Genomic DNA, 144,179 nt, shown 5'->3' with positions numbered 1-144,179 from the left:
GGTTGAAGTCGAAGTTAATGTGAGGCTCCAGAATCATCTGTTGACTTCCCAGGTTCATGATCTGCCCTCTCCCTTATGTACCATGGGAACTTCCTCATATCCTTCAAGAACATTTTTGCCTTTATATTTCAAAGAACAGTCTTGTTCATTCAAACCTTGTGAGAAAAACAAAATGTTGGGTTTGCAGAAGGGGCTGGGGTCTGAAGTGCAGAGAGAGGCATTAGAGAAAGAGGGCAAATCAAGAATTGCAGATCAGTGAGAGTGTAGGTGAAAATACCACCTTGCCTTTGCTTCAACAGTTGTTATTGTGGCTTATAAATTAACAAGCTGTCACCCATATGTCTCCTTCACTGTTGATACCACTTTTGTTGGTTAAATGCAGCTTTTATGATGTGGGTTCGACGAGGGGTTTAACCTCACAAGGGCTGGGTCCTCAGGGTAAAGGCTCCTAATTGAAATAAATGTTCTCCAGTGGCTCGCCTAGATGTCTCCGTCCGTGGTTGGCTTTGAAGTGTGCATGCTTTTTCAAGCACATCAGCAGGACCCTGGTGTATTTTATGAGACTGACCTTTTTCTTTGTGGTCTGTGGCTTAGCAGCTGCTCTTGTTCTATAGGTAATGAAGAATGAGGACAGGCAAGCACTCTTGTCGTGGTTGCTTGTCTCAAAATGTGTTCTAGGGCAGCTGAAAACACTTGTGTTGACACAACAGGCTGCCGGGCCTAAGGGCCAAACAGCCCTTAAATGGCATCATTTGCCGCTAATCAGGGTATGCTTTATCCTTGGGGAATGTGTGGTCTAGAAAACTGGTATGGGTAAACTGACTTTCTCCACTGCTTACATCCAAATATTCCAGTTGACTAGGATGTGAAAACAGTTTTCACTTGGTGAGCTAATCAATCAACAACTACTTGGACTGACTGTTGAGAAGGATACAGGGACCTCAAACAGGTTGAGTGAAAAAGAATGCTGCTGTTGATTAGTTATGTCTGCCTAGACATTGGTATGGGGAATGCGGTATATGTGCTAACCCATACAGCACCCTTATATAGCTCTAATTATGTTCTAAGTGCTTTACGTATATTAACTAATCTGATCCTCTCAACGACCATATGTAATATTATATAGATAGGGAAACGAAGGCATAGAGAGATCAAGTAGCTTGACCAAGGTCATATAGCTAGTAAACTGCCAAAGCAGGATTTGAATCCAGGGAGTCTAGCTTCAGAGTTTAGGTTCTGAACCACTGTGTCAAACTGCCTCAATTGTCCTATTATAATCAAGTCAGACTACCTGGGTTAGCCTCATCCAGTAAAAGCTTCACATTTTTTCTTGGCATCACATACAAGAAGGGGTCTTCTCCACCATGATACTTACTTACTGGACTTTGTGGGTCTCTATTGCCCTTCCTTCCTCCCAGGCTGACCAGGACTTAGATATCTGACCTTGCAAAACAAGATGGCTTTTTTAAACAGACAGTGAAGGCGGAAGTCCCCAGGTGTACACAGCATGTGTGGGTGATAACCACAGGTCCAGGTTAACCCAGGTCTCTGAAATGAATAATGTCTAAAGGTGACAGGAAAAGTTGAAGATAATTGTACCATGGAAGGTATTCCAAGCCCGTCACTTGCCCTACCCATGCCTCTATTTACCACTCAGGTGAGCCTTTTTCCTTTCACATAACCATTTATTAAGCACTAAGCACTTAACTTGCATTATTTCATCTTATCCTCACAACAGCCCTAGGAGGTAGGACTTCATTTGCATTACACAAGTGAGGAAACTGTAAGACTCAGGGAGTGTAAGCAAATTTTGTTTGACTCCAAAGTCCTTCTCAATGGAATCAGAAATTTACAATTTCTTTTGCTGGGGTTGCTGCTGAATCCCCAGTTAAATGGAAATCCCAGTAAGCAAAACATTCAGTGGCAATGGGGTCCCAGAGGCCCACCTGGCAGGCTCTTATCCTCCCTTTCCCACAGCAACCCCCCAGACTCTCTAGTCCATCACAGACCACATTTGGGAAACCCCTGAAAGTTCCCTGCAGTTTAGCAGATTAAAAATCCCATCCCAACTCTGTGTGGTTGACTGGCCGATGATGTCTCCTCTTGCTGGAAGATTTCCTGTCCAAAGGCACTTGGGGAGCATTTCCCAGCCATTAAACAGAGACTCCTCTTTTGACTCAACAGAAAGATACTGGAGGAAGTACACCTTCCTTGTCTGCAAGTTTTCCAGTCTTCTGCAGCACAAAGGCTGTTGTTTTCAAATTAACTGTTACTCTCTCTTAGGTAATCAATGTTAACTTTGATATGGTTCCTTCATAACTTTCTATTTCATACAAATATATCTCTACCTCTATCATCTATCTGTCTATCATCTCCCTCTCTCTCTGTATATATATTTCTTGTTCTTTAAAGGAATGGGATTATTATATATTCTGCAACTTACATTTTTAATTTCTACTGTATCATGATTATCACTCCAGATCACTACATGTAAATGAAACTTATAATTTCGCATTGCATGGACATACCAAAAGCCTGGCATTTTCAGGTAAGAAATATCACATTAGCTACTGGAAGTTTAAGACCTTATATTTGGGGCCCACTTCTAACAAATGAGAGGTTGGAATGCATTTGTTTGTTTGCGTTAAAAGCAGAGTCAGGAGGAAGTATGTGATAATAGATTTTAGTCAGTTTATTAGATAAAGATGATCCACATGTGAAAGCCTAGAGCAGTGCCAGGTAAGGTGCATGTGCTCATTAAAGGTTAATTAAATCTGAAAGTATAATATCCTTTAGTAAGTCAAAAAGGGCTGAGAAAGTAGAAGGTATATTAGTGTGCCTGGATTGATTTTTATTCAGTGAATTTTAAAAGGAAGATTATTAGCTTTTCTCAGATGTCTAAAGGAAATTGGAAGAGAAGGAGTTATTTTCCAATCACACATATGCATCTACAGTTCATTTGCCTATGATTAAAATAAAGCCAGACCACACCAGGGTTACATTAGATATTCACTGCTCAGACAACAATGGGCTATCACTTTCTCTTTGAACTGTTCTCCAATGATTGCAAGTCCCCTACCCCCAAGAATGTCAATCCTTACCCCTGTTTGGGCTGATTAGTAAAGCTTTAGCCCCCTCTTAACCGACGATGAAAACAACTGCATGCCAGGTACTTTCAGGCCATATAACCTCCAACTCCCTGACATTCTGAATCCATCAAAATCCTAGTTGATGGAAACAATGCTTATGCACAATTGTCTAAAGAGTAATCAGTTCATCTCTCCTCCCCTATGAAATGCAAGTTCCATCCATGAACATAAAAATGTTATGTGCACGGACGAGACTATTTTGTACCGTTGCTGAATTATACTTTGGGATATTCCATCAGCTTCCACCTTAGATTAAGGAAATTGTAAAAAGAACATTATTGTGATTAATGTTTGGTGTTTGGAGTTGAGAAGACCTCAATGTTAATCCCAGCTCTGCCGTTTATTAGCTTTAAGACTTCAGGTGAGTCATGTAATTTCTCTGAGCCTCGGTTGCCTCATTTATTAAATAGAAATAAGAACAGCTCCTAGCTCACTGGCTGTCTGTAGAATTAAATGAGATAATCCAGGTTAAGTGCTGGCAGGACAGTACTCAATTCATGGTCTTCCTGGAGCAGCCTTGGCTGAGGGTCTAGACACCTGGAGGGCCTGGCTTTCCATTTCCTCCACCCTGTGGGTCTCAGACAGTCTCCCCACATATGTCCCCAGCCTCCCTGGCAGGTCCCCGCTTGCCTCTTCACCCTTTCAGGGAAAACCTAGCATAATGCCTTCTATGAACCTAGGCTTTAAAAATTGAAGGCTCCAAAAGGGAGGGGATGTTTTCTTCCAGCAGCTTCTGCCTGTCACACAAATTAACCTTTTAACAAATTATACTGCCACATCTGAAAAAGTGTTTTTTGATCTGTCAAGTGTTTTGCAAGTTCACAGAATATAACTCAGGGCTTCACTATTTGTCTAACCCGTCTGTCGGCTGGTCCCAACAAGCAGCAGCACATCAGCTGTGGACTCTAGAGAATGCCCTGCAAACCACATGCTCGACAGTACAGGGCACCGTCCCCATCATTGTTTTTAGTGGACTTGCATTGATTACAAAAGAAGCAGAAGGACATAATGGAGGAAACTTCTTCAGATCTGTCGAATCCCAATTCCACCAAAGGCTGCTTGGCGCCCAGGTGCCTTCTGCTGGGTCGTTTAAACTCTGTGTGTGTGTGTGTGGCGGGGGGTGGGGGTGGGGGGTGTGGACTCACCATCTTTGAAATGAGATGGTCACAATGTATCAGCGATTTCCAAAATACTCAGTAAATAGGAGGATGGGAGTGGGTGGGACTTTGAGTTCCCACCCTTGGTTTAACCAGAACTACCTGACGTTTATCTGGTCCGTATATCTGGTTAGAAGAAAGACATCTGCTACCCAAAGCAAGAAAAAGGTTGTAAAAACCACTGGCTTGGTTGATCTCTGGGGTCTGTGATTCTGTGAATGCAGCAGAATCTGCTAAGAACGGGCGATGACCTTTCTCTTGTGCGTTGTCCCACCCAGGCCCTCTCTTAGACGTGAGCAAATAACAGGTGCAGCCCCAGCCATGGCTTCAGAACCCAGACACACAATGTCAGGACTGAACCCTCTGGGATGTGCACGGCTTCCTGGGAAACATAAGTTTTGGCAAAGTGCCTCCTAGCCTGGCTTTGGCGAACCGATCGCTCTCTCTTGCTTACCTCACCTTCATCCCCAGTCTTGCCCTGGGCTGCGCAGGTTTGAAGTAGATGAATCCGGACTCAGACAGGCAACTGTCCGCTTTCTCTCTTGGCTGCCTTAGCTGCTGCTTTGGCGTTTCCCTGCTAGCCAAGTGAAGCCGATTCTAGAACCGGAGGCACTAGCTTCAAAGTCACAGCAGGTGATATTAATTAATCAATCGTTGAATCCCAATTATCCAACAAACATTTTCCGAGGACTTCCCCCGTAGGAGGCTCAGGCATGGGTGCCAGGCATACGGGGATAAACAAAGCGTGGATGGTGCCTTCAAGAAACGTCTGGGCTCCTGGAGGAGATGGATCACACATGTACAACCCATTACCAGGGGATCAGGGTACACACAGTGCCTTGGGAGCACAGAGAAGGGCTCAGTTAGCTTTGCCTGGGGAATTGGAAGGGGAATTATGGTGCGTGGAATATAGTATCTCCTCAGTAAATATGTACTGAATGAGGGGGTGTTTGAGAAGGCAGACTCGGGGCTACACTGCTTAGAATTGAATCCCAGCTCCTTCAGTTCCTCAGACATGAGATTTTTGGCAAGTTACGTAACCCCTCTGTGTCTCAGTTTTCTCACCTGAAAAAAATGGGGCTGATAGTACTGACTTCACCTCACAGAGTTGCTATGAGGATTAGATGTCGACACAGGTGAGGTCCTCAAATCAATGTCTGGCACGCAATCCGTGGGTCAGTGCTGAGGACCGTGGGTATTGAACAGGAGTTGGTAGGATAGAGAAAGGAGGGGAAGATGGGATCCAGATTAAAAACACAGGAGGTCCTTTCAGTAACTCCCAGAGGGAACTTGCTCTTATCAGCATTCAAAAACAAACAAACAAAAAACACAAAAATACCTGGCCCGGGGTCCACAGTTCCCTGAATTTGCCTTCCCTTCCCCAGCCTCATGCTCTTCCCCATCCCTCCCTTTCCTTTTCTTTCCTCCTTCACCTCCCTTCCTTCTCTTTTTCCCTTGCTCCATCCTCTTTTCTTTCCCTCTGTCTTATTTTTCTCTCTGCTCTGTCCTCTCCTTCCCTTCACCTCCCTTCAGCCCTCTGATATCTGCTCTTTTCATCCTCCCTTTCTCCCCACCGCCCCTCTCCCTGTATTCCTGGTCTTCCTGCCCCTACCCAGCCCAGGCCAGCTGGCCCTATAAACAATCTCCGAAGCATGGAAAACCAGACCTTCCTCTGCTCTTCATCCATCCCTCTTCCTCTAGCAAGCGGCATCAGAATAGAATGAAGACAGACCAGAGCAAAGAAATAAATCTTTTTTGTTGTTGTTATTGTTGCTTCTCAGGGAAGAGTACCCCTGGGTGCCCTTTCTTGCCAACACAGCCAGGGCTCTCTTGATGACATTTGTAGCTTGGGGTGATCACGGCTTTTGGCCTGCTAACTTTTTACTGTCAAACACTCTAGCAGTTTTCAGGGTTTAAATGGCAGCAATCAACATGGACAGAACCACCCCTGCTGACACCCTGAGGGGGACAAAGCCTGGATCCACAGAAAGACAAAATTCACGAGTTTACTGCACTCAGAAATTAATGCTCAAGCATGAAGAGTGATCCCTTCCCTCCCAGAAGTCTGGCCTGGGCATCTCCCTTGAGGGGCCTCCCTTTTCTCTATTCTGCAAACGATTCCTGCACGTTGATCATGTGTCTAACACCTTTCGAGGCTTTAAGGAGGCGACACTGACAGGACAGAAGGGAGAAGGGGTCCCTGCTCTGCTGGGATCAATTCGAACGGGTGAGACAGACCATGAACAAGCAAGAGCATCACTAATAAACTTGTAGGTAGTTACAAGTGCAATATAGAAAATAAAATAGAGTAATTAGTAAACGCATCTTGGTGGGGAAGTGTTCGCTTTAAATCGTACAGTCAGGAAAGTTCTCCCTGAAAGGGATCCATTGAGCTGAATCTTTAATAACACGAAGGAGCCTCCATGTACACCTGGGGAAAGGCAAGCACCAAAGACTCAAGGTGGGAAGAGTTTGGAGAAAAAGACCCAGAGGGATGGCACGTAGGGACTTAGTGGAGAGGTGATATGTGATGAAACTGGATAAGCAGGAAACGACCGGGTTTTATCAGACACATTTACAAGTCCCTTTGTAAGTAACAGTAAGTAACAGAGACAGATTGGACGATTTTATCAGAAAAGGCATTTATTGAAAGGAACTTAGGTAGCCCACAGGATTATCAAGGACATATGTGGAAAAGTGACAAGTGCAAGGGACAGCAGCTGCACACGACATTGCTAGTGCTTGTGCTACCATCACTGTCACTGGACACTTCCACTGGACACCAGCCAATGCCACTTTGGCTGCCTTCCAGATAGAGTCCCTGCAGTCACCGAAGCTTGATTCAAACGGTGGGTATGTGGGTATGTTAGGGTTCTCCAGAGAAACAGAACCAATAGGATGTAGGATGTCTATCTATTCTATTCTATTCTATTCTAGAATTGAGTCACATGATTATGGAGGCTGAGAAGTGCCAAGATCTACACTTGGCAGGCTGGAGAACCAAGAGGGCCTATGGCATAAGTTTCAGTCCAAGTCTGAAGGCAGGAAAAGACTAGTCTTCTCCAAGACATTGTCCCAGAGCACGGCATGGAAGAGATGCCTATCGTCATGCAAATGACAATATAAAGTAGACATTACAGGTATGATTATATTACAGGTATGATTCAGGAGAGTAGGCAAGGTTGGAGATAGCAATTGGCAGGATGGGCTTGGGAGCCAGAGAGCTTTGCTTGGACTTTTGTTTCTGCTAATTACTAGTTGTATGATCCTGAGCAACTTGCATAAGATCTTTGAGCTCCAGTGTCCTCAATCATAAAGCAGGGTTGTGTTCGTTTCCTAGGGCTGCATTAGCAAAGTATCACCAAACGGGTGGCTTAAAATAACAGAAATTGTTCTCTCACAGTTCTAGAGGTTTGAAGTTAAAAATTAAGGTGTAGGCAAGGCCAGGCTCCCTCTGAAGGCTCTAAGGAAGAATTCTCCCTTGTCTCTTCCCAGCTTCTAGTGGTTGCCAGCAAGCCTTGACATTCTTTGGCCTGCAGCTGCGTCACTCTGATTTCTGCCTCTGATATCAAATGGCATTCTCTTCTCCCCTTTCTGTATGCCTCTGTGTCTCTGTGTTCAATCTCCCTCTCCTTTCTCCTATAAAAACACCAGTCACACAGACCTACTAGAGAATGGACTTGAGGATACGGGGAGGGGGAAGGGTAAGCTGGGACAACGTGAGAGAGTGGCATGGACATATACACACTACCAAACGTAAAATAGATAGCTAGTGGGAAGCAGCCGCATAGCACAGGGAGATCAGCTCGGTGCTTTGTGATCACGTAGAGGGGTGGGATAGGGAGGGTGGGAGGGGAGGAGACGCAAGAGGGAAGAAATATGGGGACATATGTATCTGTATAACTGATTCACTTTGTTATAAAGCAGAAATGAGCACACCATTGTAAAGCAATTATACTCCAATAAAGATGTTTAGTAAAAAAAAATAATAATAAAATAGAAAAAAATTTTAAATAAACAAACAAACAAACAAACAAATAAATAAATAAATAAATTGAACTACCATATGACCCAGCAATTCCACTCCTGGGTATAGATCCAGGAAAGAAAAAAAAAAAAAAACAGCAGTCACTGGGTTGGGGCCATCCTAATCCAGTATGACTTTACCTTAGCTTGATTATGTTTGCAAAGATCCTAATTTCCAAATAAAATCACATTCACAGTTCAGGGGTTAGTAATTCAACATATCTTTTGGTGGGAACACAGTTTATCTCACAACACGGGATACTGTTTTAACTACCTGGTACATAATAGTTGCTCAATAAATGATTGCTCCTCTTCTTTCTGTTCTCTTTGGTATGGACTCCATGGGAAGCTATGGTGATGGGGTAGTTCTGAACATACTGGTGGAAAGCAACAATGACAACACACATGCTTCCTTAGCACGGTAATTCTGGATCCGTAAGTTAGGGAAACAAAACTTTTAGAACGCTACTGTCTTTGTATTTAATTGTCATTTGGAACCTTTTGCATTGTGCTGGAATTCAGTCGATAAGCATTTGTAGATTAAATACTGGTTGCATTTTATTGTTCTTATATTGTTACCTTCTTAGGTTCCCTTTTGGACTTCAGGTAGCATATATTCTCTCTACTTTTCAGCACTACCCTTGGTGCTTAAAACTGGGCTTGTCACATACATAGCAGCTGCTCAATAATTGAATTGATAAATGGTGTGTAAAGCTACTCAAGTGTCCCAGACATTACATTTTCTCAGACTTACGGGGTATTAAAAATGACTCGCGAATCATTGCTAATTCTCCTGGCAGGAGTCTGACAGGGTTACTGGGGACAATTTTTTCATTAACTTTAGCTGTATGGCTGGGATTGGCGTACTTCTCAGTAACATAGAATGGAATAGAATGGGCTGTGCAGGATGTTCCGTCGTTGATTTATTCATAATACTTGTAAACTCAGAAACCATGTCAACTAGCATCAGTGCAGTGAAGTTGTCCAATAAGCCAATGTATTTTGAAAACTTTTTATTTGGAAACGACTTTGAATTTGGAGAAAATATGCAAGAATAAGAATAGCATATAGGGAATTCCCTGGCAGTCCAGTGGCTGGGACTCGGCACTTCCACTGTAGGGGTCATGGTTTTGATCCCTGGTCGGGGAACTAAGATCCCTCAGGCCACGTGGTGCAGCCAAAAAAAAAAGAGAATAATATATAGTAGAAAAGAATGGTATATAAAACACAATTAATATCCTTGACCTGGATTTACCTGTTGTTAATACTTGCCCCATTTGCCATCTATTGGCTCTTCTCTCTCTCTCCATCCCTCCCTCCCTCCCTTTCTCTCTCTCTCTCAGTTGACCTCATACCTTTCATAATTGTACTCCTTTTGTGTAGGGTCAGGGATTGCATTTAGCCATTGTGTCTCCTTGGTCTCCTTTGATCTGGAACATTTCCACAGCCTTCTTTGTCTTGCATGACACTGATATTTTTGAATAATATGATCCTTCCTCCCCCTTTTTAGTAGATTGTTCCTCATTTGGGGTCTGAGTGACATTTCCCCAAGGTTAGATTCATGGTCGCATTCCAGGCTGGATTGCTACTGAGTGATGTCATGCTTGTCTCAAGATGCACATCTGAAGGCAGAGGAGAGCCATCTGTCCCATGTTGGCAAAGCAACTTTTTAAGCAACATTTTTGTTGAAGCATAATATACATACACAAAAGTGCACAAATAATTGATGGACTGCTTAGCTGGAGATCACAAAGTGATTGCACCCATATAGTCACCACCTAGATCATAGTAGAACATTAGCAGCATCCTAAACCCCATCCTGGGTCTCCTTTCAGTCACTCCTTCCTCTCTCCCCCTTCCCAAAAGGTAATTGCTAACCTGACTTCACATATCATAGATTAGTTTTGCCTATTTTCGTATGTTTACAAAGGGAGTCATATATATGTTTTGACCCATTTGTCTTCTTTGGCTCAACATTATGTTTGTAAGATTCATCCACATTATTGATATAGTTGTAGTTCATTCATTTTCACTGCTGTATAATATTCCATTTTACTTTTTGTTTAATTTTTATTGGAGTAGAATTGATTTACGATGTTGTGTTAGTTTCTCCTGTACAGCAAAGTGAGTCAGTTATACATATACATATATCCACTCTTTTAGATTCTTTTCCCATATAGGACATTACAGAGGAGAGTTCCCTGTGCTATACAGTAGGCCCTTATTAGTTATCTATTTTATATATAGTAGTATATATTGACATATACAATCCCAATCTCCCAATTTATCCCTCTTCCCTCCCTTTCCCCCTGGTAACCATAAATTTGTTTTCTACATGTATGACTCTATTTCTGCTTTGTAAATAAGTTCATTTGTACCATTATTTTAGACTCCACATATAAAGAATATCATATGATATTTGTCTTTCTCTGTCAAACTTACTTCACTTAGTATGATATTCTCTAAGTCCATCCATGTTGTTGTATAATATTCCATTTTAAAGTACAACACAGTACATCCATTTTACAATTGATTGACAAATTGAGTTGGTAGTTTGGGGCTATTAAGAATAGTACTGCCATGAACGGGTTTGAACATATAGTTTGTTGAACCTAAGCATGTACCTCTGTTGGGCACATTCCTAGGAGTGCAATTTCTGCATCATAGTCTCTTTTTTTTTTTTTTAATTTATTTATTTATGGCTGTGTTGGGTCTTTGTTTCTGTGCGAGGGTTTTCTCTAGTTGTGGCAAGTGGGGGCCACTCTTCATCGCGGTGCGCGGGCCTCTCATTATTGAGGCCTCTCTTGTTGCGGAGCACAGGCTCCAGACGCTCAGGCTCAGTAGTTGTGGCTCACGGGCCTAGTTGCTCCGGGGCATGTGGGATCTCCCCAGACCAGGGCTCGAACCCGTGTCCCCTGCATTGGCAGGCAGATTCTCAACCACTGCACCACCAGGGAAGCCCTGCATCATAGTCTTTGAATACATTCAGCTTTAGTAGATATTGCCAAACATTTTTGCAAGGGGATTATATTAATTTTCACTCACACTAGCAGTGTGTGAGAGTTCCCATTGCTCCACATCTCACCTAACACTTTGAATTTACTGACTATAGTTTAAAGACTTGGCCAATCTGGTGCATTAATAACACAATCTCGGTGTGGATTCAATATGCATCTTCCCTATTGAGGACCTTTCCTTAGGCCTGTTGGCCATTTGGTCATCGACTTTTGTAAGGTTCCTGTTTAAGTCTTTTGTGTATTGTTCTACTGTTTTTTCTGAGATTTTCTTATTGATTGGTAGGAGGTCTATGCATAGTCTGGACTAAGTCATTTGTTGGTTTTCTGTATTGCAAATTTCTTTTATTCGGTGGCTGGCCTCTTCACTCACTCCCTTAATGGTATCTTTTGATGAATCAGAGATTCAATGTAGTCTAATATAGTAATTTTTTCCTTTATAGTTATTACTCTTGGTGTTCCGTTTAAGAAATAGTTTCTTCTTTCAAGACCATGACAATATTTTCATATTTTATCTTCTAGAAGCTTTACCTTTTACATTAAAACCAGAATCCACCTGGAATTGATTTTTGTATGTGGTGTAAGAGTCAAGCAGGATTTTCTTCTGTATGGATATTTCATTGACTTGTCTCCTTTTACTGAAAAGAGAATGCCTTCCCCTCTGCTCTACTTTGCCACTTTTATTGTCAATAAATTATCCATATATGTATAGATCTACTTCTGTGCTCTCAATTATGTTCCTTCAGTTTATTTGTATATCCTTGTGCAAGCATTACATAGTCTTTATTACCAGAGCTTATAGTAAGCCTGGATGTCTGATAATCTAAGTTTTCTAAATTTGATCTTCTTCCCAATTTTTCAAGGGGCTATCCTTGACCTTTTGTATTTTCATATAAAATTTAGAATTGGCTTATCAATTTTTAAGGAAATGACCTATGGGAATTTAGATTGGCATTGCATTAAATTTGTAGATCAGTTTGAGGACATTTACATCTTTATAAAATTGATCTTCTGGTTCATGAAAATTGGCATATGCTTCAATTTATTTAGGATTTCTTAAATTTCTCTCAGGAGCATTTTATAATTTTCAGAATGTAGATCTTGAACAGATTTTATTATATTTAATCCTAGGTATTTGATTGTTTTGATGCTTTTGTAAATGATATTTGAAAAAAATTTTATTTGCTAACTATGACTGGTATATAAAAATATAAATAATTATATTTAGCAATCTTACTAAACTAACTTATTTATAATTTATATGAAGATTTCTTGGGTATGGATACAAATCACATCATCTGTAAATACTGACAGTTTTATTTCTTGTCTTTCAATTCTTTTACCTTTTATTCCTTTTTATTACATTATTGCATTTATTATATGATATTGGCTAGGACCTTCAATATAATGTTGAATTGAAGTAATAAAGCGGGCATTCTTATCTTGCTCTTGATTTCAAGGTACAGTTTCTGTAGGATTTTTGTAGCTACCCTTCACCGAATTAAGGAAGTGTACTTCTATTTGTAGTTTGCAAGAGTTTTTCATTTTGCATGAGTGTTCAATTTTGTGAAATGCTTTTTCTGCTTCTATTCAGATAATTTATATTGTTTCTTCCTTTGTTCTATTAATGTAATAAATTGCATCTATTGCTTTTCAAATATTAAATCAACTTTACATTCTTGGAATGAACCCAGCTTGGTCCTGATGTATTTTCTTTCTTATATTCAACTTGCTAATAATAGTCTTGGGATTTTGTATCTAGGTTTATGAAACACTCTGACCTGAATTGCAATGTGCTTATTAGGATTTACTATCAAGGTTTTGTTGGTCTAATAAAACAAGTTGGGAAATGCTCCCTTTTTTTCTATTCTCAGGAAGAGTTTGTATAAGATTGATGTTGTTTCTTCCTTAAATATCTTAAATATTTGGAAGCATTCACTGGTGAAGCCATCTGGAAGGTTTTTACTACAGAGTCAATGACTTTAACAGATACAGGACTGTTTGGATTTTTCTATTTATTCCAGAATCAGTTTGGGTAGGTTTTGTTTTTCTAGTTATTTGTCATTTATCTAAATTTTTAAATTTATTGGCAAAAAATTGATCATAATATCCTTTTATTATATTTTCAGTGTCTGTAAGATGTAAGTGACAATCACTTTTTCATTCTTGATATTGGTTGTTTGAGCATTATCTCTTGTTTTCTTAATCAGTTATCAAGAAGTTTATAAAGTTTTTAGTCTTTTCAAAGATTCAACTTTTAATCTTTTGTATTATATATTGTTTTTCTTTCATTAATTTCTGCTCTTGTCTTTATTATTACCTTTCTTCTACTTTCTTGAGTTTTAATTTGCTCTTCTTTTTCTAATCAAGTCACTTAATTTCCAAACATTTGGGGATATTTTTGTTATTGATCTCTAGCTTAATTCTTCAGTGGTCAGAGAGCATACTCTATATGATTTCAATCCTTTGAAATTTTTGAACTTTGCTTTGTCACTCAGTATTTGGATACATTAGATAAATATTCCATGTGCATTTTAAAAATACATGTATTCTACGATTGGGTATAGTGTACATATATGTATGCTTATATGAGTATGTATATATATACAAATGGTCAACTTAGATCCATTATCCACTTATATATTTATATCTGTTATATTTATAAATTAGGTCAATTTTATTATTGTTCAAATCTTTTATATCTGTATTAATATTTCTGTCTGCTTATTTTGTCAATAACTAGGAAGATGTGTTAAAGTCTCCCACTGTCTTTGTGAATCTTTCCGTTTCCTCTTTTAGTTGTGTCAGATTTTGCTTTATAAATTTTGAAGGTTTGTTTTTGCTCCTGCAGGCAGTTAGATTAGGGTTGGATCACCTTAATCCAATGAGCTGATTTGAAGCTGGGTCTTTGTGAGCGTTAATCTAGCCCCATTTATCCTTCGCAGTTAATATTGTGTAATATTTTTGAATAATTCATATACTCATCAATTTGATAAATATCTCTTGCATGTCTACTATGTGTTAGGCACTACAATAGGTGCTGAATCTTCTGTATTCTTTTAGAGTTATAAACAGACTGCAACTGTTTTTGAGAAGGAATCTCCAGCACCAAGGTGGTTATTTCTTATTTGGTCTCCTCATTTCTCAGGATTTTCCAACCTACATTCCACTGCCAGAGGAATTGCTATGAAGCATCTCTTTCTTCTCATCATTTACACACTCAAAAACCTGCCTTTGTTTCCCAGTGCTTGAAGAATAGAAGTCCCTTTTTCCCCAGCTGGGAGGATCTATGAGGGACTACCTTATATCTTCCTCAGAGTCTTAACAAAAAAGTCTTACCCCGCATTTGATCTGAGGCAGTGCCTTGGATTTGATCTTTCCTTGAGAACATTTCTTAATTTCTCAGAACCTTTTTCAGATTGGAAAAACTATTTTGGGATCTCTGTATTTCCTCTAAATTCTGCTTGAAAACTGCACAGTTCCTTCTTTAAACCCTCTCTTCTTATGTTACCATTGGCAGCTTGATTAAACAAGTTGACACTTTTTTAACATTCTGCCTGGAAATTTCCTTGACCAACTACTAATTACATACCCTTTCTGTGTTCCCTGTGACAGGGGGTGAGAGTTTTGCCAAACTTTCTGCAACTGCTTAACACAGGTCACCTTTTCTCTAGGCTCCAGTAAAAATTGTTCTTAGTGTCCATCCAGCCTGTTCTAAAAGTATTCTCAAGGCTCTTCTGGTACCTACCTGCCATTTGGTTTCAAAGCCACATATTTTAGGCTTTTGTTATGAAGCATCCCATTGCCGGTAGCAATTTCTATTTCTATTTATTGATGCTTAACAAATCACTACACAAATTGGAGGGTAAAAGCAACAATAATTTTTAATTTCTCATGATTCTGGGGGCTGACTTGGCAGTCTTTCTGCTTCACATATAGTGTCAGTTGTGCCTGCAGCCCTGGGGTGTTGATGACTGAAATCTCCAGACTTTGTTCTCTCACATTTCTGGTAACTTGGTAGGCACGGCAGGAAGATTGGGTTCTGATGAAACGCTGGGATGGCTGGGCCGTTCTCTCAGTCTCCACGTAGTCTCAGGACCTCTCCCGCTGCACATGGTCTTTCCAGCAGGGTAGCTGGACTGGTTCCAACTGGCTCTTTATTTCTATCCATTTCATTTATTAAATAAATGGCACTTTATTTCTCATGGCCCACAGATGCCCTATGAAAACTTTATTGGGTCCCAGGTCATTTGGACATCAATGAAAAAAGTAACAGGAGAGAAAAATGCAGTCAGCTTTTCTAACCTCTGGCTGGAGGTTAATTCTGCAGTTATTAGAGGATTACTTGGGACGTTCCTGGCTGCTCTTAGTTGGTACATTTTCTAAAAGTATTTCTCCTTCCTAAAAGTGAATGAACAAAGGAGTAGAGGCAAGGGAAATGGGAATCTGTTGAAATGGATTTGTTTGCAACTCTAAGAAAAGGTTTGGTAAAGTAGAGTGGCTATTAAGTAATGGATGTCTTGGTATTTCCTCTCGATTTAAAAATACCCTGTATTTATATAGCTCTTATTTTTAAACTAGCAAAGCACTTTATCTTTAGCCTTTTAATATCCCCAAAAGGTTAAAGAAGATGTTTTCATCTTAATTTTTTTTTTACCATGTTGTTCTAGTTTCAGGTGTACAGCAAAGCGATTCAGTTATATATATATATATATATATATGTATATACATATATATATGTATATGTATATATATATATATATTCTTTTTCAGATTCTTTTCCATTATAGGTTATTACCAGATATTGAGTATAGTTCCCTGTGCTATACAGTAGCTCTTTGTCGTTTTTCATTTTAATTTTATACATCTGGTAGAAGATGAAGATTAGCTAAATAACTCCCCCAACATTATCCAGATAATAAAATCATCCATCTGTCTAGTCATCAATTAATTTTTTAAATTATTCATTCTTTCACACATATTTATTGATTACCATTATTTATCAATGATCAATTTCAACTTATATTTCTTGATTACCCAGGTTTCTGGGTATACATACAGTAGTAAGAGACCATTCATGAAGCCTGTACTGTAGTACATGAGCAGAAATTAACCAAATAATTATACATATTCAAATTTGATTATGACATGTAACACATAAAAGGAACCATGCATGTATGTTTTAGGAATACATGATCTATCTCAGGGGGTCAGAAAAAGCTTTCCTGAGAAGTGACATCGTGGTAGATGTAGATGGAAAACTAGAGGAGTATCCAGGCAGAAGATAGATTGTGTATAAGGCAGGAAAGAGCTGTATACCTCTGAGAAATGGAGTGAAAGTCCGTGTGGCCAGAGGTTTGACAGCAAAGGCCAGGGAGTCATGGATGTGGCTGATGGGGCAGGAGGAGACCCCATTCTGGGGGCCTTTACGGGTTACACTTAAGAGCCACATGGCCTTAGGTAAATCCCTTAACCTTCCTAAGTCTCAGTTTTCTTAAAATGGGGATAATTTTCAATATGCTAAAGCTCCAGCCTTGACCCCTCGTCTGGGCTCTAAGTCCTTTAGTGCAACATGCCATGTTCATTTAGAAGTCCAACCGGCACTACAACGCATTTCCAAAGCAGAACTGTTGATTCCTGAAGCTGCATCCCCGAAACTTCCTCCTCCTCTATCTTCCCCTATTTCAGTGACTCCCTCCGTCACCCACCCAACTGCTCACATCAAAATCTCAGGAGTTAGCCTCCATTTGTCAGCTTCCTCATTTTCCATATAAAATAAGTCTTGTTGGCTCTGGTGCCAAAATAAATTCCAAATCCAGCCACTTCTCACCATCTCCCCTGTTCTCACTGTAATCTAAGCCTATGCTTTTTTTCTTATCTGGATGATTGCAATCGTCTCTTAGCCATCTCCCTGTCTACTCTTGCTCTCCTAGAATCCATTATCCACTCAGCAGCCAGAATGTTCTTTTTTTAAAAAAATATTTTATTTATTTATTTATTTATGGCTGTGTTGGGTCTTCGTTTCTGTGTGAGGGCTTTCTCCAGTTGCGGCAAGTGGGGGCCACTCTTCATCGCGGTGCGCGGGCCTCTCACTATCGCGGCCTCTCTTGTTCCGGAGCATAGGCTCCAGACGCGCAGGCTCAGTAGTTGTGGCTCACGGGACCAGTCGCTCTGCGGCATGTGGGATCTTCCCAGACCAGGGCTCGAACCCCTGTCCCCTGCATTGGCAGGCAGATTCTCAACCACTGCACCACCAGGGAAGCCCCAGAATGTTCTTTTTAAATGTATATTTTCGTGTCATCCCTTTACTTGAACACTCCTACAGTTTCCCACTGCACTAAAAACGAAATACAAACTCCCTACCATGACAAGTCCCCAGATGAGCTAGTCCCTGCTGCCCCTCCACTACTGTCTGGTACTGCTTTCCTCACTATGCTCCAGCCACAGTGGCCTCTGTCTCTCGCACATGGCAAGCTCGCAGCTGATCTTTCTGTTACTGGATCCTTCTCATCACTTAGTCTTCAGCTAAAAAAATCACATTCTCAAAGAGGCCTTCTGTTCCATCTAAATTAGGCCCTCTCCAGCCTCCTACTGGGTAGTTGCTGTCCCATCACCTTTTTAGTTTCTTAATAGCCACCACCATTCTCTGAAATTATCTTACCCATTTACTTATTTCTTTCTGACTTCCAAATATAAGCTCCATGGGAGCAGGACCTCGTCCATCTAATCCTCCTCGCCTAGTGTAGGGGCTGGCATGGGGTGGGACCACAATACGCAATACAGTGGGAGCAGTTTGTTGGCCCAATGAATGAAGATGTGAATGAAAGCACCTCACAGGGGTATTACTCAGCCCAAGAGCCAGGATCATTTTGCCTGGACTACATGCTCTGGCTTCATGGCTGGGACACACTGAAAGCGGCTAGTTCTTGGATTACGACCAGCATTTTATAGGTGCAGACTCAATTTCAACTTTCAAGGCCCCAAATCCGTTGCTTTTGGTATGATTCAGGGACTGTTCTCAACGTCATAATCTATTTCAATAAACTCATCAGGGCTCAGATATTCCATCGTGATGTGTGAGTTCCATAAAAATGGGTAACTTATACCCATGATCAATTTTTATGTATTTTTCAGTTTAAAAACAAATATAAAAGTCCTCAGGAAAACCCTCTCCCACGGAAGGGCATAACTTTCAAACAATGGCTTAAAATGTCTATTGATTGCCCAATGGATGATTTGTAATCACAGATTACACATTTGGGTAATAGGTCTCTGTGGGCCCTCTGAAATTTGTTTTATTGGGTTAACAGATAATTAGGGTCTTTCACACAGACACACCATAACCGCTCCTTTGGAGCAATTAAAGTTTGCAGAATGGATGCCTGTCTCTGCTGCTTCACTGGTGCATCCCTCCAGATCTTATTACAGCCAGGGTAGCAGGGAAAGGCCCAGCCTGGTATTTAAGGAAGGAGCTGTTTTGAACTAAGGTAGATCCTAGCAGCAGCAGCCTGGGTAAAGGGAGGGAGGGAGGGAGGGAGGGAGAGAGAGAGTTGGTCTTGCATTCCTGGAGGCCGCCCCAGCCCCGCACAGCTGGCCTTGGGCCCAGTGTAAACTGCAGACTGCTTGCCCAGCAGGTGTGCACGACCCACCTGAGCTGGATCAGCCTCAGCACATTCTTCTCTAGGCAGGACACACCGTTTTGCAGATTTCAGTTCCAAGTATTTGTTCCCAAGCTGGTGCCGTGTCAACACCACCTTTTCTTTTTTCTTCATGACTCCTAGTTTGAGAAATACTTTCAAATACTCATCCCAAAGTTCTACTCATTGTTCAGGCTCACGAGAAACATCCTGGATGAGAGCCTGGACTCTGGAGTCTGACGATCCCAGGTTTTTACCCTGGCTCCGGTGTTTACTAGCTGTGTGACCTTGGGAAATTACTTAAACTCTCTGGAAACCAAGAAGAAGAATATTAGTAGTAGCCAACCTTTAATGGACCCCTGCTTAGTGCCAGGCACCATGCTATTTACATGTATTCTTCTCTCTTAATACACACAAGCAACACTGATTTATTTTAAAATGATCATCTTCATCTTAAAGACGATGGAATGCTTCGGGCATTAAATAACTCGCCAAAGGCCGTAAACCTGATACGTGAAAGAGACCGTTTGAACCAAGGTCTGGCTCATGTGCTTAAACATTTATGCTCCCCTGCCTCCTAATAGCGCCCTTCTCATTGGATTGTTTTACAAATTTGATAATGTTCCTAAAGCACTTAGCACAGAGCTAAAGAAATGTTCAATAAATGCATGTTATTATGATTTGTATTCTTCTTCTTATAGTTTCCTTGTGAAGTTTTCCTTGACTTTTCCTTGACCACCTCAGTGGCCCCTTCCTCTGGGTTCCTGTCATTTTGTACCTATTTCCCTCTATCACATTTGAACTATTCTTTGTTTACCCACCTGTCTGCCCTGCTGGCCTGCAGTCTCCTCAAGGCAGGAATTTTGCCTTATTCATTAGCAAGCACAGTGTTAGGCTCAGCGTAGGGGCTCAGGGAAAACATATGGAATAAACAGCAGTGAGAAGATGGACTTTATAATTCATGGACGGTAGCATCTGTGAAGCCCCAGACTCTTGAAAGAGAGCCCGGCCAGTTTTGGACCTGCAGGCAGGGAATCATGGCTGGGAATAGAGGCAGGCAGAGGTGGGGGGTGATTAGAGGGAAGAATTAACAAGAGATAATGCTGGCGAGGTAGCCAGGCCTCTTAGGCCATGTGATGGCGTGGATTTTATCTCAAGAGCAATGGGGAACAGTAGAGGTGCTTGAAGCAGGAGAGCCGCGTGATTGGGTAAGTTTCAGAAAGGTTGCTCTGTGTGAAGTGTGGAGAATGGATGGGGGTGGCGTGGAGCAGAGGCCAAACCAGAGGCAGGGAGCCCACTTAGGAGTCCGTTGCAGTGGCCCAGGCAAGAGATGATGGGGACCTGGGTCAGGAGCGGTCCTGGAATGAGGTTTCAAGGTGGTAGAAAAGAAAGGGTGGATTCCCAGTGCCCAGCAGACCCTGGGGCTCTTCACAAGCTTTCCCCCCTTCAATACCAGAAAAGAACCCCAAATAACTATTTGGAATACCACTTGTACTGTGGATTATTTTCTCACCTGTTTCAGAAGCCAAACCATGGGGAATGGAGAACTCTGGATCTAGCCTGTTCTGAGGCACTCTGTTCGTCTCAAAATACTGGAAGGTATTAGAGAACTTCTCGAAGGTTCCAAGGATGCTGATGCCCAGGTCACCAGTCTGCTCACTGCTGAGAAGAAGGAAGTCAAAGGAAAACATATATCCTATACCTTGGTCTCCACAGGTGACTTCTACCTACTCTGATCCTTCCCACAGAAGATGACCTCTAGCCATTCTGACCTTTTCCCTAACATAGTTACAAATACTACTGCTTTTTCAAATCTAGATCAACAAAAAGGAAGAAGACTTTCATCAAAACCCCTGAGAAAAGTTTTAGGTTACATTGGACACAGCCCTTCCTTCGCTAAGCATCTAAGAGAGCGATGTCTACCTTAAGGGCAGATGAGAACCATATGTGTCATGGACCTGCAGAACTTTTCCATTTTTTTGCCCCTTAAAGTAATCACCAGCCACTCTGATCCTCCAAGGGCATTTGCTCTGTCGATACACATGCCCCTGTGGGTTTCCCTTTGGCTTTGTGCTTTGGAGGAGAAGTCAGTTAGGAAAGAGAACAAAAGGTCAGACAGGAGGTGGTTGAGTTTATGAAGCCTGAGTCAGCAACATGTGTCTGAAGGCTCAGTCAAGGGACCAGTTTATTCCTTGGGGCATGAGCCGGGTCAATTTCTCTCCTTACTGAACCTCTGAGTGCCCTGGAGCCCAGTTACAAGTCTTGTAAAAATTGCCCACGTATTGTCCACATTTGCTTCTTCTGCAAGTTTAGTTTGGTAGACTGGAGGGAATGCCCTTTGCTTCAAAGAGATGATGCTGGATCTAATGTCTGAAATTTTATAATACGGTTTAATGATCTATGAAGCATTTTGTATACATTATCATATATCTTCTCCCTACAGATCCTGTAACATGGTTATTATGAAGTCCATTCACAGATGAAAAGATTGAGACTTAGAGAAGAGGTTGAATATATTTCCAAAGGTCACATAACAATTAGGTGGTTGAGAAGGAATCAGGCTTAAGAGTCACTCAACTAATCAAATATTTCATCGGTACCTAACATGTTCAGACAAGGTCTCAGGCACTGAGAATACTATGGTGATCAAAGACATAAGGAATTTTCCCTCATGGAGATTACAGTCCAGTTGGGGAGACGCTCATTAGACAAAGAAGTACTCAGAAAAATAGAAAAAGATCAATATGAATAAGAGGTCTGAAGGGAAAACACAGGGTATTAGGAGAAAGTGTAGCAAGGATGTAATTTAGATGTGGTGTGTGTCTGTGTGTATGATGGTGGGGAGAGATGTGTGTATCACTGAAGACCAACTATAACATTTGAGACCTGAGAAACAGGGGGAAGGAATTGGAAGAAGAGGAGGGGTAAGGGATTTCAGCAGGAGGTGGCAGCATGTGTAAAGACCCTTAGGCAGGACAAACTTGGTGTGTTTGCAGATCTGAAAAAGGCTGAGTGAGTCGGCTTGGAATGGAGTGAGCCAGGAAGAGAGGGATGTTAAGATGAGACCAGATTATTGGTAGGTTTTGCTGGATCACAGAGAGCATTTAACCATGGGTTTTATTCTAAATGTGAAGAGAAAGCATTGGGGGATTTGAAGCAGGGAAGTTGACTTGGTTTTGCACATTAAGGTGATCATTCTAAATGCTCAATCAAAATTAGATTGTAGAGGACAAGTGTAGAAGCAGGGAGACCAATTGGGGGAGGACTTTACAACAATCCAGGGGAAAGTTGATGGCCCTATATCCTTAAATCCTGGAATTTTTGGCTATGGTGTGTGCTATTATTGTAATTCTAGAGACCTGGCTGACAGTTGAGAAGGGGTGTCATTTGCTACATTTTTAAAATCACCCTTGAGTTTTCTCTACTTAATAGGTGTCGAGGGACAACGAAACCACTGACACATTCAAGGATCAGCAAAGATTGCAACCACACTGTTCCAGGATTAAGAAAACCATCTCTTCATGATCATAAAATGCCATGCAAATGACATTTGGAAAGGAAACTGACCACCAGAACTTTTACTAACTGATCCTCACTCAATAAAGGACACTATCATTTTTACTAGCTTTATGACAATGAACAAGTTACTTAACCTCTCTGAACCTAACTTACACGATCTGTGAAAGAAGGATAAAAGTAGTACTTTTCTCAAAGAATCATATTAGAATGACATTAGATTAAGAATTAGATCCATATGAAGATTAAATGAGATACTACATGTAAAACAACACAATGCCTAACTGAATAAGCATTCTGCTTGCAATAAATAATAGCTATCATAATTAATAATAATGATGCTTTTAAAGTGTAAATGGAATAAAATTAGGTACCAACATTACTTCCATGGAATAATTAATTTCTGTCCCCAGGCAAAGTATTGACATATGTAGCTTAATTTATGAAGCATTACATTTCCCATCACCCCAAACTATTTTAAAATGCTTTGAAATTCTTGGATGAAAGACATTATAAAAACATAAAATATTATTATTCCAAAGAGAAAGTTTATCCTACAGAGCGAGACTTTCCCTAATGACTATAAGCCATCTTTAGAGTAGCCCATTTTATTATCAAACTGAACAGCTGACAATATTGAACACAATTACAGATTCTGCTTTAAAAACCAAACATTAATTGGATTTCTGAATGCCATTTGAACTACAGAGAGAGACAATTCTTCTAACTCTAAAACCTACTTCCTTTCAGCATAGAACAGGAGTTTTACATCTTTGAGAATCTCCTGATGGCTTCAGGTAAGTCTGGAACTAAAGCATTAGATTCTCAGTGGAGGAAGAATGTATCAAATATCAAATACATGGGGCTGCCATTTATCTCTTTCCAATTCTGCTGAAATGACTGCCCTTTGAAAAATCTGTCTGATGAGATAGTACTGTAGGGGAAATTCCTGCAAATATCATTGTTTCTAAACTTCAGTGCTCTGACCTTAATCCAAAGACAACTCAGAAGTCCCTATACTTGCCTGAACTTCTGTGTGTAACCTGTATGCCTCCTTGACCCACGTGGCTCAGTTTATAGAGAGACTTTTATTCAAGGATTTATGGATCAAACAGCCAAAAGTAATCAAGAAGGAAACCAGGCTCTAAATTGCATCTCTTTAAAAAGAGGTTATGAGGATCCAACTTATAACTGAGCGACACTACTCATCTCCCATTTTTTCTCCCCTGGGTCTCTTGCATCACATATTACTTTGCATTCCCAGTCACTAACAGCCCCTCTTCCCACAAAACGCTTCTCCATCTCATTTAGCTTTTCGTCTCTCCCTCAGTATTTAGATTAACTTGGTTTCTTTCTCTGCCTTCTTTCCCATAACCTCCAACTTGTGATCTTCTTTTTTTCTTTGCCCATTATCTAGTTCTGTATTACGGATGTCAAGGGATTCAATTGACAGAGGCTAATTCTCCACAGGGAGCCACAATCTTCCATCCTAATAAGGGCTTGATCTTTGGTCCTGTGATCTGCTGAATATTGTACTGGAATATAGTGCACTGTGGGCATGGGGCTTGGATCATTAGGTTCCTTGTGGATTATATTCAGTCCCAGTTTGGACACAGTCCCCTTGTCCTCCATGGGAAGGAATTGAAATGGGACAAGGAAGAAAGGGTGGAGGGCAGTGTGAGTGAAGCTGGCTATGGAATCCCAGTGGAAACTTAGAAATATGGAAAATATTCCAGTGGAATATTATGGAAATCTATGGAAAATAGATCTATGGAAAATAGTATCTGCCATCAGAGGTGCTGAGGAAGGAAAAAAATGGAGCAGAGAGAAAGGAGTAGGGGAGAAAAAGGATGATAAAGATTGTAAAGGGTCCCAGGGGCTGGGGCAAGAAGGGGAGAAGAGAAGAAGTCAGGTGCAGAGAGAGATGAGGGACCCTTACAGAAAATCTACAATCAGCAACTTGACTGCTTCCGACAGCAGTCACTTGATTCATGATCCAGGGAATTGAAAGGATTACAGCACCTTAGGTGATATGTCAGGAGCAGGTTTCTGATGGAAGACTTGAGACTGTGATCAAAAATGTTTCTTGGCTGTTGAATAGTTGAATTAGCCTCCTAGGAATATGGCCCCAAATAATGAGCAGGGATGACACACTCCTCTGTTATCCACACCCAATTTGATTATGCTTCAGAAATATGCCAAAATCTCTTCCCCAGCTCCTGAGACATCCAAGCCCAGAATACCTGTTTCTGTGGCTGAGTTACAAAGATTAGGCTGAAGTTTACTTAGACATTGCCTCTCATTCCAAAGGAGGTCACGACTCCATGACTGACATTTTTTAATGGACTGCTGGCATCTTTTTTTTTTAAGGTTGGAAGAAACCTTGGCGATCTTACTAAAAACTTTCTTCCCGGGCTTCCCTGGTGGCGCAGTGGTTGAGAATCTGCCTGCCAATGCAGGGGACACGGGTTCGAGCCCTGGTCTGGGAAGATCCCACATGCCGCGGAGCAACTAGGCCCGTGAGCCACAATTACTGAGCCTGCGCATCTGGAGCCTGTGCTCCACAACAAGAGAGGCCGCGATAGTGAGAGGCCCACGCACCGCGATGAAGAGTGGCCCCCACTTGCCGCAACTAGAGAAAGCCCTCGCACAGAAACGAAGACCCAACACAGCCATGAATGAATAAATAAATAAATAATAAAACTTTCTTCCTTTTATAATACAAATGAAAAATGAGGGGCAGAGTGACAACTTAAAAAAAAATCGACTTCTGAGCTTGCATCCATAGTTCTGCATCTCTGGAAGAGGTAGAATGAACTCTGTGTTGCCTCAAGCTTGATTAACAGGACAGGACTAACGATGAATAACAGAGGGCAGAGCTCTTCCATTTCTACCCCCAAAACAATGCAGTGACAAGGACAAGTGGGGCAGACCCACTTCACAGATGAGGAAACTGAGTTCAGATGGTTGAAAATGCACAGATAATAGGGAGAGAGACCTCCTGCTTCAGACAGTCCAGATGAAATGTGGATGCCACCCTAACAGGCTGCTTCCTTCTTACTTGTGTGAACGGTTTTCTTTACCCGAGTTCCAATCTCTGCAGTGCTGCTGAAATTGAACAGTTCCAAAGTGGAGCCATTTTGACTCATCAATGCTTAGTTTTAATATTGACCACACAGAGGCCTTCATAGTGTCCGCCAGTTGAGAGAATCACTCAAAGGCAAATTGCACAGTAGAGAGACAATTCAAGAGTCAGGGAGGCGGTGACTGAGAAGGAAAAGAATCTTTCTTCCCGCTGGCTCTTCCTTCCTGCTTCATACCTTTGGTTGCTTCTTCCCCCAGGGTGGTCCTTTGATGCCCACTTTAGTGAGGGCATCAGGAGGGAGATGATACAGTGTGGTGGTACCACACATTGCCATGCTGCTGGCTGATGGGTAGCCAAATAGGACAAGGCAAATAGCATCCTTCTCCTACTAAAGACCTCTCTTTAATTCATACTGCCTAAATACCCCAAACGCTATGTATGAGCTCCAGGAAACCTCAAGAGGGGTCTTGTCTGTATCTCCTCTGATAACATTTTCTGCACATGTGATAGGGTAAAAGTCTTAATAACATATAAATATTCCCAGTATGTTTCTTAGCTCATCCTCCACCAATGAAGAGGACACTGTCTTTGGCGGCTCAGTTTTCTCCCTCTCCCGTTACCCACTCAGGGGACCAGCCCTTACTTTACCATAGATTGTTCCAAAGCTCCCCAGACTACCCAATGTGGCATTTAAATATTTTCCTTTCCTGACTCTCCAATTGGTCTGCTTCTCCCAAACTCCTTACTTTCTGCTTCAAGTTATCCTTTTTTCCTTTTTTAAATCATCAGGTCAAAATTCACTTTCTTTACTGGACACGCACAAATGAGGAAACCTTGGCGACTTTTTCTTCTGTCCCCAGCCAAGCATAGTTTCATGACAGCTCAGTGCAGGTAGTGGGAAGAGCCTCAGAGAAGGATCCTCATCCAATAAACCTGGGCTATTGTTGTTGGATCACAGGCTGTGAATTGATTTATTGTTTGAAGTGATGAAAAAGGGTGTTTGGAGACTCGGAGGAGAGTTTCGCTCTGCAGTCAGGAAACAGTTTTCTGAGCAATTCGGAGCTAGGAAATGTGGGGTTATTTTGGTAGCTGTCAGCAGGAATTGGCTAGAATCTGTATGTTAAATGGATACAAACTGCCTATTTAATTATTTAACAACTAGAACAAACATCCCACTGTTGGCAAGTGAAAAACAGCCAACACTCAAACTCTGTAAAATCCCATCTCATTAGTTCCCATGATGTGATGTGACCCTGCTCATACCCACAGGCCTGCCTTCAACCCTCCAGGGCATCTTATCTCGATTTTATTGGAGTTTGCTGGAATTGGAGTACAAGTGTCCTTAAGCAAGGAAATGCTGGGGAAATAAGAGCAAGTTAACCTCTAAATGGGTTCCAAGGCAACCACTGTGTTGAAACTTCACTTGGGTTCCACTGGCTGTTTTGTTTGGTTTGTTTCCTTCTGCCTCTGCCAAATTTTTGGCATCCTTGTCTTCTGGAAACTGCTGAATTTGAGCAACCAGGGGCAGGAAGTCTCTCCTTAATTGAGGAACGACTACAACGAGAATTCAAACTTGTTATTTTTGAGAAAATAGCTGTGATAGTATGTTGATTTTACTATTTGCTTAAAAAGACCCTCAAGGTTAATTAGATAGCCATCTAGAAACAGGCTGAGCTAACTAGAATTTGTGTGGCCTGAAGCGTTGAACACTAAGAAACTATTGGATTCTAGCCTCTACCTAGGCAACCCTTTTAATTTACTGTGTGTGTGTGTGTGTGTGCATGTGTAAATATAAATAAAACTTGCTTTTGTGATAAAATAAAAATTTTGCCATGTTGTATACACATTTTAAAATTTTGGAACCTAGAAATGCCTGATAAGCATTTAATATGAAAAAATGGCTATTTATAGTCAAGATGAATAGACTAGCTGACATGAATCTATCAAAGTGAACAAGGAGGTAGAGGGAAGAGGAGACAAGTAGAGAAACGAAGGGAAGGAGAGAAGAGAGAACAGGCCACATCAAAACTAGGAGAGCTCTGGGCGCCAGAACTAAGCGTTGTGCTTCTTGTTTGTATCTTTTTGCAACTTTTAAGGGCAGCAAACAAGTTGGAGGCCTCGTCTGCAGGCAGATTTCCATTTTTATAGTACGTCCCATTCTTAGTGTTTAGTAAATTGATTGCGCTTTAACCCCGTTTTCCATGAAGCCCTACCTTTTGATCTGGGCTAAGAATTATGATTTTGCTTTGTGAAACTGGAACTTTGCAGAGAATCTCCTGCCTCATCCATGGTGAAACCCTAGAGTCGGTGGTTTTTATTTCCACATCCTCAGCAGACACAGCGTAGAGACTGTAGTTAACAGTTTGTATATGATACAAAACACTGTAGATGCCGTATGTAGATGTAGATGCCGTATGCTCATCCTGACATCTCAGCTCAAAGTCCCCTCCCTCAAGCGGGGCCAGACCCCTCTTCTTATACTGATACATTCTCAGGACCTCTGTGCTTTTCACTTGGAGCATTTACTCCAGACTCTAATTATATATTTAGGTTACGATTATTTATGTAATGGTTTCTTCCCGATTAGATCGCAAGTTCCCTGAGAGCTGCGGCCATACCTGTATCCCTTACCCTTGTTGAGACAGCAGCTACACAGGTCTTAGGACCTAGTAATTGTTCGATAAATATTTGTTGAATGAATGCTATACTACTATATATAAGAATGTATGCACATAGTCCTGTACTGTAGGAGGCATAAATAGAGGTGACCCTTGAACAATGTAGAGGTTATGGGCACCAACCCCCCCAAGCAGCTGAAAAGTCTGTGTATAGCTCTTGACTCCCCTCAAACTTAACTACTAATAGCCTTCAGGTGACAGGAAGCCTTACCCAAAAACATAGACAGTCGATTAACATATATTTTGTATGTTATACGTATTGTATACCCTATTCTTAAAGTAAGCTAGAGAAAGCAAAACATTATAAAGAGAATCATAAGGAAGAGAAAATACATTTTCAGTGCTGTACTGTCTTTTTGATACCGTTTACAAGATGAATCGTCTGACTGTCAGTACCTACATCAATATTGTCCTATATGATACAAAACACTGTAGATGCCGTATGTATTATTAACACTACTTATCAAAATGAAAAGATAATATGAAAAAGAAATTCATATATATTTACATAACGTTCATGCACTGATAACGAAGAAGCAGCGATGTGATTGCTTTATGGTAGCCTAATCTATATACTAATGAATGAATCACTATAAAATTTTTATGGCATACAGCATCACAGTCATATTCATAATATAGTATTGAAAATATTGTTACATTTTTTTAAAAAAAACTACTTACCTGTGATGATAGGCTGATATGCAATTTCTTAAGTTACTAGAGAGAGAGGCATATGTAGGATAATGTAATTCTTTGAAAGCAAAGTTATAAAACAGTAGGGAAACTAAAATGTCATTCATTTTATATTAAATATCACTCACCTTATGCCTACATAAGGATAGATTAATATCTACATATATTTTATGCATTCATGACATAATTTTTTCTTAAAGTTTTTTGATACTTCTGGGCTATGCATTTCATCTGTGAGTTTGTTCTAATTCTCACACATCTCCAAAAATATTTCCAATATATTTATTGAAAGAAAACACATACAAGCGGACTTGTATAGTTCAAACCTGTTGTTCAAAGGTCAACTGTGTGTATAATACAGTGTGTATATTCATGGGGTGAACATATAACAGTGCGCATACCACCCCCCACAACACAACATCCAGTATTTACTTAATCTCCCTGAGCCTCATTTCCTCATTTGTGAAATGAAAGTTAATGTGAGGCTCTTTGCAAACCCCAAGTGCTGGACCAATAGAAGGGCTCAGAATCACCTTTCACTTCAGACCCTGGGATAGAGACCCCCATAAATGCCTTACATGCTTCGGGAATGCATTTAAGCATCTCTCGGTCAAGCTCTCTCTCCACTCAAGCCAGTCCATCATTCAAATTACTCTAAATTTAGGGTCATTTCCAAATATAGTACATTTCCTGGGCAGTTCCTTCCCTGAAAGACAGCCATGTCCAACCCAAAGTGAGGGCTAATGCTTCTCATCAGCCTAGTTGCATTTCTGTCTCCCTCTTGGCTGCAGTGTATAAGCTGATTGGGGGCCCATGTGGCCATGTTCATGTCCAAGCTCAGTAGAATGAATTTTTCAAGCATGATTTGCGAGTCACGCTATCACATGTATCCCGAGTCCAGCTGTGTTGCAGCTGCCGCCTCCCCTGTATCCGTTCATCTTGCACTTGGATCAAAAGCATGAGCACATTTGCCTGAACTGATTTGGTCTCAGCCCAGCTGTTTGTTCCCCATTGTCATCAGGATGTTTACAGACCTGCTGTTCTGGCCATTCTTGTTTCATTATCACACTTGGGTCTGAAGAGCATTTTCCCACATGGCCCTAGCCAAAGAGGCAATTTGGCTAGGTCATCTCTGTTACTGAAACTTCTCTGGGGCATTTATTTCAAACCTTATGATCTAAGTATACAACTGCGTATTTCTACAGTGAAAACAAGAAGAGGGGCTAGGGCTATAGATTTTGTTTGAGACAGGCCATGAGTGTCATTTTTGGCCCACTAATCTTATGACGTGATTTGTTTATTACTGTTTGACAAGAGAGCAATTTCAACCGGAGACAAAGCCAGATTAGAGGAAGAAATTCATTCTTCCTCCTCTTATTCGGGTTAATTGGGCAAACATATTTTACCTTCCCAGAAAGTTATTTTGACTGTTCTGAAAACCACTGATGCCTGTCACACGCCAGCAGGTATTTTGTTGGCAGGATCTGTGCTGGCAGAAGAGTGGGCGGGGTGTGGGTGGGCTGGTGGCGTGGAAAGGAGCCTGGTGGTTTGGATTGAGGTTCAAGGGCTGGCTGACCCTCGACTGTGAGAATACGTGTGAGTCACTCACTCTCTCTGGGACTCTATTTCCTCCTATTAATAACAGGCACCATGTATTATCGTGTTAAAATCTGTAGTTAAAAATCTGCTTTAGAAGTACAGACTTCCAGACTCCCCCCAAAGATCCTGTTTCAGTGTCTGAAGTGGGACCTGAGTCTATATATCTTGCAGTATCACAGCCCATGGCCAGTGTTTCCTGGGGTCTCCCCTACAACCACTGTGAGCTTTCTGATCCAGGATATTTTATACTGTTCATGAAGTGCTCTTTCCTCATTAAGAGCATGGTTCTGATTTCCCAGTAGCTCAGAACATTAAAAGGTGCAGCCCACATACCCACGATGGGCTGAGACTAAGAGCCGCACTCAGGCCAGTATCACGTGCAGTGGTGAGGACTGGACACGTGGCTGGTTGGAACTGGGATGTGCTGTAGGTATAAGATATGCATCAGATTTCAAAGATTTAGTATGAAAAAAAGGGACGTGAAATATCCACTTAATCATTGCATCGACTACATGTTGAAATGATAGTATTTTGGTTATGACGGGTTAAAGAAAATACATTATTCAAGTTAATTTCACCTGTTTGTTTTTTTTAATGTGGCTACTAGAAAAATGAAAAGTCCACCAGTGGCTTGCATGTTTCTATTGGACAGCATTGCTATCGAGCACAAGACAATTTTTTGAGAACAGCGTACCCATGAGGATAGACCATTAACATGGACTGTGTCATAGTAGCCTTATAAAGCGATCCAGGGTAATTCTGCTGGTCCTGCCCGAACCTCAGCTCCCAGTTTCCATTCTGACTGGTGGAATTTACAATGAAGGCTTGAGAAGGGATTGAACAGGCAGGCGATGGGGATACACTGTTTCCTAAGTGAGTAGATGTTCTCCTTAAGGCACATCTCCTGCCTGGATCCAGCTCTTTTTAAAAATAGAGAAGTTTTACCCATTCCCATTATAGACTCAGATTTTTCCCACTCTCTCAACCCATTCTTCTCATTCTCCACTTCACCCCTCGGTAACCTAACATCAGGCTGTCCCCTTGATGGTATGACAAACATTAAATTAGAATAAAAAATTTCCCAACCATATCCATTATAGGAAAAGGTGTAGTGAAACTGGGACACTTCTATGTTGTTGGCAGTAGCAAAAATTATAACCCCTTTGGAAACCAACGTGACATCATATTTCAAGAGCTGTATAAATGCTCTTAATCTTTGATTCGGTAAAGCCACTCCTAGGAATGTGTCTTAAGGAAACATTCAACAGAAGCAAGATAAATGTATAAAGATATTCAAAGCAGCGTTATCTATACTACAAAATTAGAAACCATTTAAACACCTAATCATTGAGGAACAGTTAAGAAAAGTATGCTGCACAATTCAATATAATATTATGCATTCATTCAAATTTATAATTATGAAGACTATATAGGAACACAGAAAATTGTTTACAAGATAATGTTAGATTTTATAAAGTGGAACACATAAATTGTATGTAGATTATGATTGCATGCTAACAATTATGCATGCCTATGGAAGAAGACTTAGAAGAAATGTGCAAAAATGAAATCTCTGTTAGAGTTATTAAAAAATAAATCAGAGCATTTTAAACAGGGGACTATACTTCTTATGGGATCCAGAGATGGGCTTCCACAGTGTCCATAAATCAAGTGAAAATATGTAATATTTTGTGTGGCTCTGCATAAAATGTATTTTTTGAGAAGTGGAAGCATAACTTTCATTAGATTCTCAGAGGAGTTGAATGATCACGTCCCTCTCAAATTAAGAACCAATGCTTAATGATTGCGCTGTTATTTTATTGTTTTAATAATTAAAAGAAAGCGAGGCATCTCCTCTCCAGGGACTACCCCAAGGTGAATTCATAAGCGGGCTTGAGGAAGAATAAGAGCCCTTAGGTGAGAACAGGTCTAACCCTGGTAGAACTTGTGGGGAGAAATAGGAAACCTTCAGGAACGCCACATATTCCCATTTATAACTGATCTCACCCCCTTCCTGTCCCTCCCATCTCAAGGGCCCAATGCTTCTCCCTGTAAGGACCCTTCTCCTACCCCTCCTTTCTCCCTACTCCTCACTAATGTTCCAATCAGGTCAGCTCACCCAGCTTCAGGCCTTTGTAGCCCTCTGATCTCAGAAACAGTTGCCTGCTAAATGCCCTGCAGGGCTAATGGCTTAGCCTCCTGGGGAGTCGTTGCCTTTCAACAGGCGCTTTGAAGGAACAACACTTCACCCCAAAGGAGGGTTAGCACAAGAAGGTATCAGACACTAGGGCAGGGCCAGAGACAGATCCATGTGCGGTACTGACTGCTCTCTATCCCTCAGACCACATCGGGGCCGCCTACTTCACCCCACACACGCGGCCGTTTGAAGGACGCCTGGCATGTGAGGGACATCGTTCCATGAGTCCTAGCGTTGTTTTCTCTCCTCCGAGCCAATGAAAGAATAAGCTAGTCAGGGCCTTTTTAAAGAACCCCTTAGAGAAAACAAATACCATATGATATCACTTGTATGTGGAATCTAAAATACAACGCAAATGAATGTATCTACGAAACAGAAGCGGACTCAACAAACATAGAGAACAGACTTGTGGTTGCCAAGGGGAACGGGGGATGGGGCAGGGAAGGATTGGGAGTTTGGGATTAGCAGACGCAGACTATTATATGTAGAATGGATAAACAACAAGGTCCTACTGTATAGCACAGGGAACTGTATTCAATACCCTGTGATAAAACCATAATGGAAAAGGATATGAAAGGAATACATATATGTGTAACTTTGCCGTACAGCAGAAATTAACACAACATTGTAAATCAACTATACCTCAATAAAATAAAATAAAATAAACCTTAAAACAAAAGTCCAACAAAGGTCTTAGCTTTCCGGCAAGATTCTGGTTGTTCTTTCTTGTGCATCTACCTTGACAGTGTCTGGATTCAGTCATCTTCCACCCCACCCATCCTCCCCTAGTCCGATGCATCATTGTTGGTTTTTTGGCCTCATTGATGGCTTTGGAGTTGGCAAGATTTTCTTTTTCTGAGACTCTCACTCCCAACGCCCCATAGAGTCTCCTGGGCTGCCTGGAGCTGCAGTCTTGGCCTAATTCATCAGAGTGAGATTTCTTTCATGTTTTCCAGTTAGTCTATTTGCCTGTAAGAGAGTAGATGTTCTGTAATGGACACCTATAAATGAACTGAAGAAAAAGCAAAAGAAATGAGCACTTCAAGAAAAGTAGCCCAGGAGCTCTCCCCTTGAAGAACTGTCGCCAGCTTTACCCCGCGCTCATTTGTTAATGGCCTCACTTCCCAGCATTTCTTTTTCCCCTGACATTTTGGTGAAAGCTTTTTTTTTCCTATTCCAATTTAACATTTACCCCTTCAGCTTTTCTGTCAGACTTACTTTTCCCTGGAAACCTTTAAGCTAACCAGATCCAGCAATCATTATTTTTTTTTCTTCATGTATATATGCCCCTTTCTTTCTAATCACAGATTCACTAGCAGTCTAACTTTCAGGGGAGAGGGCCCCCCAGATCCCGGGCAGTTTTCTCTTGCCCATCTCTGAGCATCTCTCAGGAAGGGCAAGATGACGTTAGACTTTTCTTCAAGACCCATTTCCACGCATCGTTGTGGTAAGACATAGAAAGTTATTCTTCACGTCTGAGAAGTGATGGCCGTCTAACTTGATAATCTCCCATCTGATGGCAGTGGGGCTTTGGGAGCTTGTTGTCAACGCCTTGAGGACCTTGATTGTGTGAGAAGCAGTCGCTCTTACTTGTTAAGAGGACAGATTGTAGCAGAAAAATACTGGGGATCAGATCAAACCCTGGCCACTTCCTAGCTGTTATGGCCCTTGAAAAAGAAACCAAGCCTCAGTTTCCTCATCCGAAAAAGGTAACATAATAATGGTGGCTGTTTCATAAGTACACACACATTCCACTGTGACAGAGATCAATTGTTGTTACTGAATATCTCTTCTCCTTTTTATCCTCCATAATAGAATCTTGGATTTTCAGCTGGCTTCTTGGCTGTCTGGAATGAATAAAGATTATATTTCCCAGTCTCCATGGCAGCTAAGTGTGGCCATGGGACTAAGTCCTGGCCAAAGAAATGCAAGTGGAAGAGGTGTGGGTAATTTCCTTGAAGTGTCTTTAAGTTGAGGGTTTGCACTTCTTTCTTTCTTTTTAAATTTATTTATTTATTTATTTTTGGCTGTGTTGGGTCTTTGTTGCTGCGCGTGGGATTTCTCTAGTTTTGGCAAGCAGGGGCTACTCTTCATTGCGGTGTGTGGGCTTCTCACTGCGGTGGCTTCTTTTGTTGCAGAGCACGGGTTCTGGCGCATGGGCTTCAGTAGTTGTGGCACGCAGGCTCAGTAGTTGTGGCGCACAGGCTTATTTGCTCTGCGGCACATGGGATCTTCCCGGACCAGGGCTCAAACCCATGTCCCCTGCATTGGCAGGTGGAATCTTAACCACTGTGCCACCAGGGAAGTCCCTGGTTTGCACTTTATCCTTTCATCCTTCGTCTTGTATAAAATTGGGATGCAATGGTGAGAGCTCCTTCAGCCATCTTAAACAATGAGGAGACTTAGTGAATGAAATCCACACATGACAATTAAACAAAATAGAAAGAGCTCAAGTCCCTAACATAATAGAGCACCGCAACTGCCTTGGATTTTTTGCCTCCAGAAGTTGGCAGGGAAGAGAGAAATACATTTCATCTAAGTATTGTATTATTTTTCTGTTGCTTGCAGTCAAATTTCATCCTAAACAAGACCCTAAACATAATAACCACTTAGTACATGATAGGTGTCACTTAAGTCATCACCTATGCATTTTGGAGAACCTCTCCCCATCCCATCCAACCCCCACAATATAACAGAACTTGCAGATGGACCTTCTGTGACGCTAACGTTTATTGAGTGTTAACGATGTCCCTGGCAAGATAACAAGTGCCTTACTTGGAATATCTCATTTAAACTTCACAACAAACCCACAAGTTTGGTACTATTTTAAACTTTCATTTTCTAGACAAGTATATTGATTTCCTAGGACTGCCATGACAAAACAACACAGACTGGGTACCTTAGACAACGGAAATGAATTTTCTCACAATTCTGGAGGCTGGAAGTCCAAGATCAAGGTGCTGACAGGGTTGGTTTCCTCCTAGGCCTCTCTGTCTGGCTTACAGGTGGCTGCCCACATGGCCTTCCCGCTGCGCTTGCACATCCCTGGCGTCTGTGACTTAATCTCCTGATGTTATAAGGGCACCAGTCAGATTGGATGAGGGCTTATTCTAATGGCTTCATTTTAATTGAATCATCTATGTAAAGGCCCTATCTCCAAATATAGTCATATTCGGAGGTACTATGGTTAGAGCTTCAACATATGAATTTTGGGGAACACAATTCAGCCCATAACAATGAGGAAACTGAGTCAGAAGAGAAGTAATTTTCCCCAAAACTACACAGTGAGGAAGTAGCAGAAGTCTGGTTCCTGAGTCCAGGCAATGAAACATGGCACATTCCGTGTTTCCATTCCACGTTATCATCTCTAATAAATTTAGCTTGACAATAAGCCCCCAGTTCCCAGAACTCCACACATTTAATGGTCTAAGTTGCAGTAAATCTATAAACACAGATTTGAGCTTTGCAGGGGTAGCTTTAGGTAATCATCCTTCTCCTTTGTCTTAACCCTAGTTGTCACCTGCTAATTGTCCTGGGGGTCTTTAACCCGGGTCACCACCAAGCGCCCCAGTGGCTTCATTCCTCCAGCTCCTGGGGAAATGCACCCCCTGGAGCCCCCTCCCTTCCCCACTAGCCAGTAACCTGAACACAATGCTTTAGGAAGAGACCTAAACACTTCTACAGACATCAAGGAGGAGCTACAAGCTTCTTCCACTCTGCCTAACTACGTCTCCATGTGGGTGACCCTAGAAACCTGCCATATTCCCAAACCCCAAGTCTCAAATCCTGAGTCATCAGCGGGAGGCAGAGAGTGACCCCAGCCCACGGGTCCCAGATGCTGCCCTATACCATTGCTTCCTCCCCACTCTTGTGGTACTTCTGCAGGCACTTGGCTTCTATCCCACTGCCTGTGCCCATCACAGATCATTGCCCTGGCACCTCCTTGAGCACAAGCCTCCCTGGAATCTGTCACTTTCATTGCCCCAGTTTTCTCCTCTGCCATGTCCTGGTGATCCTAAAAATGGAGAACATAGCTGTTGATTTGGGTGATTAAAAGCCAAAGAGAGCTCTATTTCCAGCTCAATCACAAATATAAGGTTAAATAAAAATAGCTGCTACTAAGTACTTTATACGTATTAACTCAATGACTCTTCACAACAACCCTAAGTTATTTCTCCCCTTCTACAGATAAGGAAACTGTAGCACAGAGAGGTTAGGGAAATTGCCCAAGGCCACACAGCAGGTACAAGGCAGAACAAGGAGTTAAACCAATGTAATCTGTCTACAGAACTCATGCTCTTAACCATTTCTCCAAGTATCACAATTTAATCTTTTTTTCTCCCAAACAGCATGCAGATGTGGACACACACACATACATTCCGAAGACTGGCCTTGGATGAGTCCAACAGGAACCCATGAACCTAATTTGTCAAAAAGTTTGACAAATACAAGGTTGCATTGTCCATGTACCAGTACTTTCTATCCCATAACTGGCAAAGTAAGGGGTGCCCCCAAGGTCTCAGACCATTCCAGCCATTTTCACATGTATCATCTCATTTATCCTTGCAATATTATTTTGAAGTAGGCACTATTATCTCCACTTTACTGTTAAGAAAACTGAGGCTCGGAGAGGCTGAGCAACTTGCCTTGGGTCACACAGCTACTAAAGGGTGGAGCCAAGATTTGGACACAACACTTCAACACTTTTGATATAATGAGGTGTGCCCAGGTGACAGGCTATGTGACCCCAGCACTCATCTCACTACATCACCACGCTGCCTTCCCACCCTGAATGCCGCTGGAATTCTGAACAGGGCTGTCGAGGAGGAATGCCAGGAAGGGTACAGAGTCAGCTTAAAGAAAATATGACACTTATATTAGATCTAAAGTCCACATTATTGTATTTATACAAGCGTTCAAAAAAATTCTGAATTCTAAAATAAAACAGAGCTAATCTCTTGAGTCCCAGCTACCACTGCACTTCTCACTTGCCAAAACCCATCCAGTGAAGAAACGTAATCTGAAACATCTCTAAAGTATTTGTGCTTGAAGTCAAATCCATAAAACCTGCATTTACTAAAACCTTTTCTCTGAAAATTTATTAATAATGTACGGCCAGAACTTGCAGACGATGTGATCGTTGTTCTAGGGATTTGAAACCAAAATATTCCATTTTGTGGAGGTTTGATTTTTGCCCAGTGATGACATTTTTGATACAATTTTTAAGGAAGGCACATGTTCGTCCATTTGCTGATTCCCCCTGGCTCACAAAGCCAACAATGACTTAAACCCAAATTGCTTTCGATCTTCCCAAGTACGTCATTTTTATCGTAAAGGGACCTGCTACACAAACGATCTATCATTCAAGTAGGAATACTCATATGTTAGACGTAGTCGGTATAGTTCATGGTGCTAACCCCCTGCTAGCAGTTAAAGGAGCTGAGCTGTGGAGATGGACAGATGCAGTGAGGTGGGGAATTCTGGAGGATTCCTTAATTTCTTTAAGAAAGCCCAAATACAAGAATTCTAACCAACAAAGCAAGTAAATTAGGAGTGATTTCCTGCTGTGTTCCAGTGGTGCTGTGGGAGATACAGAGAACTTACATGTAGGAGTTATGGATTCGAAGCCAGATCCAGCTACTTATCAGCTATGAGACCTGGGACAAGTTACTTAACCACTCTGAACCTCGGTCTCATCTTCTGGGCATATTCAGTACTTATGTCTTAGGCTGCTATGAGGTAACAGATTTCAAAATACCTACTATATACCCAGCACAAAATGGATATTGAAAATCTTTTTCAATCTTTTAATCTGAAAGATTAAAATTTTCAGCATTAATTCTGAATTTGAATTTTAAATAATTTTCCACCTAAAAGGGCAAAATCTTAATTTATATGTATTTCTCTAGGAACGTATCAATTAAGCAAAATACAAAGGGAAATCCTGAAAGTTTATAACAGATAGCAAGAATATCTGAAATCTTATTCTCACTTTCCCCTGCCACTGGGACAACTTGGAGTCAGCTACTTCCTGACAAAGACTTTTGGGCTGCGGCGTTTGTTCACTACGAAGTAAGAAGACCACCTGTTCCACTCCCTCACTGCGTATTGCCAAGAAGAGAATGTGTGTTGCCCATGGCCATTGTTTAGTTCTGTTCCATTCAGTTCAATGATTATGGACAAGGCAATGCCCAAGCCACTGAAGATACAAACATGAAGGAGACATGATCCCTGCCCTTGAGGGGCTCATAGCCTGGTGGGGAGACAGATGGATAAACAGATAATTTTGTGTGAGCTAGTCAACTCTGTGACTGGTGTGTGAACATGGAGAATTATGGGCCTGGGGGAATTAGGAACAACTTTCTGGAGGAGGTGATGCCTGAGCTAAATCTGGAAGAACACATGCATCTATCTACCCACCCACCCTTCCACCCACCCACCCATCCATCCACCCATCCATCTATCCACCCATCCATCCACCCACCCACCCATCCACCCACCCACCCATCCATCCATCCACACATCCACCCATCCATCTATCCATCCTTCCACACAGCCATCCCTTTATTCAGCAAATATCTGTTAAGTATTTACTCTGTGCCTGACATTGCTCTAAGCCTTGGGGTTAGCGTGGTGAACAAGCAGATGAAGTCTCTGCTCTTATGGAAATTACATTCTGTTGAAGGGAGACAGAAAATAAATGAGTGAATAATAAATATATAAATATAAATAGCTTCAGGTAGCAAGACAAATGCTAAGAAGAAAATGGGGAGTGATGCTTCTGACCAGGACACGGAGCTGGAAGAGACTCTTGTAGATAATTTCCCCAGAGGAGGAAAAACTGAGTCAAGACCAGAACAACAGGATAGAAGACAAACCATGCAAAAATCCAGAGTTTAGAGCACTGGGCAGAGGAAATGAGTAAAGGTTCTAAGGGAAGAACTAGCTTGGTCTAATCATAAACAAAACAAAGTTGAAAAAAACCACCCCAAAGCCAGTGTGGGGAGGGAGGGGATAGTCTGAGATAAGGTCAGATCGGAAGGTCTCCTTGCCTATGGCAAACAGTATCCTCAGTGCAGTGGGAGGGTTCAGACCAGGAGACGAGTGTGATCTGATTTCAGGCTTTTATGATTGCCCGGGGGTCAGCCAGAGGAAGTCCAGAAGCAGGCAGCTCCAGCCAGAGGAGCGGTATGCCCCCGTCCACGTGCGCACATTCTCTGGTCAGTGTGGCCCTCCTTCTGCCTCTTCCTCCCCCCCTTCCCATCACAACAGTGCTGTTGAGATGGTCATGAGGTCAGGGTCAGGGTACACAATCAGGGGCCTAACAGATGTCACTCCTGGGCGGCACTCTACGGATAATCCCTCCTACTTCTAGAAATGCTGGCTCCACTGCTAGACTGCTCATGTAGCGGCAGTGAGACCTCATATGTGTATGGTACTCTGACATTTTTGCAGGGTGTTCACCATCATTATTTGATTTTACCCAGGGAGGTAAAAACATCAGGCATTTTTTTTTCACGCTCACGCGATAGATGAAACTGACGCACAGTGAGGTGAATCAGTGCACACAAGGTCATATACCTAGTTTGGTGGCAGAGGCAGGATTAGAATCTGAGTCCCTGATTCACATTCTGTATTGCATCCACAGTGGTTCTCAATGGGGTGCCACTGATGTTCAGTGGGAGGTGGGAGTGGAGGTGAGCAGCTCTTTATTATGCTAGACTGTCCCAGATATTACAGGACATTTTGAATCCCTGGCCCGGGCCAGTAGTATTCATGTGTAAAATCTGGTGACAACCAAAATGCCCCCCACATATTTCCATACACCCCCTGGGGAGGATTAGTAGTGCCCCTGGTGGGGAACAGTGAAGTTTAATCCTCTCCTGTATAGATGCGAAAACGAAGACACCAGAAGGAGAAGGCACTTAGCCGCTGCTCACACATTTGCTGCATATTATTTAAACAGCTGTCGTTAATACTCTCCTCCAGTCTTATCTGGTAAGCGCAAGGATTCTGACCCATGCACACCATTTATTTATTTAGTCATTTGACAGACAGTTCCTAATTACCTTGTAAGGAAGTGCTCTGTGCTCTAAGCTAAGGATGCAGTGTTGCAGAGGGACATGGTGCTGTCTTCTCATCACGGGGGAAGCAGGGGTGGAACCCCAGAAGCTAATGAACAGTTACAAGACAAAGAGGTAAATGTCAGGATGCAGTGACTGAGGTGATAGAAGAAATCTAGACAAGGGCACCCAGATTTGGAGGCACAGGAAAGGAGAGATTTTCCAACACCACAGCTGTCCAGAACCAGAGCGTTTTGGAATATAATAAGCTTGCCACTAATGAAGATGTTTAAAGAGAGACAGGATCAACAGATGGTTGAGAAAATGAAAAAGGTTTCAGCAGCCTATGTGAGGTCAATGTCCTTTCCAGTCCTGCAGCCTGGGATGTCCGACATGTCCACAGAAGACCATAAACAGAACGTAATCACATCTGATTTCTGTAATGATAAGTGGCAATGAGGTAATCCCGTGTTAGACTAGGTTATAAAAAGAAAATAATGCTGGAAATAATCTGGTTTTCCCCCCAAAGCTCTTTCTACAAATTACCAACTTAAAAAAAGTACCATTTCCATCTGTCCATTCACGTGGGGAGTGTTCAGGACAGGATTGAACATCGAGAGGGAGTTGGTAAACTCCAGCACTGACCAAAAGGGTGGGCTGACCGAAAGGGTGGGCTTCTAGGAGGGCAGGGCAAGAGAAAGGTCCTCTGTGGAGGGATCTTTAACTGGGCACCGGGCACGTTTTTTCTCTCAGGTAGCTAGGAGAGCCAAGGAAAGCTCCTTAGTGCCAATTTACTCTGGTCTGTGCTGATCTGGAAAGGTTAGCAGCCCAAACATCAGCAGAGGACAGTTCCTGACAACTCTGTGACAAGGTAGAGAGTCTCGAGGGACCAGGGTGCCCAAGGACCACAAACGTTGTTCTACCTTCCGGGAGGTGAAGTGTCAGCTTTCAGCAAATGTTCCCTCTGTGCAAGGACAGAAAATGGCATCTAGAGAGCTGCTCTAACTGGGTTAAAAGTCATGTTTGTGCCACTCATGTCTAAAGGAGAAGGCTTAGAAAAAGGAATCAGCCATTGGTCAGGACAATGATTGTGGCTTGCTGATGGCTCAGATTTAAACTTCAAAGGATAAAGCTGTCAGCGTTCGCTTTTCTTGTTGCTTCTGTATTTTCGATTGGAAAATTTTTACTTAAAGCAGACATATGCCAGATACCTATGGGATAATTAAAGAGTAAAATAATGGCCATCAGACTACAAAAAAAAAAATCTCTCTTCCCTGCCCATCATCCATCTTCTATTTACCCCCTGTACGCCTCTCCTCACTTCAACTATTCTCTCCAGTTTGGCTTTAACAAATTCTTTCACCAGTGCAGAACTTTATTTATCATCAGCTTGCTTTTGATTGAGGGACACATTGAGATGAATGGGCTAGTCTCTTTGAGGATTTAGATTAATTCATTTTCCGTGTTAGGTGTTCAACTTAGGATTCCAAACATATCTTGTGGTTGTCAAACTATCCACTGACCTCTGGTTCAAAAACCATCACATTTAGGAGGAATTTTTGTTCTTGAGAGACCCCTTATTTTCAAGAGTTGGTCTTTGAAACTCTGACTTCCTGCTTTCACATCCACCCTCACCTCCTGTTCTGGACTGCTAGGGTCTTCTGTTATCACATCCTTTCTTAAGTGTTCTCCCTCTGTCTTTTTTTATTTCCTTCTTTGTTTTCCCCAACTTCACCTGAACTCTACCTGATTTGGCTCAAAAATTTCTTTCTAGCAGGGCCTCTCCTTAGAACATATTAGATTCTGGGGTTCCCTGCACTTTCATGTCAAATATTTCCTGGATTTTTTTCTAAGTCATATTATGTACTTAGTTAACTTTTGCTTAGAAATACATGGTCCCTATAAAAAAAAAAGTAACATTCAGTAAAACATCCCTATAGAAAATGTAACATACAAATAAAAAGGTAAAAATTACCTATAATTTAAAAATCTTTTTCTATTATATAAGTTTCAGGTGTACAGCATTGTAGTTCTACTACCCCAGCATTATAATCTTGCTACCCCGAAATGAAAATTCTTAACATTTTGGTGTATTTTCTTCCAAATACATAGGTGTATATGTAATCTATGCAAAAAATATTTATTTCCCTTAACTTAAAAAAATTAGAAAAGAAAGAACACTCCAAGTTCACCGAAATCTAGAAGTTTTGTGGGTGCCTCCAAAGAGAACAGGGCAGGGTCTTCAACCAACGGAGCGTGTGATGGCTCTTCAGCACTTGTGGAGAGTTTAGCTCGGTTCTCTCATCCTGACTGTGCGTCAGAATCACCTGGGATGAGCGGAAAAAATACAGATACCCGGGGCCCACCTGCAGAAGTTTTATTTCAATAAGTCGGGAGTGGAGGCTTAACATCTTAGTTTTTCTTCTGAGATCCTTGTATGATTCTAATGTTAAGCCAGAGTTAAAGACAACTGGTAGCAAAGGATGACTGTAGGTTCTTACATCAGGATTAATGATCCCTGAAGACACCGTATCAACTGGAGGCTGTGGGAGCTGACAGGTCACCTCTCTGGTTGATGTGGGAACGTGTGGTGGGGATGAGAGGGCACCAGTACTCAGCCTTCTAGGGGCTAATTGGCTGGAAGACGCTGGCTTATCTTATGTTGTCACTTCACTTCCTCTTCATCCTCTTTTTGTATTCCAACACTTGCCAAATACACAAGCTGCGCCCACTTGAGGGCCTTACCTGCCTTCTCTTTACCAGCTGCTGCTTCTTCCTCTACTCTGTTGACCCTCACTCCCACGGCGATGACCAGTGATTTTCTGGATTGCTGGCTAATGCCTGTGGCCTCTTTTGTCATCTTCCTGAAAGATCACTGGCTCTGTCCTATGGACCACTTTGTGCACTGACTCGATACAACAATAGAGAAATATCAATATATAAATAAGAGGATAGAAGGAGCAAAACCTTGATCAATCAGATTCTTCCATTTCCAGAACACTCTGGGCTCTATTAAAATTGTAGGAGAGAAAGATAATCATAGGAAAATAATCTGATATCAGGAAACCAAGCAGTCAACCAGTTGCTAGGGTTTCTTAACCTGGAATCCACAGCTAGACATTAGAGGATCTATAAACCACTTGAAATTGAAGGTAAAATGGTGCATGTGTGTGTGTTTTTCTGTGGAGAGGGTCGGGATGTTTTCCAAATGGGTCCTAATTCAAGAGATCCTGAGAATCACTGTTCCAGGGTGTGTGTCTTGCTGTGTGGTTCCTGTATTCCAGCATCATTTCTTGTTTCTCTTTTTCCCTGCCCCTCACATCAATCTGGTTTATGTCTTGTCTCCATCTATTCTCCATACTCACTTCCCTAGGCCAGGCCCTCTTCACCTTTCACCTGGAAATTGTGAAGTTTCCTGTCTAGGCCCCTCCTTTTCTCCCTCCTTCCCACCCTCTTTTCTTGGGTCTTTCCTGTACCAAACATCTCTCCCTCATCCAATACATTCTCGTCACAGCCTAAAGATCCTCTTATAAACTCCAAATCTGTTCACAGTCACTCTCCAGCTTAAACTGGGGAGGGGGGGGGGTGTTCTCAAAGTACCTACAGAAAAAAAATCATGCATTCTGTTATGGTATTTAACATCTCTCATACCCTTCATTAGGAGGTCCCAACTAGCTTCCTAATGTTTTCCTCTATGATTCCACATCATGACCCAAGCTTCTCCACCTCTGTGCCTCTGTATCTTCTACTCCCTCCACTTGGAATGACCTTTCCTTTACTTCATGTATCCATACTCTATCCAAACATAAAATGGCATCCCTGCCATGATGCTTTCCATAATCCCACTTGTTCTCACTCAGAACTCCAATTGAATTTTCCCTGTACTGGTCTTTCCACTTGTATCATCATGATTTATGTACATGCTTTAATTTCCATTGAGGATAGGGCACATATATGATTTATCTCTGTATCCTCCATAGGCTCTAGTGTAATACTTTTGGACTTAATTGGTACTTAATTGGTGTAAATGCTTATTTAATATTACTCTGCTTTAGCCAGCTTGGCTTGCCACAGTGAAATACCACAGACTGGGTGGCTTCAACAACAGAAATCTGTGTTCTCACATTTCTGGGGACTAGAAAACTGAGATCAAGGTATCAGAAAATTGAGTTTCTGGTGAGGCCTCTCTTCCTGGCTTGTAGACAGCCACTTTCTTGCTGTGTTCTCTTCTCTGTGCTCAGGGAGAGAGAGCGCTGAGGTCTCTTCCTCTCCTTAAATGGGTACCAGCCCTATCGGATTAGGGCCCCACCCTTATGACCTCATTTAACCTTAATTATGTCCCTAATAGCCCTGTCTCCAAATACAGTCACATGGGGTTGGGGGGAGATTAGGGCTTCGACATATAAATTTTGGAGGGACACAATTCAGCCCATAACATCCTCTTTGGCCTCCACTTGTATCTCTCTAAAGTATAGGAAGACAATCTCCAGGGTGCACGATAAGGATCCTGAGTCATGGCTGGTTTCTCAATCAACAAATGAGTCAGTGGTGTTTAACGTACGCTCTTTACTAAAACAGGAAAAGAAAAAAACACCTGAAATTTTAGTGTATTGTTTTTCAGACTCTAGTCATTTGCATATCACTGTCATAGTTTTTGTCATAGTTTTAGAGCAAATGTACAATTGTTTACTTAAAAGCACCTTTAAATTTATTCATGCTTTCACTTAAATATTTTTTAAAAATATCTATGAAATCATAGATCTAATTATGTTTTTATGACATATATATTACGATTAAAATTATTTGTTCAAAATGTTCAGTACTGCACCCTCCAGAGCCCGACTCTGCTGGGAAAGATTCTATGTATTTCCAGCCCTATTGAGGTCAGCCTTAGCCATGTGACTGGCTTTGCCTAGTGATATATGGTGCTCCCGAGCAGACAATTTATGAGGCATTTTCTGGACTTGCATGATTCTTTCTTCCTGCCTCAACACTCAGGATCTGTGCTTTAACCCGGTCCTGAAATAAAGAAAACATGAGGCAGATCTGAAACCAGCTGGCAACTTACATGTATGTGAGTGAGAAATAAATGTTTATTATTCTAAGCCACTGAGATTTTTCTTACAGGTCATTGGTTACCGCATCCAAATTTCACCTAAGCTGACTAATCAAATGTCCATTCGTATGTTACCTAGAGTCATTTTACATAATAAGATTTTGGGAACCCAGGACTTCCCTGGTGGCACAATGGTTAAGAATCCGCCTGCCAATGCAGGGGACACGGGTTTGAGCCCTGGTCCGGGAAGATCCCACATGCCACGGAGCAACTAAACCCGCGAGCCACAACTACTGAGCCCACGCGCCTAGAGCCCGTGCTCCAAAACAAGAGAAGCCACCGCAATGAGAAGCCCGTGCACCGCAACAAAGAGTAGCCCCTGCTCGCCGCAACTAGAGAAAGCCCATGCGCCGCAACTAGAGAAAGCCCATGCGCAGCAACGAAGACCCAATGCAGCCAAAAATAAATAAATAAAAAATAAATTAATAAAAAAAAGATTTTGGGAATCTTACACCTTTTGAGAAACATTTCTGGGTTTCTGAAAGCTTGAATGAGGGGGCAACTGTAAGTTATCTCTGTGTTTTTCCAATGACTCAGTGATTTCATCTTATGGGGAAATTATTTGAAAGGAATTTTTACAATCTGTGAATAACCCACATCCTGACAAATCATGGACTACAGCTTTCCTGCCACCCTGGCCCTTGTCCTTGTAGCATCAATAGCTCAGGATGGTGCTTTGTCCGTCACACTTTAAAAATAGTCTTTAGTCTCAAGAAGTAGTGATGGAGACTTGGCACTCAGATGACCTAAAGGCATTTTTTTGTCTCAAATACTCCAGTTTCTCCCACTGACACTTCAAAGACTTCAAAGGCAACTGGACTTTGGGGAGTGCTAGGCCTTTGAAGTGGGCATGGAGTGTGTGAGAATGCTTTTCAGGGCTGGGACAGGTGGATGGTTTTTAACAGAAGCGAACTATGGATAAAATAAAAACACAAAGTGTAAAAGTATTTCTTATCTGTCTGTCCCATTACCTAATCTATGCAATCTTATTAAATACAAGTTTTCTGCTATGATAGGGGAATGGCAGTGAAGTAATTAATTAATATTCAGTTTTATAAAAAGTTGCTGCTATGTAAGAACAACAAAATTTTAAAGATTCTCAGTGTCACAAAATAATATATAATTAGGGGATATAGTGAAACCATGGGTCATTCAAATGTACTTCTGAAGGCCCCTCTGGGCCACTGCTGAGAACAACAACTATCTTTTGGCTTCTGTTCCCCTCCATTCCTCTCCATGCTGTGGCCTCCAGATAATCATTATCTCCTTTTGCCAAATCAGGTGTCTTCCTTAGCTCTCTTCCTCTTTAACTCCTCGGCTGCCTGTGGCAGTTAACCACCACCCCCAAACTCCCTCTAACCCAGTCTTCTGTGAGAATCCGCTTTCCTGATTCTCCTGTGAACTCCTAGCAAAGTTTTTTGTTCATTTTACCAGCTCACTTCCTTCTCCTTATCTAAGTGGGAATGTTCCTCAAGGTCCTCGGACCCGGTTTTGCTTCAGTTCCGCTCTCTGCTTTGAGAAACTCATCCATCCCTACAATATCGTTTTGAGGCTGATGCCTCCAGCCCTGACTAACCCTTTGCCCTCAGGTGATTGGCACCAACTCAGAGGGCATATCTACTGGGATGTCCTACCATCACTTCAAACTCAATAGATGCAAAACCTCACCTGTCATCAGTCCAGTGTAACCTGCTTTTTCACTATACATTACACTCCCATTTTCCTTGGAATCATCTTTCATTCATCCTTCTTTTTCAGGACCTCTACCCAATCTATTTCCAAGTGAGTTATTTTTTCTTTAAATGTTTCTTGGATCTTTTTAGTTTCTTCTAATTCAGACTTCCAAAATCCTAGTTCAGACTCTAGCAACCTCACATCCTGCCATCACATATGTAAGATGTCCAACGTGGCAGACGCTGGTGGTTGCCTATTAAGTATCTCTTCTCCCCTCTTCCCTTATTAAAAGAGCTCCAGTTATCTGGGGTGTTGCAATATGCCCAGGTAAGTTATCTCCCCTGTTATCCATGCATCTAGTTCTGCTGATGAGCACTTCTACCAGGTGAGATTTCTGGCAGAGCTATTGTTTTCCTGATAAAAGGTAATACCCAGATGGCACGTGTCTTTTCCCCACACTTCCTACCTTCCTTTTTTCCTGGATGGAATGTAGAAGCAATGGCTGTGGTTAAGATACCATATTTTAAGTCAGCTAGGTCAGTTTCAAACCCCATCTCAGTTACTTTCTTGTGTTGGGACCTTGGGAAACTTACCTAACCTCTTTAAGCCTCAATTTCATATCTGTAAAATGGGTACAACAATACTACTAGGTTGTGACGATTAAAAGTACTAATATGTTTATAAAGCATTGAATATAGTACATGCAGAGGACCTTGTTACTCTCAGTGAGTGGTGGATAGTATTCCAGCTGTTTCCATTTTCTAAACTCCTATTATACTTAGAGTAATTATGGTACATATTTGCATTGTCTTATTTTGTCTCCTGGATTACCTGTCTCCTTGGAGACAAGGAGACTGTGATCAACTTGGGGCCATTGACCATTTTTTCTGCTTGTTTCATCGCCTTTCAATTGCCTTGTTCAGTTCTGGGTGTGGAGTAGGCTCTTAAAGACACTTAGGAATTTAATGACAGAGTATACGATAAAGGTGCTGGAAATCAAATCTGAGGACAAACTAAGTATCTGCTGAGGTTAGGAAGACAAGAGAGGCTATAAAGATGGTCATTTCACATTGAAAACCATCTTCAAGGGGAAACCTGGATATAAACAGAGGATGCTGCAATGGAAGGCTTCTATTCTTCACTGGGTCCAGATTCAAGCTCTCTTCCCAGCCCCCGCCCCAAATGCTATTTCAACTCTAAAGCACTGCAGAGTGATGCAGATTTTCCGGGAGAAAAACTCCCTAGTCATCCCCTTGAACATCTCAGACTTTCTCCACCTGTCTCCACCTGTTTCTGGCTTTCTGCTTCTTCTCACATTTCTCCCCCCAGAAGACTCTGAAAAATCCCCATATAAAGACTGTCGTCTGCCATCATTTGGAGCACTAGGTCCGCTCCCTGAGCTTGTACACTGCCCTCAGCAAACCAGAGTCCTGCTGGGAGCCGTCCCTGGAGCTAGCATGCTTGCAAGGGTTATTTACAGTCTTATTTCTGCCTTACGTGGCCTCTTTCCTAGGAACCAGGGCAAAGCCCACTTCCTTTACACCACTTCCACCTACCCTACTCCCACTCCATTTTCTACCTTTCTCACCTCCACTCTGCTCTTTTACATCCTTCTGCTTTTGTCTTCTCCCTTTGCCCTAATCACCAGTCTCCATTCTTTTTATTTCTCAAAGGCCTGGGAGAAGGTACTGAGACAGAGTACACCTGCCTTCAGCCAGGAACAGTGCAGAAGAAAAGGAGCTCCTTGACTCAGTTTGAGTTTCTAATGCCTCTCTCCTCATCAAGGAGGTGGCAGGAAACCGTTCCCTGTACAGGGCTGCCTTTTTGGCCTTGCCTTGGTCTTGGGAAGTCTTTATTTGGAGAGGGCTGGAGCTCTATAAATAAGAACACCCAGTTTTGAGTGGAGAGAAAGTTTAACCCAGGATATTCTAACACCTTCATTACCCAAGGTAGGTTGGGACCACAAACATGGAGATGAATGCATCCAACATGTCGTTAAGGCTCCCTTAGGATACAGGATCTTATGGCTTGGCCTTATTTTCTTTTAATCAAAATGTATATACACAGAAGACATTTATTCTGCCACGTGAACCCCCTGGATTTGAAAATGGAAAACAATAAAGGCAAGGCGATGGTGAGAGAAATTGGTGTGGTCATTTTCTCTGTCATTATATCTGATTTTGAAAAAGCCCTGAGTAGATGTCAGGCTCCTCCATTGCTCCGTCAGGGAGACCCGGGCTGCAGGTATTTCCCAGGTGAGGATGAGGAAAGGTGGGAGGGCAGGAACCGAGGACCACTCTCATCCTATGACTGAGACACAAGTCTGCAAGGAAATAAACATTCTAATGTAGTGTTTCTAGTACTCATTCCAACTTTTTCATGAAAAGAAAACCATCACAGACAACTTATAGATCATTTGGCTTCTTAGTCTGATGTGTTCCGATGGCCCCTTTTCCTCCGCTAACTCACATCTGCCACCACCAGCTATCGTCCCAGAGGCGGTGGTTGTCAGATCGTGTATGCGCGCGCCTGCGCACATCTATGCATATATGTAATCCTGAAGGTGTACGTTAAGCTCTTGTGATTCTCTGAGCTCCTTTCAGTGATGGAGACTTCCTGCCACCTCGTCCCCCTCCCCTCTTCTCATCCTCCTGCCAAACTGCTATTTTGTGCCTCTGTTGCAACTGGGTCATGTTTTTGACTTTACCAAGAGGAAGCAAGAGGCCTTCGGTGGGAGAGCAAGAGGTTTCCAGTGCTCCCCAAATACAGATGCTCAGGAAATGGGGTACTCGTGTGGCTTGTGTATAGGGAACTTCTCAGCTACAATACCGTGTCCTGTGTGGGAGGCCCAGCTCACTCCTCACTGTCTCCCAGCCGGCTTGACTCCAAACGTCCCCAGGAATAATTCAACTTCTTATCTAAGGTACGGGCCAGCTTCCTTGAACCACCAACTGCTTGATTGCACAACAAATCGGTTATATAAGAGGATCTTAAGAAAGAATAAAATCATGAGCCCCCCATAACTGTCTCTCTCCAGGCATCAGCCCCAGACTCAAGGAAGGGGGCCAGCTGGGGCAGTTGGTCCATTTGTAAACAGAAGCTGCAGAGCAGACCATTGGTTTCTCTGAGTGGAGTTCAGGGGCTACACATCGTCCTCGTGTTTCCTCGACTCCCCCGCCCCTCCTCCACCTCCGTCACCCCAAACGCAGGTCCTCATTATCCTGGATGAAAATAGAAGGCTCCTCATCATTTATTTATTTTTAGCACTTGCTCAAACTAATTGGTAGCCCTGCAACCCATACATAATACAGTGATCTGGAAGAAACTGACAGCTATTTAATGACGGATTACATCGCCGAGGACAGAGAACATGAGGCTTACTCTGCAGTGGCTCTTGTTTGACTCTCTGCTCTCGTCTGAGGGTTCATGTTTTCTGATACATTTAGTCTTCAAGGGTTATTAACTGAAAATTACACAGCCAGAGCTCAGCAAGGCCAGCAGAGCCCTCTTCCGGCTTCTTCGCTGGCCTTCGGTGGTGGGTTCGCCGGTTCTGAGCCTTTGAGAGAAGGAGGCCCAGCGTTGAGAGGAGGAAGGCTGTGTCTTTGACTCCTTTACCTGCCTTGACCCTGTGATGGGAAAGGTAGTAGTGAGCAGTTTGGGAAGAGCAGGAGTTCTGGAGTCAGACAAGGCTGTAAAGTCTCAGCTTGAACATTTAACATTTATGGGATTTTGGATCAGTGGCTTAAACTTCCAGGATCTCAGTTTTCTCATCTCTCAAAATGGGGAGAGTAAGACCTACCCACCAATGCGTTTGGAGGATTGATGTGGAAACACCAGTTATACTGCCTCATACAAGCTTAGATATTCAAAAACAGCTTCTTTCCTTCTTTGAATTTACAGTATCTGCAAGATTCCTTAGGGAGCTATGAATAATACATGCCAAGCTTTACACTTCCATTTTGTTTTTTATTAGTGGGTCCATAATATAACATAGACAAGATATCAAGGTAACATACAGGACACCACTGAGAAGACTCTGGAATGCTATTACTGATTATACCCAAAAATGTGCTCAGAAGCTATGCAATCAAGAAGGCCTTCTTTAGGACCCCTCCTACTGTGGGTGGAAGTGAAAATTGGTACAGCCACTGTGGAAAAGGGTATGAGGTTTCCTTAAAAAACTGAAAATAGAGCTACCATACGATCCAGCAATCCCACTCCTGGGCATATATCCAGAAAAGATGAAAACTCTAATTTGAAAAGATACATGCACCCTAAAGTTCATAGCAGCACTGTTTACAATAGACAAGAATGGAAGCAACCTAAGTGTCCATGAACAGATTGATGAATGGATAAAGAAGATGTGGTATTTATACACAATGGAATATTACTCAGCAATAAAAAAATAATGAAATTATGCCATTTGCAGCAACATGGATGGACTTAGAGAATATCATACTAAGTGAGGTAAGTCAGGCAGAGAAAGACAAATATTATATGATATCACTTATATGTGGAATCTAAAATATGACACAAATGAACTTATCTATGAAACAAAAACAGACTCACAGACATAGAAAACAACCTTATGGTTACCAAAGGGGAAAGGGAGGAGAGAGAGGAATAAATTAGGAGTATGAGAGTAACAGATACAAACTACTATACATAAAATAGATAAGCAACAAGGATTTACTGCATAACACAGGGAACTATATTCAATATCTTGTAATAACCTATAATGGAAAATAATCTGAATATATATATATAACTGAATCACTTTGCTGTATACCTGAAACTAACACAATATTATAAATCAACTATACTTAAATAAAAAAAAAAAAAGAGGGCCTCCTTTTGGATCCTAGGTTAAGTGTGTAACCTTGGATAAATTATTTAATCTCTCAAAGCCTTAATCTCATTGGGATTCATGAGTAATAAATATAATAACAAATATAAAGCTACTAATTAAGTGCTGAAATAGAGTAGGTGCCCCCAAATGTTACTTTCTTCTCTTCATTAAGTATTAATCTTCTAGTTTTGAACTGGAATTAGATATTCATTTATGTAAAAAATGTTTACATGGCAGACATGGTCCTAGTTGCTGGGCATCCTATATCCTAGCTTGGGAGAAAGAAGATAAATTGGCAGATGAAAGTTTATATAATTTTGTTTAAAAAATACAGGATTCCATTAGGCTCATGCTACAGAGCTACTTTTTTCATTCAACTATATTTCATTTCATGGAAAATTGTCTATGTCCGTATATAAAGAGATTTTCACCCTTTTATATAGCTGCATGTTATTCCAAAGTGTGTGTGTGTATACACATATACACCCCCATTATTTAGCCATTACCTTATTGGTGGCCATTTGTGTTTTCTACCTTTTTTGGGGGGGAGGGAATTGGAAAAATGATATCCTCATTCTTATATTATTATGTTCATGATAATTTTTATAGATTACATTCTTTTTTATATTCTTAATCTTTAAATTAAATATCATGGACCCAAAATATTATCAGATTTCATGATTTTAATAGGTAATTTGTCTTTTTCAATTGCATTAATTTTTCTTGACTGATATTTGCCAACAGGTCTCAATTATGTCAGTTTTCAGGAAACATTTTGACAAGGTTTTGTCAAGTGAACTTTTCCCACTTTCCCATGTATTTCCTCTGGGTGGGAGGAGAGTACCGAGGTGAGTGCAGGTTGCAGAGGGAAGCAGATGGGGCTTTGAATTTCTGGGCTGCTTCTTGCTTGGTATGATCATGGACATGGGTTTCTTTTGTTTTTTGTGAGGTTTTTTTTGCCTCTTCAGGTCTTACTTCTTTGAGGATAAAAATTCCTACCTACTTCTATTCTATTCGCTACTATGTGTCATTCATTTGGTGACTCATCGGATGTACGAACTTCAAATCCCTGAAAGTACCCAGAAGTGCTTTCAGAATCTGCTCAGAAGTTTCTCTCTCCCAGTCTCCTCCATTGTAACCTGTGTTCCCTCATGCAGCAGCCTTCCTGGAAGATTTATTCTCTTAATTAAAAAAAAACAACTTCATTTTCAGTTTTAGGTCCACAAAAAAAATTGAGCAAAAAGTACAGAGGGTTCCCATACACATCCTGACCCACATGTGCATGGCACCCCGACCCCTACCATTATCGACATCCCCACCATAGTGGTACCTTTGTCACAATTGATGAGCCTACATGGACACATCACTGTCACCTTAAACCATAGTTTAAATTAGGGTTCACTCGAGTGGTGGTGAACATTCTATGGGTTTGGACAAACATATAAATGACATATATACATCATTACAGCATCATACAAAATAGTTTCACTGCCCTAAAAATCCTCTGGGTTCTGCCTATTCATCCCTCTCTTCCCCCAACCCCTGCCAACAGTTGCTCTTTTTACTGTTTCCCTAGTTTTACCTTTTCCAGAATGTCACATAGTTGGAATTATACGGTACGTAGCCTTTTCCAACTGGCTTCTTTCACTTATTAGTATGCATTGATTCCTCCATGTCTTTTCTTGGCTTGGTAGCTCATTTCTTTTTAGTGCAAATAATATGCCATTGTCTGTGTGTATCATAGTTTATTTATCCATTCACCTGCCTAAACACATCTTGGTTGCTTCCAAATACTGGCAAATATGAATTAAGACGCAAAAAACATCTGTATGCAGGTTTTTGTGTGGACATAAGTTTTCAACTCATTTGGGTAAATACCAAGAAGCACAATTGCTGTACCATATGGTAAATTTTGTAAGAAACTGCTAAACTGTCTTCCAAAGTGGCTGTACTACTTTGCACCTCCACCAGCAACAAATGAAAGTTCCTATTGTTCCACATCCTCGCCAGCATTTGGCTTTGCCAGTGATTTGGATGTTGACCATTCTGATAGGTATGTATTAATACTAGTATCTCATTGTTGTCTTAATTTGCATTTCCCTCATGAGGTATAATGTTGAACTCTACTCTTTTAATTTTCTTATTCCATTTTATTGGTTTTTAGTTTGGTTTAGTTACTGCATTGACATTCCACTGCAAAATAATACTACTTGCCTCACAGGGTCATTGTGAGGAAGCAAGGAAAGAATCTGATAATTTCAAAGTCTCAGTTTACAGTCTTCATTTCTGTATCTTGCTCAAGTTTGATAAAGCCAGAGCTAGAAGTCACATCAGTGGAAAGTCAGTGACTATGAATGAGGCTGCAGTTTCAGAGGATAATCGATCTCATATAGATAATTCCTTATGAGCACAGAGAAGGAAACAATTAGCTTTGCTTGGGGAGTTGGACAAGACTTTATGGTGCCTGGAATATAGTATCCCCTCAATAACTATTTACTGAATGAGAGGATGTTTGAGAAGGTGGATTCTGGTGCCAGACTGCTTAGAATTGAATCCCAGCTCCATCACTTTATCAGATGTGTGACTTTTGACCAGTTACTTAACCTCTCTGTTTCCCCGTCTGAAAAATGGGGCTAATAGCAGCTGAAAGCTGGAAACAACCCAAATGCCCTCAATGGATGAATGGATAAACAAAAGTGGTATAGCTACACAGTGGAACATTACTCAGCCATGAAAAGGAATGAAGTACTGATACATGTCATAACATGCATGAACCTTGAAAACATTATGCTAAGTGAAAGAAGCATGACACAATAGGTCACATATTATATGATTCTGTTTATATGGAATGCCTAGGATAGGTAAATCCATAGACAGAAAGCAGATTGGTGGTTCCCAGGGGCTAAGAGGAGGGAGTCATGGGGAGTGACTACTTGATGGGTACAGGGTTTTCTTTTGGGTTGATGAAAATGTTTTGATGAAACAAGATAGAACTGGTGGATGTACAACATTGTGTCTGTACTAAAAGCCAATGAATTTTACACTTTGCAGTGGTTAATTGTAACTTAATTGAACTTTACCTCAATAAAAATATTCACTGGATGTGTTAAATAGGAGATTTGGTGCAGCTGAGTAGTAAGTTACTGAGATGGAAAATAGATTTCATTAAATTACCCAGGATGTCACAGAGAGTCGAGATAGGCAAGACAGGTTAAAATACACAGAGACAGAGTGAGGTGGTCCAGAGTTCCAGAAAGAGATAAAAGACAAAATGGGAAGAGGCATATCTGAAGGGAAAAAACCAGAATTTTCCAGAAATGTTTGTTGAAAGAGTCCAAACCTCAGATCCAGGAAGCCCAAAAAGTCCCAAGAAGAATAAATAAAAGGAAATTCACACCTAGGCATATTCTAGTAAAACAGTAGAATGTCTAAAGCCAAAAGAAGATCTTAAAGGCAGCCAGAAAATAAAAATCACTTCCAAAGCGATGACAATTAGACAGCTGGCTAACTTCTCAACAGTAGTAATAAAAGACAAAAGACAGGAATAAATTATGCAATGTGCTGAAAGAAAAAGTGCTATTAGTGTAGACTTTCAAAGAAAGCAAAAATATCTTTCAATAATGAAGGCAATGTACTTTTTTTAGACAAACAAAAATTGAGAGTTTTACCACCAACAGATCTTTGACAAAGAAAATTCTAAAAGATTCACTTCAAGGAAAAAATGTCAGATATTAGTAAATATTGGGTAAATCTAAATATGATTTGATTGAATAAATCACTAAATCAATGTGTACATTATGTGATTAAATAAAACATATAACTAAAATACTTAATATGGTAGCTTTTAAATTGTGGAGAAAGTGATAAGGGTTACAGTGTTCTGAGGTCTCGTATTGACTGGGAGGAAGGTAAAGATATTGATTAAATATGTTAAAATATCTAGAGTAGCCACTAAAAGAAGACTGCCAGCTGTGTCTTATATCCCTTGTCCCTTTCTTATGTAATAATGAAACTTTAATTTTTATCCGACCACATGACCACTTTTCAGCCTTTGAGGCTGCAGTGATTGAGGTACAGTGGATTGCGTTTTTATTCCTAAATATAGGGTGCCCCCCCTCGGGGGAGGATTAGATTTCCCCACCCTCCTGACATCAGGTTTGTTCTCCTTTGGGAGGATTCTATTTCCACACTCTGGTGATATCAGTCTTGGCCAGGTGATTTGTTTAGCCAATAAACTGTCAGTGGAAGTAAAATATGTCACTTTCTGAGCAGAAGTTTTCAAAACCATCCTGAAGTCCCACCATCTCTCTTTTCTTTGTGCTACACCCTTAGCAATGCTCCAGAAAGGGACTGCTCCTTCAGCCTGGCCCAAGAACAAGGAGCCAAAGCTGAAATGGACAGGTAATATGGATGAGAAATAAACTCACTTAGATTTTGCAGTTGTTACTGTAGTGTAACTTAGCCTAAGGTGAATGATTCAGAAGTTAATGCCTAGAAATAAAGTGCTACTATCACAACAACAACAAATAAACAAACAAAACAACCTCAGATTTACAGTACATGGTATTGGCTTTCAGAATGTGAAGTGCATACCTAGGAAATGTTAGTGGAAACTAGAAAGATGATAATCCACATTATGTAGTGGCCAATCATTGACCAAAACTTGCCTATGCTAACCTGAAATGCAAATTAGGTACCCAATGAACTTATAAGATGAAGAATGTGGGAAAACAGAATGGTATTCTAAAGTTGAATATTACCATAATGTAACTCAGCTTAAGATGACTAAAAGGGTGACCCAGGTGACCAAATATATCAGTGTCACAACAAAGTAAGGAGACTCAACCCTACATTGAAAAGACACAGATCTTCAGATTAGAGGTTTTTAAAACTCCATCTATATGCTACCAGAGACATATCTAAAACATAAAGACACTGGAGAGACTGAAAATATAAGGGAAGAAAAAGATAGAGCAGGCCCACAAGAGCAAAGGAAAGCTGATATAAATGTCCAATTCCACATTCAATGACTGCATAGACGCAGCTAGAGCATTCTGAAACTAAGTCAAAATTCACTTAAAAACAAAATAGTGTAATTCCAATTCAAAAATAGCCTCAGAGGCCTTTATGATGGGTTGAATTGTGCCTCTTCAAAATTTTTGTTTAAGTCTAATCCCCAATACTTTAAGATGAGACTGTATTTGGAGAAAGGCTCTTTCAAGAGACAATTAAGTTAAAATGAGGTCATTAGGGTGGGACTTAATCCAAAATGACTGGTGTCCTTATAAGAAGCGGAAACTTGGACACAAAAAAAGACACCAGGGATGTGTGGACATGGAGGAAAGATCATACAAGGACACAGGGAGAAATAGTTATCTCTAAACCAAGGAGAGAGGTCTCAAAAGCAACTGACGCTGCTGACACCTTGATCTTGAACTTCTAGCATCCAGAACTTGGAGAAAATAACTTTCTGTTATTTGAGCCACCTTGTCTGTGACTTTGTTTGCGGTACCCAGTTTGTGGTTCTTTGTTATAGCATCCCTAGCAAACTAATAAAGCCTAAAATAATAGTAATTAATAGTAGTCGTTGCGATCATGTCATACCCTGGATCTTTCCAGGCCAATTTTTTTGGAGAACTCCAAACATCAAAAAAGCAGCCACGTGCAATGGGAAAGTGTCTTCTGGCAACTCCCTCCTCACAAAGAGGCTTTTAATAATGGGCCTTGGCACAGAGGTAATCAGCATCGTGCCCTGGGGCGGGCCTCACCATTGTCCTCCTCTGTGGGCAGTCAAAGAGAGCCAAAGATGCAACGCTGTCCAAGGGAGTGCCATCTGGGAGGACATTTCTAAAGAAAACAGGGGGCTCTGCCGCCTGGATTTGCCATTCTGATCCAGTTTAATCTCTAACAGTTATAAGAAAAGAAAATCCTCCTTCTTTCACATCACATTGGGCTGGAGCCAAATGGGATTCTACATGCTGATGGTGTGGGGTAATAGCAACATCATAATCATCATTTTAGAGAACATTTCTCTCCTACCAGCTCTTGGTGAACATATTTAGATTCCCGAGATAGCATTAGGGGGTGAGAACATTTTTCCTTTAAAAAGACTTCAATTCCAGGGCTTGAACTGCTCACTGGCTTTGTCATTTGTTATTCATATGCATTCATCAAATTGTTCAAATGTTTTTATTTCCTCCTATAAATGGATTCATTTAGAAAACACTTCGTATCATCTCCAAGCTAATTATTTAATAAAAAAGTTTCTTTCATTTTTCATTTTCTCGTCTCTCTTCTTTCAACATTGAGGTCATGTTTCCTATCTGAAACTTCAATGTGTGTTAATTTTACATTTTTATAATTCCATACATTGAGGGCATTTTGTTTTGGTCCAGTGTTTTCCCCCCCCAGGAAGGGAAAGTTATATTTATAGGCGCCTATAAATGCAAGGCTTTGTTCTGTCTATCTTTTCTTTCTTCTCACCCCCTCGGGGTGGTGGTTAGAAATCTGAGCAATCCTTGTTAAAAAAAAAAAAAAAGAAAGAAAGAAAGAATGAAAGACAATATGATACAGTTGGTCTCTGTTGATTACATACGGAGTCTGGTGACTGTGAAAGTGCTGATCAAAGGCACTGGACAATGAAATCCAAGCTTGAGGAGGGAGAGGCTGGAGGGCAGCAGGATTTAGGAAAGAGCAACAGAGCTTCGCTAGCCTAATCTAATAACTTCTTATACCTTCTTCCTTCCCTTATTTCCTTCCTTCCTCTCCGCTCTTTGGTCTTTCTACTGCTCTCTGTTTTTCTACACTTTGTTTTCTCCTTCCTTCCTTCTTTCCTTCCTTCCTTTTTTTCTTTCCTGCAAAGAAGGAAACTATAAGATTGAACCATAGGGTCGGAAATGGTCAAATATCAGCAATTTCACACCCTCAACCTATTACAACAAACAAAATTCAAGATTTAAAACTTTTACATACCAAGAAAAGAGAATAACAGCATAATATTATTTTAAGAAAATAGAGGTTTTTCCTTATTTGAGAAGGCAACCTGGTTAGGACTGGCTATGGCTTTAACCAGGCCTGAATAGAATCCTAGCTGCACAACCTGCTCTTTGTAAGACTTTGATCAAGTGACTTTGCCTTTCTGAGTCCGTTTCCTTATCTGTAAAATGGGAATCCTAGTACCTATCTTACAGGATTTTTCTGAAAATTGTAAGCATAAAAGTCATGCCACCTCACAGAGTGAGTGGTCTGACTCACATATGTGTCTAACTTTTATAGCGTGTTTAGATGCTTTGGTGATGAGAAAATGCAAATTAATTCAAAAGCATTACTGAACGCTTGAAGCTTTGGGTCAGTATCTACAGGCTTATTCAGAAAGAATTGAGCACGTTGGAATCACTAATTATTAGAGAAATGCAAATCAAAACTACAATGAGGTATCACCTCACACCAGTCAGAATGGCCATCATCAAAAAATCTAGAAACAATAAATGCTGGAGTGGGTGTGGTGAAAAGGGAACCCTCCTGCACTGTTGGTGGGAATGTAGATTGATACAGCCACTATGGAGAACAGTATGGAGGTTCCTTAAAAAACTAAAAATAGAACTACCATATGACCCAGCAATCCCACTACTGGGCATATGCCCTGAGAAAACCATAATTCAAAAGGAGTCATGTACCACAATGTTCATTGCAGCTCTATTTACAATAGCCAGGACATGGAAGCAACCTAAGTGTCCATAAACAGATGAATGGATAAAGAAGATGTGGCACATATATACAATGGAATATTACTCAGCCATAAAAAGAAACGAAATCGAGTTATTTGTAGTGAGGTGGATGGACCTAGAGTCTGTCATACAGAGTGAAGTAAGTCAGAAAGAGAAAAACAAATACCATATGCTAACGCATATATATGGAATCTAAAGAAAAAGCCATGGTATTGATGAACCTAGTAGCAGGGCAGGAATAAAGACGTAGACATAGAGAATGGGCTTGAGGACATGGCAGGGGAGGGGGAAGCTGGGGCGAAGTGAGAGTAGCAGTGACATATATACACTGCCAAATGTAATGTAGTTAGCTAGTGGGAAGCAGCAGCAAAGCACAGGGAGATCAGCTCGGTGCTTTGCGACAACCTAGAGGGGCGGGATAGGGAGGGTGGGAGGGAGACGCAAGAGGGAGGGGATATGGGGATATATGTATGCATATGGCTGATTCATTTTGTTGTACAACAGAAACTAACACAGTATTGTGAAGCAATTATACTCCAATAAAGATCTATTAAAAAAAAAAGGATTAAGCACGTTGGAAATGAAATGTATTACTCGATGACTAGCAAATATAGAGCTGGCAACAAATTTGTGCTCTTACACTTCACGTGTCTTGAGAAAACCATGAATCATTTTTGTGTCACATTCAGCACAGCCCCAAGAAATCAACAAAGAGGGCCGACTGAGAGCACGTGTTCCCCAGACCATGATCCAGCATCTTCTCTATAAATGATGGAAGAGGAAACCTTCTTACACCTTCTGCAGGCCCTGATGGAGGCAGGCAAGGTGAACTGACAAAACTTCAGCTGCTGTTTTCAGACTCACATGGAAGATGAAGTTGACTTGGCAGGTTGTCTCAAATTCAGTGATAAGGCCACACTCATTTAAACAAAACAGTTCATCTCCAAGCATGCAGTTGAACATGTAAGGGATTCCCCAATAGTTAATGTCCTTGGTGATAGATCACATGCATGGGGCTGTGGGTCATTGTGTGAAGTGTGCGTGTGTGTGTGTGTGTGTGTGTGTGTGTGTGCGTGTGAAGAACATAGTGTCAGGAGTCAAAAGTCAGGATATACTGAAAGGATTTTCCCACAGCTTCAGGAAGTCCTTGGAAACCTCATTTTCCAACAGGATGAAGCTCCCCCTCACTTCCATTGTGCAGTCCAGAAGCTCTTTTGGGAATATATTCCAGGGCACTGGGTAGTGCTTTCTGTTTAAATATTGACTTAACTCTGGGATAGTGGCCACCAGGTCCTCAGATCACCACACTGTTGACATCCTGTGGGGCTATAGCAAGAATCTTGCAGTCCTGAAGGAATGAAGGAAAGCCTCGTGGCTGCCATTTCACACACCCAACGAGTCTGGGATGAATGGCCATGAGGGTTGTATATAGAGTATCTGTCTGATTGTGGAGATTATTATAGTTCCTTTACAACTTTGGTTTCAATCACATGCTACTATATAGCTTGCTTTCAAGTAATATGCCTTTAAACGTGTTGAATAATTGTTGACTCACCCTTCATTTTCTCAATCAGTAGGTACTCGCACTCTCTTGTAGGTGTCCGAAGGATTTTGGGATTTGAAAAGGCAAATCATATACTTAGGGAAGTTGGGATCCCCTGCCCTAGGCTGGTTGACTGAACTGTCCCAGGATCTCTCTCACCCTGTGTCTGAAGTGACCTGCCACTCAGGCCAGTTTGCCCCAGGGGCACTTTATGAAATATATTCCACCCTTGCTGGACCATAGTTCTCTAGAGCAGTGGGTGATGAGCCCCCGACCTCCTTCCGCTTCTCATCAGAGATCACCCTCTACAGGACTCACTACCAGCCTCATGGCACCATTTCCCCTGCTTTGATATGGGGACCTGTTTTTTAAGAAACGAAAATCATCAGCTTTTGAAATCATGACCCTATCAGAAAAGAAAACAATGTCACATTCCAGCCCACAACCAGTAAGAACTGAGGAGGAAAAACGACGAAGCCTGGGTTCTCCAGCCCCCTTCTCCAATGGGCGGCCCAGTCCAGCCCCGAGAAAACTCTGGATAACGCAGCATGTTTCACCGGCTTCCCCAAGAGCCTCAGATACCTTCCAGCAGACGCTCCCTGACGTGTCACTGCCTTTGCCCTGCCACAGACCCTGCTCTTGGGGCTCCCGGCTGCCACCATTCTGGAGATGGCTCTACTCAGCTCCAGCTGGAGGGAGGGCGGAAACACACGTGGCCTCCCACAGCCCCCGCCAGGATGGAGAAATGTTCTGGCCACTAGTCCTCTCTTATTTGTGGTTATTTCTGGCCTCTCATTTTGCAGCCCACACCAAACCCTCCTCCAAGGGGATACTGCCTCGCAAGCTGACAGCTCTCAGAGAGTGGGGAGAATGTCTAAACTCAGCAGACGGCCTGTGCTCATTCCTAGACGCAATCCAGGTTGTCTAATGAAAAGGTGCACCGAAGCTGGGTTTCTCGGAGCAAACCCTGTGACACAACAGAAAAGCTGGTCAGCCTGCCCCACCACCTCGTTGGCTGCATCTCCGGGGCCCTCCCTAGCTTTCTTCCTCTTTTCTCTCTGCCTAAGTGCTTCTTTGCTCTGTTCCTGGTGCCGCTGCCACGGTGACCGTCCTTTTGTTGTGGGAGCCCATTGGGTGGCCTGAGTTTTGCCCAGGGGAGGGCCTCAGGTTGGCTCTGGTGGGTTCAAAGGGCTGAGGCTGCTGAAGGAAGATTGTCTGACCACAATCCACCTGGCATCCATCAAAGACAAATAAACAAGCTGTGCTTATCACCGAGCTGCCTGGTGTAGCCAAACTGTAAACTAGACCCATAACGGCCTCTTCAGCGCATCACGTGGCCCAGGCAAGGCCCCTGGTAGTCTCGGTCTTAACTGCAGATACATGCAGTTGAGTGTCACCCACCGTAGCTTTAGCTTGGGTGTGAACTTGATTTCCAAATGTCCTTTTTAAAGTTGGAATGTATGCATACACACACACACACACACACACACACACACAACTGATAGCAAACAGGCCAAGACATAAACAGTGGTTGCCTTTGCCTGGTGACTATGGATCTATGGACACTTTTTTTCTTCGTCTGGTTTTATATTTTCCAAAGTTTCTATAATGAGGACTTAATCACTTCTATGATTTTAAAAACATGAACAGATACTTCTATTTTAAAATCTTTGAACATCAAAAATGCTAACTTAGCTGTGGATGAGGAGGTGGAAAACAAGGGGAGCTTAGTTTAAAGAGTGGGAAAATTCTGACACAGACTCACAGATATTTAGAACGCACTTGTGGTTATCAAAGCGGGGAGGGGGAAAATAGGGGTATGGGGTTAACAGATACCAACTACTATATATAAAATAGATAAGCAACAAGGATATACTGTATAGCACAGGCAACTATGCCCATTATCTTGTAATAACCTATAATGGAATATCATCTGCAAAAATACTGAATCACTATGCTGCATACCTGAAACTAATATAATAGTGTAAATCAACTATACTTCAATTAAAAAAAAAAAGAGTAGGCAAATTCTGATTATATCAGAGCAGAGTAGCCGGGTGAGTCAGAACGCAGTTGCAGCTCGGGCAAACCATCCCCCCAGCAGTCGTCTTTGCACCTCAGCTCCGTGTCCTGTCACAGCGGACACACTCAGGCTTCCTGCAGAGACAGTGCTGATCTTCCTGCAGGATTTCAAACCAGAAGTGATGTTAAGGAAGTGCTTTCTCCCACTCGACCTTACCTCACCTCTGCCAACTTTGCCTGAGGGCACGACAATTCTGGAACCCCTGCAGTGAAGGCTGAGGGGATTGTCAGTTATTTTTGGATACACCCTTTGGCTCTTCCTACTTTTCCCCAGCGGTCTCACAGGCGAGTGAGCTGGAGGTAAGGGGGTTTATCACCTCGTACAGTGCCTCACTCAAGTTTGTGCAACAGAGGACAGATCTCTGTTAACACCTGTGTCCATTTGAACAAAACAACCAGATCACTCCCAAGAGTCTTTTTTTTGGGGGGGGAGCTTAAGTTTTATTTATCATTTAAAAAAATCCAATTTCTCTCTTTTGTTTTCTACTATCACCATATCTCCACGTTGCTACTGGAGTTGTATACTATTTTATTATTTGTTTTTCTTTGTTTTACTTTTCTCCTCAAAAAACTAATGAAAGTTAATGCACCTGTATCATATTGCAGTTCTTCATAATGAATATGAGACTAGCAAATGTTCACTACATTGAATCTATTATTTTTTTAGGAGTCTTGTCTACACAGTGCCTGACACAGTTGACTGAAAAGCCTGGTTGTTTTGGCAATTGGGTAGGCACTGTTCTTGCCAGAACATTGTTCACTCCTGGCGAGATAAAGCAGCCATACTGATTGTGTATTGCAGGTATGTCTGTGATAATAATATTTGAATCATTCACTGTTAATCTGATTGACTTGGCACTTGACTTGAGACTGGGGATGGCAAAGCTCTCCCAGGATGCCCTGATCCCTTAATGTAAGCAAAGATACACGGGAGTACCATTCAAAACACATTTTCAGTCGAAAGGTTAATTTTTTTTTTCATTTTAAGAGTTATTTCAGAGAATTTACTCTATCGAATTTGAGGAAGTTAATTTTGAGCTCTGAGAAAGCAGATCCTGTTTTCTTGTCTGCTGGCTTCTAAAATGGTTCTGCCAAAATTTTGCATGCAGATACACTGCAGAGAGATAATAGCGATAGAAGTCTTGAAGCCAAGGACCACTGGGGGAAATGCAAATCCGCAGGCTTTCCAGTTCTGAGGCAGCATTCTCAAATGCTGAAGTCATCTCCTATTCACCCGAGGCCCTCACATCTGCACATCAATATATGAAATTGGAGGCTAATACGCAGGTATTGATTTCTCTAAGGGTGAGTGTCAATATTGACAATCCCAAGAGGTGGCAACTGATTGAGGCAAAACCAAAGTGGAGCTGGCGACTGCCAAGGTCATGGCTGAGCAATAGCCCAGCTCTTCACAATGCAGGTCAAAGCCCCTGCCTCCAAGTGGTGCCCCATTATTTAGATGAAAAGCAAAAACTACATTTGGTCCTCTAAACCAGAGGTCCCCAACATTTTTGGCACCAGGGACTGGTTTCGTGCAAGACAATTCTTCCACAGGACGGGGGGGTAGAGGGATGGGGGGGAATGGTTCAGGCGGTAATGGGAGCGATGGGGAGCGATGGGAAGCGATGGGGAGCGATGGGGAGCGGTTCATCTCACCTCCAGCAGTGCGGCCCGGTTCCTAACAGGGGGTTAGGGACCCCTGCTCTAGACACTACCAATCTCTATCACCTAATAGCCAGGTAATGTGAAACTCTAGATAACTTACTAGATGTCTTCCACCACATAAGCTCAGTCAAATTAAAATCAGCTCTGGAGGCAGGGGCTTTTTCAAGCTAATTGCTCAAATCACCTATCTTCCTTCAAGCCACAGATTGTTCCCTCCTCTCCTTGTATATGAAACTGTCTCTGACTAGGTCCCAACTCTTAAATCAGATTTCTGTTTTTCCCCTCTCTCCACACCTCCAGCAAACTACTCATTACACCAGGGCAATCAAAAGTTTACAAGTCTGTTTCCCCTGGTCGACGTGGGCTGGCTGAGGTAAAGGGCCATGCATTACTCCCCTGGGCATTTAAGGCATGACTGCTCTGTTGGTAGTGCAAATCACCATAGCTACTCTAGTAATATCTGTTGCAAAGACAGACAAAATTGGAAGTTCATTTTGGGGTTCAGGGCCTTTCAGAAATCAAGCAAGACCTGGATCATTTTTATATTTGGGGGCAATTAGAGTATTTTAAAAATGAAAAAAAAAATCCCAAATTCTTAGTCTGAGTCTCCCTGTGCACACAAGACCTGGGCCAAATGTCCCCCGGCCCTCCTCCCGATGATGTCCTCTTTGGGTTCAGCTGGGATAACGCAGATCATTTCAGCCCTGAGTACCCCACGTGCCTCAGTGACAGAGAATGTAACTCTGTCCCCTGACAGGAAAGAATGGCAGATCTGATGCCAACCAGAAGATGAATGAATGTCAAGAGAGACAATGGTAAAATTGTGAGGTAGACTGTTTATATTGGGGGGGAGGTCCTTCCTCTCTCCTGTTTGAAGTTTTCCCCCCATTCTTGGCCATTCTCCCACTTCACATTCTCCGTTCTTTTCATTCATTGTGTAACTAATTATTGAGTGCAAACATTTTACATCATGATTTAGCATCAACACAAGATTGTGTATACAGAGATGAAACAGATCAGCAGATCAAAACCGTGTCAGCGTCCAAACGTACAGGATGCTTGTCTGTGGCTTGAAGAACATCCTGGAGACAATTGTGGAGCCTTCTTTTAAGAAATGCTGCATCATCAACCCTTTTGATGGCATAGAAGATAATTTTGTGTGGAAAATCATAGACTTTCTTGACCCTGAGTAGAAATTATTTTGGAAAAGTCATACTCTGTACGTGAAGAATGTTTAGGAATACCTTACCTCGTGTAGTTCACTTATGATTTCTGTTTTATGTATGGACAAGAATTGTATTTGATGAAAGTTTGTGTCTAAATGAGGATTCTTTTAATATGCTTAAAATAAAAATTCAAAGCCTTGGTCATAATTTAATTTGCTATTTTCTTAGCGGTATGTAAAATCATGGTGCTTGTATTAGTTTGCTAGGTCTGCCATAGCAAAGTACCACAAATGGAGCCACTTAAACAACAGAAATTTGTTTTCTCATAGTTCTGGAGGCTGTCAAAGATCAAGGTGTTGGCAGGGTTGATTTCTTCGGAGGCCTCTCTCCTTGGCTTATAGATGGCCATCTTCTCCCTATGCTATGGTCTTCTCTCTGTACCTGTCTGTGTCCAAATCCCCTCTTCTTATAAGGACACTAGTCAGATTGGATTAGGGTCCATGCTAATGACCTCTTTTTAATTACCTCTTTAAAGACCTTAAATCCAAATACAGTTTATTTTGAGATACTGGAGGTTAAGACTTCAATAATGAATTTGGGGAAGAACACAATTCAGCCCATAACACTGCTTTACCATTGATAGCTTCTTGGTTCAATGAATATTAGAGTATAAACCTCAGAGGATTGTAAGGATATTAAATGAGTCTCTGGAGCATAAGAAGCACTATGTGAGCCTTAACTGTTTATTAGTACCTACTTCCCAGGGTGTCTGAGAAAGCTAAACAAGACAGCACTTGCAAAGCGCTTAGCACAGATCCTAGTGTATAGGGAGCACTCCATCAATGTTGACTGCTATCTCACGATTAATTTGGAAATATTTTCATACCAGTAAAGAAAAGTTATTGAGAAAAAAATTCACCATAGGCTTTAAAAATAGGAAATCTGTTTTTTTTTTTCTTCTTAAATCTTGGAACTTAAGGATGACATTGAAAACCTTAGTGCACAATTAAGAAAGCAAGAGTGGGTAGCCATGACTTCAGGCATAATGCTTACAAGATTACTGTAATGTGCAAAAGTATTTTGTAATTACCTAATTGTCTGGCACCAACTCAAGTCCTATTTTTTAACCCCTTCATGTCAAGCCAAAGACATCTCCAGCAGGTGTGACGCACTGATGCAAAATGCATTAAGCTTGTATGGCAGAGCTTTGAGACCATCAATAGCGTCAAGAGATTAATAATTGGAGTAAGAAAGATAAATGTCTTTTATGAATAATTCAGTCTCTCATTAGAAATTAGAAACGTGATAGCCCCGATACTTGGGATAGTAAACAGAAATCTACCTTTAATGGGCTACAATTTTAAATACGAGGAGGATGTTGCCAGTTGGCACTTAGATAAGCTTAAAACATACTTCTCAATGAAAAGGAACTCCCTCAAAAGGAGATCAACCAATTGAGTCAGGTTTGAGATAAATAAAGAGATGAATACATTTCTGATCTGGTTTAACAAGTGATTCTCTTTTTCATCCTGAACAAGATAATTAACTTCTTTATAGATAAATGTATGAAGTTTTTAAGCCACACACATATATTTTATCTCTAAACTAGACATTCCTCCACCAAGCCATACTTTTAGATTGTTCCTTCTATCCGTAACACCCAGAGTTTTTCACTGAATCCACCCTTATCAAAATGTCCCAGCAAACTCTAGAGCTTTCTAATATTGTCAACAAGTCTACTCTGCACTAACAAAAGAAAACTAGTGCAGGTGGTCCTAGGAAGAGTTTGTACATTTTACATCTGGCCTTAGGTGTGCAAAACTCCAACTTTGCCATCAAATGCAAAGGAATGACTCTAATGATGGAAATTTCCATTCAAGTAAGAGGGAAGGATTTGGTCAAGGAAATACGGTATAAGTCTGCAAGGTTTTCATCTATGCAAAAGGATAGAGGTCTCTAGTAGAGACAAAGTTGTGCTCATCAAGCCCATTTCATGCTCTTCTTGGACACATAGCCAAGCTACATTTCCCAACCTCCTCTGCAGTTAGTGTGGCCACGTGACCAAGTCCCGGCCAATGGAATGCATGACACTTCCAGGCCTGGCCCTAAAACTCCCAGAGCCAACCTCCACTCTCTCATCTACCATCTGCCAGCTGGCTGGTGATGCAAGCCTGGAGACCTCAGTGCTCAGGGCAACCTTGAGAGAAAAGCACTGAACATGGCAGAGCCACAGTCTAGAAGGAGCCTGGATCCTTACCAACCGTATTATACTGTGACATGAGTGAGAAATACACTTTTACTGTGTTAAGCCACTGAGACTTAGGGGTTATTTCTTACTGCAGCTGTAGCTTTATTCACCATGAATATTAGAACTATGGACTTTCCTGAAAGGAATATTACAAGGATCAAAATACGGGTTTGATTTTTAATTTATTCAACAAGGATTTGTTCCAAGTCCACCATGTAAGAGTTACTCTGCTGGGACCAACTCATGAAGCACTCTGATGATTGAGTTTAAGTCCCTGGACTTTCAATCAAAGCAGGGGTTTGGATTCTGACTTTGTCACTTATCAGCTGTGTAACCTTGATCATGTTACTTAATTTCTCTGTGCTTTAGTTTCCTCACCTGCAGGATGGGGAAATGATAATATCTACTTCATAGAGTTGTCCTGAGAATTAAATGAACAATGTATGTAAAATACTTAGCTCCTTATCTGGTGTATATCTCAATAAAAGTTGACGTCATTGTAAAGTCTGGACAAAGCTCCAATTTTCCAAATTAAACATAACATGAATTACTGTTAATAATCAGATTTATAAATGCATTCTACTTGTGTAGCCATGAAGCTCAAATCCAATGATAGCTCTGAAAGGGACTGAAGAAATGTGGCCATGAAGACAGACTCCCAGTACTTGCCCTGGTTTGGACAAAGAGGCACACCCTCTGGCGATGCATGCTGGGAAATCACATTTTAATTGAGGAAAAGTATAAAATTACTGGCATGTTTATTTGCAGATTTGGAAGAAGACGAGAGAAAGAAAATAGCAGTTACAGGAGGGCTTCCTTCCCTCAGATAGCCCTAATGATATGTTTTCTCAGCACTCTGGGGCTTTTCCAGTGGGGTGGGTCCATTAAATAAATACGTATTTATTTTTCTTTACTTTTTCAAAACCCAGTAATACAAAGACTTATGTTTATTTAGTATTTTCCTATTTGTTTTCATAGCCAAAACATGTCTGCTGGCCAGGCAGTTCCTTGAGAAGATTCTGTTTCCCTGTCTTGTCCCAGTCAAGAGTTTTTTTGGAAGAGAACACAAAATGCCCTTTTAGAGGCAGGATTAAATGAGCTGGTATTCAGAGAGTCCATTTACCTGGAGAAGGAGGAAAAAAAAATCCACAAAGCAAAACCAAACCAAACTCTGAATAAATTGGCACTGAAGGGCTCCAGGTCCAGAAAAATCTTCTTGAAAGACTTTATAGTCTATATTTTTTTCTAGGCCCGTTGTCTTGGTTTCCATAATCAATAGTTAATGAACATGAGTTTCTATGATGTGAACAAAGGAACTGAAGAAAATGGGAAACTGTGCTCAAGCAGACGGTAGGTGACTTGCTTTAGGGGAAAAGCAAGATCCAAGCCAGGGTACAAATCACCCGTCTTTGCCTATTCAATGCCCACGGGTTTTACCAAAAAGGAGAATCTGAGCAAAAATTCTAGGGCAAAGATTCTGAAAATGAGAAGGCCGCAGCTCCCTAAAAAGCAAGCCAAGCAAGTAGCTTAATCTATTTTCCATTACAAACTGAAGGGATTGCATTGTCCCAGACATCAAAAAAGGTCAGCGTGAACTTTAAAAACGTTCATTTTATGTGTTCAGTGGTTTGCATAGGACAGAGGACAGAGCCATTTGTGAGAAAGGATCACAATTTTGTGACTCTAACCTTAAAATTGGAGAAAGATAGCAGCCTCTCATTGGCACTGCCCCTGATGGTGGCCGGCAATGTTCTGTGCCTTTGTTCTCTGGTACTGGATGCAGATATGGGCCTGGGAACCAGCTGACCCCACGGGATTAGATCCTGCAATTTCTGAAAAGTTTTTTGAGCAATCTTGAGCAAGGTGGACTAATCAAATTTTCTTTTTAATGGCTTTTCGCTTTAAGCAAGACTGTTCTGAAGAAGGAAAATCTGTCTACCATTTGGAGTCAGAAAATTAGCCTTAACAAATGGAGTTAACTGATTACCTTCTGAAACCAGTTTAGCCCAGATTGGGCCCAGGATTTCTTTAGCAGGCCCAGAACCCCCCAGGAGAAAGGGAATGGCTCAGTACACATCTAATTTTCCCCATGCCTACGTCCCATGCCTACATTATCTTTGTGACTGTCTTTGGGAAGTTTAGAACTGAACAAGAGGGGAATTCTCTGGCGGTCCAGTGATTAGGACTCTGCACTTCCACTGTAGGACTGCAGGGGGGCACAGTTCCATCCCTCGTCGGGGCGTGGTCAAAAAAAAAAAAAAGAGGTTCTTAAATAAAATGTTTCACCTTAAAAAAACAAAAAACAAAAATCTGAACAACACCTCAGGAAGGTTATACAGCGATAGGAAACTCCAGAACAAATCCTTGTCAAGGGGAACTTTCCAGGCCTGGAAGTAACTCCGCCTCAACCAGACTACCTAGCCACTGCTCTTGGCTGTTCATGGAAATTGAATTCCAATTTAGGAATTGGAATTCAGGAATGGAGAGCTGGGGAGAGGCACCATTGCTAGGGTATTGGTCTGTGTGTTCCCTATATCAACTCAACTTAATCTTTACAATAACCCTATGAAGCAGGACAATTATTATCCCATTTTATAAGTGAGGAAATAGGATCAGAGAGTTTGGGTCACTTCCCCAAGGTCACACAGCTAGTAAATGGCAGAGCTGGGATTCAGATCCAGGGAGCATGACTCCAGAGTTTATGAACTTAACCACTAATTACACTATTTCTCTTAAAATCTGAAATTCTTAAGAAAAGAAGGAATAATCTCTGATGTTGGAAATGCAGGCAGATCGGTGGGGAGATATTTTTGAGTGATATAGCCTTCTTAGCACTCTTCACAATCCACTTCATGGGAGTCCAGTGATTCCTGTAAGACACTCCCTGGTACGTATCCCCAGGATGGTGCAGTTTCAAGCAGTTTCTCCTGTGCCTCACAGGACACCTTCCCTAGGACACCATTATCCTGGCAGATCAAGTACAGGGAGGAAGCTTCTCTCGGTCTCTCCAACCCAATAAGAGTATTCACATTTTCCAAGATCCTTGATTATGAGCCTGAATAGAAAATTTGGCTTCTGATTAATAAGCATCCTTGCCTTTATGTTTCTATAGAAAGCACTTGTGCTAATAATATGATGCTTAATAATGAGATGTCTATCAAAGGAAGTGAGATGTCAATGGGGAAACAATGACGTTGGACCAAGTCTAAATGTCATGCCTTTTAAAGAGTCTTCACCCAAAAGGGTCCTGCCCACATCACTGGTATTTATAAAAGGTGCTGCAAAGCAGAAATTTTTGTTCTCCTTTTCATTGGTGATTCCAGGGAGGTTTTCCATGTTTTAGACAAGTCCTGGGCCTGGAAGTGCTCAAGCATCAGGCTGGCAGAGCCTGGCAGAGTAACATTGCTGCCAAGTTGAGGACAAATCTATTTGTCCCTCTGTTACCATTAGAACCTTCATCCTTACATTTAGAACCTGACACGTGCCAAACTGCCCAATTGTTCCTCGCCTGTCATTATAGTAAGCAGCTAAACACTGGGTTTGAAATACATCATTGCAACTGTCCAAACACAAACCCCAGGGTATTCAGGACTCTCAGAGAGGCTCAGGGTGCGGGACTAAAATGATGTAAATTGGCCAAGACTCAAAATGCCATTTAAAATCAAGCACAAAAAAAAGTGGTGCCGTGAAAAGCACCGGACTGACAAGCATAAAGGCATCAAGGCTTGAGTCCCATGTTCTCTGAGCTCCTGAGAGAGCCCGCCCCTTTTTGCCTGGCCTGTGTGGCTCATTCTGAATGGACAGAAAGAAAGTTCTGTTTTGGAAGACGCCTGGCCAGAAGTGTGCCAACAGACCAATACCCTAGCAATGTTGCCTCTCCCCAGCTCTCCACTCCTGAAGACCAACTGAACTCCAGTCAAATCAGTCGGGGGGGCGTTGCAGGTGATCGGATGAGGGAGGGCTGGAAGGGGCATCTGGTTATTATAAAAAATAAAAATAGTCATTTTGACTTATCAGTGTAATTTTCCCAGAGAACCTAAGACATAGAAGCATTGTGCGCTATAACCTTGCCTATCTGGTCAGGATACATTAAGTTATACTACAGTAACGAGTAACTCCAAAACCGCAGCGGCTTCACCCAACAAAGACTTACTTCCCATCCTACCATCTGTCCATTACAGTTCGGCCAGGAGGCTCCACTCACAATAGTCTTCAGAGACCCAGGTTGATGGAATAGCCACCATCTCCAAAATGCCAGAGGGAAAAAAAGCGCTGGAGGGTCTCAGAGTGGCAGCTAAATGATCTGGCATGGAAGTGACACCATCTCACTTGCTAAAAATTCATTGGCCAGAACTAATCATAGAGCCCCGCCCAAACACAAGAAGGCCATGATGTGTAATCCTACCACCTGCCATGAATATCACTGTCACCCTAGATCACATATCTAAGCAGCAAAGTTCAAACTCTTGGTTCGAACTTTCCATCCATCATGACTTTAATACAGAAGCAGAGCTCACAGGACCAACCTGGCTGTAGAGTTGATCCAGGGGACCCTTGAGCCTGGAAAAGAGAGTCCTCTGGGTTGCTCTATATAGCCTAAAACTCTAGCTATCATTGGATATCCCATTCTTACTCCAGAAGATATCAGAATCCCTGACTTAGTCCCAGAATAATGAATTCCCTTGCTCATCTTTTTTGGAGTCCTCCAGATTGGAGAGAATTTGGAAACATACCAAGTACTCTGCACCCTTTCTGGCCCAGGTGCCCTTGCCTTCTGGGTAGGAGAAAAACAGATCCCTGGAGCAGGGCAGGGGCCCTAGGGAATTACTTTCTGACATTGGTTCCAATCCAGAATTCCTGCCAGAGGTCTATGGTATCGGCAATATCTGCAAACTGCAGGAGAATTCTCCTTTCCCGGGTGTGAATGGCTATTTTTAGACTGTATGCAGATCCTGTGATCCATAAAACATACATTCAGGGGCACTGAATTCATCCTATCATTACATATTTTCTCAATTTCAGCACAATTTGGGGGAGGGGTGAGGAGAGAGGATGGTCCACCAATTTTTGGGGGATGATTTAAAGAAATAAAGAGGTTCTCGCAGTGTTAGAAACCTCCGCTCCCCGACGCAAGAGGGAGGAGATATGGGGATATATGTATGCATATAGCTGATTCAGCGTGTTATACAGCAGCACCTAACACACCATTCTAAAGCAATTATACTCCAGTGAAGATGTGTTAAAAAAAAAAAAAAGAAACCTCTTCTCCCCGATTAGGGTGCTTTGTGAGGGTCTTTTTTTAGGCATTCTCAGACCTTTTTGGTGAAATTTCTGGGCCAAGGAAAGCCATCGGCAAACCTTTCAATAATTGTTTCTGAAGCTGAACTTGGTCTTCTAGGAGAATGATCGCACTGAGGGTGGGGTGAGGTAGTAGGGTGGGTAGCATTTTGAGACTACCAGCCTAAGGCTCTGTGTAAATGAAACCCCTGCTTGCTGGCAGGTCGGTGCAGGAGACGTCTGGTCAAGGGGCATCCTGAGAAGCACTAAATCAACGATTATAGAGCTGGAATAGAGGGGATGGTACGCACCCACCCTCCAGTTCACTGTGATGACTGAACGCCCGTTATCACTTATTCCTGGTGGGTCAGAGTAATCTGTCCACAGTTATACATGGAGGGAAAGGCAGGTGGATGAATCATGGCAACATCCCAGCCCACGGTTTTCTGTCACGTTAGCACAGATGATAAACCCAATTGTTCGGCCACTTTCATTTGTTGGGTGGCTGGTGCCAGGGCAGAGTAGGGCATCAGAACAGCTCTTTAAGTCCATCTCATTCATATTCCTAGTCAGCGCTCCCCCTCTTCTTGGCAGGATCTTCTGGGGGGACTGAAGGAGGCGTTACTGAGTCGTGTATGCCAGCCGCTTACACATCCACCGTCTGGGGAAGACCTCCCTGCTGATCGTCTTTCCTTGTGAAAGTGACCGCAGTTCATCACGTGAGCTTTGTAGATGAAGCCAGCCTGCTGTACCTGTCACCATTTATAGGGCCAAAGAAAAGGTTCGTCTGCAGAAGGCAACCATTAGTGACCTGAGCCCAAGGGAGCGTCTCTGCTCTGAGGTCATCTCTAAACTCTGCCCCCTAGAGGCATGCTGGTTTACTCTATGAAATCCTCACCTTGGGGAAACATCAGTGGTAGGTGAACACATGAGCCTGTCACTTTAGACTAGGCTGCTGTCACTGTTCTTGAAAGCTCAGGCTCATGCTATTGTTGGAATTCTGGGAACCAGAGTGGCCGCATAGAGCCAATGAGGCCAAAGGAGTGACTTCCTCTGTTACTCTGAGTCCCCGAGTACCTTTGTAATAAGCTCATACTAGTTAGTATATGTGACTCTTCCTTTTGTTTCTCTCTTTAGAGATCTATCAACATTATTTACCAACATAAATGAATCCTTTAATCTTCATGGTACACAATGAGCAAAAATGAAATAGAAATTCCATCCTTAGATCATAGCCCCGTTTATTTACACAGTTCTCCAGTCAAAGGCCTGAGTTGGTTGCCATAAGTTCCCCTCCCGGGTCTATCAGGGCTGGGAAAGAGATAAAGTCAGGACATGGGGCTGGTCTACAGGACGTGAGAAAAGTCCAGGACACCATTCTGGGAAAAGTCAGACTTCGGACAAAGCTACAGTCCAAACACCAAATCCAGAGGCCCGGCAAGCTCCAGATCCCAAGGGAAGCATCTGCCACCTGCCCAAGCAATGGAAGCAGGAGGGCCAAGGGCAGACAGAACAGAGGGAAATTAGTTGATTTCCCTGATGCACAGAGCCTGCCCCTTTTCCAGAGGCTCCTTAGAAGCAGCTGAAGATGGAGAAGGAGCTGCTGAAAGGGAAAATGTCCGGACTTCACTTTCTGTGTTTGGTGTAAACCCAAGGGCCTTTCGGAGCCAAAAAATTATTGGACAGTAAAAGAGCGCTGGCAGCTAAGGGGACTGCAGCTAGCCCTTGCTCAGCAGGCTGTCTTCTGGGAAGATTAGGATCACGGAGCCCATCAGCCAGAACCTGTCTCTGAAAGTCCAGGGAGAGTGGTGCGCACATGCAGAAATAACGCGTTGCCGTGGCCCTGGGGGACAGTTCTGGAGTAAGAGCCGGGGAGAGGGCAGGGTCTACAGGCAGCCTGAGAAGGTGAACGGGATACCAGGAGCTCATGGAGTGAACCCAGATGAAAAGAAAGGACTCAGGAGGGGTAGAAGGACAGCAGAGCGTCTCCTTGCCAATGAAGCAGCTCCTTGAGGAAGGCCACAGAAGAGCCTAGGGTGGAGCCCACGAAGCTGCGTTCTGAACAAAATCCCAAGATGATTCCAATGCAGGTGGTGCCGTGAGCCCCATTTTGGCTGATGAGAGGTTTTACAGGACACAGATGTGTGGCGTCCTGTGGACATAGGAAATACACTTTTCAATCTTCAAATGTTTTGGTAAGCTCTCTGGGGGACAGCAGTTTGCTAGGTTGGAGAAGGGCTGGTACCTGAGCAGACAGCTGGCTGAGCTTGCAGGGCCAGCCTGCCTTCGTGTCGAGGGCCTTGGGTGTACCTCCAGGCCTCTGTGCCCTCTTCTCAGGCACAATGGAAGGACCTAAAGGAAGAGGAAAAGTATCTCTGGGCAGGGAGACTGCTGAGAGTCCTGTCCTAATGGCAACACGTGCCAGCCACCTGAGAGAGTGGAACTCTGCACTTGAACTCAACCACAGCCGACTGTGGAAACTTCTATGTTCAGCCTGCTAGCTCACGCACTCCCATGCAGATTTGCCCTTGGCCTTGCTGAATGTGAATCTGTGCAATGAAGGTCAATGGGATCTTGGTATGAGGACCTGATCCTCTGCCTAAAGGTCTTGCCCTTATACTGTCACAAAGCCTGCCCCATGAGTTGTGACCTCCGTGTTCCTGAAACTGGGGTCTGACTAATTTTTAGGAATCCTAGACATTTTTCCTTTGGGCTTTTGTTTTCATGATCATCTAAAACAAAAGTTTTACTAGTTATAAAGGTAACACTTTTCTTTTGGAGCACTGATTACCATTTGAAAGTCTTCTTCCATATAATAAAACTTGATTATTTATTTATTTATTTATTTATTTATTTATTTATTTATTTATTTATTTACGGCTGTGTTGGGTCTTCGTTTCTGTGCAAGGGCTTTCTCTAGTTGCGGCAAGCGGGGGCCACTCTTCATCACGGTGCGTGGGCCTCTCCCTATCGCGGCCTCTCTTGTTGGGAGCAGAGGCTCCAGACGCGCAGGCTCAGTAGTTGTGGCTCACGGGCTTAGTTGCTCCGCGGCATGTGGGATCTTCCCAGACCAGGGCTTGAACTCCTGTCCCCTGCATTGGCAGGCAGATTCTTAACCACTGCGCCACCAGGGAAGCCCAAAAACTTGATTTTTTTAAAGTCAGTGTTTCTCCAGCTGTGGTCTCCAGAAATATTAGGGAACCTTCAGATACATTCTCTGGGATCTATATGAATGGTCTTTTCTTTTTCCTATTAAAAGTGAAAACCACCATTTTAGTGCATTGCAATGGAACAGTAGTTTTAAATATAGAATCTAGAAATGAAATTCTCCTTGGCTTTAAAATGACATTAGGTGGAAAATCTCCAAGGATAAAGTACATTGTGTGCCAATTCATTTGAATTCCATTCAATTCAACAAGTATTTATTGAGCTGTGGTCCTGATGCTATGGTAGACACTAGGGAATAGAGAGCACTAAAGTTTCTGATGGTCTTGGTAGAGAATTATTGTCCAAGAAGCAATGGGAATATTCTCTCTGGAGGAGTCAGGAAGAGCTTCTCTGAAGGATGAATTCACCAGGATGAATTGCAGAGAGGGAGAGAGAAAGGGGGAGAGCAAGAGAAAGATAGAGAAAGACTGATGTCTGATGCAAGCAACAGCATGAACAAAGACACAGCCAGGAGCTTAATGTGACCAGGACACAGAGTTTGAGGTCACATAGGATGAGAAAGTAACTAGGTAAGGACCCGTGTGCTGTGCTAAGGAGCTTGGGCTCATTGGCAGGAGAAAGTGGCAACTCTTCTACGTTGTAATGCCTTTTTGGGATCTCTCTCCCTGCATGCCTTTATTATTCTGTTTTATCTGGAAAATTTGAACTCTCTCAAGGGCCATGTTTTACTGGTCTCACACTCCTAGATGTAAAGAAGTAAAAAAAAATATATTATCATCTTAGCAATGGTACCAAAATTTCAATTGGAGAGAGAAATAACTGTCTTTTTTGGAAAAAATATGTTGATAAAGGCTTGAGGTAGACCCCATACACGTGAGAATTTGTGATTTTAAATATCAGAAGAGGGGAACTACTTTTTCATAACTGGGGAGAAAGAATTTGGGGTTTTGGTATAGGTCTCAGTCCAAAAGAGAGCTGTCAAGAAGGGAGGAAAGAGCGATCTGGGACATGGTGGCAGGATAGCTCCCAACTCAACAAATCTTGAGGAAAGTCTTTAAAAACCATAAACGCTGTATGCAAGTGGTGTTTTGTGGTGGGATATTGAGGGCAGGCTTGAATTTCAGGGCAGACTTGAACTGGGGTGTAGGATGGAACGTGCACAGCAGAATGTGTTGTGGAGCCTGAAGTAGCCCTAAATATATAAGCGGCTGGGAATATGCAGCTATCTTGGAAAGAGCCTTGGTCTCCCCAGGCTATGGTTCTGAACTAGATTTGAAGGGTGTGCTGGTTAATTTTATGTGTCAACTTGGTTAGGCTATGGTGCCCCCAGTTATTTGCTCAAAAATCAGTCTAGATGTCATTGGAAGGATATTTTAGATGTGATTAGCATTTGCAATCAGTAGACTTTGGGTAAAGTAGATTACTCTCAATAATGTGGGTGGGCCTCATCCAATCAGTTGAGGGCCTTAGGAGCAAAGATTGAAGTTTCCAAAGAAGAAGGAATTTTGCCTCAAGACTGCAACATAGAAACCCTGCCTGAGTTTCCCACCTGCTGGCCTGCCCTGCAGATTTTGTACTCAATACTGCAACGTTAACTGTTACCTGAATTTCCAGCCAGCCAGCTTGCCATATGGATTTCAGATCTGCCAGCCCCCACAATCACATAAGCCAGTTCCCTAAAATCTCTCACTCTCTAGATAGATACAGAGAGAGAGAGAGAGAGAGAGAGAATCAATTCTGTTTCTCTGGAGAACCCTAATAAAGTAATTTCCCTATATACAAACGAGTTCCATTCCAAGAGCGAGTTCGTAAGTCCAATTTGTTCATAAGTCTAACAAATTTAGCCTAGGTACCCAACTAACACAATCGGCTATACAGTACTGTACTGTAATAGGTTTATAATACTGTTCACACAAATAATACATAAAAAACAAACAAAAAATAAACATTTTTAATCTTACAGTACAGTACCTTGGAAAGTACAGTAGTTCAGTACAACAGCTGGCATCCAGGGGCTGGCATTGAGTGAAGAGGCAAGAAGAGTTACTGACTGGAGGAGGGAGAGGAGGCGGGAGATGGTAGAGCTGAAGGATCGTCAGCAATAGGAGATGGAGGGCAAGCTGCAATTTCACTCATGCCTGACGTTGATGGCACAGGTTCTGGTTCCTTGCTGGATTCAATTCTATCTACCCTTTTGAAAAAACGATCCAGTGGTGTCTGGGTAGTAGCTCTATTTTTCTCGTCATAGGTGACATGGTAGCACTGGATTGCATTCTGAACGGTTGCTGTAACATTCGTGTACCGTTCTACGTTCGAGTCCTGTGCCTCAAAAACTAACAGTACCTCCTCAAATAAAGAAAATCCCCTCACCATTTCTTGCGTCGTGAATCTCTTAAGGTCTTCAGTTACTTCTTCTTCTTCTTGTCTCTCTTGGCGCTTCTTCACAGTCAGTACACCACCGCTACTTTTAAGCTTGCTTCTGGACATCCTGTGCTTGAAATAAAGATATTGTACTACTGTACTCTATACAGTACTGTACAGTAAAGTACACAAAAGCACAACCACTTGTAGAGGATGCACGCATGTGACAATGTACACCAGACACGGGAGCTAACATATGATTGGACATGCGAACGCACGTTCGCATCTTTGAAAGTTCGCAAATTGAAAGTTCATATGTAGGGGACTTACTGTATAAGGGACAAGGAGACCACAAATGGTATCTGGGTGACACAGCTCTACAGAGGGCAACAGTACATATTTCCAGATCCTAGGCAGAAGCAAGCGTTTTCTCACAATTTGAGAAAATGCCCAAAGGAATCAAACATGGTTCTTCCTTGGCTCTTAAGATGCTCAGTAAGTGCTCTGTGGCACACATTGCTAGATCTGGACCCAATAGCCATCTCCCTTATTCCTTCCTTACTGAAAGAATCCTAATATTGCCTTGATCAGCAATACCTAGCTAAAATACTTGATTTCCCAGCCTCCTTTGCAGCTAGGAGTGGTCATGTGACACAGTTACAGCCAATGAGACTTAAAGAAGCCACTTTATTTGGCTCTTGAAAAGCTTGGAAAGAGTTAGATTTGGCTGGCATGGTCCTTCTCTGATTTGCCCTTTTCTCTTTCCCATTCTTCCTGCCTGGAATATAGATGCAAAACCTATATAGATGCTACATTAGCCATCTTGTAATTATGAAGATGAAAGCCACTAACCATGGTAAAGCAGGAAGGTAGATGAACTCTAGGTAGTCAAAGACATCCATGATTAGCTGTATCAGCCCTGGACGACCTACCTCTGGACTTCTTAATATAGGAGAAAAACAAACCTCTTCCTTGTTTATTCCAATCTGGTCAAATTTCCTGCCACTTGCAGCTGAATACACCTCTGACTGAGACTGCCACAATCTCACTCACTGATGGATTCGGCAATGACATAGTTTCCAGATAGCCACTAGGAAATAGAAGAGTGAGGGGCCTGGAGACCTGAATGACTTCCTCTGTAGCCTTTTTCCAAGTAACAAATTAGCTGAACTTAAATGATCATATCAACTCATCACCACCTGGAACAGAACACTGGAGAGGTAAGTTTCTGTGGGTTAGGATTGAGAATTGAGTGGAGAAGTGTTAAGGATGTCATCACCAGACGAGAATGGGAGAGAGTTAGAGGGTATTTTATACTATAAATGATGGTTTTAAAAAATAAAAACATAGTTTAAAAAATAGGAAATTCACTCCAAATAGTATACCTGGATCTATAATTCAGAAGGTGTTTGGTTTAAACAAAACAGAAATGAGTACTCAGGGGTATGACAATCACCCTATTCATAAATAAAGACTGGTATTCTATTTGTCGCCTCCTATACTTTCAGTTCATTTTTTCTCCTTATTCACTCATTCATTCATTCAATAAACATTTATTAAGTGAATAGGGACTAGGAGCCCAAGGATGAGTAAGACACACTTCTTGCACTTCAAGAGCCCAAAACTGAGTAGACAGAATTGTGAGCAGATAAATAACCAAATTTGTAAGTGATATAAAAGAGATTAAAAATAAGTCATGAACCACAGGGAGTGCCCAGAGAATTAAGAATGACTCCATATGGCAGGACATATTTAAAGTGATAAAAGGGAAAACCTACAACAAAGATTACTCTACCCAGCAAGGATCTCATTCAGATTCGATGGAGAAACTAAAACCTTTACAGAGTAGCAACAAATACCGTATGCTAACACATATATATGGAATCTAAAAAAATCTAAAAAAAAGAAAAGAAAATAGTCAGAAGAACCTAGGGGCAAGATGGGAATAAAGATGCAGACCTACTAGAGAATGGACTTGAGGATAAGGGGAGGGGGAAGGGTAAGCTGGGACAAAGTGAGAGAGTGTCATGGACATATATACACTACCAAATGTAAAATAGATAGCTAGTGGGAAGCAGCTGCATAGCACAGGGAGATCAGCTGGGTGCTTTGTGACCACCTAGAGGTGTGGGATAGGGAGTGTGGGAGGGAGACGCAAGAGGGAGGGGATATGGGGATATATGTATATGTATAGCTGATTCACTTTGTTATAAAGCAGAAACTAACACACCATTGTAAAGCAATTATACTCCAATAAAGATGTTAAAAAAAAAAAAAAAGAATGACTCCATAGTGAAGGAGACGTTTGAGCTGAGCTTTGAAGTTTAAATAGGGGTTGCGCCGTAAAAGAAGAAGGAGGACCATTTCCATTTCTTACATCCCCATGTCTGGAAAGGTAAATATTAAAGGAGATTTGGCCCATTCAGATGTCAAAGGAGGCTTCTCTGAGGAAGATTCCCTTGGTCTGAGATGTGGGTGAGTAAGAGTTGATGAGGAAGGAAGAGAATTCAGAGCGAGCCACAGATGCAGAGACCCTGTGGAAGGTGGAGAATGACAGGCAAAGAGGGGTTGAGATGGAACTCAGATCATAATGTGGAGAGTGGCGTGAGACGAGGTTGGGGAAATTTTTAGGGAGTCAGGATGATACAGTGATAGAACCACGTTAAGGAGGCTTTTCTTTTTTCTTCTTTTTCCTGAAAGCAGTGGGAAATGATTGAAATGTTTTATGTAATGGACCATGTGACCCTCTTAACTGTTAGCAATCTGAAGCTCCTAGACAGCAGTTTTTTCCCAGGAGCCCTGGGATTCTGAGTTCCCATTGCAACCATTCTGAAGCCAAGCTGTATTCTCACTGGCGGGACTCACCATAGGTATCAGAATATCTTGCCATCTGCAGTAGCCATATAATTCTTCTCCATAAAAGCAGGCACACTGACAAACTCTAATAACTGCCAGGTCTAATTCTGAACAGCCGTTGCCCTTTAGACTTGCAAAGGGAGCCCTTTCTGCTCTGGAGGCTGCCCTGTCAGTCTCTGAATGGCATCCTATGAAATCAAGTGTTAGACAAAGCGCCGGCAAAAGATGCAAATAATAGCAGGGGGTAATAATACCTACACATAATACAATCTCTGAAAACCAGGATCTGGAGCCCAGCAGATACTGCTGCATTGACGGCTGCATTTTATTCGTACCCTACTGAATATGTCATTTCCCACAGTTAGGATGTCAGGCTGTGATCTGAATTTCCAAGCATGTTGCTTATACCATCAGCCATTAGCTTGGAGCAAGGTGAGAATTTAAGCATGCAAAGCAGGGCTTGCACATGCAGTGTTTTAGGTAAGGAAGATGCCTTGGATTTTGGCCCAGCTGAGAAGGAGTTGCCTTTCTTTTTTCATTAATATTGTCTTCCTTACAAGAACATGTTGACACAAACACACACATACACACACTAGACACACAAAGAAAATTCTTGAAGGCTTTCCAGTGAGGATCTGTTAAGAAGAAAAGCTCTCAGAAGCACGTTTTACCTGAAAACATAAAGAACTAAGCTGGAGGGTTTAAGGGAAGAAGGCAAGGGCTGAGGAATACTATAGCAGACACGCCACGATTCTTTGGGAACCTCAGATTTTTCTCTAGGGAAAGAAGGACCCAAGGTCAAATGGAAAAAAGCATGGAAAAAAATGAAATTATGGCTCTGCCTTAAACTGCAATCAGCTCTTTCAGGAATGCTTCTCTGTACTTTCGGTAAGAGGTAGGGGGCAACTACGTTCTTTTCCAGAATCCTGCCTAGGAGATGGGCATGAATTTTGAAAGCAAACAAAATTCATTTTATCTTCAAACTTGAAAAGGCTAGAAGTCCTATATTCCCAACTCTCTTCATTTTCAAACTGCTTACCTGGCCTTTGCTTTGCCCTGTGGCAAACGAGCCTCTTGAAGACCGAGGCTAGCTTGTGACACTAAGAAGTGAGCATGTAAACAGCTTAAACGCAGTGAGTGGATAAGCCTTTTTTTAAAGAACTCAGTTTTGTCATCCAACCAAAAGACAGGCAGAATTTTCCGGACAACACTGAGAAGTGGTGAATCAATGATTCCCCTCCTCTACCACCCATCCCAATCAGAAGACCCACCTTCTCTTCACCTTCCACTTTCCAAGCATCCTCATACTCTCTCATTCTCCTTACTCTCATCAAAACATTTCCTCAGATGCTTTTGCCCAATAATAGCACTTGGGGATTAAGAATATACCCTCTCAGGGCTTCCCTGGTGGCGCAGTGGTTGAGAATCTGCCTGCCAATGCAGGGGACACGGATTCGAGCCCTGGTCTGGGAAGATCCCACATGACGCGGAGCAACTAGGCCCGTGAGTCACAACTACTGAGCCTGCGTGTCTGGAGCCTGTGCTCTGCAACAAGAGAGGCCGCGATAGTGAGAGGCCCGTGCACCGCGATTAAGAGTGGCCCCCGCTTGCCACAACTAGAGAAAGCCCTTGCACAGAAACGAAGACCCAACACAGCCAAAAATAAATAAATTAATTAATTAATTAAAAAAAAAAAAGAATATACCCTCTCAAAGCAGCAGCGGGAACGTGGCTTGTTTGCAGGTACAAGTTCTGGAATTTTAGTTATGCTCCTATTGAGCATCTACTATTACACGTAGAGCTGTCTTTTTTACTGTTGCCAGTGGGCCTCATAATGGGCATATGATTTGTCGTGTTGCATCCTTTCTTTGGTGAATGAGTCCTTCCTATCCCAGAGCAATTGTGCTTAGTCTGTATGGTTTGGGTGGAGTTTCCCTCCCCCTCCCATCCCCCAGGAAAGGGCCTGGGCCTGGCCAATCCCAGTAGGTATTCCAAAATCCTTTGCAGTGATTGGCTCAGGGATGAGCACGTGGCAGTTGCTGACATTTGGAGATCCTTGATTCTCTTTGATTGCAGCTTTCTGTGCCCTGTTGCAATAAAATTCAGTTAATACAGTAATTAGCATTCTCTTTTGTTCACAAACAAAATTGCAATTGAAAATGGATGTGCATAGACAAATATTTCCTCATTTCCAATGACTGATTCGGGAGGATTGTTGCTTACAAATGAAAACTTGACTCAGGTGAGGCTTCCTGGAATGCCACAGGGATTTAAAAGACAAGCCCGACCAATGTAAGTTGCTTTAATACAAAAATACACTCTGCCCTCCCATCCAAATTACACATTATTTGACCTAATGAAATTCGCACACATGCTATTTGTTTGTGGGTTGTTTTGCTGGTTTTTCTCAAAAAGACTTTTGCTGCTGACAAAACAACCCTGTAAGCATCCCTCTCTTTGGAGTATAGAATCAACTCCCCTTCCACACCGTTTGGGTTATGGAAAACTGTTTATGGATCCATTATTTATTAGCAAATCCACAATGCCACCATACAAGCAACATTTGTGATTTTTCTCTCCACTTTCAAATTAAAAGGAAAATTGCAATAGTCTACTTATTTTCAATAGTCCTTTTACATTCATTGCTTACTGGACGTGATGGGGATAATAATTTAGGGGGAAGTGCCTCAGAAATTAGCAAAGTGCTTGTAGGTTAAAATGACTGGGCATGACTGCTGTTGCCATTTTTGATGTACAGCAAAATAGGCACTGTTTTTGTTTAGAGCAAATCTTTGTTCCAGTTCATGCAATTAACTGAAAAAGTCGTAAGTGGAGGATTATCGATACTTAAACAGTGGGTTCGCCCTCTGGAAAACTTGGAATCAGAAGATTTTAAAACTAGTTAACAGATTTGGAGCAGAATTGGTATTCTAAGTTTGGTTTCATTTCCTGGAAAGACACTTATTGTGGTGAAAAAAAGGGAAGAAACTTTTGTTGATGCCTCCGTGGGCAGACTACTGAAGAAGGATAGAGGTTGCATTGGGTGGATGTTACCTGCATGATTGCTAAAGCCCATCCAGCTCTGAGAGTCTATGGGGCTGTGCATTTTCTTTTTACATACGTGGCAAGCACCCTTGATTATAATTTGGCTTCTCACACAGCTTGCGTTTAGGGAAAAGCTGTGCTGGACAGAGGACATGAGGGTATGGTCTTATTTGCAGCAAGTGTATAACATACTTGTTAAGAGTACAAACCCAGTAGTCGGAGACACCTGGGTCCACATTCTGCCTCTGCTTTTTCATCAGCGGTGTGATCCTAAGTGGTGTCTACACTTCTGAGCCTGTTTTTTTAATCTATAAAATGAAGACAGTAACAAATGTCTTCCTCACTCAGGTGTAATATGAGTAATGACATAATTCGTGTAAAGTATTTAGAACATACCCTGGAACATGATTCATTTACTCTTGTTATACTACTATTATAAATAAATCAGAAGGCATTCTGAGTTAAATATTTCCTTTAAAAAATCTTTTTTAAGGAAAAATCTCAAACACAAAAGTAGAGAATTGTATAACGAAGCCTCAGGTACCCATGACCCATAAGCCATCAACTAATAATGGCCATTTTTGTTTTACTTATGTCCCCGCTTACACCCTTCCTCTGCCATCTACCACACCCAGCAAATTCCAAATATGAATAACTTCATCTGAGATATATATACTTCTTCATTAGAGAGAGTTTGCTTCTAAAAGACCAACCTTCTCTCACTGTGTTGTCAAGTAAGATCTTGGATCATCATAGTGAATTTTCCTAGGTTGACTTGTTCTAGAATGTGTTCCAAAGAACATTTTCCCACAGTGTGTTCATAGGTTTTATGTCAAAAGAACAGAGTTTTCTGGTCAAGTAAATTCTCAAATTGCTGAGTTAAAGAATGCCATCTTGCTTTATTCTGGGTGCTTTTCAGAACATTGAATAGGCTCTTTCACCACAGTCTCTAAGAAGAGGAGATAATGTGAATCGAATCTTAATCCACTTAACTCTGCAACTACTTTTCCCAGAAGCACCTTGGGGAACAAGTGCTCAGGACACACTTTGGCCAGCACAGAACAAATACCACTTTGTGGCCAGACGGTCTTCTCCAGGTCACAAATTTGCATTTTCTTTGAATTTCTACAGTTTCCATTTGGTGAGTGCAACTGGAAGCCAAAATCTTGAGTTCTAGGACCACTGTCCCCACTACTAAAGGAGAAGTGGGTAGATTCTTCACCTATGTTGACACATAGGGAAGAACCATTACAATATACTGAGAAGTGACAGGAGCGTGAATAGAATTGAATTGAATGTGAGACACAATGTCTTGACGGCCTCCCGAATCCTGAATTCCTAAGCAATAGTAGCTACATAAGAAAAACCCTGTGAACTCGAGGCTCTATATATTTACATAGTCATTGGACTATTAGCATTAGATGGAAATTTGTGTTTAATGACTTAAAGAAGGGGAAAAATGGGAGACCTGGGAGATCTTGGAAAATTATTGAGCCCAAGTTCCCTCTGAGGAATGCCATCAAGAACACGCATAGCCTATTTGGTCATGGAACAACTCAGCTGTCATGTGTACCTCTGGAAATCTTGCTCTTCAACAGATACTGAGATGGAGCCCTTGGGAGAAAGGAGGAAGTCGTGAGGAGGCGTGGTAGACATAACTGGAGTTCACCCATGTCCTGTTCTCCTCTCCTTCTGGGAAATTTATAGATTGTACTTCTCAACCCTCTTGCAGTTGAATAGAACAAGTTCACTAGTTCTGGCCAAAACAACCTGAGCAGAAGTGAAATTAGTCCCTGTAGGCTGAGTTACTGAGAACATATTAGTTATTGCCAGGGTTTAGAGGTCGTGGCAGGGAGGAGACTGAGCATGACTATAAAGAGGTGCACAAGGAAGAGCTCTTCCTTGTGATGGAATAGTTCTGGATTTTGATTGAAGCAGTGGTTACATGAATTTCCACATGTAATACAATGGCATGGGACTGTACACATATTGTACTAATGTCAATCTTCTGGTTTTGATATTCTACTATAGTTATATACGATATAACAACCGGGAGAAACTGATTGAAGGGTACATGACATCTATCTTTGCAATTTCCTGTGAATCTATTATGTCAAAATAAAAGATTTAATAGAAAAAAGGAAATCCTGAGGTTTCTACCAAGACCCTTCAACTTGGTGGGATGTAAACTCCAGTGTCTGTTTCCCCACTTCTGGACAACAGCTAAACCTCTGCTCAGCTTTTACAGACGTCCAGCTGTTGAGTTTTACTCAGCTCCTCGGCATCTTCCCCAGGTATCCAGACCATTCATCGATTTGAAGAGAGTTTGTATGCAGCCCTGAGAGTTTCCCCTTTTTGCAGGTACCTCCTTTTCAAGATTGCCCCCTCAATTTCCAGTCCTTCTTGTAGCCCCAACTGACACCCCAGACCAGTAAGACTGTGGTTTTCTGCTTGAATTCAAGCCACCCTGTAGTTCATAGAATGCAGAGTGCCCTCAGAGGAACAACCAAAGAGATGTAGATCTCACCCATTTTGGTTCCTTTCAAGGATTTCAAGTATTGAAACCCCTCCGAATTCTGTCTGCTTTTGTTCAATCTCTAGTGCCTTCAAATAATTTTATATATATATATATATATATATATATATATATATGCATATATTACTATCATATAAATATGTAAATATATATACATATATAGATATAAAACACAGAAAGCATAAAAGCAAATTACAAATTTTAATAGTATCCTATATCTTTAGAGTGTTTTACAGTTTACAAACCACTTTTCGTTTTATACATGTCAATCTTGTGAGTTAAAAGGAATATTATTCCACAATATATAAACTTTACATAAATTATCCTAGGTCTCCTCACTCTGTGACCATTCTTCTTCAGTATTTTATGAGCATTTCATCCTTTGTGTTCTCCATATACATTTTGGTTCATGAGAGTTCTCTCATTTTCTGGCTATTTTCATTCCACCTGTCCCTATGGGTGTTATCACTCACTTTCATAATTTTAACTACCCCTTATGCACTACAAGTCCCAGATTTGCATCTCAAGCCACGACCTCTCACTGAACTCTGACTCATGTATCTAATTAGAATCTCTACTTGGATACACAGTCTCTACTTTGGACACCTCAAAGAACATATTCAAAATGCAACACTGTTATCTTCACCTAAGACCTGACTTTATTTCTGTATTTTCTGTTGCTTGGAATGGTACCACTCTTCTCAGCACTCAAGCTAGAACCATAAAAGTTGTCTCTCACCCTTCAGATTCAACTACCCAGTAAGTCCCGCCAACCCTATACCTCATTTATTTCTTGAGTCCTACCTCTCCTCTCCATCCGGCCTCTGCCTTAGTTCAGCACCTCGGGATTTCACATCCAGAAGATTGCAATAGACTCCTGATTGGTCTCCTCATTTCTGATCTTGCTATGGAATGGGCCAGCGGTTAACAGGCCCAAGAGGGCAGGCAGCAAACTCGGGCTGTGAGGTCAAAGAGGAACCATGGGGTTAATAAGTGACTCTGGCAACGTGGAATTCCCCCAAATTAGAAAGTTAGCGTCAGCAAAGATTAACATGCTCCTTTTCTTGTGGTCTTAGCAGACAGGTTTAGTGTTAAGAGTGCCTTGGGAAGATAGCAGGTAGGCAGACCACAGCCTCTGATGGCCCCTGTCTTCCCTGAAGTCAGAGAGTAGAGAATCAAATAGGTGCAAATAGAGGTGGATAAAGGGTTCAAGGGATTTCCTGGCTGACTCCAAGCCTCTGCCCTATGAACGATAGGAAAGTAATCGGTGCAGCCCCAGGACTGTGCTCATCCACCAAAGGCATAAAGTGTGAGAGGAATGGTTTGGGCTCAGATTAGTTACCTAAGAATGAATTCTCAGTGTCTGTATGTGGTTCAAACACTTTTGTTTCATGTAAATGTTATATAGTCATTTGGGTTCATCAAACTTCTTAAAATAATCCTGTTTAAGTGTTTGTCTTATATTTCAAATAGTCCCAAGAGTGCAGTGTGTGTGTGTGTGTGTGTGTGTGTGTGTGTGTGTGTGTGTGGTGGGGGCAGAGGGAAATGCCAAATAAAAATGCCCCATGCAACCAGTGTCTTAAAAAACTCACATAACAAATAAAGCAGTTCCTTCACACTGCCACCCAGCTCCCTCTAAAATGCAAATCTGACAAATCTGCTTAAAATATTTCAGAGACTCCTCATCACCTTTATTAAGCCCAGCATCCTTGATGGGCTGTAACTCCCCCATCCCTCAACATGACCTTGCTCCTCCTGTCTCTCAAGCCTTATCTAACTTTTTCATAGGAATAAGAGTCCTTTCCCATAGTTAACCCCAAATGCTGCACTTGACTGCGGGCTTCATAGGCAAGAAGTCTCCCTGATCCATTCCTGTGTCATCATTATCTAGTATGATGCATAACTCATGCAGGTGTTCAAGAGAGGTTTTCTGAACAATTAATTTAATCAGGGATCAGCAAACATTTTCTGTAAAGGGCCAGAGAGTAAATATTTTTGGCTTTGCAGACTTAAGGTCTCTGTTGCAACTACTCAGCTCTGCCACTGTAGCAAGAAAGTAGCCATAGTCACACACACACACACACACACACACACACACACACACACACACACACACAAGGGCAAGGCTGTGTTCCACTAAAACTTTCTTTACAAAAACAAGTACTGAGCTGGATTTAGCCTGCTGAATCCTGAATTAAAGGAATGCATGGATGAATATGCAAATTGGAACCACTTGATTTTGACTGTAAACCTTCCTTTCTAGGAAGGCAGACTTCCCCTGTCCCTCAGCACACCAATTCTTCATAACTTCCTAAAGCAAGGTCCAGGCCAAACGATGCTCCAAGTGGATGAAGGACAGGATCTGTTTATTTTCTCATTCAACAGCTTGAATGGAATCATTTAGATGCAGTGTCACTTGAAAGGATAATAGTGACAGCTCTCAAAAATTATTAAAGCTGAAATTTACTATCATGTGTATTAAAAACAAGAAAAAACCTTCCTGATGCTCAAGGCTGTGATGCATTGAAGCAAATACCCAGATTTTCCCAATAGAACCAATTCCCATGGAAAATGTATACAGAAGACAACAGAATGAAAAGGTGAGTTTAAGCATCGTTCAGGTATATGTACCGCAGTCACGACTAAGGCTTCTCTGAAGTCCCTGGGGGTGGCCGTGACTGTGATTAACTGAGTAATTGGAAAAGTTGGGCATTCAAAAGAAGGTTCAAGTACTAACTCTGACCCTTATTAGCAGTAGGACACCTCAAATTAAATATGTAACTCCTCAGGGCCTCAATTTTAATATCCATAAGATGCGCATAATAATGTCCATATTCCAGGGTTGTTTTAGGGATTACGGGAGATACATATTTAAAGCCCCGAGAACGGTGCAGGAAACACTGTTATTTGTGCCATGGGCTGTGCTGGGTGTTTTCACGTCTTATCTCACGCGTCCTCTCATAGCACTGATCACTGCCCGACACTACCTTGTACTTTTATTTATTTACCTGTATCCTTTCCCCACTAAAACGTACAATCCACAAGGGCAGGGACCAGCCCTCTTTCTGAACAAAGACAAAACAGACTTCAGGCTCAGAGCCTTTGGCAGGCAACACCTTTCAGCTAGAATTTAATGACGTATGGTTTTCATTTACTTTTATTCCTTACTGTATTCTTTCACTTAGAAAAGTGATACGGAGTTTCTAGTCATGGTTCTAATAAAATTGCCCTTTGAAATTAAATTTATTTGATAAATCCAAATTTGTACATGAATTTATTTAGGTTTGTTTATTTAACAGTTCATTGACTTAAAGAAAAGTATTAAGTAAGTGGTAGCAAAGATGATATGCTCATGACAAAAAATATATATAACTATTTCTCAAATAGCTAAAGTTGAGGGCTTGCTGGAGCATAGGCTTTTTGAGGTTTTTTCCAGGACTGTCGCTATGATCTTGTGCTTTTATAAGGAATGATCTTATCATAAACACAATGATTCAGAGATATACTCCTGCCTTGGGAGACCAAGTTTCGGGTAAGAAAAGGCAGCCTGTGACTAGCCCCTGGGCATATTCTCCCTAGCCCAAAGGGAAAAGCTCCAAGCTCTTGTTTTCTTACTTTTTCCCTTGTCTAACTTTGTTCTCCCAGCAAGTTTCTGGTTAGAAACTTTCTAGTCAGACACCAAACATCTTGGAGCCAGACACTACACAAATCAAAACAAAACAATAAAAGTGAGGCATGAAGAAGAAAACAAATGGCAACGGGAAGGGAGTCTGTCAAAATTTCTTCACTTTACAAGGATCAAATCCCAGGCATGGGGACATCCGAAGGCAGGATTGCATCCCAACATGTGAGGACCAAGTGTTTCTTCATGTCTCCTCCTTTTCCTGTTTCCCTTTCCCTAGCCATTTTCCCCCCTTTTTTTTGTTTCAAGGAAGAAATCCAACGCATACTCTGATGAAATCTTTGGGTCTTGTTCAATTCGTTTTCAATTACACCGGAGTAGGGTGGAGGGGGTGAGGGAAAATACATTCCAATTTCCTCAGCACCATCTTGTTTTCAGTAAACTTCCTGAGTCGTGATAGGAGCTGTCCTGATGACAAGATTTCACATTCTGAGAGGATGGTCTTTTACATCAATGCTTCTCGGACTCTGGTGAGAATATGGATCACCCGGGGATCTTCTGAATCAGTAGCTCTGTGGGGGGAGGGGGGAGGCACAAGAGGGTCTGCATTCTAACCAGCTCCAGTACTGCTGGGGCCACCTGTGGTGCTGAGCCATGGACCACACTGTGAGTATGGAGCTTGTATCATCACTGTCGTCATACAACACAACATTTACAAGCATCTATCCGCACTATGCTCTGACCTAGATGCTGAACTGACGTTCATTTTCAAACCAGAAACAGTCTCCTACGTCCGAGGAAAAATAGAAAGAAGAATAAGATTTTATTTCTGCCCTCAGAAAGCTTCCTGCCCATGTCTAAGATCAAAGCCAAAGACATAAAATAGTACTATAATTATTATGTGAGAAAGCCCTTGTAACAAGGGCATAAAATATATACCAAATTCAACTTAAAATGTATATACTAAAACTCTCTCTCTCTCTCTCACCCACTATTCTTAGAAATTGGAGTTACTTCTATTTTGTGCTTCTTTTTTATTTTTTTAAATATCTTTATTGGAGTATCATTGCTTTACAATGGTGTGTTAGTTTCTGCTGTGTAACAAAGTGAATCAGCTGTATGTATACCTATATCCCCATATCTCTAGATCGTGGGTGAGGGGAGCTAGCAAATAATTTAGACAGACCTTGTAAGGGCAAGAATGTAAAGCCCTGAAAAAATATTTTTAATTTAAATTACCCTCAAAAACCTCTTCTCTAGAAGCTCCAAAAGGAGGCATCTCCTAAATTGCTGCCGAGTTTGGTCACATCTTGAATCCTGTCCTCAGTTTTTGTTTTTTTTTTTTTTTTTTTTTTTAATATATTTATTTATTTTATTTATGGCTGTGTTGGGTCCCCGTTTCTGCGCGAGGGCTTTCTCCAGTTGCGGCAAGCGCGGGCCTCTCACTATCGCGGCCTCTCCCGCTGCAGAGCACAGGCTCCAGACGCGCAGGCCCAGCAATTGTGGCCCACGGGCCCAGTCGCTCCGCGGCACGCGGGATCCTCCCAGACCAGGGCCCGAACCCGTGTCCCCTGCACCGGCAGGCAGACTCTCAACCACTGCGCCACCAGGGAAGCCCCTGTCCTCAGTTTTGACGGGCCCCCGTCCTTACGCATATGTGTGGTAGAAGGCCCAACACTAAGGCCCAGTATTATGTGCTGCCTTGACATCTGGAGCAATAAGGAGGCTCTGAATGGCCTACCTGCAAGACCCCCTCCCCACTCTTCTCCTGCAAATGAGGGAGGTTCTCGAGCCAAATAACCCTCCTTGTTGAGACGCAGTTCCCACTTATCCCTGGGTACTGGGTTTCAGTTCCCTTTCAGCCCACAGAATTATTCAAACCAGCCAATCACATGCTCCCATGGGAAGCAGGGGTCTCCTCTCACCCTCTTGATACTACAGAGCTTGCCTCGAAGCCCTGGTTCCCTCTGTTCCTGACTGCAACCCCTGTGTGTTGCCTCAGAGCATGGGTGTCCTCTTCCCCAGGCTGTGAATGTAGGTGCGCTGTAAACTTCTGCTGATCTCATCGGCCATTCCCACAACCCTAGGGCAGGAATCGCTCCCTCAACAATGAGGTGAATAAGAGGCGATTAAAACAATACATGGTTTGGCTTTGAGTGGAATTTCAGTTTGATGCAGGTACTGAATGGCATGCAGGTAGAGTTTTCTGCACATAACATGGATTTCAGGCAGCTCTGACCTTTCGTTTATTACCATCATTCCCTCACAGGCATTCAGGCTTGTGCTAACTCTATTTAGAACTCTTTCGATTGGATATTGGATTTCTATTTCAGTAATCCTTCCACTAATACTGTTCATTGTCTAACACAAAAGTGGAAACGTTTTAACCACTCATGTATATTACAATTTATCCTCAAATCAATTTGGATTGTGTTAAACTCAATACCATAATCATTACTAAAATGCAAACATCATAGAAAAATGTTCATAGCAACATTACTTGTAATAGTCTCAAGTAGGAACGTCCGTCAAAACCCAACGTCTCAACTCAAATGCCCATCAGTAGTAGAGCAAATAAATAAACTAAGGTATATTTATACAGTGGAATACGTTTCAGCAACAAAAATAAACAAACCACAGCCACATGCACTACTTGGATAAATCTCACAAACAGAATATTGTATTAAAGAAGCCCAACACCAGAGAACACATATGTATGATTACCTTATATAAAATTTTAAAAGAGTCAAACTAATCTGTGGTATTAGAAGTAATAATAGTGGCTAACTTTGGGGAAGAAGAAGGAGTTAATAATTTGGAGGAGAAATGAGGGAGGGATTATGGAGGTGCATTTAATGTTCAATTTCTTGACCTGGGTCATGGTTTAATGGGTATGTTCACTTTGTAATAATCCATTGTTCTGCACATCATTTTCTCTCTTTTCTGTATGTATATTTCAATAAAAAGATGGACTATATTAGCAGTAAAAAATCAATATCTTTTCATCCACTAGCAGTTATTTATTGTTTACTACATGCTTAATATAAGGATGAAGTTTCTGTGGTGAACAAGACAGGCATCGGTTCCTATAGTACATTAGGATAAGAATTAGACGCTAAAAGTTAATGCTCTGGTTAGTAGGTGATAAACCCCACGAGAGATGTATATACAAACTGTCACAGGATTCACAGGAAGGAAGGATCATTTCCAGCTGGGGGACCAGGGGAGGTTTCATGGAGGAGATAGCACTGCAGCTGGGCCATGAAGGGCAGATAAAATTTAAATAAGGAGACATGGCAGAAGATAGTGGAAGGAGAGAAAATGGTACCAATGGGATGAGTCTAAGGTGGTAGATGGGGAAGTCAAATGCTTTAGGCTGACCAAAGCACAGGAATGTGGTAGGAAGTGATGGAGAAGGTAGATGGAGTTGAGTTCTGGAAGTCTCTGAGTGTCAGGCTAAAGAGGGCGGCTCCATCCTCCAGAGTGTGGGGTTTTAATGAAAGAGAATTAAGCTTAAGGAGATAAGAATAGGCACAATATGGCCATCAGATCATAGATGGGAAAGCCAGCTACGAGGAAGCCAAGTAAGGGACCGTGGCTATAACCCAGAGCTCAGATGTTAAGTGCTTGAATCCACATGCCAAAAGGGTGACAGAGGAGGGGCTGATTAAGCAACTCAAAGGAACAAATGTGTCAAAAGGGCCTGATGTTTTAATCCCAGCTCCACTACTTCACTGATGTGTACATGTGGGTAAATTGATCACTCTCTCTAAGTGTTAGTTTGTCCATCTGTAAAATGGGGCTAACGTAGGGTGGTGCTGAGGATTATGAATATGAATGAACATGAAGTACCTAGTACACAGCTCATAATAGAAACTTGGTAAATGGTAGTGGTCGTTATAACTATTATGACCATCCCAGCCAGCCTTAACTCAATTTTCTTTGGGTTTGGTCTAAATTAGATTCCTTTCAGCCAGAAGGTAAACACCAAATTTTAAGGGAGTAATCTCCTTGAAACAACTGAAGATCTTTTGAAATTCTTCTCAAACATAACATATTTAAAAAATAAATAAATAAACATCTGGGTATGTGTGCATCGATGCCTCACACATTCCCAGCATTAACCAAAATATGATGCCTTTCTAGAAAACGATAACCATGATCGGCTCCTGAGCTGGACTGTTGATCATCTTCCCTCAAGTCTAAACACAGCTTTAAGGTCATGAGTCACACCAATGATGGCTCATGACTGAAAGAGATGTTTTTTCATGAGGGCATTTTTATTTATTTATTTAACATCAGACACCACTCTGTCTGACTCAAAATGTGGTTAGTGTCTGTAACAAAATCTGTGTAAATAGGTCTCCCATGAGCCATTGCAAAGATCCTCAGTAACTTCATGCACAATGGAAGCTTATGTAAGTGTGTGTTGTCTCAGGCGGGCGACTTCTCAGAGCTCCTGGAGGTTTCTCTTGTGATTTTTTTGGTTCTCTCTCCTTAGATGTTTGGGTTCTCTGAGCTGTCATCCCACAGAGATCATTTCAATCCCGGACTGAAAAGCCAGTCCAAAAGAAAAAAGAAAAAGCAGAAAGGGAACATTTATTTTTCCCTTCAGAATTAATTTGTCTGACATGAAACTCACAAAATGGTTGTCAGGAAAACAGACTTAGTTTCACCACACAATGAAGAGTTGGCTGTGCTTTAAAAGGTATCTTGTGAAAATGAAAACTTTAGGCCAAAGGGGTGATTTCCACAAAATATATTCTGCTTACAGGGGTTTCTTATCTTACATTTAAATCTTACTATACGTATTTATGACAATTAGACTCAACTTTAGTTTAGTTTAAACTTGGGTTGAATTTGATATATTATGCCTCTTATGTGGAGGCTATTTATCTGATAACCTTATCAAACTAGAATATAAAGAGTAAGCATTCGTCACGACTGGACACACAATTCTAACCAGCTTGGGTGTCTGGATTCCCATGTTAGAGAAGATTAGAAGCAAGAGTGAAGCTAGAATTAGATACTTTGACAATTGTAAGCAACGATGGCTTGACAACCTGCCAGAGAGTGAAATAATACAAAATATCTAAAGCATAAAATCATGAATAAAAACACAAAACCAGTAGTTTGGAGCTATTAAATGTAGAGGCAAATCAACACCTACTGACCCCTAAATCACACTGAGAAATGTTTCAAATAGTCATCGTACATACATCACAAAGCCACTGGACATTTAAAAATGCTTTCCATCCAAAATGTTTTAAACTGATTTCCACCGCTTACAGGGATAATCTTCCGACATTTAAAATTCGAACTTACGTGTACAGGACTTATTCTTCAGTGTCAATGGATAAAAGAGGTGTTAGTATATATTTATAAAAATGGCAGCAACTATCAGTGCACTTAGTTTAAAAATAAAAACATACTATGAGACCTATTGGTTTTCCTTTTAGGTCATTTTTCAATGTAGGTCCACACACTGGATTTCAAAAATGACCTCATGAGAGTGTTTCTTGGAAAATTGCTTGCAAAAGATGTTTTTTAGAAAAAAAAGAAATGGCCAAGAGAATTTAAGGCTTATTCACGATACGAATTAGGTATACTGAAGTCTCTGAAAAGTCCCACAGTAAGGTAACATTCTAATTTTGTTAGACCCTGCACTTCATAACTCATTCAACCAATGAATCTTTTTTTAATGTAAAAATTATTCCTATTTTACAGTATTCATCTTCCATCAATTGCTCTTTTGGAAATACTGGTCTCTGGCAATGGTTCCCGTTGCAGTCAAAGGTCCAGCAGGAAACAGATGATACATTCCAAAGGGTTTAACTGAAGTGAGTTTAATAAAGGGACTATTCTGAGGGATGCAGTCAGAGGTAAGAGAACCAGCAAGAATCCAGGTGTCAGCAATGATGGGAAGCTGTCGTCATCCCACGGGAGGGTGCAGTGTTACCAAAATGTGGGGAGGGCTGAGGCGGTGGAAGGCGAGCTCGTCCCAGTAGCTGTGGCCAGTGGTGTGCTTCCTGGTAAATGTTTAACAACCTGCTTTTCAGGGAGAAAAAAGCCTGTTTGTAATATTTGCTGATTTTCATGGTGCAAATCCTCCAGCCATGGCCCATTTCAAGCTACCAACGTGAAGTCAGTGAACGTGGAGTTGGGAAGAGATGCAGAAGACACACCTTTACCTAGGATTTCCATCACACAAACACAATAGATGTAAGTAACCTCAAGAGCATCCATAATAGTACAATGATATGAAGCCATGGGTTTTGAGTATTTATTATTTTTAGTACAATTTATTTCATTGTAAATGCATATACTTTATTTTTGTTACTGGCTATGTTTAACGACTAGATCACAAAACTACTGAAAATTTAACAAGCCAGCAACAGCAAATTGTTGGCTATAACCGTACACGGAATGGTCACTATCAAAACCAGAACCATGGGGAGGGGTCCTGGGACAAGACACTGGGCTCTCTGATGTCTAAGCAGGGAGCTGAGGGAACTCTGCCTCCGTGAGAGGATCCGGTCTACAGGGGCCAGTCCCAGGGCATAGGACGGGGCAGCAGAGGGCACAGAATGGAGCTGGGGCATGGAGGCAAATGCAGAATAATAAGTGGATTCCTAAATGCGTATGTTTGAGACTCATATATTGGTTGGATGAGTACCTTGAAAAGTACAGGTTGAAGCAAAAATCACTAGATATCTATACATGTTTAATGCTGCTCAGGTGATTCTGACATACAACTAGATTTAGAAAAAGGTATTACACGAATATGGGTCTCAGTATTAATGATGCACAACTGACACAATTGACTGTTTTTCTCTTTCTTTGAACTCAGCTGTTCTTCACTGACTTGTCCCTTTGAGAAAACATCCTCCTAGATTATCTTGCCATATCAGGGGTAGTTTTAGGGTTCTGGGTGATTCAGGTAGGAGTAGTACCATAGCCAGAAGCCCAAAGGTTAGAGTGAGGACTGAGAGGAGCTACACAAGGCATCAGGACCCCCACCTAAACAGTAAGCAGGATACAGTGGTCCCCCGGAGCTAAGGAAAGAGAGATCAGAAGTTGGGGCAGTTGAAGTGGCTAGAATCTGCAGGACAGGTGTCTTAGTCAGCTCGGGCGGTCATAACAAAATAGCAGAGACTGAAGGGCTTAAACAACAGGAACTGATTTCTCGCAGCTCTAGGAGCTGGAGGTCCAAGATCAAGGGACTTGTCAATTTGGTTTCCCAGTGAGGACTCTCTTCCTGACTTGTAGACATGGTAGGGAGAGAACACTGCTTTCCCACAATCCATTCTCCAGAGCTTGTAAACCACAGCTTGGTTGTGTCCATTCAACAGATATTTCACGAAGACCTACCAAATGCTAGTCACTCTTTGACTCTTCTGCTTAAAATTTTTCAGTGGGTTCTTGTTATTGATGAAGTCCAATGTCTTCGGTACATCCAAGGCTATCTCAGATCCGATGCCGCTCTCCTTTCTTGTGTTGTCCTTCACCATCACTTCCCTGACTTAAATCACCTGCTGAAAGCTACTGATGCTCTGAAGTTGGGTTATCAATTTGATCTCCATCACTTACATGGTCATGTGACTTTGGACATGTTTCTTAGCCCCTCAAAGCCACAGTTTCCCTATCTATAATAAGAAGTAATAGTAGTATCTATCTCCTAGGGTTGACTTGAAGATCAAAACCAATCTTGTTCATAAATTACTTAACCCCATGCCTGACACAAAGGAAAAGCTTATTTTATGATAGCTTTTATCATCTTTAACCATGTGGGGCTCCATGAAGGACAGTTAGAGACAGGTAAGTACCTGACTGTACCCCAACTTTTTTTCAGTACAGCTGAATAACTCAATGCCATTTCAAAACCAATAGTCTTTAAACGTTTGTTCAATATTCATTGAGAGGAGAGTTTGAGTTCTGCATAGTCTCAGAAGGATGTCTGGTGCTCCTGTCCTGTATATATCTCCCTCAAAAAGGAAATACTCTGCAGCTGATCAGCCCCACTCTCCTTAGAAGGCAGTTTATCATCTCTCCAGCACTGAAATTCTCCCTTGGGGATAACTCATTGCTATCCCACTCAACCCAATCATCCTAGGTCCCAGGGCTTTATGAGTTCCTTGGCAAGGGACAGATACAGAGGAATGTACGAGCAGCCTACAGCCAAGTCAGCATTAATGTTCCATCAAGGGAAGCAAGGGGGAGGGCTCCAAAAATCCTTTTCATAAGGCAGATACCCAATGACAACTTTCTTTTACCATATTTGGAATGTAAAATGACAAATTCTTCCTAATTTTTAGAGAAATGCATAAATCAAGCAAGTATGTGTAATAAGGTATTTTCAGACCTTAAATGTTCACTCTTATGGTGGATATGCAGCTAATGTTTTGGAAGGTCTAACTGTCCCTAGCCTAAGAATGACAACAGTGGTAATAGCCTATTAATGGCAGAGTCAGAGTCTACAACCCCACCTCTGGAATGTTCCTGAGGATCTTCCATAAAAAGATGCCCAGGCTGTTTCACAGCCCAGGCCTTTGCTCTGCTGCGTCCTCTGTCTACTATATTCTTCCGTATTCTATCTGTATTAGTTTTCTAGGGCTACCATAGCAAATTACCACAAGCTTGCACTGTTTAAAACAACAGAATTTACTGTCTCACAGTTCTGGAGCCTAGAAGTCCAAAATTAAGGTTCTGGTGGGGTTAGGTCCTTCTGGAGGCTCTGAGAATCCGTACCATGCCTCTCTCCTAGTTTCTGGTGGTTGCCAGCAATCCTCAGCTTTCCTTGACTAGCAAATGTGTCACTCCCGTCTCTGCCTCTGTGTCACATGGCATCCTCCCTGTGTGCTTCTGTGTCCAAACTTCTCTCTTCTTATAAAGACACCAGTCATTGGCTTGGGGCCCACCCTCATTCAGTATGACTTCACTTTAATCTGATGTTTTTTCGGCAAATACCCTGTAAGAGCACAGTCACAGGTACTGGGGCTTAGAGCTGGAACCTGCCTTTTAGGGAAACAATTCAACTCACAACAATCTCCATCTGGCAAACACCTACCTATCTTCAGGACTCAGCTTAATTGTGTCAGAAACTATGGTCTGAACGTAATTATTTTAAATACCTGTGCCTCCTTGGTCCCCAAACTGCTTTTTTCTACTGTTGTTCCTGCATCTTTTTTGTTTGCTTGTTTGTTTTTTGGCCATACCGCGCAGCTTGTGGGATCTTAGTTCCCCGACGAGGGCCAGGCATTGAAAGCACGGAGTCCTAATCCCTGGACCACCAGGGGATTCCCTGTTCCTACATCTTGATGGCCAAGTTGGTTATTTCTTTTCCTGTGTTTTCAGTTTAGTATCTTAAGAGATATATAGATTTAAAGGTTTTGTAGATTCTGAATATGCACATTTTCAATCTATTATTCTAAATTGAGCCTTAGTCTCCTATAATTGCATAACAGGTATCTGGGATTGTAATATACTTACATATGTCAACCCAGAAGGTATTTAAGCACTAACATTCTGAGATTTTGATTAAATAATTAGGCTTGAATTAAAAATATATATAGGGAGAGGGGAGATGGGGAGTTATTGTTTAATGAGCACAGAGTTTCATTTTGGGATGATAAAAAGTTCTGGAGATGGATAGTAGTGATGGTTGTATAACAATGTGAATGTACTTAATGATACTGAAATGTACACTTAAAAATGGTTAAGTGGTAAATGTTTAAAAAAAAATTAGCTTAATGGTACCCTCACAGACGATGCTCCTGATCCTATCCTCCCTGATAGAATTGGTTACTCTCTTTTTGCGTTCCCTCTGATCCACTGTTCAATTTTCTGTCACCCGAATCCTATAACTCTCTTTGTCCCTGTCAAAATACTCAAGCATCAAAAAATATTTAAGCATCAATATTAAGAGCTTCCTTCTTCCTCTCTCCCCCTCCTTGTCCCACTCCATTCTTCTTAAAAGGCATCTGTATTTGTGTTGTAAGTCATTTTGTGCTGGTCAAGGTAATGGGTACAGTAGCAAAATTGACAAGAGTCTGTAGGAGGTGGCTAAATTGATTTACGTGAGAAATGGAATGAATCACTCTCAAAGGAAGATAATATATCCAAAAATCAAAAGGAAGATGGGGGCGGATCTGAACACCCCTTGAGATCCAACACACGTCGTATATCTTTCTGAATCACTAGTGAATAACACAGTCCCTGGATCTTGGTAGGTAATTTCTGAATAAAGACTTCAATTTCACAATTTGGGGAACGATTGAAAGATTTTAAAGGTGTGAGAGTGGAGACACAAGACGATTTGTGCTTTAAAAAGATCACTGTTGCAGAAGTCTGGTATTTGTAGAGATATATCCTAAGGATCTAGAACTCTGAATCCTTGCATCTTTCACAAACAAGGTTTTGTCTCAGTATCAATTATTTCACCTTTCTGGAGTTCTGAATCTTTAATGAGAAAAATATCAGACAAACCCAAATTCAGGGACAGTCTATAAAATACTTGACCAATACTCCTTAAAACTATCAAAGTCATAAGAAAACAAGGAAAGTCTGAGAAAACTGTCAGAGATTAGAAGAAGCTAAGAAGACAATGACTGTAAGTAATGTGATATCTTGGGTAGAACCCTGGAACAAAAATGAACATCAGGGAAAAACTAGTGAAATCTGAATAAACGTGGAGCTTAGTTAACAGTAATGCACCAACGTTGGTTCCTTAGTAGTGACAAATAAAGTCAAAGTAAAATGTTAACAGTAGGGGAAACTGGGTGAGGGGTATATGAGAACCCTCTGTAACTACCTTTACATTTTGTAAATCTGAAAGTATTCTAAAATTTTAAAGTTTATTTTTAAAAAGTTTAGGGAAAGACCATTCTATTTTACTCTGTATAAATAAAATTCCACTTTCCTGTCTTATTAAATGCTCTAAGCATACTTGACACTTTATTTAACATTGGAGGATCTTACCTCAAACTCAGGGTCATCATTCTGACTCACGTTGTAGGATCACTTTATAGGATCACGTAACTATAGTATGATGCAGAGATCTCTAAATTCTTGAATTTCAAAGACCAGCAAAAGTTCACATAAAATCTAGGAATCTATCCGTGTTGCATATTATTTGTTTCATCAAATAAGTAAAGTAACTTTTTAGAAAAACCACCATTCTATTATCAGCAACACATTATAAAAGGATCGTTTTAACACCCCAAAACGGCAGAATGAAAACAAGAATAAAGAAAGCCCTTTTACTTTTTTAGAGTGTGAGGATTTTCTGCATCCTGCCACATGTGACAACATGGATGAACCTTGAGGACATTATGCTACGTGAAATAAGCCAATCACAGAAGATCAAATATATTGATATAAGGTATTTAAAATAGTCAGACTCATAGAAACTGAAAGTAGAATGGTGGTTGCCAGATGCTGGGAGGAGGGGGAAATGGGCAGTTGCTGTTCAATGAGTATACAGTGTCAGTGTGCAAGATGAATAAGTTCTAGATTCCTCCTGTACAACACTGTATCTATAGTCAACAATACTGTATTTAAAATTTTGTTAAGAGGGTAGAGCTCATGTTAAGTGTTCTTACCACAATAAATAATGATAAAGAAATAAAAACCCCTTTTAACTGAATATTTTTCTTATGAAAAACTTCTACTTTTTTTTTTTTTTTTTTTTTTGGCCATATCTTGCAGCACGTAGAATCTTAGTACCCAGACCAGTGCCCGCCTGCTTTGGGAGCGTGGAGTCTTAACCACTGGACTGCCAGGGAAGTCCTGGTCCTTATTTTTCTTAGTTTGCTGCAGACTGGCTAAAACTGTTTCTTAGATGTAGACCAGCATTTGGGAACTGCTGGGATAAAGGATGTGACTGAATCTGTACTGGCCCCAGGAAGTCACTGGAAGGGCTCTCTGTTTTGTTTTGTTTTTAATAAATTACTGATATGGGTTTGTTTCCCAATGAGTCAGCTCTTTTTTCATTATTTAAAAAAAAAGAGAGATTTTTTGCAGCCAATAAATGTGCAATTTTCTACTTAGGACATTAAGATCAGAATTCACTGCTGGCTTTACCATTTGCCAATTTTAAGACCTTGATCAAGTTGCTTAATCTCTTTAACCCCCTCTTTTTCTCCCTCTGCAAAGTGGGGATCGTTGTGCTATGGTAGGCAACCTCGAAGATGGCCCCCAATGGTCGCAGTTCCTGGTATCCTTGCCCTTGTGTAATCCACGCCCCTGGACCGTGGGCTGGACCCAGTGATTCACTTCTAACAAACAGACTATGGTGAAAGTAATGAGAGGTCACTTCCAAGATTAGGTTACAAAGAGACCATGAGAGCTTCCTCTCTCCACTTTCTTGCTGAATCACTGGGAGAGAAGTTAGCTGCCATGTTGGGAGCTGCTTGTGGAGAGGACACCATGGCAATCCACTGAGGGAGACCTCAGCTAGGTGAGGAGCTGAAGCCTGTCAACAGCCATGTGAGTGAGGTGGGAAGCAGGTCCTCCCCTGCCATTAGATGAGACCACAGCCAAGACCAACAGCAAAACTGCAGCCTCTGGAGAGACCTTGATCCAGAGGTACCTAGTGAAGCCATACCCAGAGTCCTGACCCCCAGAAAGTGTGAGATCATGAATATTTGTTGTTTTAAGCTGCTCAATGTTGCGGTAATGTGTATATGGCAATAGGTACTGATATAAATGCCTACCTTGCAAAATTGTGAAGAACGATTGAGAAAATGTGCTTAATTAGATTACCTATGCTAATGAGCTAAAACATGTAAAACAAGAAGACAAAGCCTAGCTCATAAAAGGCAGCCTATAAATGTTAGTTCCCTCCTCCATTCTCCTCTAAAATGAGAACAATCATACCTGCTCTGTTGTGAAAATGTTTTGAAAACTGTAATGTACTATGGAATTATAATACATGTAATAATGTAAGGTATTGTTGTAATAGGAAAGAAAACATTGTTACTTTAAAAGCTGTTGGCAGTTTATACTGGTTGGCCCAGAAGGAAGGCAAAATTCTTAAGAAGAAGCTAGCTTTTTTGTTTGGGAGGAGGGGACCCTAAATAAGCAGGTATGATTATAAGAAAGAAAGGAATTCAATGAAAGCTGGAATTCAAAACAGGAGGTAACCCTGATAATGCGAGATGCCCTGGGAAGCTTCAGCAATCTTGGAGAAGGTGTGGTTTTTCCATAATACACAAGATGGGGCCACATACTATTTAATGTGTATGTTCAAAGAAAGCATGTCTCTAAAAGGGTGGAAGGCCTGGAGGTCCACAGGCAGGAAACACATAGATCACACGATATGTACAGGACTGAAATTTGACCCCAGAATAAAGCTTATACTTGAGTTTGGGGGCAGAATAAAGGTATAAAGTAAATTATTATAGAAACACTCAAGGAAAAAGCTCTTTCTCAAAGCACGGAGGACAATCAGGTTTCTCATAAATGTTTTTCCACTGCCTCTTATTTTATTTATTCTTATTAATTCTTATTCTTATTAAGTAATCTTGTTAATCTCATTAATTTAAGAGATACAAAGAAGATGTGTTATTTATTTATTTATTTATTTTTAATTATTTATTTATTTATTTATTTATTTTTGGCTGTGTTGGGTCTTCGTTTCTGTGCGAGGGCTTTCTCTAGTTGTGGCAAGTGGGGACCACTCTTCATCGCGGTGCGCGGGCCTTTCACTATCGCAGCCTCTCTTGTTGCGGAGCACAGGCTCCAGACGCGCAGGCTCAGTAATTGTGGCTCACGGGCCTAGTTGCTCGGCGGCATGTGGGATCTTCCCAGACCAGGGCTCGAACCCGTGTCCCCTCCATTGGCAGGCAGATTCTCAACCACTGCGCCACCAGGGAAGCCCGATGTGTTATTTATTAATCAAGGAACTGAGTCAATAGTAAGTTAAAATTTCCCACAAATTATGTTGTTTTAATAAACCCTTGTGGTTCCTTGGGTATTCTCCTTTTTCTTTTTTTCTTTTTCTGGTATGATTTTTTTTTTTTTAATAGAAAACTAAGAATCCAGAGTAGTTCAGAGAATAATCCACTTGTACCCAGCTTGGGCATTGTACCTGCAGTTATGGCTGTGTCTCTCCTTTATTTCAGTCTTTCATAAGCCACAGGACAAAGTCTAAGCTGCTTGGTGCAACATTCAAGGTCCTTCACCATCTGCCTTCTGAACATTTCTCCAACCTCACTTCCCACCCAATCCTTACCCCTCCCCCACCACATATGCCACTAACACCAAACTGCCTGATTTCTAGAACTCACCTGCTGTTTAGACTTCTCTGCCTATAATCCACCACCTACTTCATTCTTAAGAACCCAACTCAAAGGTCACCTCCACCGGGAAGCGTCCTTCATCCCCCATCAGTCCTTCCTCCCAGCCCCTTCTGTCCTGGGCATCTGTTTCCATAACTGCATTATGGTTAAGCATGTGGGCTGCCTAGAGCCACCGCTCATTAGCTTTGTGAACTTGAACCAGTTATTTAACTCCTGTGTCCCTCAGACTCCTCATTTGTAAAATGAGGACAATAATAGCGCCCATGATGTAGGTTTATTGTGAGGATTAAATGGGTTGATCCTTGTAAAGCATTTACAGCAATGCCTGGCACATAGTAAGTGCTCAATTTCTATTATTTTATTATAATTATTAATTTGCTTATCTTTCTTTTTGCTTATTTGATTCTGAGCTCCTTGGAATTAAGGACAACACAATGTCCAACACATAATAAAAACTGAAGACTATACATTTAATGCTAATGAAAATTTTGTGTGTGCACGCATGCGTATTTTTAAATAGAAACTTCTGTAGCTGTGGATTCCTTAGTGAATTCCTTAATAATGCCCAGATGTTGCAAACATGAACTAAATTTGATTTTGTGTATTCCATGAGCATCTATTGATAATGATAATAAAATCCTATTTTTGTTTAAAAATAAGCCCCCAAACACTATCCTTGTAGCCCATGGAGAAGCAAACAAGGTACTCCTTGTATTTTCCTCCATGTAAACAAAACACCAAATTTAATTTGCATCTGCATTAAGAAGTTTTTTTTTTTTTTTAAAGATTTTCATTAAAAGCAGAATATGGCATTTGGGAAGGATAATTAAATGCATCTGAAACCCAGGAGATAATAAGAGATGAAAATTTTGTAATCAAATCAGTCTAGTTGAATCCCCTCCCCCTCCTTCTAAGTTCAGAAATGACTGTCCTTGGAAGACAGAGTGGGCTCTTCATTTAGAGCATCGCTGGAGGCTTGCAGTGTTCCTGGGAGTGTCCACTCCCTCTTGTTGCATGAGGTAGACATTGTTATAGAATTGACCTTGACCCCTAGGAGTAAAGACAGGATTAGGAATATATGATTTCCACCCCCAATTTTTCCTCCACTCCTTCTCCTCACCTCTCTCTAAGAGAAACACTCTGGGTTTTCTCCCTCCCTCCCTCCCTTTTTCCTTCCTCCCATCTTACCTTCCTCCTTCTCTTTCTCCCATTCTTCCTTTCTTTCTCCCTTTTTTTTTCCCGACTACTTCTGGAAGAGAATGTTCCTGAAAAATCGTTGAACCAGCTAATGGAATGACAGCATTGCTTAGTGGAGGTGCGAAGCCCACCAGCATCCCCAGGAGAGAAGGCCAACCCCCTCCGCTGTCCCTGGCGAACTTCCTCCTCTGTTGGTACCTGTCCCCTCCCACCCCAAGTCATCAATGTCTCCTCACTGGCCCCTGCCCTGCTGTTGCCAAAAGGGCTCGTAGCTTCCCAATCAGTAAAAAAAAAAAAAACTTTCAATTGCTTTTTCTGCCTCTTCAAACTACCATAGCACTTTTTTCTTCTTTTGGAGCCAAATTTCTTGAATATGTCACATACTGCTTTTGTCTTCCTCACTACCTGTTTAGTCCATAACTCCCTAAAATTCACTGCTCTACTAAAACATCTGTCTAGAACAGCTCTTCTTCCATTTTGGGGAGCATTCAATACCCTTTGGAAATCTGGTGGAAGTATAGACCATCTTATCAGGACAAAAAAATGTAATTTTTTAAATGTTTATTCCTTTTATTTTATTTTTAAATTTATTTATTTATTTATTTATTTAGTTTGGGCTGCGTTGGGTTTTCGTTGCTGTGTGCAGGCTTCTCATTGCGGTGGCTTCTCTTGTCGCGGAGCACAGGCTCTAGGCACGCGGGCTTCAGTAGTTGTGGCTCGTGGGCTCTAGAGTGCAGGCTCAGTAGTTGTGGCCCATGGTCTCAGTTGCTCCACGGCATGTGGGATCTTCCCGAACCAGGGCTCTAACCCGTGTCACCTGCATTGGCAGGTGGATTCTTAACCACTGCGCCACCAGGGAAGCCCCCAAAATGTATTTTTTGACAACAAAATTTTGCATGTAACTTGAGGGATTAATAAACTTCCTGAAGCTTATTCAGGGAGCCCTTAAGGACCAAAGATTAAGACTCTTTGCTCTAACAGGTCACAGTAATCTTTTAATCATGTTCCTTTTCATTCTGGAAAGGGTTAGGGGAAGAGCAAGTACTTTGGGTTCAAACTAAGAGTTGGATTCAAATCCTTCCACTTACTAACGGAATGACCTTGGCCAGGTTACACAGTGTCTCTGACCTTCGATTTCCTAACCTGTAAAATGAGGATGATAATATCCATCTCAAAATTTGTCGTGGGTATTCCATGTAACAACACGTGAAAAACATAGTTTACACCTGTGAGGCACTCAATAAATAAAACTTCTCATTCTTCCTTCAAGAGCCTTATTACGGTGCTTTCTTTCCAGCCTTCTGACTGTCCTTCTTTGTGTCATTCATTGGCTCCGCTTTGTCCTGCTGCCCAATCGTATTAGACGCTTCCCAAGATCTAGCCGTGACCCACCGTACACTCCCACTCTTCTCCTCATTCTCAGTCCCTCGCGTCTTACCTGACCAAATCTCTGCCGCCTGTCTTCCAACCTCCAGCTCTAACTGCAGTGGCATATTTAACTGCATACCATCTCCTGAAACCCAGCGCCAAGCCAAACTCTCCTCTTCCTTCCAAGATGGCTTCCTCTCTTTGCACTTTTCTGTATTTTTCCATCATTCTCCCAGTCACCCAGACCTCCAGGATCCGCAGCGTGATCTCTACCTCCTCCTTCTGGCTCACTTCATATATTAATACAATCAGGCATGAGACTCCCTTCTCGTATCTTTTGTAGCCATCACTTTCTTTTCTTTTCTACTGCCACTGTCACCTAACCCTAGAGCTTCACCGCCAGCCTCTCCCTGGTCACTCCTCCTTCCAATCCAGCCTAAACAGCACTTTATGTTCTACTTCACCACTCTTCTGTTACCAGCTCCCTGCTGCCTGTTGCTCTGAACTCAACACCATTTGGGTTGAGGAATAAAATGATTAGCGAAATTGACCACAAACTTTATTAACATTTATGTTCAAGTACTTTTAGAAATAGATACATTTATTCTGTGGAAATACTGATTAAAAAACAGAAATCAATTTAAAAAGAGACAATTAAAATAAGTCCATTTAACAACTAACTAATGTCTCTAAAACAATGAAAATAAAATTCTGGTTCTTTGAAAAATTTTAATCACAGACACGTATTGTGGTTTGCAGACACTCAGAAGGATGCCAGGTGACATATATATAAAGAAGGACAACACTGGCACCAAACACATAGCCCAATACACCAAACCACTCTCCAGATTAGAACACGTGTTTAGAGGATATTGGAGGAAAAATCTGATTTGAGGCCATTGGCTACTCAGGGAGTGGTACTTCCCTACACAAGGGGAGTTCTGAGTTGAAACCTGTGTGCATTCAAAGAGGCACCAAAGAAAATAGGGGAGTGGAGGGTTTGAATAAATATGGAAATCTAAGCACCCGTTCATGCATTTCATAAAATCTGGGAAGTGCAGCCATGCTATTCCTCCTGCAGACCTGACCCAGGTTCTACGACCTCCACGTGACCTCCATGACCACCCAAATGTCTCTGAACTCATAGTACTTATTAGCTAACCCAGAGACTTCCAAACTTTCCCTGTTCACGGCATCTTGTGTCTCCCAATTTTTTTTTTTGTGGTGTTCCTTGTTCAAAAGAAATACCTAATAGTCTTCATTATTTAGTCGTTATATCCAAAAAATCATATCCTCACAACTTAGCAGCTGTTTGAAAGAAATAGTGCATACAAACTGAGAGAAAATTGCTCTTTGAAATTTTACTCTTACATAACCATAATTACTTACCATTGTACATATGTGCCTATTGGGCACTGTACAACTTCTCAAACCTTGAAATCAGATCAGACACCACTGCTCTCTTTGCCTGTTTCACATGGATTTTTGTGCCGTACTCACATTTTTTATTACAGTACAGTTACCGTGAGAGTCCAGCTTTGCCAAGATACAAGATCAGAGGAATGTAGCATGATCTAATGTCGAAACAATGAACTACTAGTAACTCACATGATGAGCATTACTGTGTTTTTAATTTTTTTCATAAAAAATCCAAGGGTGCCCCTGCAAATTCACTGCAGCACCCTGGGGTGCCTCAGCATACAGTTTGGGGATCTTATATATAAATCCTGGCTACTCAAAATTTGGTCATGAGGCTTCAGCCTTGGCATTAAGTGGGAACTGATTCCCACCGCCCCCAACCTACAGAATCAGAATGTGCATCTAACAAGATGCCTAAGAGATTTGTGTGCATATAACAGCTTGAGAAGCACGGTTATAAACCATTATTGATCATCAGATCATATCCTGCTAGTCTGAGATGTCCTATGTTATTATTTAATATGCTGTTGTTTAATCTTTTCTGCACAACTTTCCCAAGTGGATAGTTAGCTAGATGGAGGGCAGAGATGTCATTATGTCTTGTGATCCCCCCAGTGTCCAGCGTGGAGTACCTTGCATGGACTAAGGGGCTTCAATATCTGCTGGATGAATGGACCCAATCTCTAGGCCTCCCAGACATCCTAGGTGGAGTCACTTGTGCAACAAAATTATTGACAAAGCCAGGTCCCAAAGATACGACCAACATTCTTAGCAGATGCAGAATGAATTATGGCATTTTAGGATCTTGGGCTTGATATGGTAGCTCTTTAAAAATGGACATATCTCATTATTTGGGTCATGGCAAGAAGAGAATTATTGCTTCCTATTCAGACTGATAGGGAATATAATTATGCTGTAGGGCTATGTAGCCCCAAACTACAGTGACACGACTATATTAAAGTGGAGGCAGAATAGAAGTTGTTAGAAGTTAGGTAGGCTGCCATAAAAAGGAATGAGACTGGGTCATTTGTAGAGATGTGGATGGACCTAGAGACTGTCATACAGAGTGAAGTAAGTCAGAAAGGGAAAAACAAATATTGTATATTAACTCGTATATGTGGAATCTAGAAAGATGGTACAGATGAACCTGTTTGCAAGGCAGAAATAGAGACACAGATGTAGAGAACAAACGTATGGACACCAAGGGGGGACGGGGCGGGTGGGATGAATTGGGAATTGGGATTGACATATATACACTAATATGTATAAAATAGATAACTAATGAGAACCTGCTGTATAGCACTGGGAACTCTACTTAATGCTCTGTGGTGACCTAAATGAGAAGGAAATTCAAAAAAGAGGGGATATTTGTATACATACAGCTGATTCACTTTCTGCTGTACAGCAGAAACTAACACAACATTGTGAAGCAACTACACCCCAATAAGAATTTTTTAAAAAAGTTAGGTAGGCTGCACTTCCTGAAAACATAATGCTCTAAATGTTCCAAAATGATACTGCCATTTATTAATTGTACTCACGAATCATTTGAATGCCAAAATCTGCATGCGTGCAAAATGTCATGGAAATTGGATTCGATTCTGTTTAAAACAGCTGTCTCCACTACAGCCAAATTGAATGTCCCAAGTTCTTGTGAATAAATTTGAAAGGGAAAGAAAGCAGAAAGGAGTCTTTGCTTTGTCAGAGGGTTCAGGTTTGTCTCAATGCCACTGGCTACTCTCTACTTTTATTTTTCCTTCAGAGATATTTCTCCCATTGAATGTTCCATTGACCCATTGAGACAAAGCATCATGCTTGTGGATGCAAGGTCACTCTGATCTCTCTGCAGCCAACTTGAATCAGTCTCATAACCACAAACCACTTTTCTCACCCCAAACAGCCATCTCATAGATGTGGGAGGGGAGAGAGGGGAACTCAGCTAGTAGCGGAGAATGATGGAATCTTAATAGACCAGTAGGTCACAGAGTCATAAACAGCCACTCCTTAGCAAGTGCTCTTGACTCCAGCTCTGTAACCCCCTCCCACTGCAGCGATCACTCAGCTGGATTACCGCAGCGGGTGCTTACTTAGTGTCTTGGCTTCATTCTTACTCATTAACACAGCCCATCTCCACATGGCCCCCTGACAAACCTTTAAAAACAAAACAAGACAAAAATAGACCACATCACGCCCTTGCCCAAAACTGTCCATGGGTCAGAACTGCTCATGACTACTTGAATAAAATCCAAACCCCTTCCACAGCCAACCAGACCTTACAGGATCTGGCCACCATTCACCTTTCAGACTTCATTCCATTCACTAGGCCCCAGCCACGCTCATCTCCTTATCCCTGGAATACACCAAGCTCCTCACTCTTCAGGGCCTTGCTCCAGCTCTTCTTGCTGTCTGGAATGCTCTTACCCTAGGTCTTTGTGTAGATAGCTGTTTCTCACCACTCAAGTCTCAGCAAAGAAGGAACCTCATCAGACAAGTTTGCCTGACTGCCCACCCTATATAAATAGTTGCTCCTAGCAAACACATATATCTCTGTATATCACTATCCCATTTCATTTTCTTAAACATTTACCCCATCTGGATGCATACTATTTGTTAATTAATATGCTAGTTTTAGAAATTATGTTCCTCCATAAGAATAAATGCTCAGTGGGATCAGGGATCATATATATTTTATTCACTCCCACGTTCCTTGAGCAGAACCTGACATAAGAGGCACATTGTAAAGGCTTTAGAAATGAACTAGTCCTGCTCTCTTGTTTTCCTAGAATAATTGAGATCCAGAAGAGCTATGGGCATATGCCGCATCATATAGGCAGTTAATGATGAAGCCAAGGACCGAGTCTGGGAGTTTCAGGTTCGCTGTTATTTCTGTTCTGCCTCCTGGCTTTCATTCAAAGGAAAAGCAATCTCATCCCGAGTGGCTTAAAAAATTCAAAAGAAGTTCAAACGACTCTGATTTGGGAATGCCCCATCTTTGGATATGAAATTGCTCTGCAAAGTTCATCATCCAAACCCTTCTGTGCAAAGACCTCTTCACCAAACTTCCTAGGGTATTCACATGCAAGTCAGTTTAGACTTCAAGGTAGAAGTTGTTGTTTTTTTTTAAGTTTCTTCTTCCATTATTAAAATAAATCTGTTGTTGAAATTAACATATCAGATGGAACAACAAAACTAGAAATAACTTAGATCTCTGAAGATAATTTATTCATTAAATTAGAACTTTTAAATATAGGCAAAAGAGAAAATAACTATTATTAAAATGTTCCAACCAAATTGCTGCTTATCTTACACTATGCTAATTAGTAACAGCACCCGAAACTCACTCTTCCACAACCATCAGAGAAAACTGGAGATTATAGAAAGGCTGTGGGAGGAGGGTGATAGGCGGGGGGGCGGGGGGGCTGCTACTAGTCATTAGAAAGGCTGAATAAAAACCATTAAGGTTTTTTTGTTTGTTTTTTTTAAATTTAATTTAGGCTGCCTTGGGTCCTCGTTGCTGCGCGTGGGCTTTCTTTAGCTGCGGTTCACGGGGACTACCCTTTGTTGTGGTGCGCAGGCTTCTCATTGCGGTGGCTTCTCTTGTTGCGGAGCACGAGCTCTAGGCACACGGGCTCAGTAGTTGTGGCTCGTGGGTTCTAGAGCGCAGGCTCAGTAGTTGTGGCTCACGGGCTTAGTTGCTCCGCAGCATGTGGGATCTTCCCGGACCAGGGCTTGAACCTGTGTCCCCTGCATTGGCAGGAGGATTCTTAACCACTGTGCCACCAGAGAAGCTCAAAAACCATTAAGGTTTGAGTTCAAAACCATCCTTGGGATTTGTGCCCAGATTGTTAATATTTCTTTCTTCTTCCCACCACCCTGAGGACAACCCTTTAATATGTGCTTGTTAGGTTTCTCAGGATTAAATCCCCTTCAATCCATTTTCTGCACACAGACAGAATGATCCTAATAAAGCACAAAATATACTAGGTCACATTCCAACTTACAACCCTTCAAAGTCTTCTCATTGCCCTTAGAAAAATGCAAACTCCTTACATGAACTACTGGTCCCATCACAGTCTTACCCCTGCTTGCTTCTCAATTTTATCTTTCTCCTGTATTCTCTGTCTCAGCCACATAGGACTGTATTCAGTATTTCACTTGAGAGCCTTTATAGATGCTGACCCTTTAGCTGGATGCATACTTTTCTTTTAAATGTTGGAAGTATAATATAATATCATATGCTATGGACTGACTTGTGTACTCCCAAAATTCATATATTGAAGCTCTAACCTCCAGTGTGATTGTATGTGGAAATAGGGCCCTTAGGAGGTAATTAAGGGTAAATGAGGTCATGAGTGTGAGGCCCTAATCGGATAAGATTAGTGTCCTCATAATAAGAGAAACCCAATAGCTCTCTTTCTCTCTTGCTCACTCTCTCTCTCTCTCTCTCCATGTGTGCACATTTAAGTGGTCACTGAGTGCACAGAAAGATAGATGATAGCACCCTACAAACCAAGAGAAGAAGCTTCAGAATCAAACCTACCTTTCTGGCACCTTGATCTTGGACATCCCATCTTCAGAACCATGAAAAATAAATTTCTGTTGTTTAAGCCACCCAGTCTATGGTACTTTGTTATGGCAGCCTGAGTTGGCTAATACATTATAGATAATATTTTTAAAATAATAAAATAATAATAATAACAGCAACAATAATGTAGTTTGTGTGTTCTGGGCATTGTGCTAACCATTTTATAATGTAATATCTCACATAATCTTCAAGACAACCCATAATATAGCTATTATTGTTTCCATTTTATGAATAAAATGAAGTTCAGAAGGTTATATCTTTCTTTTAGCAATGATAAACCTGAAGTCAATAAAGGTTAAAATAATGTGCACAAGTCACACACACAAGGTGAGTTGAGGCGCAAGAATTGTGACTTGGCCCTAACTGGCTGCATGTCCTTTGCACCTAATTGCTGCCCCAGTGCCTGCCCAGAGAAGATTAAAACCTAGTGTCCTATGAAAGACTGCTAAAGGACATCCTTGGGATGTCTTGCCTAAAAATATGTGGTAGCTGCCTCAAGTATCTAAAGGCCTGGAGGACTGATTAATTTGGAAGAGAGACTGGATTTATTTTCTAAGAAACTTTTTTTTTTTGCTACGCCTCGTGGCTTGGCAGAATCTTGGTTCCCCAACCAGGGATTGAACCCAGGCCCTCAGCAGTGAAAGTTCGGAGTCCTAACCACTGGACCGCCAGGGAATTCCCTCCAAGAACTTAAGCAAGGCCATTTGAATCAATGGCAGGAAATTTCTGAAAACAGCTTTCAGCCCAGTAAAACAAAGAATTTTCTAACGGTTCATAGATGAAATGGCTGTCTGGAGACCTGGGTCGCTCTTTGTAAGTGGGCTCAAGAAGGAACTGGAAATTAATTCAAGTACAGTATGGAGATGATCAGACAGCAGATGGTGGTTGAACCAGAAGACCTCTGAGGTTCCATCCAGCTCCAGGAATAAATGACCCTTGGTTTTCACAATGGGTGGACTCTTCAGGATCTTATTGTTGGTACAGCCATTTAAGCTGGCAAAACACATGGTCCTAAACCAGCCAGACCTGTTTGGTGAAGATGTGGTTGCACTTTTCTGCCACTTTTATAGCCAGCCTTCCTTTTACTGAATGCCTGAGGGGAGGTACAATGAAGGGTCTATTGTTGTTTGGGAATAAGTAATTGCACTTGAGAGTTGGTAAAGGTCATCCCAGTTCTCCAACCTTACTTCATCCTCTTCCCCTGCCCTCCTAAAGCCCAAATGGGATGGTGAGAGACAACAGGGCTCAGGGAGGGAAGTTAAACCTTCCAGCTTCCATCTCTCATAAGCAAAATCATAAATATATTACTTTATAAAAGGAAGTTTTATATTTTACAAAAGGAAGTTTTAGTTGGAAAACTATTGGAGAAGAGGGAAGGGAAACAAATATTTCTAGCTTGCTATAGTTCACTTAGCCAAGTTGGCAGCAGATTTATTCTTTTTCTGGGATTTTTTTACTTTTCACTGTTTTTTCCCCCCACATTTAAGTATACAAATCATCAAGCTCTTGTTCTCCCAATATACTTAAGTTACACTGGATGCTTTCTTTTCATTTTAGACTGACCAGCACAGTTCTCAATAAATTAATTCAGCCAATTTGTGTTTTGCTTTAAAGCAATAAATAAATGTCCTGAATGCCTACTCTGTGCCAGGGTCTATGCTAGACTTTGGGATACAAAAAATGAAGAAACCCTGGCCTCCGCCTTTGAGGAAAACCTTACTGAATTTTTTGGGTTGCAAATCATAAAAATCAAACTTGAATTAGCTGAAGCAAAAAGGGGAGTTCATTGACTCACATAGCCAAATCACAGAAATGACCAGGATGACATGAACTACAGCCTTGAGTGCTTTCCAGATGTTTCTTCCTGTCTCTTAGCTTGATTTCTGTTTTGGCAACTCCCCATGAAACTGACCCCATAACAATCAAGAACTCCGGGTTCCACCTTCCTTAATTCACCACCCAAGAGGAAAAAGCTTTTCCATACAGTTGCATGTAAAAACGTCCTAGGAAAGAACTTGATTGGTCCAGCATAGGTCACATGCTGCCAGACACTGTGGCTACAGGGGCAGAGCCAGCAACCTTAAAAAAAAAAAGGTTTATTAAAGTATAATTGATATACAATTTAATATGTACAATTTGATGAGTCTGGACATCAGCTACCATTTAAATCTCATATTACAACAGAGGGGTCTGCAAGGGGAGAGAGGGAGGAAGTTTCCTAAAACAAAGGAGGTGCTATTCCTTAAATAAAGAATGGCTCCTGTGCAGACAAAAGACCACAAATACACCTCAAGGAGCTTTCTAGGTTATAGGGAAGACAGATATTCAAACAAATAATAATAATGCAATGTTTTACGTGCTTTAATGGAAGTATGTTTAAGAGTAAGGCTGAGGGTCATCAAAGCATGAGAAAGCAATTAATTCTTCCTAGAGGTTTTGGAGGAGCTGAGTTCATGGAAGAATGAGAAAAGATGGGAAAATAGGCCGAAATCAGGTTGTGGTAGGCCTTGTGTACTAAGTTAAGGAGTTTAGACACAATTCAGCGGGCCACAGGATAGGACTTGAGAATTTTACGCAGGGGAGTGGCATAGTACCACTTGGACTGAGACACCCTCCACTGGAACCTGCCCTTTAGGAGACCCAGGTCTGGCCCCCCTACAGACACATCAATTTCCACAAGGCAAGGAGTCCACAGGGCCAGTGGGATGTGTCCACTCACAGCCTGTGTTCTTCCCCACTTCTAGATCACAATCTGAGTGCTCAGGAAATGAAACTCCCTGCTCAAAGAATCCCAAGCCTGCTGTTAGGGTTTGTAAATTGTGCAGGCCTTCATAGGTGTATCCTCTAAGCCCAAGGGGTGGCTGTTTCTTGGGACTATGGGAAAGAACTTGGCTGTGTAAGTTGGGATGTCTGCATGTATGTGAGGCCCTTTATAGTGAGACAGAGCTATGGGGTGGGAAAAGAAGAGGTTGGGCAATGGGATGGAAACCTCCATTTTAATTCTTCTTTGGGACCTGCAAATATCAGGGGTGGGCCTGAGTTACCCACTATCAGGTAACCTAGATAACCGTGGGCAGTGAATTTTAGTGGGAAAGAGTGGAAACAAAGAGGAGTGGATGTAGTTGAGAGACATTTCTAAAGTTGGCCTGATAGGATTCAATGACCAATTGAATGTGAGGCATGAGGAGAAAAAAGAATAAATAAAGGTTCCAGTTTCCAGCTTGGGTGACTGCAGTGCCATAATAAAATTAACAGTATAAGAAAAGAAACAGGAGTGGAAAAAAGATAATACTATGCTAAAAATGATTTTCTTGTGTTTTCACTAAAAATGTGGATTACCAATGTCCCTTTGAGGAGATCATAATAATCAAGAAATCAAGAAGAAGGAAGGAAATAATAAAGATTATAATGAAAATCAATGAAATAAAGAATAGAAAAACAATAGAGAAAATCAATAAAACCAAAAAGCTGTTTCTTTGAAAACATCAATAAAACTGACCAACCTTTAGCTAGATTGACCAAGAAAAAGAGAGAAGGCTCAAATGACTAGAATCAGAAATAAGAAAGGGAACACTATTATCAATCTTACAGAAAAAAAGAATTATAAAAACAAATACTATGAGGGAGGGATAAATTAGGAATTTGAGATTAACGGATATACAACACTACTACATATAAAATAGATAAACAACAAGAATCTACTGTATAGCACAGGGAACTATATTCAATATCTTGTAATAACCTATAAGGGAAATGAGCCTGAAAAGTGATAATTGAATCACTTTGCTGTACACCTGAAACCAATACAACATTGTAAATCAACTATACTTCAATTTAAAAAAATACTATAAGCAATTGTATGCCAGTACATCAGATTACTCAGATAAAATGGACGAATTCCTAGAAAGGCACAAGCTACCGAAGCTGACCCAAGAAGAAATAGACAATCTGAATAGATCTATAACAAGTAAAGAAATTGAAGTAGTAATTTAAAAAAAAACTACCCACAAAGAAAATCCCAGGCCCAGATGATTTCACTGCTGAATGCTATCAAACATTCAAGAATAATTAGTATCAATTCTTCACAAACTTCCAAAAAAAGAGAAAAAAAGGGAATTCGTGTTATGGTTATTTTATGTGTTCAATTGTGCCGTGGGGTGCCCAGATTAAATATTATTTTGGGGTGTACCTATGAGGTTGTTTCCGAATTAGATTAGCATTTGAATTGGTGGACTCAGTAGATTGCCCTCCCCAATGTGGGTGGGCATCATCTAATCCATTGAGGGTCTAACTAAAACAAAAGGCAGAGAAAGGAAGAATTCATCTGTTCTTCTTCCTGCTTGCCTGCTTGAGCTGGGACACTAGTCTTTTCCTGCCCTTGGACTAGAATTTATGCCATCAGCTCCCCTGGTTCTCAGGACTTCAGACTTGGACTAAAATGATACCCTTACCTCACATCATATACAAAATTAATTCAAAATGCATCAAAGACCTAAATATAAGAGCTAAACTGTAAAACTCTTAGAAGGAGGTATTGGGATAAATCTTTATGACATCAGATTTGGCAATGGATTTATAGATATGACACTGAAAGCATGAACAACAAAAGAAAAAATAGATAAATTAGACTTGATCAAATTAAAATTTTTGTGCTTCAAAGGACATTATCAAGAAAGTGAAAAGAATGGGAAAGAAATATTTGCAAATCAAATACCTCATAAGGAACATGTATCTATATATAAAGAGCTCATACAACTCAATAATGAAAAGATAGATAACTCATTGGAAAATGAACTGAATAAACATTTCTCCAAAGAAGATAGATAGACAAATAGCCAGTAAGCATATGAAGATGTTTGACATTATTAGTCATTAGGGAAATGCAAATCAAACCTACAATGATACATCACTTCACAGCCACTAGAATGGCTAGAATTAGAAAGTCAGATAATAATAAGTATTGACAAGAATCTAGAGAAACCAGAATCCTCATACACTGCTAATGGGAGCAAAATGATGCAGCCACTTTGGGAGACAGTTGGATAGTTCTTCAAATGGTTAAACATAGAGTGACCCCAAGATCCAGCAGTTCCACTCCTAGGTATATACCCAAAAGAAAGAAAACATATGTCTACATATAAACATGTTCACAAAAGTTTACAGTCAAAAGGTGGAAACATCCCAGATGTCCATCAAATGATAAATAAACAAAATGTGGTTTGCCATCTATACAAAGGAACATTATTCAGCCAAAAAAAAAGAATGAAGCTCTGATACATGCTATAACATGGACAAACTTTGAAAACACTACGCTAAGTGAAAGAAGCCAGACACAAAGGCTACATATTATGTGATTCCATTTAGATGACGTGTCCTAATCTATAAAGACAGAAAGTAGCTTGGTGGTTGCTTAGGGCTGGAGAAGCTGGAAGGACAAAGAGGTGATGGCTAAAGTGTACAGGATTTCTTTTGAAGGTGATGGAATGCTCTAAAATCACCTGTGGTGATGGTTGCACATATCTGTCACTATACTAAAAACCATTGAGTTACATACATTAAATGGGTGAATTGCATGGTATGTGAATTATCCCTCAATAAAACTGTTATTATTTATTTTTTTTAAGGCACCTTGAAGGGAAGAGGAAATAAGTAAGTGAGTATTTGGACACATATTTAAAACAAAATGTCCAGATTCCCTTTGGGAAATTGCCAGAGATGTTAAGTTATTCTGCACCTGAATATACAAACAACATTTAGGTATCAAAATTCGTAACTACTTAAGAGCTTAAAAATGAAAAGCGTTCCATCCCATCCTACTGCCTATTAAAGGTGTAATTAATCCTCATTCCCTGGCCTCGTATCTCCCTGTGGAAATATTCGTCCAGTGTAACACTCCTAGCCTCTCCCATCCCGGCCCCCAATTCAGCAGCAACTTACCTGCTCGGCGAATTGGAAAGTGAAACTGAGCATGCTCTCCAGTGCAGCCGGGCCTGTCCGCAGAGAGGCATTTAGTCAGCTCCTCGTGGAGCTCCTTTGTCCCTGCAAGGGGTCAGATCACAACTTGGAGCGAAGTTCAGTTCAAGGGAAAAGGTGTTACAGACCCACGTGGTGGCACACTGTGGTGGTATTAAAACACATCAGCAAATTCTCTGGCGTTTTCCCCATCCGGACGTGGAGTCTACGTCCCTTCCTTTTGAACCTCGCTATAGGAGTTTGCTTAATAAATAGAACGCTGCGGAAGTGGTGCAGCCTGGCTTCTGAGGCTGTTAAAAAAAGCCACGTGGCTTCTGTTAGTTTCTCTTGGAACACTTTGGGACCTTTCAGTCACCGCGAAAGAAGTCCAGGGACCCTGAGGTCACCATATGGAGAGAGCATATGGGAGCAGGGGAGAGATGCCGCTCCAGCCGCAGCCGCTGGAGGCTTTCCAGCCCAGGTGCCAGACATTCGGAGGAACGCGCGCACTCCCCGCCATCATTTGACTGCAACCACGTGAGAGACCGGAGTGAAACTCACCTAGATGAGACCAGCCGATTCTCACATCGTGAGCAGATAAATGATTGGTATTATTTTAAGGCACTGATTTAGGGTAGTTTATTATAGGGTAAAAAAAAAAAAAAAAAAAATCTGGAACACACATATTCTCCACCCCAGTCTTTACTAGTAATGAAGTTTGATCACCTCTTATTGAACACCTCTTTCTCATTTCTCAATTGGTTCCAAACTCAGGAGGGAAACATTTATTCAGTGGTCTCCAAAAACTCCAACTTTATCAACCCAATATAAGAATTTCTCCCGCCCCACTCCGTGAGCACGGACGGGCCGTAGGTGTGTTCGCTTGACTCTCTCTAGTGATCAGAAATGTCTCCCAAAACAGTCAAATTAGAAGGGCTCTTTCTTAGAATGTTATTTCTTAAGTTTATTGAAAACTCTTTAAAGCAGCACTGAACAAAACTGCTCTATCTTGTGCATAGACATCTGTCAAACCTTTCACAGCAGACATCTGTTCCTCTAGTTAGTTATCTCAACTGCTTGCAACTTTTCCTCTTATGAGAGCTTCAGATACCGCAGTGGTCCTCAGACTTGAGTGTGCATCAGAATCGTGTGGAGGGCTTGTCACAGCATGGGTTCCCGGGTCCCATCCCCAGAGTTGCTGGTTCAGTAGGCCTGGGTGAGGCCAGAGAATTGTCATCTCTAACAAGTTCCCAAGTGCTGCTGATGCTGGGATCCAGGAACTACTCTCTGAGAACCACTGAGCTTGAGAAACCAAATGTATAGGACAGTAGAAAGAGTCCTCATGCTGGCTGTGCCACCTTCTAATAAAATACAAAGGTCCCTAATAAGACGAAGTAAAACCAGTAAAAACCAAGGCCTCTGCCTATAACGCAGTTGTGAGGCTCAACAGCGGTAACGACAAATAAGTACTTTGCAAACTGTCTGAGGTTATGTAGCTAGGAAATATGGCTTGAAGGGATTTGCTTGTGGATTTCATCTAAGTGTTAACATCCTTTTTCAAAGCGACATGAGAATCAAACGGAATATGACAGCTGAAGACTGCAGCAGAATCCACGAACCCATTTCCCGTTTGTTTCCTTTACAGGTTCCTGTGCTTTCCAGAAGCTCTTATAACCCAGAAGTAAAAGCAAAGGGGGGGGGGGCGGCTTCCCTGGTGGCGCAGCGGTTGAGAATCTGCCTGCCAATGCAGGGGACACGGGTTCGAGCCCTGGTCTGGGAAGATCCCACATGCCACGGAGCAACTGGGCCCGGGAGCCACAACTACTGAGCCTGCGCGTCTGGAGCCTGTGCCCCGCAACAAGAGAGGTCGCGATAGTGAGTGGCCCGTGCACCGCGATGAAGAGTGGCCCCCGCTTGCCGCAACTGGAGAAAGCCCTCGCACAGAAACGAAGACCCCACACAGCAAAAATAAATAAATAAAATTAAGAAGTGTTGTAAGAAAGGTTTAATTTTTAAAAAAAAAAGCAAAGGGGGTAACATGTACTGAGTGCTTTCATGTGCACACGGAAGAGGCCGTAGTCCTAAAACAGGAGAGCTGACGCCCATCTTAGCCGGGACCATTATTCTGAGTCTCAGTTTGATCCGCAGAAAGGGATAATAGCCCTACCTCATCAGTTGTTGTGAGGACTAAATGAGTTAACATATGTAAAGCTCTTAGCAACAGACCCGGCATGTGTTAAGAAATATTGTTGTTGTTACTATTATTTTCTCCCTTTTAAAGATGAGGATTGAGGCTCAGAGAGTTTGAGAAATATACCCCAAACCTCCCAGCTGGAACTTCTCTGCAATCCTGCCTCTCAGTTAAACAGAGGAACTGGGGCAGGAAAGTCAAAATAAAATGTGCAACCACCCCTCTGCCATCATCACCTCTGCCCGGGACAGACATTGCTAATGGATCACAGCACACCGCTCTGCAGAGCCAAGGCTTCAGGGCCCTCCTGGAGCCCGTGCTGTGCTTGTTGAGGGCTGCCTAGAAGCCCACGAGACATACCTGTTTGGCCACACCAGGAATGGAAAAACTGAATCCGGGACACTTCTAGAGCGTTATAAAGTGAAAAAGCCAAGCCCAGTAATGGAACCCTGGAATGAAAGGCTTAGGCTACCCTACCAATAGGGGAAGAATCCTACCACCACCCTCCCTCTCCCTCTGGGTTACGTTTCCCTGACTCACAGCCTTCCGGATCTTGGGATGAAGTCAGAGAAAAGAGGGGCAATGTCTACTGCCATTCTACCTTTGGTCTAGGCCAATGGTTTCTTTATCATTTAAAAAAATAACTTTGTATTTCGAAAGATATGCTTCAATTTTGTCCAAGGCAACTTCACATTAAATGCTTCCTGATCAGCAGCAGGAGCTCCATTAAAACCAAATAAAAAGGGAAACATTTTAAGGATCAAAGCAGATGAAACGTTACAGAAACACCACCATCATATTCAAAGGTCCAGTAATTCGACACTGTGAGTCCCCAATTCTTTACAGTGGTGCTAGAAAAATTAATTGTTTAATCATGATGAAGACATGGCTATAAGTAATATTAATTGATATTGCCTTGGGCCTACATTTTATTCTTCTACCACACTGAGAAGGGGATTATTATGCACAGTAATGGATAATCTTCAAAGAGATATTTTATCATTCTCCCACCCCCTCTCCAGCATGCACTCACAGGCACTTTCTCTTGCCATTATACCCTGGCTGACTTCACAAGTTCTCGTTCTAGTTAAGAGTTCAGACCAGAACCAAGTTCTCCTTGAAGGTGACCATGTTTAAAACCATAGCTAATATATATTCAACTCTTAGCTGTTCCAGGCACAGTCTTGTTTATTTAATAAGCATCTAGTGCTTACTGTTCTAAGCACTTCACAAATATTAACTCACTTAATCCTCACAGCAATCCTATCAAATTTTACAGAAGAACAAACCTAGCACAGAAAGGTCAAGTAACTTGCCCGATGTCACACAGCTGGAAAGTAGCACAACAATTACCTTAGGAGCAGGTGTGATGATGCAGCCTAGGGAATGTGAAAAGTTAGGTGTTCACGGTGAAGCTCTGGCTATCTGCTGATGACCTTCGTGCTGGGTGTGAACGATACTCACTTACATGCTTTACCTCAGTTGATCCTAAATTAACCCTAAAAGGTAGGCGCTGTCATTTCTTTCCATTTCACAGTTACTAAGAACCAAGACAGAAAGGCTAAGCAACTTGCCATAGCCACACAGCTACTACATGGGATTCAAACCTGGGAAGCAGACTCCAGAGCAGGCACCTGTATCCAGTAGGCTGTATAGGAGAGACTTCTAGCTCTGTTTCTGATGTACTATGTCTCAGACATAATTCTCCTGTTTTCAAATGGAGTCCTCACAACCACCATTGCTGCTGTTTTATCATTTGGTTCCTGAACAAACAGTTTCATTCCATTATCCAAACAGTCACTTCTCAGCTGCTACACCCAGCTGCTCTCAAGGCAAGTCCAGACACAGGAGTGAGTCTGTCTCCCAGTTTAACGTCAAGGTGAAGTTCACATGCAACAGCCAGGATTTAGTCATGCTCACCACCAGGCATTCCTCAGACCACATCATCAAACTTGCTCAAAGAGAACCACTGTGTCAAGAAACAGACACCTTCATATCACATGGCTCTTAACCTGGAATTTGCATTACCCCAGCAATTAAATTTTCTTGCTTGCACGTCAGGAACAGTCATCACGGCAGAGTCTGGACCAAAGAATGAAACTGAGTTTAGTTTTACATAGAAAGGTGGAGGAAAGGATTTCAAAACAAAGGGCAGTGGAAGCATTAGCTTCTCAGACTTTTAAGGTATTTAGCATCTGAGGGACGTAGACTTTCTGCGGAGATTTTGGAAACCAAAACACCTGGATTCTAGGGATTCGTGCTAATGGTTATTTTAGAGACATCCTCTCTCTCTCTCTCTCTCTCACTCAACGCGAGGCAGCTCTTGCTGTTCATTTCCTGATGGAGAGCTCCCGGGACTTGGAAACAAGATGTTTGCGATGGATGCCCTTTATCTTTGGAATCCCTTCCTTCCTGGACTGGCAGAGTCTAAATCTCTTGGCCTTCCACAAAGCCTGTTCCAAGGTTTGTCTTTTTAATTGAGCTTCCGCTTAAGAATACTTAAGACTCTATGTATTTGCTTACTACTGACGCCACCATGAAAGCCGGTCCAACAGTGCTAGGCCCTCATTTTTTTTCCCTGACGTTTAAAGATCCAACTCAACGCTCATTTAACTAGTAACTAAACTCCCTCTCGTAATTTTCTATTAAGAATGTTTTATTTTCTCAGATCCTAGAAAAAGGCTTTACAGTGATTGGCTTAGGGCTTAGTTTTGACTCTCAGGGGAGTTGAACCCATTGTAAGAGGAAAGCACAGATGGAAAGCCTATAGGAGTGGATTCCAAAGGCCAGGCTAAGCCAAATCCTGGCATCAGTTGTGAGGTTCAATCTCCGGAACCTCCAGAACCAATGATAAGGCATAAATTAATTCTAAAATATTTTTTAATGTTAACGACTTTAAAGTTGTAGTAAAGAGAGCTGTTTCCCATTACTTTGTCTTGCACAAAAATTGAAATACTGAGTTCTTTGTCCGGATTTGAGTAACCCAACTGACCTGAGATCATTAATTTTTTAGAAAAAAAAAAATCATATAAACACAAACTTTCCAAAAGCAACATATTTAGTAACTAGAAGTTTATTTTCTCCACTGAAATCCTTTTTATTGTGAGTCCCATTGTCCTAGTAAAACTTGAGTGAGGAAATCAAAATGAATGTTAAAATAGGGGTATGACATTTTGCAGATCTGGCTGGCTCTCATTAACTCTTGATTTGTACATTTCCTCTTGTCGGTCACTGTCTACAAAGCCATCCATCCCTCTTCCTAAGTCCAGTTCATAACCAGGACTGGGTTTCATGCTCACGCTGGTTTGTCATTATCCTGCTCTTTCCCAGCACCTGTCAAAACCCTGAGATGGCTTTTTTAGCCACTAAGGTCACTTGTGGCCATCCAAGCAGAAGGCAGGAAGACCTCATGGTGTTTGCAGATCAGAGTATTCCCTGCATCTTGGCTTCTGGGCTCCTGCTTCCTGCCTGTTCGCCCTTGAGGGAGTCCCATGGGGCCATGAATGGGAGGATGCAGTTTCCAGAACTCAGAGGCTATCAAGACTCCAGATCTGGGGTTTTTGATGACCTCTAGGCCCCTATCGTGCTGACGGCCCCCCCCATCCCCTGCCGCCTTGCCCTCCCTTCCCATTCAGGTGTTTGCAATGGCAGGCTGCTCCTTATTTTGCTCCCTTTCCCACTTTTACCGGAAACCAGTGGCTGAAGCTGTGCCAGGCGGTCCTGTTGGTAAACAGTGAGCTCTAACAAAAGGTTTCCTCCTGGAACATCAGCTTCTTTTCTCTGGCTGGTGACTGAGGTGGGAGGGAACTTGGCTATGCCTTCTAGACATTTTTCCTTTGGTAGCTCATCTCCATTCCCCACAGAGGGGCAGGAGAAGGAGAATGGTATGCTGGCTGTGCAGGAGTCCTATTTCTGGTGGTGACCAACAGTCTAACCTTACTCAGCTTACCAAGTTCCTGAGGTCAGGCCACCACCTGACTGAGCACCTGCTCTCAAGGTGGTACCCACTTGACTCTGGGATTCCCTGGTGATACTCCTTCATCTGCCACAGACACACAAAGTCCAACCTTTAGATCTCTTGCACCTTCCATCAAAATATTTCTTATCTCTGTTCCTGGACTCAGTAAGTGCTCAATAAACACTTTTTGAAAGTCCAATGAACTCTACTCGTTGTTTTCCAGCTTCACTAATCTTCCATTATTCCAGAATTAATGCGTCAACCCAGTAACTGACTTCCTATGTTCTAAGTTCCACGAGAGACAATGGAGTGCGCTGGAGGCTGAAGATCTGATGGAGATCAGCATGGCCACTTATGGACCATGTGACCTTGGTTAGTTTCTTCAGATGCAAGAAGCACTGATCGAGTGACCATGGGCCATGGATTATGCAAGACACAGAAGACGGAGAAATGAAATGCACGGTGCCTGCCTGCAAGCTGCCGTTTAGGGGGGATGAAGGGCATGGAACACAGCAATATCGGCATGATGTGATGGAAGTGTGTGGTTCTGATATCATGGAGCTATAGTGAAAGGCCAGTCCAGCTGTTAGTGGGAGCAGCAGCCAGGGAAGTCTTCCCAGAGGAAATCGCATTTTGGCTAGGTCCAGAATTATGAATCAGCCATTCAAGGAAGGGGAAGAAGTGTACTTCTGGCACAGAGAACAGCATATACAAAGTCAAAAATGGTCAGAGACATACAGATGGCCAAGAGGCACATGAAAAGATTCTCAACATCGCTAATTACTAGAGAAATGCAAATCAAATCTACAATAAGGTAGCACCTCACACTGGTCAGAATGGCCATCATTAAAAAAATCGACAAATAAACGATGGAGAGGGTGTAGAGGAAAGGGAACCCTCTTACACTGTTGTTGAGAATGTAAATTTGTATAGTCACTATGGAAAACAGTATGGAGGTTCCTCAAAAAACAACATAGAATTGCCATGTGACCTAGCAATCCCACTCCTGGGCATGTATCCAGACAGAACTCTAATTCAAAAAGATACATGCACCCCAATGTTCATAGCAGCACTATTTACAATAGCCAAGACATGGAAGCAACCTAAATGTCCATCGACTGATGAGTGGATAAAGAAGAGGTAGCATGTATATACAATGGTATACTACTCAGCCATAAAAAAGAATGAACTAATGCCATTTGCAGCAACATGGATAGACCTAGAGATTTTCATACTAAGTGAAGTAAGGCAGAAAGATAAAGACAAATACCATATGAGATCACTTATATGTGGCATCTAAAATATGACACAAATGAACTTATCTATGGAACAGAAACAGACTCACAGACACAGAGAACAGACTAGTCATGCCAAGGGGGAGGGGCTTGGGGGAGGGATGGACCAGGAGTCTGGGATGAGCAGATGCAAACTAGTATATATAGGATGGATAAACAACAAGGTCCTGCTGTATAGCACAGGGAACTATATTCAATATGCTGTGATAAACCATAATGGAAAAGAATATGAAAAAGAATGTGTATATATATATATATGTGTGTGCATATATATATACATATATATATCTGAATCACTTTTCTGTATACTAGAAACTAACACAACATTGTAAATCAACTATACTTCAATAAAATAAATTTTTAAAAAATGGTCAGAGGTTATCAATGACAGTTCAAAAAAGCTGCAACACATGTTATCATGGCAGAATGGTAGAAGATGAGGCTAGAAGGTGAGGCGAAGGACCTGTGTTTCATTTTTACCCTGAAGATGGTAGGGAGCAAATGAAGGTTTAAAAACAGGAGTAGGCTGATCAGACATGTGTTTTGGAATACTCACTCTGACTAAGGAAGATAAAGCAGTAGAAGCAGTTAAAATTCATTCATTCCACAAATATTGAGTGGAATCTTCTGTGTAGAAGCAGCTTGCAGCCTAAGAGAAAGACTTTGGAGGCCAATATAGGACAGAGGGAATGAAGAGAAGGACATTGACTTGAGAGATGTTTAGGAGGTATAATAAATAAAACTCAGTGACAGCTTAGCGGGGTGAGGGCAGAAGAGAGGAGAAGGGATCTTGGATGACTTTCAGGTTTCTTTCTTGGGCAATTGAATATCCAGTGATGACATTCATATAGTGTTTCTTAATAGAGGTGTTAGTGACATTTTGGACAGGAAAATTCTTTATGTGTGGGACTCTCTTGTGCATTTAAAAATTTTGGCATCTTTGGCCCAATCCACTAAGCTCCGGTAGCATTTCCTAGTCATTGTGACATCTAAAACGTGACTCCCTACATTTCCAAATACCCCTTGAGAGCCAGAATGCAGAAGGGAGAATGAATTGGTGCTGGCAAGGAGGAATGAGACCACTTTGGGGCATACTCAATTTGAGGTAGTGATTAAAGACTCCATGTCTGCATCCACCCGTGTACCATCACCCCATCGCCTGCAGAACATAGGCAAGTGGAGAAGCCAACTTCTCACTGTGGAGACACCTGTGCTTCCCTCACTTGCAGACCACAAATGGGTTCACCAGCTCTGCCACTGCAGAATTGAACTCCTCCAATCAAAAAACATTTTTTTTCCAGAGCAATCAATTATAGGTATCCTTCTTACTACTTCCTTCTCCACCTTTCCCACCTCCTGACATTACTAACAACCCAGAAGTTGTCCAGGACTTAGAAAAGCTGTGGTTCAGCATAGCCTCCAACACACTAGGGAGATGTAGGAAGGGCAGGCTCACTCTCACTCTCATCTTGCCCAATCCTCCATCCTCACTTGGTTCCACAGCTCAGCTCCCGTCACCTTGAGCTTCTTTGTTCTGATGACCCATTAAAATGCCCTTAAGCTTCCCCTCACCTTTTCCCTTAGACATGATGTGATATTCCCCCCATGGTTCTGGTATCAAAACTGTAAATACCAGGTGCCCCCATCTCCCACTCCAATTATTCTAGGACTCACCCATTGACTGATGGAGCCAGGAGCACGAATGTAATTGCCCAGGGAATATGTGTCAGATAAGATGATCCAAGGCCAGAACTTTGCTGAACATCAACATTGAAGGAGGGAGCAGAAGCAGAGGCATCCTAAGAGGACCCAAGAAGTAACAGGTACAGAGTAGGAGGAAAACCAGGAGAAGCCGCGCAAGAAAATACCTCATGAAAGAAGGGCTGATCAAGTATTAAATATGACAGGGAGGTCAAGTACAGTGCAAACTAGAAATGAGTATTCTGAATACAGCAACCAGGGAGAAACTGGTATCCCTGGTTAATCAGTCAGGCTAGGCTAGGCTATGCTGCTTTAACAAATGACTCCCACATCTCAATGGCTTACAGTAGCAGAGCAAATATTTCTTGCTGTCTTTACATGCCCACTGTGGGTTACTGGCTATTGATATGTTCAAGTAGCCTCTACCCAGGGGGAAAAGAGCAAGGGATCTTAAAGGTTCTGCTTAGAAGTGGTAGTTATCATTTTCACTCACATTTCATTGGCCAAAGTAAGTCACATAACCAAGCTTGATGTCAATGGAACAAGTATAACCAGAAAGTTGTCTGGTAGGGAGGAGATGATAAAGAGAATTCCCGCGGGAGGGACAGAAACTCGTTTTGGGTGATAACATAGTCTACCTCATTTGGCAAAGCAGTTTTGGCCTGGCCCTCAGTTTTTCCTTCTATAAAATGATGAAGGTGATTATATTACCACCCCCATCAGATTGCTGCGGGACATCAATGACATGGTGTTTGTGAAAAATTACTATGGAAGATAATTTTATCACTAATTTACCCTATGCACAGTTATTATTATTAATCTTCCCGCTCTGTATTATGTCATTTCCCTGTATTCAAAGAGCCATTGCCCCCCTATACCATTCAAATCAGGATCTGATGCCGTTTACCAACTGGCTGGTTTGGTGTTCATTTCTAAGCATCCCTCTTTACACCTACAAGCTACTCAGACTATTATCTCTGCCATGAGTGCCTTTCTCTTGTCCACAAACTCATGTCTCTCATCTCCTCATGAGTTCACCTCAAAGCCAGAAAGATATCCTGGATTGAACTAACTTAATTCTAGCAACTCCTCTGTTGCGCAGTATGCCCTGTATTATTTGGTCCCAACTCAGCATGGTGCGTAAATGTCCAGCAGCGGTTTCCAGTGTTCATGTGGGTGTGAAATTTTATGAGAAGCCTGAGATTGATGGGGTCAGGTTATAGAATGTGGGGTCTGTGAGGGTTATTCTCCCTCTCTGAATCCATTCTTCACATTCCCTGTTTTGTTCTGTGCCCCTGGAAGCTGATGTCCGCAGATGTCAAAACTCAGGATCCCCTGCCATCTGGCTGCCAGTTGGCTTAGCCAATAGGAGGCACCTGTGCAGAGATTGAAAAGTAGAAGAGAGCCCGGGGTGCTTCTTCTCTTTTGCACCCTCATCTGCCTGATCTGATTCTGGCAGCGGCGGCCCGGTAAAGTGGATGTAGATCCTGTTAGCCCGGTTCTTTCACTGCTCAAGCTCCAGTAGCACTGTCGCCTCCTCCTGCTCCTTCATGTTACGAAGGCTAGCTCATGTCCCTTTTTATTGCAAATTTCATAATTAAAACTTGCAGAAGAGAGTGACAACCCCCTTCCTCTCCCACCCCCAAGTACATACATTTAAGGCTTTTCATTTGTCACCTCTCATCTACACTTACCTCTGGGTCCTTATAGTCTCCTCTTCAAGGTCAAGTCTGCTAGCTGTGTTGAGAGTCTAGCACGAGGCCCCTCTGATGGCTAAATGAGACCCCTGCCTTCCAAAGGACAGATGCCCTGACTGGAGTGATGGCTCATCTGGTCTGAACAATTTGTCTCTCTGAAAAATTATTGGCCCAAATCAAACTATATAAAAATGCATTCCTATAATCTCAATGCAGAAGACTTAGTGACCCAGGTAGAGTTATCTTAACCTCAAAGATTCTGGATAAAAACGGAAAACAGCATGTTGACTATCCCTGAATTACCATATTAAAACCCTTTTAAAAATTGAACAAAATATGTAAGAGTCCCAAAGAAATGACAGGTTTAGAAGACCTCAGAGGTCACCTGAATTTTCTCATGTTTCTGTAATTCCATTTTGTAAAAAGGTAGGGCATCAATTAATCAATCTGTGGTAATAGGAGTTATCTAAGCCTTGCCACTCAGAGTGACCTATGGACCAGCAAATCAGCATCACACAGGAGCTTGTCAGAAATGCAGACTCTCCATCCCCACCCCGCCAGACCTGCAGGATCAGAATCTGCACATTTAACAGGGTTCCCAGGTGACCCCTTTGCACACTGAAATTGAAGAAGCACTGATCTAAAAGAGTTCTCAAACTATCTGTGCTGAAGGACTAGTTCCTGGTTTTTTCCCCTCTGATCTGTTATAGATTGATACATTTGAAAATATAGTAAGAATAAATTATTAGAATAATGAAATAAAAATGGCAGAGACATATAGAATACAAACCCAAGCTTTTATTATTAGATTCCAAAGACAAGAAATTACTCAGTCAAATTGCTATGGAAGTCTCTAAATAATGCACACTAGCTGTTTCTCTGGATTGCCCATCATTGGCCAGTAACGGTTCATGGATGGCAATAGACAGTGGACCACAATTTGTGCAGCCCTGTTCTAGCTCATTGCCATTTTGCAGATGAGAAGACAGAGGCCCAGACAAACAACATACTCAAGGTGACACAGCTGGTTAATGAAAGACCCAGTACTGAATTTTACATATGTAAAACTGTTCCTGATATACCTTATTAATCCTAATGAAAATTTTAAATATTTATTGCGAACTTGATTAAGGCCACGTATAATGTTTTACAAGGATTATCTTGTAGTCACTTCACATCCTTGTCATTGAGATTCTGTCAATGCCCTCATTTTATGGTTGAGGAAACTGAAGTTTAGAGAGGTTAATACCTAGTCCAAGTCTCCTTGGTTAAGTAAGTGATGAAGCTGAGGTTTGAACTCAAGTTTAATCACAAAGTAAACATGCTTGTATCAGTCAGCCTTCTCCAGAGAAACAGAACAAATAGGGTGTGTGTGTGTGTGTGTGTGTGTGTGTGTGTGTGTGTGTAAAGAGATTTATTATAAGAAATTGACTCACTCAATTATGCAGGTAGGCAAGTCCCAAGGTCTGCAGGGAAAGTCAAAAGCTGAAGACCCAGGAGAACCATGTTTAGTTCCAGTTTGAGTCTGAAGGCCTGAGAACCGAGAGAGCCAATGGTGTAGTTCCATCCAAAGGTTGGCAGGCTCAAGACCCAGAAAGAGCCAATGCTTCACTTTGAGTCCAAAGGCAGGAAAAAAGCTGATGTCCTGTTCAAAGGCAGGCAGGCAAGAAGAATTCTCTCTCACTCATGGGAGAGTCAGCTTTTTTGGTCTATGCAGGGCTTCAACTGATTGGGTGAGACCCACCCATGTTATCAAGGGTAATCACCTTTACTTAAAGTCAATTGATTATAGATATTGACCACATCTACAAAAATACGTCCACAGCAACACCTAGATTAGTGTATTTATTTTATGCCATAGCACTTAACACCGTCTACCATATTATATAATTTACTTATTTGTTTTGTTACTTATTATATGCCCCTCTTCCTCGAATTTATAAAGGTAAGGGATCTTTCCTTTTCTGTTTTGTTCACTGATGTAGCCCAAATACATAGAAGAGTGTCTAGCACTCGATAAATATGAATTGAATGAATGAATCCAGATTTTGCCACTTAATAGAAAGGAACAACAAATGGTGAATTATTTCACTTCACTGAACAATTAAAAGCAAGTGAACAAACAAGAATCTATCTCTTAAGATTGTCATAGGACTAAACGAAATAATGTTTGTAAAGTGTCTGGAATTCAGAGAGCATTCAGTAAATGGTATTGTTAATTGTCATCTCCTGTTGTTCATTCAATAAATACTTACAAAGTCCCTACCATGTGTTGGGTAGGGGGCACTGAAGATAACACAGAGTGTAACAAAGTCCCTGCCCTCTTGGAACTTACTTTCTTGTGTGAATATAGGACCATGAACAAATGTCCTGCCCTAGATAGCTAGTTTCTACAGTTTTGTTACAAACCCATGGCTCTACTTCAAGGTCAGGCTCATGGACAAAGTCTTGCCTCAAGGACTTGACGGGCATCTACTTCAAAGCTCAGCTCTTCTTCACTGTCAAGTCCTTTGCCACACAGACCTTGCCTCTCTGGGCAGTTGGGATACAGTTGGGCCTCCTGATGGGATGACAGATCTTCTACCCTGGAGGGTCAGGGTAATTAGCATTACATCTGAAGCCTCCTCTTCTTCATTCAGGGTAAGTGTGGGCTTATTTCACATGTGACTTTAAGAAAAAAAAAAGAAGAAGGAGGAGAAATCATTAGGGTTGGATCAGGGAGAACTTTCCAGGCCAGGTCAGTCTGAATGATGCTGATTCTATTACAGCTACAGATGATGACAACTCCCGTTAACTACAGAGTGAATGGCCTTTTGATGATTTCTGTAACCCCCCCAACCCAGGGGCAGATGCAGACGTCTGGGTGTGGGGATGTGGGTGAACCCTGAGGAACTGCTGAGAATGGCCAGGCATCCCCACAGCAGTGGTTCTCAACCTCAGCTGCACTTTAGAATCAACTGGAGAGCTTTTAAAATTCCTGATGTTCAGGCTGCAAGTAAATCAGAATCTCTGGGGATGAGATTCAGGCATCAGTCCTTTTTAAAACTTCCTGGAACTCCCAATGTGTGGTTGACATTTAGAACTACACCCTTCAAGGCTCTAGTTCCCACTTAGACCAGTGTTTCCAAAACTTTAACCTGCATCCAAGTCACCCGGGGATCTTGCTAATGGTGCAGACTCTGGTTCAGTAGCTCTGGTGCCGAGAGTCTGCATTTCTAAGAAACTCCCAAGTAGATGCTGAGGCTGTATTTACATTTTGAGCAGCAAGACTCTTGTCATTTCTGATCCAAGGTAGACTCTGGAGGGTAGTTCTAGAACTAATAGAGACATTTGTATTGACTCTAGAGAGAGTGTGGAATGGCTCCAAAAATTATAAAGAAATGCATTTACCTAAAATCCTTCTTAAACCATACCTACTGCCCTGAGGTCTGCAAGCTGGTGTAGTGCTAAAGTAGTGCATAATGATGATTATATGACAGATCATATTATATGTGAGTCAAATTATATGTGAATTCAAACCTTGGTTCCACCCATTTGTGTAGTCTTTAGCAAATCACTTACCCTTTGCATGCCTCAATTTCTCCATCTGTAAAATGGGGATGTTAGCAACACCTACTTCATATTCTTGTTATAAAGATTAAATGTGTTAATATAGTTAAAGCACTTAGAACAGTGCTTAGAAAATAGTAAATACTCTTTAATTGTTAGATTTTGTACTTACTAGAGTAGAATGGTATAGGCTTTGTAATCAAGGCAGACATGGTTTCAAATCCTAGCTTGGCCACATAATTATGTGACACTGAGCAAGGAATTTAGCCCCTCTAAGCCTCGATTTTGTCATCTGCATGTGACAACAATAATGCCTACTCCACAGACTTGTTGAAAAGGTCAAAATAATATGTGTAATATGTGTACACAGCACATAGTAGGTGTTAGGTTTGAATGTTTGTGTCTCCCCAAGTTCATATTTTGAAATCCTCACCCCCAATGTGATAGTATTAGGAGGTGGGCCTTTGGTCACGTGGGTGGGGCCTTCATGAATGGGGTTAGTGCTCTTATAAAAGAGACCCCAGGGAGCTCCCGTGCCCCTTCCACTCTGTGAGGACACAATGAGAAGTCTACAGCCCTGAAGAGGGCCTTTACCCCACCAGGCTGGCACTCTGATCTCAGACACCCAGCCTCCAGAACTGTGAGAAGTAAATACCTGTTGTTGATAAGCCCCCCAGCCTGTGACCTGTTGTTACAGCAGCCGAGTGGATTCAGGCAGTAGGCATCAGTGAGCGGTGGGTGCTGGGGAGGGGTCAGGCCCCGCTAGACTTCAGGGGTGGCGGCTCACCCTGTGTGACTAGGAGCAGGGTCACCACCTCTCAGAGTCTCCGTTTCTGCATCACGAAAGGTGACAGCAGTGCAGCTGAGAGGAGACATGACTGCATGTGAACGTGTTTCATAAACTGCAAAGCGAAAAAAGGCAAATACAAGGTTTTAATGTTGTAAAGGTATTTCTCCCCACACCGCTCCCCCCAGGAAAAAAGGAAAGGGAGATTGTCATGCTGCGGGACTGCCAGACACTTTCCCCGAGACCGGCTTTCAGCAAAGTGGGAAGCTGAAGCAGGTAACATCTCACTTGCCACTCAAGCTTGATTACACTGTGACAGAAATGTCATCACTCATTGAAAACAAAAAACTCCCTCTTGTCGGTGCCTTGTCGGTGGGACAGTTTCTCTACGACAAAGCTTCTCTCCCACATCACTCTCCTCCCGTGTACAGATTTTGGTGGCACCTCTTAGCCAAGGCCCCTCCAAACACATCCCAGGAAGTCCATTAAGGAAGGGGGGAGGCTGTGTGCTTAATGGGTTTTGAAAAGCAAATTGGATAATGCGCTCTAGAGGGAACCCCCAGAGGGGGCGAGGTGGCACCCAGCGGTGCCAGGCCACTTGTCTCAGCTAATAAAACCTCCCCCAGCAGCCGTCCCCACGCCCAGCTCCTAAGTGCCATTTGGCACGCATATCTTGAGATCTGCCACTTCTGTTTGTGATCCAGACAGCTACAGCTCACTTCCATGTGGCAACATAAGTGTATTGACATTTATCATTGGATTCCACTTTCCAGAACAGAGAGAGACAGCCCTGGCAGGCACAGAGGGTATACATCGCAGCGGTTTCACACCCAGAAGCTGACACTGGGGATTACTTTTCTATTCTGTCACCCTTTGGCACAGACTCTTCTGCTCGGTGCTAATGACAGTCACTGGCTTGTGCTTCAAATAAGGAGAAGAGAGGGTGACTCTGAAATCTCCACACTCCATGCAAGCTCCTCTCTCTCGGACAAGATGATGCAACTTTTGTAAATGCAATTCACATTTCAAAAAACCCCACAAACATGTATATATGTGAGTGCGTGTGTGTGTATACGTGTGTATGTATCTACATTTATATCCATATATATGTGTGTGCATCTATATTTCTACATATCTATATATCTGTAGCTATATCTATCTCCATATGTTTCTGTTAAAAATACTGTGGCATTATTTGATCATGTATCTGTGCACGTGTCAGCATGTTCCCATAGGCAGGTCTGTGTGGATAAACAGCATATAAAAATACAGGTTATTTTCCCATAAACTGTACCCTAGTGCTGCATTAAGCAACAGACTCAGTTTTCCATTATTAGTACTCAGCTTTTTGTTTCCCAGTCCCCACTGAAGGGCTAAAAATCTGCCTGAAAGCCAAAATGTTTTCCCTCTCTGTTTAAACTCATTGTAGTCCCTTTTGCAAGAGTCTCAAATGAGCTTTTAGCAAAAGAGAAAACATGACTCAACTTTTGGAGCCACTGCAAATACTGTGTAAGCCAGAAACTTCCCCCAAATCACCTCATTTGTTCAGGTGTTACCCCATTGTTCCTAGTCTTTTTTTTTTCCCACAGCACACCATTGTTTTAAAAGTGAGCTTATGGTCAAAACAATGCATCTTCTATAAATGGGATTGTCAAAGAATGAACCTGTCACCCATGTGATCAGGGGTTCTTGTTAGCTGTGATCTCACAGTCAAATAATAAGCCTTGGAAGCAGCCAGTAAATCATGCTGCCTTGGTGGCGGGATGATGATGACAGCCATGACATTTGGAATCTTCTAGAGAGGAGACCAAGGAGGAAATGTCGGTGGGTGAACAAGAGTTTACTACAGAGAAAGAAAAGAAAAGGACCTTACCAGGGGGAAGAATGGACGTGGGTTTCTGTAATGCCTAGTGTGTCACGAACCATGGAGTCATTCAATAAATATTATCCGAGTTGAATTGAAAGATCTCTATCAGCCTGAACAAAGGCAAAGATAGAACTCAATTTTCTATTAAGGTTGTACATTTGCAAAGAAAGGATAATGAGGCAGAAGAATTGTTTCCAAATATGCTTGACTTTGGATTGACCTTCCTGTCTGCAGATACTGAGGATGAGATGGCAATAATCTTCCCTGAAACAGGAAGACAAAGGATGTAGCAACTAAGGGCTGGAAGGAAGTCAGATGAGGTGCCTTGAGCCCAGAATATTAGTAACTCCCAAGAACAAGTCAGATGGTCCCCAGTCCAGTACTTTTTGACTTGAAACCGTTTTGGCCTCCCTATGCTGTTATATGTCCACGCCTTCTGGTAGCTTAAAAATGGCGGCCAAAACCTTCTTGCCAGAGGTCACTCAGTCCACTTAAGTAAGAGGAAAAGCCAAATGGAAGCAGTCTCATTCTCACCATGGAAACACAAAGCAAGGGTCAGAAGAAATCTCCACAAGTCATCCAAGGCAAAGAATTTTTAATGCTAATAGTAAGAGAGATGGTGTGGGGAAATGGACATTATCATATCCCACTGGGAGGATACTAAACGGGTAAAATATTTCTGGAGGACAGCTTGGCAATGTGTAACAAAAGCCTTCATATTTTGCATATCTTTTGACCCATCTAGGGTATAATTGACCCAATTATAGAATTTTATTCATAGGAAATAAACAATCATGGCTTTGCACAAAGATATAGCTAAAATGGTATTCATCCTGCTGTTGTTTCTAAGAGTGAAAAATGGAAACAATTTAAATTTTCTGTAACAGGGGTTGGATGAATAATTAGTACATAGATGAACTGAAATCCTAAGCAGTCATTAAGTTGATGCATAAGAATATTAATTAGCAGTGAACTGCCTATGCTATGTAATTCAATTTTTTTTTAAGTTATAAAAGTACACATCCGGTATGATCCCATTTTTGTACAATGCATGTATAGAAGTACATGCACCGAAATACTGAGGGTGGTTATCTCTAGATGGAGGGATAATGTATGACTCTCATTTTCTTCTTTATATTTGTTTTTAATTTCTAAGTTTTCTATAAACATGTATTATTTTAATTATGTTTAAAATGAGTAAATTGTAAAGCATCTGTTCCTGAAAACTTTGTAGCTGATTGCCCTATTCTTTGGGGGTGGAGGTGGGCGATTGGGAAGAGGAGAATAAGCAGAGATCAAAGCCACCTTTTAAAATTATTATTATTGTACTTTATATTATTATATACAACATATTATTGTACATAATATATTGTATATAACATCCTTTCTCCTGCCTAACCACAGTGCCCTTTCTGCCTTTTGTTTCATCTGCAGCTCTTTTTCAGCCTCTTTTGCTGGTTCCCCCTCGTCCCCCCCCACCCCGACCAATATCTTGTAATGCTGGCCTATCCCATGGCTCAGTTCTTAGGCCTCTTCTCTTTTCTATCCACATTCACTTTCCTGGTGGTCTCATTCAATCTCATGGCTTTAAATATCATCTCTATGCTAATACCTCCCCAATTTATAGCTCCATCCCTGGTGTCCCAGCCCACCCCGAACTCCAGGCTCATAGATCTCCCTCCCCGTTCAGCATCTGTACTTGGATGTCTAACTTAACATGTCAAAAAGCAAGTTCCTACTCTTAGCTGCCAAATCTGCTTCTCCTCAGCCATCACATCAAATAATGGCAACTCCATTCTTCCAATGGCTCAGGACAAATTCCTTGGTGTCATCCTCAATCCCTCACTTCCTCTTATATTGTGTATCTAATCCATCAAGAAATCCTGTTCACTCTACCTTCAAACTTTATTCACATTCTGACCACTTCTCATCCTCCGTGCTGCTATTACCCTGGTACAAGCCACCATTACCTCTTGCCTGGATCCTTGCTAACTGGTTTACCTTGCCTACTTTCAGTCTGTTCTTAATTTAGCAGCCAGAGTGATCCTGCTAGACACACATCAAATTAGGTCATGCCTTTATCAAAATCCTCCCACAGTTCCTCATTCCTCTCCGAAAGTGAGCCAAATCCATTACAACGGCTTATAAGGTCCTGGATGATCAGGCCGCCTTCTCTAGCCTCATTTCTTTCTTTTCTCCCACTCTATGGCAGTTTTAAAACATGGTCCTCAAATTCTTTGACACTCCTTTTATTTAGAGACCAGGGATCTCTATCTCCTGCTATTGATTTGGCTTCTGTGACTGCTGGGGGCAAGGTTATGTGTGGCAGCTTCTACTTTCTGCCATTTGGGATACTTAGTCTGTGGACACAGCACCACGCCTGAGAGAGTCTAGGAACCTGTGGAATGTGCCACGTGGAGAGAAACTGAGGCCCCTGACCAGTAGCCCCTGGTGAGCTCTCAGCTGACAGCCAGCACCTACCTGCCAGCCGCGTGAGTGAGCCTTCTTCGAAGTGTATGCCCCAGTCCTTCATTGATTCTCCCCAGCTGATGCCACAGGGAACAGAGACAAGCTGTTCCCGCTAAGCCGTGCTCATATTGAAGATGTACAAACAAAAAGATGATTGTTTTTGTAGCCATTATGTTTCAAGGTGGTTTGTTATAGAGCCTTAGAGACTCTCCCACTGCAGCAACCTCGCTCACCCCATGTTTGCCTCTGTCCGTCCTCTTTGCTGTTCCTTGAACACCCAGACATGCTTGTCTCAGGGCCTTTGCACTTACTGTTCCCGTCTACATTCCCATATATACATGGCTCCCTCACTCACCTCCTTTAGATCTGTAATCACTTGTAATCAATCTTTTCAGTAAAACCTTCCCTCGCAAATTGGCAAACTACACATGCTCCCCCCCCCCCCCGTGCTTCTCCTCTTTCTACTTTCTTTTTCTCCTTGGTGGTCATCACTGTCTAATAGACTGTAGGATTTATTCATTTAGCTTGTTTATTGCACGCCATGGTTTTAAATACCAACTCTATGCTGATTACTCTCTTACACTAGAAGGTAAACTCCGTGAGGATGGGTAACTATGTCTGTTTCACTCCCTGCTGATTCCAATGTGCCTAGAACAGTGTGTCCCACGTGGTCACTCGTCAATTAATATTCGTGTTTCTACTGCAGCCATGTACGGGTGACCTGTTTCCTCTCAGCTTTCCCCTTCCCTCTCAACTTGTCTCTTCTCCAGGTTCTTTGTCTTCCCTCTCCAAGCTCTCCACCTCCCCGCTAGACCAAAGCAGCAGCTTTGCTTAAGTCTCAGACCATCGGAGCCCCCTTTGCAGGTTATTCCCTACGCTAGAAGCAGTTTCTCCTTCCTGGGCGGTAGGTACCTCCTTTATATCAGATCCTGTGTTCATTCCACAGTAGGGATTAATTGCAAACTTTATGCTCAGCCTCCAAGCTTAGTTTTTGGTAGCAAAAATCAGTAAAATCTTCAGCTCCGACAGTAAATGATCAGGATGAGTGATGTGCTCTGACAGCCTATTGTTCTCTAAAAACTACCCCCAGACTTAGAGGTTGAAACCAGCAATCATTTATTTTGTTCATGAGTCTGCAATTTGAGCCAGGCTAGGTGGATATAGTTTGCCTCTGCTCTACATGGCATCTGCTGGGGCAAATCGATTAGGAGCTGGGAGATCTACTCTCAAGTGTGTACTTTTAGAATTGACAGAATCCATCTCCGTCTCAACAAAATTTGGCTTTCAGAATTTATTTGTACTTTGCTCTCAAAAAAATTCCAATTTGAAGCTCAGGGGTGAACTCATCCACTTTTCTCAGACTGCACTGGCGTATCTCTGTGAGGGAGAGAATGCCATTGGCCAATGGGTAGGGAACCTCAGGGCAACATGATTTATGATGATTGAAATATACATCAACTTAATTCTCAAATAATTTATATCTATTGCATTTGATTCATTCATTAGTTCACCTAATATTTTGATTATGAGAACAGGAATTTTGTCGATTGTTGTATGTCCATTTCTTAGAGTGCCTGACATATAAGAGCTTTAACAAATCTTTAGTAAATTAATTAACAATGATAATAATAGTTAACATCTAGTGTAATAGTTAAATCTATTTTTTTTTTTTTTTTTTGCTAGGCACTCTTCGTAGCACTTTACCTGAATTACTTGTTTTAAAAACCCTTGAAGATAATATTATTTTTATTACTATTCCTGTTTTACAGATGAGTAAATTGAGGCACAGGGAAGTTAAGAACCTGCTAGAACCTCTGTAAAATGGCAGAGCTGGAATTCACACTCAGGCAGTTATATATTGATGCTCTTTTCCTAATCCTTACATATGCACAGGGTGCTGTGGGGACCATATAGGAGAAGAATAGTGACCCAGCTTTGAGGGGTTGAGGAAGGCTTCCCAAGGAGGTGATTTCTAAGCAGATTCCTAAAGGACAAATCAGAATAGAGTCAGACAAAGAGACTGCGGAAGGGTTTTCTTGGCAGGATTTGCAAGATCACCTAGAGTTCCAGGCATTATGCTAAGAGTAAGGAATACAAGGAGAAAAAAAAAAAAAATGCTCCTTCACTGATATTCAGAAAATTCAAACAAATTGTTGAAACAAAGTGTGTTAAGGGCTAATATAGATGTACACAAGATGCTGTGGGGAGATTGAAGAAGCAGGAATTGAACCAAGGGTAATAGTTCAGTGAGGGCTTCCCAGAGGAGGTGGTGTCAGAGCTAAATCTTGAAGGATGAGTAAGAGTTTGCTAGACAAACAAGGAGTTGCAGGGGTATTTCCAGCAGAAGGAAAGACACATGCAGTGAAATGTGAAAGAGCTTCTGGGGCTAAGCAAACATCAAATAGGGCAGGAAGATCATATTTTTCTGTCTTTAATATTTTCAGAAAATGAGGCTGCAGTGTTACACAGCATTGCCTCACACCCTTTGTTAGTAGAAAGTTCTGTTTGATGTTGAACCTTCGTTCATCGTCCTGAAACACAGACACGCCCACATATATCCTTGTTCTCCAACCAGGGGTTATATAGGCTCATTGTCCTTGTCATTCATAGGCTAAGCCTTCATACAGGTGGAGATTGCTAATCTAGGTCTCTTGTCTCCCCAGACCGGTGGGATTCTGTTCCCCTCATTTGCCACTTCACTCCATAAGCAAGGAGTGCATATTGAAAGCCAGCCTGTACACAGAATGGGGCTAGCCACTGCAGGGACTAGAGGAGAAATGCAAAGTGTTTTTCCTGCCATCCTGAGGCTCCTCACTATCAGCCCGTAAGGTCTGCTTTTCAAACTTCAAATCACAGTGTTACCTGCCACTCAACACCCTCTGATGCCTCTCCATAACGTGGGAGTTTAAGGATCTGTGCACTGAAGTCACACTGACAAGTTATGTGAACTTAGCCAAGTTACTAATCATTTTGTGCCTTAGTGTCCTCATCTATGAAATGTGATAATATTTTTTTTTTTTTTTAAAGTTTACAGAGCACTTTTTTTTTTTTTTTTTTTTTTTGGCTGTGTTGGGTCTTCATTTCTGTGTGAGGGCTTTCTCTAGTTACGGCAAGCGGGGGCCACTCTTCATCGCGGTGCGCAGGCCTCTCACTATCGCGGCCTCTCTTGTTGCGGAGCACAGGCTCCAGACGCGCAGGCTCAGTAGTTGTGGCTCACGGGCCCAGTTGCTCTGTGGCATGTGGGATCTTCCCAGACCAGGGCTCGAACCTGTGTCCCCTGCATTGGCAGGCAGATTCTCAACCACTGCGCCACCAGGGAAGCCCAAAATGTGATAATATTATTAACCTCATGGGGATTTTATTCTTGAGGATTAAAAGACTTAATGTATGTGTAGAAATTAAGACAACTTTGGAAAGAAGTCACAGAAAGCATAACGTCATGTGGCTTACGGAGAAAGGGGGAATTTGTTGATTTACATGATTGAAAAATCCAGGGGTATGTCAATTACAGGAGTAACTTGATCCAGGGGCTCAAATGTTGTCACCAGAACTTAATCTTTCTCCATCTCTAGCTCTACTCTTATTTTTTTGGCTTTATTCAAGGCTCCATGTGGTGTCAAGATGGCAGCCAAGAAGCATAGACCCCATTCTCCTACGATCCAGTCCAACATTCAAATCAAAGTCCTGAGCCTGACACTCATTGATCTGAACACATTAAAATGCTCATTCTTGAACTGACTATTAGGCCAGGGAATGAGAATGCTAATTGGCTTATGCCTGGGTCTTGACCACCCCTGGAGTTAAGGAGGGGTCTAATCCACCCAAATATCAAGGTCTCAGTTGGAAAAGGGGAAGTTGCCCAGAATAAAATTTCTGTTTCACCAGAAAAAGGGAGAACAAAAATTTGGTGGCATAGAATATGTCCGCTACAGTATGTAAAACACCTAGCACAGAGGCTAAGGGAAAAATGCTTAATGGATGATCACCATCACCATCTTCACCACCACCACCATCATCACAGGGACCAATTTCAGACATAGATCTTTCAAACAAACATAACACCGTTCTTAAATGAGAGCCTTCCCAGTGCTGAAT

Source organism: Balaenoptera borealis (assembly GCF_965194805.1).
Source record: "Balaenoptera borealis genome assembly, chromosome: 4".
In the NCBI taxonomy this organism is placed as follows: domain Eukaryota; kingdom Metazoa; phylum Chordata; class Mammalia; order Artiodactyla; family Balaenopteridae; genus Balaenoptera; species Balaenoptera borealis.
This window is presented reverse-complemented; position numbering follows the sequence as displayed.